The following is a 144,179-nucleotide window of genomic DNA, read 5'->3' as shown; positions in this document are numbered from 1 at the left end:
GAAAAAGATGAGGTGTATAAAACGTACAGCCTGGCTGAGCTAAAGGAACTACAAAACAAACTGATGCTGATCACTGCTGGTGCTGAAAAGCGAGAGGATGAAATCACAACCTATGTTGAGGTAGGTAATATACTATGATGCCTTATTGAGTCTTGGGTAATACCGTCTAAATACAGAGCTTAGATTTGATTGTGATATACTGTGATACTGTAAGCAAGACAATATATTACTGTCATGGTCAGAACAGAATAGCAGACAAGTGCAGATACTGATAAAAACAATATATGTTTATTGTAAGAATAAACAGATGTAATCAGGGTCGATACAAAAACAAGGGTGATCACCAGTAGACAGAGCAATGAAGACAAAACCATACCATAAACGAGAGACAGTTCAGAGTTCATACACAAGCAATCCAGTATCAGAGGTAATCCAAGAGGCGGTGGTGAAAGCACAGTCCAGGTCATACACAAACAATCCAATATCAAAGGCAGAGGCAAGAATCGGCGTCGAGAAAACAAAAGCAAGGTCATACACAAAGTAAACTGAGACAAGAGATAAGTAACGCTTTGTACGAGGAGAACCTACAATACGCGGCGTGGTAGTCTGTTTGGCGTGCACCTTTATAGTGCCAGTAATCAGTATTCGGGACTTCCTGGAGGAAGCAGGTGAGGTGTCACGTGATCAGGTGAGTGCGTGATGTCAGCGGGTGGTGCATTCTGGGTAGTGTAGTTGTTAACCTGAGAACCTCCGTTAGAGCTTGGTGTGGAAGGGACAGAGGAGCTAACAACACCAGACGTGACAGTACCTCCCCCCAAGGGAGTCGGAACGGAGCCGGAACGGGGACGACCACGACGACGTCCACCCGACGGGCAGGGAGTACCGGCGGGAGGACCAGGCGTAGCCTCAGAGGTGCCGGACAGGCGGGGGTTGCGAGACTGGGAACCCCTACGTACCGGAGCCGAAGAAGAGAGTGAGCGCTTGGGACGCCCACGGGGTCTAGGAGCAGGCTTACTAGGGTGACGGGCATGAAATTCGGCCAGTAGAGCAGGATCCAGCACGTCACCGGCGGCAACCCAGCAACGCTCCTCAGGGCCGTAACCCTCCCAGTCTATGAGGTACTGGAGCACACCGCCACGCATGCGTGAATCCAACACCTCTCGAACCACATAGGTAGACGAATCCTCCCCCTCCACTGCCGCGGGCGGCACGTCATCAGGAACACCCTCAGCAAGCGGACCTGGGACAAGAGGCTTGAGCAGAGATACATGGAACGAGTTATGCACTCTGTACTGAGCTGGCAACTCTATCTTATAAGTCACCTCGTTAACCTGAGACAAAACCTTAAATGGGCCAATATACTTAGGCAGCAGTTTCCTACAGGCCCCCTCAAACCTCAAGTCCCGGGTCGACAACCACACCCTGTCTCCGGGTTGGTATTGGGGGGTGGTACCATGGTGTCTGTCGGACTGCTCCTTATATTTCCGTAGGACCTCCGAGATTTGCTGATGCGTCTCCTCCCACACCTGCTCACTCCGCTTCATCCAGTCGTCAACAGCGGGGATCTCAGTGGACGACGCTGTCCACGGAGCTAACGGAGGCTGGTAACCCAGAATGCACTGAAAAGGAGTGAGACCAGACGTGGAATTAATTAGAGAATTCTGAGCTATTTCAGCCCAAATCAAATACTGAGACCATTCTGAAGCATGCTTGAAACAGTATAATCTTAAAAATTTTCCCAACTCTTGGTTAACTCTCTCACATTGACCATTACTAGTGGGGTGAAACCCAGAAGTGAGACTCACGTGTACACCCAAATGTTCAAAAAACGATTTCCATACCCGAGAAGTAAATTGAGGACCTCTATCTGACAAAATGTCCTCTGGGACCCCATAATGTCTGAAAATGTGTGTGTATATAGCTTGGGCGGTCTGAAGAGCAGTAGGAAGTGCAGGAAAAGGGATAAACTTAACTCCCCTAGAAAATCTGTCTACCACTGTAAGGATAGTAGTGTAACCATCAGATTCTGGTAAATCTGTAACAAAGTCTACAGCAATATGTGACCAAGGTCGTTCAGGAACAGGTAGAGGACATAGTTTACCGGCTGGAAGGGTTTTGGGTGTTTTGCATTGTGCGCAGACTGAACATGAAACTACGAAGGTCTGAACGTCAGCTCGCATGGTTTCCCACCAATACCGAGCTGAGATTAGTTGTAGCGTACGTGTGACACCTGGGTGACCGGAAGTAAGGGCAGCATGTGCCCAGCCAATGAGTTGATCACGAAATTGCTCAGGTACATAAATCTTGTGAGGAGGGCAACCCTCCGGAGGTTGTGTGTTAATTTGACTAAGGTCATCGAGTTCCCATCTAATAGCTGCTACTTTGACAGTGGGTGGCAGAATGTGTTCGGGTTCGGAAACGTGGCATGTGTCGTCTGGGGAACTGAAAACACGAGATAAGGCATCAGCCTTAGTATTACGGTTGCCTGGACGAAACGAGATCGAAAAATTGAATCGGGAGAAAAACAGTGACCAACGAGCTTGACGGGGGTTTAGACGTTTAGCAGTACGGAGATACTCTAGGTTCTTGTGATCAGTAAGTACGGTGAATGGATGTGCAGCACCTTCCAGCCAGTGACGCCACTCCTCTAGAGCTAGTTTTACAGCCAGCAGCTCTCTATCCCCTATCCCATAATTACGCTCCGCTGGTGACATTTTCTTTGAGAAAAAGGCTATGGGGTGAAGCTTAGGCGGTGAACCGCTGCGTTGTGAGAGAACTGCTCCGATGCCAGTATTAGAAGCATCGACTTCAACAACAAAGGGTAAATCTGGATTAGGATGTTTAAGAATGGGGGCAGAGACAAAGGCGGCTTTTAACTTTTGGAAAGCTTGGTCAGCTTCAGGGGACCACTTCAGAATTTTGGTGGCATTCTTAGTGAGTGCTGTAAGAGGGGCAGCTATGCTACTGAAGTTACGTATGAAACGTCTGTAAAAATTGGCGAATCCTAAGAAACGTTGAAGATCTTTGATGGACTGGGGAGCTGGCCAACTAGTAACGGCGTCTACCTTCGAGTCATCCATGAGGACTCCCTGGGAGCTGATGACATAGCCGAGAAATGCGACTCTCTGAAGGTGGAACTCGCATTTCTCGGCTTTAGCATATAGATTGTTCTCCAAAAGTCTCTGGAGAACCGAGCGCACATGCTGCACGTGGGAATCAAGGTCTGAGGAATAGATTAATATGTCATCTATAAAAAGTGTAACATACTTGCCAATCATGTCTCTAAAAACATCGTTCATAAACGACTGAAACACTGCGGGGGCGTTAGCGAGACCATAGCTCATGACTAAATATTCGTAGTGGCCATTGGTGGTGGTAAACCACTGTTTTCCACTCATCCCCCTCCCTAATGCGAACCAAATTGTACGCACTACGCAAATCAAGCTTGGTAAAGTAAGTAGCCGTACGCAGTTGCTCGAGAGCACAAGGAATTAAGGGCAAAGGGTAAGCAAATTTCTTTGTTATGGCATTCAAACCTCTATAATCAATACAAGGTCTCAGTCCCCCGTCCTTTTTCTTAACAAAGAAAAACCCAGACCCGACAGGGGACTTCGACGGCCGAATGAAACCCTGGGCTAATGCTTCGGTGACATAATCATGCATAGCCTTTTCCTCATCGAGCGTAAGGGGGTAGACTCTGGCTTTGGGTAGGGTGGCACCCTCCACCAGGTCGATTGCACAATCATAAGGGCGATGCGGAGGCAATTTAGTAGCGTTATCCTTGCTAAACACCTCTAAAAAATCTGAATACTCAGTGGGTACAACAATGGGATCAGAAACTTCAGGACTCTCTACAGAAGTAGACTGAATGATTAAACTATCCAGAGCTAAACAATGTTCATGACAGTGAGCAGACCAAACCGTGATATCCCCATCGCGCCAGGAGACAGTGGGATCGTGGGTCTTCAGCCATGGCATGCCCAGGATAACAGGATGCTCGGTGCAGGGAAGCACGAAAAGTGGCAGTTCCTCGAAATGAAGAGCGCTGGCTTGCAGGGTGATGGGTAGCGTTTGTAGCGTGACTGGTTTAGAGCGAACCGTCTTCCCGTCTACTGCATGGATGGATAGAGGGCGTAGAAGTTCTCGGGTGGGTACGTTATGCTCCTTAACCAGGTCCAGACTGATGAAGTTCCCTTCCGACCCGGAATCTACAAGCGCTGAGACAGAGAGCAAACCATCAGGCAAAACAATATTCACCGGTAGAGAAAAACATTTAGAACGAAGGATTGTGTCATGCCTACGTACCACGAGTGCTCTCCACGCGCTGTCCCAGGGCTGGAGCTTTCACGGGTCGGGTCAGGAGACCACACTCAGCCTTGAAATGCCCGGCCTCCCCACAATAAAGGCATAAGCGAAGCCGGATTCGACGCTGTCGCTCCTCTGGAGTTAGCCGGGTTTTCTGGATGTCCATGGGTTCTGGGGCAAGCGGCGCAGCTTTCTCTGGTGTGGGAGCGCGGGGCAGAGCGCGGGGCAGAGACGCAGGAGTGTTTTGAGTGCGAGGACTGGTCTTGGGTCGGCATGAGAGAAGTTGATCCAACCGGATCGACAGTGAAATGAGCTGGTCCAGAGTCAGAGAATCATCTCTGCAGGCTAATTCCCTCTGTACATCTGGGTTAAGTCCGCATCTAAACACGTTGATCAAAGCAGCGTTATTCCACCCACTACCAGCTGCGAGAGTGCGAAACTCCAAAGCGTAGGAAGCCACCGGCTTCTGACCTTGCTTGAGAGCCAGCAAAAGTTCTCCATTAGACTGTCCATACCGCGAATGATCAAAAACTGAGCGGAAAGTAACCAAAAAGTCAGTGTAACTAGCCCCAGAAAGGTCTTCCCAAATAGCTGTAGCCCACTCGAGTGCCTTACCAGAAAGCCGGGAGATAATGAAACCGATCTTAGCTTTATCGGTTGTAGGCGGTGAATTACTGAAAAACACGGAGCATTGTAAAAGAAAACCGCTGCATTTTTCCTGATCCCCATCAAACAACTCCGGTTTAGAGACAGAAAATCCAGGCACAGAAGAGTTAGCGTTGGGCATACTGGGGGCAGCTAAAGGGCTAGGGCTAGGCTCAGTTACGCCTCTGAGGTGAGCTAGCAGCTCAGCTAGTTGTTGCTGCTGCGTGGTTTGCTGGCGGGCTAGCTCAGAAACAGCTTGGGTCACACCAGCGAGCATTTGCTGGTGCTGACCGAGTAGCCTCCCTTGGTTGGCTAGACCAGATTTAATAGCCTCAGTATCTGCTATCTGATCTTGTATGGCCGCGTATTCTGTCATGGTCAGAACAGAATAGCAGACAAGTGCAGATACTGATAGTGCGTGATGTCAGCGGGTGGTGCATTCTGGGTAGTGTAGTTGTTAACCTGAGAACCTCCGTTAGAGCTTGGTGTGGAAGGGACAGAGGAGCTAACAGCACCAGATGTGACAATTACTTATTTTTTATGCAACATTCAAATCTGAAAACAAAGTACAAAGCAGTGAAAACACTGTTATCTTGATGTCAGGGTTTACACACAACACTAAATAAAGCAATGACTGACACCAGACTTTGCATGTTATTTTCAGAAGATCCTAGGCTACTTAAATACATCTTTATTTGAAATTTAAATAGTTACCCAATTTAACACAACTGCTTAGTGTCGTCTCACTTCTTGCATTGCTTCTTCTGGGACGGGTTCATTAATCTTCAGTAATGTCCAATGACCTCAGAGGTCTACAGAAACATTTTGTCTGTCACTCTAAAGAAACTGATGGGGAGATCCTTCAACATGCACCTTCAATATACAAAAAAATATGCAGAAAACTCTGGCTAAAAAGCATCACAAAAGAAGAATGCAAAAGTTTAGTGGGTCAGAGGCTTGATGCAGCAGGACGGACCCAAGCCTTTTATGAGGCCCTAAGCCGAACTCCCCCCCCCCCCATACTGTCATCTCAACACCAGGGACCTCATTTACTAAGACTTGTGTGGCATTCCTACTAAAATGTTGGGCACGCTCAGAGCTGAAATGTTCTGTACACACAAAAAATATACCAACATTTTGCAATTTCAATGCATTACCTTCAAGTGTCCCCAAAACGCATTAGAAATGTATGTATGAAATGAAACTAGCATGGAGGAAACACACATTCAATTCATATTTAGTACATTTAGTACATTATCGTGGCCTACGCATGTTTTTGTATGTATGCAACCTACCCAAAATATAAAATGGGCCAAAGGCTTGGTTAATGATGACAAAACATATTGTAATATGGAAAATACAAACCTCCCTTTGTCTTGCTGTTTTTTCTCCCAGCTTCTTCTTGGTTTTTTTTCTCTGCTCCAGAGGGAGAATTCATGGCTTTGTATATTTGCTCTCACTTCACTTCTGACATTAGTTACTGAGTGCTGCATACCTGGTTTTAATCAACAGTGGCAGCAGCCAACAGCACAAATCTATTAATCTAGTATTGGTGTGCCAACAATAAAATAATATAAAAAATGATTTTACAAGTGTAACACCATTTAATTTGTATTTTCAATGTTTTATATATATATATATATATATATATATATATATATATATATATATATATATATATATTATCACAATATATTGCTGCTCTTGGGGGCTCCCTGGGGGCCCTAAACAGCCTCATAATTTAAGTATGTCTTATGCTGGCTCTGTGATGCAGTTACTGCAAGCAAAGGATTTGCAACTAAATAGGAAGTCTTAATGATGATCAGAAGGAGCTATTTTCTGAACTGTATATCAGATCAAGTTTTAAATACCTGGAAATAAAATGTTGATTTTTTTTGTTGTCTTAAATTCATATTTTAATGTCAAACCCAATATTTTTCAGCCTACAGCAGAGATAAAGAAAATAGCCTCAAAGTTCCAATACTTTTTACATGTGCATTTTCCACAGGTTTTGGAGCATGTGATAAACGTAGGGAAGTCATTCCTTGAGCTGCGTGATGCTGGACACATTCTGTTCCAGGACTGGGAGATGAGAGCATACTGCCAGCGAAAACACGATGTGAAAATCTGGGTGACATTTCATATTACGAGTGTGGAAATCAAAGGATACAGACCACTGCTTGAGGAGTTGAAGGGACTCAGTGAAAGCATGAGAGGCTGTCTGTCTGAATGGGTAAAATACATGGAGCTGAAAAGGAACACGTACTACAATCTAAATCACTTCACAGCCAAACAGCTGGTTTATCTCTGTCGCTCTGTGGCAGAATTCCAAAAAGAGGAGAAAATGAGTGCCCGTCTCCTTAACATGCTGTCCATTTTTAAAGAAAGCATTGAAGAAGCCGATGTCCAAAATGCTCTCACTAATGCTCTTCAAACTCCAGTTGAAAGCGGCGAATCGGGTGCATCTCTTCAGCTCACGAAATTCCTTACTGATTATCCAGCCATGATTGAATATTTCCTTGACACTGGGTTTACTGAAGAAGAGATCAAAGCAGCAATAATGTTCTGTGAAATAGAACAGCAAGCAGAGGGATCTGCAGACTCTGAGGAGCACAGAGATGCAGTGATGGAATGTATTGACAGATACCAGGGTGATGAAGAGTGGGTCAAAGAATGGTCCACAAAATATGAGGAAACAAGAAATGAGATACTTGACACACAAATGAAATTCAAAGTTGGACAGACAGCAGAGGAGTCCTTTTCAATGACAGAAGAACAGACTGCAGCAGCGTTTCAAAACCTGAAAAACTCTGATGAGAAGATTGTAATGCTCTGGAGAACATACCACAATAAACTTTCGGGATTTGTCTCAGACAAGTTTGTAGACCTGGATGTACTGGGAGAAATGATGAACCATCTGGTCAAATCTGCAGCAGAATTCACAGTGAAAAGAAAACTGCCCTTTAACTTGGAGGGGGGTAAACCCTACCTGATCTCCTGTAAAGATGCTGAAATACTTCCACTTTGCCTGTCTCTTTACAAAGATAAAGAGCAGCCTTTGCCAACCTTTGATGAAATTCTGATCTGCACCCCGGAGACAACAGCAGAAGAGGTTGAGCTGATCCTCAGAAGAGCAATGCAGCCCGGCAGCTCACACGAGAAAATCTACTCTTTAGTAAAAGCAGACAAGCTCAATCACGACGTGTCCAGAAAGTTTGAGTCCATTTACTACAAGCTGTCCAAAAATGCTGGAAACACAAATTTAAGTAACTATCGTTTAATCATTTTCTGTGACTCAAAGGCCCATCACAGTTACGTAGCTACGGCTTTTGACATTTTCAAAACCACAATTTCCGAGAACCCGAACCGAAATGAAGAAATTAAGCAGTACCTCAGACACAAGCATCAAACGCCATCTGGAGCCCAGACTGGATTCACAAGATTAAAAAGCTCTGAGCAGTTTGAGCTAAGGACAAAACTGATTTTCTCAGAACATGCTGGCATGGGTAAGAACAAAGATTTACTTATGATAATTAGCTGTTTTTTTTACTTTGCTAAAAATAATAATCATGCATAATATTGTACTAATTGCTGATTCTGAAATGTAACATTTGATTATTTAAATGTAACATTTTACATAATTAGAGGGGTATCAGACTTTACTGGATAACATATATTTTATTAGCTTACATTAAAAGATATTAAAATTATATTCTAAAGTATATTGTAGTGTCATGTTCATATAATATATAAACATTTTTCATATTTATATATTTTTAATATAATCATGCTGAATAATTCACTTCTTTTGGAATGATTAACTTCATTATTCCTTAGTTAAACACTGATTCTACTTTTTGAACAGGAAAATCACTTTACGTGAAAAAACATGTCAGAATGTCAGAAGAAGAGCTGAAAAATGAGGGATTTACTCACAAAACTATAAGGATAAGTGAGTCACAGCTGAGGACCGAAAACATCGCCAGACAGCTGCAGCAATATGAGGACAAACCCATGGATAAAGTCCCAAGAATCTTTCACTTTGACATTCCCCCTGTGGTTAGTATTTTTTTAAATCTGTGGTACAGGCTGTTATTTTTCATATTATTATTCAATTTGAATTCATTTTTTATTTTTATTATGTATATATGCACTAAGATCATTGGTTACTAAAAATAGTTTTTTGGTTAAACGCTCTCCAAGTCGCAGATTCTCAAAGGCTCTTTTATTCTGTGCTGTTGGAATAATATAAAAAACAGAGGGAGGGAAACCTGTTTGTGTACTATTATAAAATAAATTCTAGATACATTTCTTCATTCAATTAGATCAATTAATCTAAGATCAAAATGTGCTTAATTAATAATTACAAGATTAATTATACTCTCTACTATTCTAAATAGTAAACTAAATAGTAAATATGTCCTAATTCTATGCTTCAGGTGTCCAAAGGACTGTACACATTCCTTCTCCAGTTGTTTGTTCTGAGATGTTTCCAGAGCCCTGACGGTGACATCTGGAGGTGCAATGACTCCCACATCTATCTGGTGGAATACACAAAAAGAAAGCACAGGGAATGTGATCAGCACAGCCCTGAGGTAAGTCTCATAACTGTGCATGTAAAATGTAAATACGATTCATTTTAATCTAACATTTAACATAAACATAATGTTAACATTTACTTTAAAATATTTAATTAGTTAATTATCAATTTAACCAAAACATGAGTAGAAATTCTGCTTACTAAAAATCAGTTTTACAAACCATTTTACAGACACAAAGAATAAAGTAAAATAAGTACATAGTCTACTTGAAAAGTAAGGTAATATATTTAAAAGTAGAAGCAACACATGATTCTACTAGCCTATAGATTTAACATGTTGTTAAAGTCCACATCCTCTGTAATGCAATGTATTAGTTAATATTTAAACATGCTTTTATTTGGACAAATATTCACATTATTGTAATTTGTTGCATTTGGTTTAGATCAAACAATTATGTAAATTATTATTTCCTCAACTATTTAGTCAGTCTGGTTCCAATCTACACTCACATCCAATTAGTTTTGTCTTTATATTGTAAACATTACATACATTTTGACTTCTCAAGGAGGCACAATGATATTGTATTCATATTCAGTTTTTCAATCTGAAGGATAGTAGTTTATCTGTATATCTGAAGGATAATAGTTTATCTGTATATATGAGGGATAGTAGTTTATCTGTATATATGAAGGATAAAAGTTTATCTGTATATATGAAGGATAGTAGTTTATCTGTATATATGAAGGATAAAAGTTTATCTGTATATATGAAGGATATTAGTTTATTTGTATATCTGAAGGATAATAGTTTATCTGTATATATGAAGGATAGTAGTTTATCTGAATATCTGAAGGACAATAGTTTATCTGTATATCTGAAGGATAAAAGTTTATCTGTATATATGAAGGATAATAGTTTATCTGTATATATGAAGGATAATAGTTTATCTGTATATCTGAAGGATATTAGTTTATCTGTATATATGAAGGATAGTAGTTTATCTGTATATATGAAGGATAGTAGTTTATCTGTATATATGAAGGATAGTAGTTTATCTGTATATATGAAGGATAGTAGTTTATCTGTATATCTGAAGGATATTAGTTTATCTGTATATATGAAGGATAGTAGTTTATCTGTATATATGAAGGATATTAGTTTATCTGTATATCTGAAGGATATTAGTTTATCTGTATATATGAAGGATAGTAGTTTATCTGTATATATGAAGGATATTAGTTTATCTGTATATCTGAAGGATATTAGTTTATCTGTATATCTGAAGGATATTAGTTTATCTGTATATATGAAGGATAGTAGTTTATCTGTATATCTGAAGGATATTAGTTTATCTGTATATATGAAGGATAGTAGTTTATCTGTATATATGAAGGATATTAGTTTATCTGTATATCTGAAGGATATTAGTTTATCTGTATATATGAAGGATAGTAGTTTATCTGTATATATGAAGGATATTAGTTTATCTGTATATATGAAGGATAGTAGTTTATCTGTATATATGAAGGATAGTAGTTTATCTGTATATCTGAAGGATATTAGTTTATCTGTATATCTGAAGGATAGTAGTTTATCTGTATATCTGAAGGATATTAGTTTATCTGTATCTATGAAGGATATTAGTTTATCTGTATATCTGAAGGATATTAGTTTATCTGTATATATGAAGGATAGTAGTTTATCTGTATATATGAAGGATAGTAGTTTATCTGTATATCTGAAGGATAGTAGTTTATCTGTATATCTCATAGACTGTATATAGCTGGACAGAGCATCGTCTCTTAAAAGTGAAGCCACCACAGGTCGGGCGCCCCCTGCTGTTCGGCTGCAGAAAGCTGTGTAACTCCACCCATCCCCATAGGTTTCAATGGCAAAACAGACAACTCTCAATCACGTTTTTTTTCTAATATACTGTAATTCTACCTCCATTATTTAAATGTAACAGCTAGTGTAACCTCTGTGTATATTGTCAAATTTTTATATCCCCACAGAATTCGTTTTTTAAAACGTTATTCAGCTCTATTCAAAAAAGGTGTGGTTATGGTAAAAGGGCTGCTTATGGGCGGGACCAATAACAGACCGTCAGCTCCGCTCCGCCCCGCTCTGCAGTCTGTTACCGCGAGGCAGCCCTCAGGGGTGGGGTTATTTAAAGTGAGTAGGCGGTCTCTCCACAGCCTTTCTCCCTCCTCTGGTCTCTACTGCGCAGACTCTGGTCTCTGAATCGCCAAAATGGCAGAAGATTTTGGCTTCATTTTCATTGAATGAATGGGAACGGCGACACGGCGTCCATCTTTATATACAGTCTATGGTATATCTGAAGGATAATAGTTTATCTGTATATCTGAAGGATAATAGTTTATCTGTATATCTGAAGGATAAAAGTTTATCTGTATATATGAAGGATAGTAGTTTATCTGTATATATGAAGGATAGTAGTTTATCTATATGAAGGATAGCTGTAATAGCTCTAACACAATAATAGAGGATGTTAACAAATATTGTAGTGATAATAAACGTGTCTGGGTTTGAATTCAAGTTATTTTTTATTAGTGATGCACTGAAATTAAAATTCTTTAAAGTTGTTTAGCAGAATTTCATTATTTTGCCACCGTTTTTCCAACTGCATAAATTAAATGTTAAATTAAAACTATTTTTTTGTCTTTCTTTTCAAATAAAATGACTATAATATGTGTTTTGAAACGTTAAAAGAGATATTAAAGAGAAAAATAAACTTTTAAGTCTGCTGATATTTGGGCACTTAGTGTCACAGAGATTCTGAATTGAGTTTGAAGCAAGTCATAATTTCTGGGTGTTTCTGTTCCTGCCATAAACACAGCACAGAAAGAGGAAGAGCTTACAAGAAGCAACTCCAGTAACAGTTTCTTACTCAAAACAGCAGCTACGTCAATAAATAAAGGAGGACATAAGCTGCAGAAAATAAATCAATGTATTAATTTGTAATACTGATTATCAGGTGATCTGTAATTTCTTCTGAGATGTTTTAAGTCCATTTTGAAACCACACTGAATAAAGCACAGAATATCCTAGCAAGTGGAGCAGAGCGTCTGAATGTTGTACACCTTTTATAATTATACAAAGTGCCTGATTCAGAAGATTTGCTAATTTGAAGAGATAACAGCTAACTCATAGCTAACTCCTTGCATCATTTGCCCATATGTGCACAGATCTAAACACGCAATACTGTGTTGGTAGAAATTGATTATTCAAGGAAAAGCAAACTATTACCAACAGAAAAGTATATAAGGTCTTGGCAGTTCAGAAAGGTACTAGTGCAGCCCCATTTTGTCTGCGCCTGCAGACACTGTTGTGGTCAACAGTTTAAAATATTCTAGCCTCTGTTGAGAAACATTTGGAGAAACCTCCTTTTTTCACATGATTCTTTACATTAATCATTTCATTTCTGCTATTTTCAGCTACTTCAGATATCTTCTTAAAAAGTGTACATTTATACCATAATTTAATCTAATATTTTTGTGGTAAAACTGATGGTATTATGATACGTGTTATGGCTGGGACAATAGCAGTGTTTAAAAATATGAAGAGATGTTTGAAGGTTTACATTTAAATTTGAGTTTTCTCTGTAGGTTTACCAAAATTATTTTTCACCCCCAGATTTCATCTCAGATGGAAGAAACATTTCTTGAAATATTCCCATCCGTGAAATGCCTGTCACCTGAGGAAACTCAAACACATCTACAGCAAGGACGACCCTGTGACAAAGGATATCAACTAATGGATCCTTCAGAATTCGCTAGTGAAGCCTTTCAGCGTACATATCAGTACTTTAAAAGATACAGAACAAATCAAGTCGATAGCTTCACTTTCTTATCTAAATCCACTGAAGATTCACCAAAGGAATGGCTGGAGTGTCTTTTACAGTTCTGTGACATCAAGAATCCCTCTTGGGGAGAACTGCGGAATTTCACACACTTTCTCAACAGCCAGCTGAAGAAATGCGAAGAGTCCATATTCTGTAGTGATCTTTTAAAAGATGATCTGAAAGGCTTCAAGACCTTTGTGGTTAAATTCATGATCACAATGTCCAAGGATTTCTCCATGCGCTCACTTAAAACATCTGATGACAGTGATGGCACAGAGAAAGATGCAGCAGAAGGCGACACTGTTCTCAAAGAATTTCAGCTGAGGAGACGTTGGGAACAGCAGGCTCATCCATACATCTTGTTCAACGCTGAGAAGGACACTATGACATTTTTAGGATTCCACATTCACAATCTAGATGCTATTGACCCTCAAACTAATACAATAGTGGAAAAGAATATCATTGATAGGACACTGTTCAACCAGTTAAGGGCACAAAGGGTACCGTTTAACATTGACTTTGAAAAGCTGGATCGCATCAATCAACTTGATATTATAAGCAGAGTCCTTGGAGTAAAGAATGTGAAAGACCCAGATGATACCTATCAGCTGACGTTAGATAACGTCATGAAAATGCTTGCTATTCACCTCCGATTTGAGTCTGACATTCCCGTAATAATCATGGGTGAAACAGGATGTGGAAAGACTCGGCTTGTGCAATTCATGTGTGATTTGATGCGATCAGGTAGGAAAATTCAAAACCTGATTGTGGTGCGGGTTCACGGCGGCACAACATCAGAAATTATTTACAAGAAAGTGAGAGATGCCATTGAAATTGCCAAGAAAAATGAAAAGTGTGACCTGGACACTGTGCTGTTTTTTGATGAAGCGAACACAACAGAGGCCGTGAATGCAATCAAGGAGGTGATCTGTGACAAGTCGGTCAGTGGAGAACAAATTGATGCACCTCGCCTTAAGATCATTGCTGCATGCAATCCCTACAGGAAACACACAAAGGAGGCCATAGAGCAACTAGAACGAGCTGGATTGGGATACAGGGTCCGGTGTGAGAACACAGAGGAGAAACTTGGCCAAATACCAATGAGACAGCTGGTCTACAGAGTTCAGCCTCTACCCCCGAGCCTGACACCCCTCGTGTGGGACTTTGGAAAGCTAAATGAGCAAACACAGGAGCTCTACATTACACAGATGGTTAAGACGTTCTTTCGTAAAGAGAAACTTCCCAAGGAACACCAGCTTTTGTTCACAAAGGTGATCTCTGTCTCTCAGAAGCACATGATGGAGTTAAAGGATGAATGCAGGATGGTCAGTCTCAGAGACATAGAACGCTGCATGAAAACTGTCATGTGGTTTTATCATCAAAAAGAGACTTTGTTTCCTGAAATTGATAAAATCAGAGGAGGGAAAGGAACTGTGGATCATCTGGTCCGAGCTCTCATTCTTGCAATAGGAGTCTGTTATTTAGCATCGCTGGAGAACCGAAAGGCGTACCTTAACAGAGTTTCAGAAGCATTCTCTTTGCCCTACACTGACATTTACATAGAGATTGAGAGTTGCAAAAAAGCATTCATTTCGAATGTGGACTGTCCCACTAAAGTGGCAAAGAATGACGCTCTAATGGAAAATGTGTTCATGATGGTTGTGTGCATGAACTTAAGAATTCCTTTGTTCCTGGTTGGAAAACCTGGAAGCTCGAAATCTTTGTCCAAAACAATCGCTGCCCATGCAATGCAGGGTAAGGCCTCTCAAAATGAACTTTTTAAAGGCTACAAGCAAGCACAGCTGGCTTCATTTCAGTGTAGCCCACACTCGTCTCCTGATGGCATCGTCTCAGTATTCCGGCAATGTGCACAGTTTCAGAGAGGCAAAAATCTGCATGAGTATGTCTCTGTTGTAGTCCTTGATGAAATTGGATTAGCAGAGGACTCTCCAAAAATGCCTCTGAAGACATTACATCCACTGCTTGAATATGGGTATTTTGAAGATGAATATTCAAAGGACTCTCCTTCAATGCATCAGAAAGAAGAACATCCTGTTCCTGAACAAAGATGCACTGGTGATGAACATGCAAAAGACTTCAGAAAAGTTGGATTCATTGGAATTTCCAACTGGTCACTGGATCCAGCAAAAATGAACCGTGGCATTTTAGTTCTGCGAACATCTCCTGTATCAAAAGAGCTAGTAAGCACAGCTAAAGACATTTGTTCAAGTGATAATGAAAACATCAACACAGAGATGGAATTTTTAATTCCCATACTGACCGAGTTTTACTTAAGAGTGCTTGACGAACAGACCAGTGAATTCTTCGGACTCAGAGACTTCTACAGTCTTGTCAAGCTGATTGTGTCCTATGCTACAGAGACAAATGGGAGACCATCAGATGAAGATCTAACAAGGGCTGTGCAAAGGAACTTTGAAGGTTTGGATTCTATAGATGTTCTGAACATTTTTTGGGATGTTCTTAGGGAGACAACAAATAAATGTGACACAATCTCCTTGCTGAGAGAAAACCTTGACATGGAAACTTCAGGCTTCGCATCCAGGTACCTTCTACTTCCAACAATCAATCATGCTGCTCTTCAGATTCTGAAATCTCAGAAGATTATTGATGAAAACAATACTGAAGTCATTTTTGGATCAGGATTTCCTCGGGATGAAGAGTACTCTCAGGTTTGCCGCACTGTAAACAGAGTAAAGACCTGCATGGAGACTGGAAGACCAGTTGTCTTACTAAATATTCAGAGCCTTTATGAGAGCCTCTATGATGCTCTGAATCAGTGTTATGTCAAACTAGGGGGGAGTTACTATGTTGACCTTGGGCTTGGATCTCATCGTGTGAAGTGCAGAGTCAAGGATGAATTTCGACTAATTGTCATTGAAGAGAAAAGCACAGTGTATGAACAGTTTCCTACACCACTGCTGAACCGTCTGGAGAAACACTGCTTGGAGATCAGTAATATACTCCCAGAGCATGCCAAACAACTGCAAGTTGAACTGGAAGACTGGCTCAACTCGTTTGTGAAAAACAGTTCCACGGATATTTACCAGTCGCAAGAACATCTCGGCATCTCCAGGAAAAAACATGACATTATAGTCGGATACACCGAAGATATATGTGCATCAGTTCTTCTACAGTGCTGTCCAGAGATTGTAAAACAGGAACTGGATCCTGACAAGAGAGAAGAAACTCTCGAAAAGGCAAAAGAAATGCTTCTTCAGTGTGCAACTCCAGACTCAGTGTTGAGAGCAACAAAGTACATGGAGAATTCTGAGAAATTGCTACAGGTGTATTTTGCAGTGCAACCACATGGCAGCCTGATTGAGATGCTGGAAAAATACAGGCAGACCAACAATAAAGGAATATCCATTGAGGTAGGTACAATTCATGTATAATAAATATTGTTTATAGATCATTAATGCTTTTTAGATCATTTTTAATACATTTGTTTCAATGTTATGCAGGTATCTACATATTCTCGACTGCTTAATAACAGAGATGTGGAACAAATCAATAAGGAACTTGACATTTGTGAGGATCATTCCCGTCTGTTCCTACTTGATGAATTTTACACAGAGCAGTCGTTTTCCCAAACAGTCAGGTAACAATTTTACTAGACTACAGAGCGTGTTCTTCATAATATTTTTATTAAATTTTGGTTATTTAATTTAAATCAGTTTCAAAGACTCTAAATTATGAGACAAAAATCTTATGAGGTGTAACATCATTATACAGATGGGTATATGTTTTATGCTTTATTCTAGCGAATTCCTCTGCACTGATGTAAGAGGACGCAAACTACTGATACTGCAGACTTTCTTTGATGAACCAAAAAAAAGTCAGCGGCTTCTCTTCTGTGTAAGGTAAAAAGAGAACAGTTTAATTAAAAAACACCGCATATCCACCTTATTCTGTCAAGACCACTTTCAAGAGTTAGTTTCTTCCATATTTCAATTAGAATGTCTCGTCAGTTTGTATTAAATGCTTTATGACTGTATCATATTTAAAGTTAATGCAGTCTGAAATAGCTACTGCTGATGACACTGATTAGGAAGTAGCTAAATAGGCTAAACCAGCATTCCAACAGTCTATTTACATTTATTTAACGTAACAGCATAGCTAACCACTAACCAAGCGTTCCCACAGTCTATTTAACGTTATTTACCGCTATTTACAGCATAGCTAACCACTAACCCAACATTCCAACAGTCTATTTAATTTCATTTACAGCTATTTACAGCATAGCTAACAACTTACCCAGCATTTCAACTAGAGATGGGACTGATCCAATACAATATCGGTATCGGGCGATATTGACGTAATTTAACGAATCGGATATCGGGTGACCACGGCCGATCCATATTCCAGTCCACAGCTTGAGCTGGATAATAAACCCGCCGTAACGTTAACACGAAACGCATCACTAATACGGATTCTAGTTCCACAGTTTACCCTGAACCCCCAGCAGCTTCATTCTGAGGCTGAATGAGTAACTTTAGCCGTTTGCCTACAAAAAAGTCAATTGTCTGGAGAGTTTTCACTTTGGAAACGCCGAACAGCAGAACGGTACACATAATATTTGTAAAGTAAGTGTCCGAGGGGTGAACAGATTAACACCAGCAGTCTGTTATCCTAGCTAGCACAGAACAGACAGCTGCTGCGTTCTGGTGTTGTAAAGGTCATAATCCACATATTCTATAAAACCACAGGATCTACAAACACTAACCAGCACAAACACACCCATCTGCTCTATCTAGTTTGATCTACATCTAAAAAAACAGCGATTCTTTTAGTTTGGAAATACTGTTAGCATCGCCAGTTAGCCGTTAGCCATCTCCATTAACGTCTGCAGTCTATTAGCCTAGCTAGCTAAGGGCCGACAGCTGCATTTCGGCGTTGTGAATGTAATAAAACCCAAGTGAACTACAGCCATAATCCACATCAAATATCAAACCACAGATCCTATCCACTGTAACCAGCACTCAGAAATCAATGTGTTATTAAAAAACAGTGATTAATTCAGCTCGGAAATACAGTTAGCGTTGCTGGTTAGCCATTAGCTATTGCAGCTAATTCACTACGCTACCTGTCAAAATAAAAGTTGTATCTCTCCGCCGGCGCGTTGCCGAGTAACGGCGTATACACACAGGACACCTGCAGCAGCGTTAGCTCGTCTTTTGTGGAAAAAAATGGAAAGAAAATCGCTCGGTTACTGCCGTCTGACAGCCAGAACGCTAACCAGCCAGGCTGAGCTAAGCTAAGTTAAGCTAAACTTAACGGCCGCGGTTGCCGCCGTTATCCTTCAGTTGTTCACCAAAGTGTGTTTCAGAACTTTCGAATCGGACAGTTCTTTGTGCCTGACATTCTAAAACTCCACCCTCTTTGACTAGACCTGCCTAACAACAGAGCGATCTATATTCTAATTGGCTCAACAAGAGTACATTATAACATACAGCCGATGGATTGGCAAGCGTGAGAAATACCTTGTGTGGCGTGTGAGTGTGTGAACTCGCTGAAGTTCGTGTGTCACACGCTTAAAGCGTGAGACTTGAGAACACTGATTATAGGTTATAATTAGCTAACCTAGCTTTAATTTATAAGTTATGACTAGCTGAACTAGCTTTAATTTATAAGTTATGACTAGCTAACCTAGCTTTAATTTATAATTTATGACAAGCTAACCTAACTTTAATTTATAGGTTATAACTAGCTAACCTTGCTTTAAGTTAACTAGTTAGCTTACTTAGTTTTAATTTATAAGTTATAACTAGCTAACCAAGCTTTAATTGATAAGTTATAAATAACTAGCCAACTTAGCTTTAATCTATAAGATATGACTAGCTAACCTAGCTTTAATTCATAAGGTGTAACTAGCAAACCTAGCTTTAATTTATGAGTTATGACTAGCTAAGCTAGCTTTAATTTATAGGTTATAACTAGCTTACCTAACTTTAATTTATAGGTTATAACTAGCCAACCTTGCTTTAAGTTAACTAGTTAGCTTACTTAGTTTTAATTATAAGTTATAACTACCTAACCCAGCTTTAATTTATAATGTGTAACTAGCTAACCTAGCTTTAATTTATGAGTTATAACTAGCTAACCTAGCTTTAATTTATGAGTTATAACTAGGTAACCTAGCTTTAATTTATGAGTTATAAATAGGTAACCTAGCTTTAATTTATGAGTTATAACTAGGTAACCTAGCTTTAATTTATGAGTTATAACTAGCTAACCTAGCTTTAATTTATGAGTTATAACTAGGTAACCTAGCTTTAATTTATGAGTTATAACTAGGTAACCTAGCTTTACTTTGTAAGTCATAACTAGCTATCCTATCTTTAATCTATAAGATATTATTAGCTAACCTAGCTTTAATTTATGAGTTATAACTAGCTTACCTAGCTTTAATTTATGAGTCATAAATTGTGTAAAACAGTAAGGCTATTATTTCTGTGTTTTATTGTTGTCTTCAATTAGACCACATTGGGTAATGTTGTTTAATGTTGTTGTTTATTTACCGCTATTTACAGCATAGCTAACCACTAACCAAGCATTCCCACAGTCTATTTAACCTGATTAACAGCTATTTACAGCCTAGCTAACCACTAACCAAGCATTTCCACAGTCTATTCAACCTGATTAACAGCTATTTACAGCATAGCTAACCACCAATCAAGCATTCCCACAGTCTATTTAGCCTTATTAACAGCTATTTACAGCATAGCTAACCACTAACCCAGCATTCCAAGCATCTATTTAACCTGATTAACAGCTATTTTTACAGCATAGCTAACCACTAACCCACGCATAGCCTGCATAAATGCCCTCCACCGGAGTTTGTGTTTGTATGCACACACAACTCTCCCTTGCTTTTCAGCTTAAACCACAATATATATAACAGCAGTGATCATTAGAAACCTGGCCACATAGATTCTTTTCTTTGTCAGAAATGTTCATGTTAATCTAAAGTGTCTAAATGTTTAATGTGTTGTAATCTCAGACACAGCATTTCTCAGCTCAGAAGCTTGATCCATGCAGACGTTCACTTTGATGTTGTTCTTCTTACACGACTGCCACGGATTTCAGGAGGATGTGGATACATTGCTTCATTTGGAGGTTATTATTGCTTTATGTATGGAACTTGTTTTGTGTAACTGTGGCATGGTTGTGGACTTGTGTAAGTGATTAAAATACTCCATCTGTACTATTAGTTGCAATCTATCCAAGTATTATAGACTTTTATGCAGCTTCAGTTTTACTGGATTTTTAGTGTGAGTGCTTTTTGGTAACAAACTAACATTTGATTTTATGCTTGTTAAGCTTTAGACATCATTTAAATCAACAGAACGTGACCCATGCTTTACATATTCAAGATTTAGGTTTCACTCAAAGTTTTATGACATGTAATCTTTATACTGTAACACAAGGTTTCAAATAAAAAAAATAATAGCCTTGTTACTCTTATTACATTTTAGCTCGTTTTTATTACCACTTTTTATTGTTCAATAAAACCTCTATCCAGATAAATATCTCTACCCAGATAGACTGAATTTGATTGTTTTTGGATGAGAAGTATAAACATATATCATTCTGACACCTTATTGGTTTATACGATCTATCCCACCTGCACACGTCACACCCAAACTCCAGCAAGAACATAGCTGACGTATGTATGAAGATGATCTGTGCAGAGACTCAAGAGAACTCCAGACAAACGTCCAACTAAGCTACTTTAATATATTTACATTGTACTAAAATACATTCATTTTCAATGAACATATATGCAGCTGAAACAGGTAACAGCCTAGTGCATCCCAAATGTATCAACATTAACATTTTAATATAATATTATAGTCATTATGTCTTTAGAGAAATGTATTTTGAGAAGAGGGATAGTGCACTATAGGAATCAGCTTGTTGTTTTGAATCCAGCACTTTTACACTTAAGCTTGAGTCGATACTTCAACTTCCTATACTTCTATCTGAGTAATGCATGGAAATACTTTCACACCTTTGGTGTTGACATGCTTTTGATGTGATACAACATCTCCCCGAGTTTTCCCCTCACATGTTCAAGGCCAGTGCTTTTTCTCACACATACTACACATGTTACACAGTACTAGATTTGACTTAGCAATAGATCCATATTCTTAGACTGACCCTTTTTTTTTTTTTTTTTAAATGTAAGTTATTTTAGTTATTTGTCTTAGTTATTTGTCAAATTGTGGCTTCATTCATCTCTATGACTAATGGATAACCTTTTGGGGGGGTTAGATGACTGGAGCTCCCTACATCTGGATGAACTTATCCCAACTCCTGGATTTCCAGGAGATATATACACACTGCAGCGCATGACCATTGCTGAGATTCTGGAGAAAGATTTCTCCTCTCATAAAGGTAATGCCACTATTCACTAGAATTTAGATGTGTAATTGTACTTTTAGTTTTGCACGTGTTCACTATCAGTGTTGTCTGTGGGTGGGATTTACACTGTACATCTCAGTTTGGTAACAGTGCAGTTCTGAGTTTAGTTGTAAACACAGGGTAAATACAGTATATGACTTCCTGTATGGTGGGTAAATTACTTGTTAAGGTACTGTTACAGGCGTGATTATTTCACTGATATAGGAAATCTTACCTTTACTACCTGTTAGCTATAAAGAGAAGATGGTAAGCATTAGCTTAGTTAGCATGATAGCATGTTGTTTACAACAAAACACATTTTTCCTGACTAAGAGGAAAAATCACTTATAGATGAGAATGATTCAGATTAAATTACTGCTGTTGGGCAGACAGAAAACTGAAATTATTTTTTTCTAATGGTGTGTTGTTTCTGCTAGCCTATGGTCAGCTAGCATGGCTATAGATAAACTGAAATATTACACAGCAAATTTTTTTTTTGCTTAAAAGCCACTTTATACTTCTGCATTGAACCTACGCATGAACTATGCATCACGCATTGTGGACAGCAGCAGCTGTGATTTGGTCCACCTAAATATCTCAACACCGTGAAAACCTAAATCATCAAAATAATAGAATGGAATATTCTATTTACTTGATCGCTGAAAAGCAGAGGAAACTGGAAAATAAGGAATTTGAATTTGATTATGTGATTTGTGTGGTGTTTGGACTCTTTGAGTGTAAAGCTGAATCGAGTGAAGATTGGAATCAATGATTCAAAACATTGTTTATTAGGCCATGTGTTGATATCAGGCTATGAGCTGGTGTAAACACAGCCATGGGGAAACTCAGAGATGACACAGAGCTCTCCTCAGACACTGGATTATACTTCAGAGCTGAAAACTGAGAAATAAAGCAGTAAACCAGTCACAAAGTCACAAAAGTTAGCATTTCTTTCTAGGTCTTGTGCATGTTGTGCCACCTTAAAAGTACAGTATTCAATGTGAAATACTGTGCTTTGGGCTTCACAAGTAAATAAATGATTCCTTGAGGCAGATAAAATTCCTGACACAATCAGGTTTAAATAGCTACTAGGTAACTATCCTCACCTGGGATCTGTTAGTTTGTGTGTGTGTGTGTTTGTGAGTTTCTGGACTCCTGACAGGCCCCTGTATGTTTCCTCTAGTGCTTCTACTGGTTTTGTTGGATTGTTAACCAGGAGAAAGCAAAAGCAAGAACTATCAAAGGATCTGCAGGAGAAAATAGCTGAACTTTATAAAACAGGAAACTGATAAAAAGATATTGAGACAATCAGCAGTGATTGACCTGCACGTGACAAGAAGTGGAAAATGAGAGATTCTGTTTAAACCAAGCCATGGTCAGGTAGACCAACAAAATATCTGCCAAGAAAATTATTTGGGATTTTCGGAAAACTTTTTCATCTTAACGGTTTGAAGAGCATATCATTTGAAACTGCACGATTGATTCTAAGAGTTTACTAATTTTCAAGGTTCTAGCTAAAATTCTTTAAAACAGGTTGTGGACAGAGTATAGGGTAAAAAGAAAGGGGAAAAAAGATAAACAAAAAGCAAGAAAAGCAAAAAAACTCAGTGATATAGAAATATTTGCACCTTGTTTTAGAAGGGTACATAGGAAAATAAAATGAGTGACTTTTCTAAATATTTTTTAAATATTTTGCAAACTATAACTGCAACTGTGTTAAAACTTTCTGATATACTATGATGCTTAGTTAATTTATGTAGATAAACGCTTTACCCAATGTTTCATCAGAAAGTAAGTTTATTTCACACTTTTACAGAGGCTCATGATCAAGACAGCTGTGGAAGCACACCTCCTAAGGAACAGGTAGAATGAAGTGATTATAATAGTTATTAGTTATTATAATAGTTATTAGAATAAGTTATAATAATTGTGATATAAATACAATTTATATGATTCATTTAATTATCTATTTATGATACTATAAATAGGAAATATGGATTTTTTATGAATCTTAGATTGGAAATGTATTTGAAATACTGTTTTTGTAACAGGCTGTCCTGGTTGACTTGCTGTTCCTGGTGAAGTCATCGTTGCAGAAGGGCATTTTACTGCTACATGACAAATCAGATAATGCTCAAAGAGCAACGAAGCGTATCGAAATCCTTCACGGATTGCTGCATAACAGATACACTGGTAAGAATGCTTCTGTTGAGTTATTCTGCCCTGTTTCATTGCAAAAGGTGCCTAATGGTGTGTGTGAATTTGTTTTGAGCAGTGTCTGAAATTTTCATACAAGCACTGAAGCGAAGAATCATCAGCCTTCTCCACGACCAAGAAAAAATGGAGGCCAGAGAGAACTGGGTTATTAATCAGACCCTGTCTGATCATTTTGTTGCTGAAGGTGGCTCTTTTAGGTAATTAACCAACCACCTGTTTTCACACCTTTCACACCACCGTCATTTAAATTGCAATAGTGCTTCTAAATGTATCTACACTGATGGGCATGGTGGTCTGGAAATGAGGTGTGTTCAGGTAAATTTCTGGAGTACTCTTCTGACTGATTACAACCTAGACAGATGTCATCAGAAGACATTAATTGCTATCTTGGTAACACATACATGCAGAGTGTACGATAAACAGTAAACAATAAACAACATACTAAATAAGTGCTGCCACTATGGTCATGAGATCGCTGGATCGAATCGAGTCATGTAGCTTGCTATCAGCAGTCAGAGTCCGAGAGAGCATAACTGACCATGCTCTGTCTGGGTGGATAGATGGCACTCTCTCCCCACATCACTCTCCAGATTGGGGGCTTTTTCTATTAATAGGGGGAATTCAGCTGAGTGTGTAGAATAATCAGTATAGCTGGGTAGAAAATGGAATAAAAATAAAACAGAATGCTAAATAAATTTAAACATGTTCCAGTAAATGGGCTGCTGGTGCACCTTCACATTGTGAATGAGCAGGTCAGTTTTCTCTGCCGAGAAGCATTGGACACATGCAGGTAGCTGTGCTGCTAAAATAGAAATCCACCAAAGTCAGAGCACACCTGGCTCTTAAAGGGAATGGTAAGGGGCACGCTAATTGGTTTATTTCATGTTACGCCCAAAACACACCCATAATTAATTAAGAGAATTAGTATGTGTCTTTTATGTTTCGAGCCACACAAGGTGTACTTTTTCCTTCGTTACAATAACAAAGACACACTGACATGCCCTAAATCATGCTGAACAGTTGATACTTAAGGTTTTGTAATTATGGAAATGTTAACTTACAGGAATATTCTGAATGTTTGTCTTTGCAGACACATGCTCTGGGTTCATTTGGAGGACATTGTAGCTTCAGCTCTAGCCCAGATTCTGGCCATTATTGATGGTGACAACAATTTAGATAACCTGATTGATCAGTCTTCTGAAAAGTCTGAACTGTGGTTGAATGTATTCCAAGAAAACGAGTGGAATCTGTTGAAAATCCCAGTTACTAAGTAAGTGCAAGCAATTATCTGAAAGTTTTATTCAAGACACGAAACACTGGATGTCATTTTAATTTTGAGGGCATTAAAAATAAAAACAGCCATCAGTATTGACTCTGCACATATGATTTTAATTCATTGTAATTAAAGATAAATTAAATTTGCAATAGTAAACAATAAAATATTGTTTAATGTTTGATTAGCTACAGAGGCCTTACTCACCACTTAGTGAAGTTACTCAATGAAAAAATGTGTCAAATAGAAAGGGGGCCCAAAATAACATACAACTGTAAAAGTCAATGTTGTATGACCTAGCATATCTGAAAACATTAAATATTTGCGAGTGAAACTTACTCTTAAGAGTCTGGTATGCATTTTCTATTTTTATTTAGGTTTCAGGGCAAGGTATCTGTCCTGTCCACAAGTGGGCAGAAGAATCAGTCAAGAACCTGCTGTTTCCCATTTAGCTGGGTGTTAAAAGAAAGATTTGAGCAGATTTGGTCGAATGTCATCAATTTAAAAGGTACCGTCACATTCTTAAACGTTATCCTCTGCTTACTGTGTGTACTAGATCTTACACTGTAGGCAGTCAAATAAAACCATCTTGTTTTGGTTAAATATACATGGACCATCACTTATTGTTCATCTGCGTTTGCATAAGGTCCACTGACTAAACCAAATAAGGAATATTTGGAGAAATTTGAGGAATACATCATCCTGCCTTGGATCAAAAACATCAAAAAAGACCAAGAGCTCTTCACCTTGTTCTCTGAAGATCTTGTGAACATGTTCATGCCAACTTACCCATCTGACCTGAACAAGGTGAGAGTACATTTAATTCCACAGTTCCAAATCATTGCATTGGTCAGACATTTTAGTATTTAGTAACTGTGCATAAAAAATATAAGTTATCCATAAAACCAGGGTTCATAGTAGAGTAGACAATAGGCTTGGACTGTGACCCAAACTTAACACCGGTTCTATGTTATCCCTATGTTGCCTAAATCAATCCCTGCTGTGTTGTATACTCAAATTCCACATGAATTTAAATAGGACTGTCTCTTTTGACTGACACCCACATTGTTCCACTGTCATAGGAGCCCAAATTTTATCAAACAGACAATTCAAAGACAGCCAAGCATAATACTGTGTTTCACACATGCCCCTAATTGAGCAAAGCTGCGTATTAAAAGTGGAGCAAATGCAGCTGAGGAGAGGAAAGTGCATTTTTTTAAATAAAAAACATATTTGGTAAATATGGTTTAACTGAGCTGTTTTCTTTTACTGAATGTCTGTGGTAATTATTGTAACCATTTTTAGTATTAGATAAACTGTAGTGGCTTGCAAAATTCATACCCCTTGAACTTTTTCAAATTACAACCACAAACTGATAAGTGATAAACCAACACAAAGTAGCACAAAATTTGGGAACTGGAACGAAAATGATTCATGGTTTTTGCCATATGAGAACTGAAAAGATGCAGCTGTGTTAATTTGGATAATGCACTAAATTAGACACAATCCACAGTGCAGTGTAAAATGTCAGTAGACTGTGGATAATTATTTCCTGTTTGAGAAAATTTTCTCCTATAGTGTATTTAAAGATGTGTATGTGTGCTTGTCTTGCAGTCTTTTTCAGAGACAATCCTCAGACTCACATCACGTCTCTATCATGATTTAACTGGAGATGAGCCTGAAAACGTCTCTCTGCCCTGGCTGTATGTCACTAATGAATACATGCATGAGAACCATCAGCTTTTCTACAACCTCTTCCTCCAAGAGAACAAATTGGTGGCTGCAGGAGAAGCAACCGAGGTAGAACATTTTCACCCCTGTGATTCTAAAATTACATGTTACCAAAATAATTATCGTAATAGTAACACTGACAATACAGTCATGTTAAATTTTGTACATCCCATGAAAACTCTGTTTGAACATAATTATTTATATGAGCTTTTTTAAAACAGATGTAGTGCTAATATATCTAAATAAATAAAATTGATGAAATGGCATTGGAGGATAATCTTATTTAAACCTTAGATATCCATTTGTTGTGATGTATAAAAGATTCCTCTTTCATTTTTCAAGGCACTCAGACAGACACTTCAGGACCTTCAACCAAAGGAGAATTCACTGAAAGACTTTTCCAGTTGCCAGGCATGGTTACACAGAGTAAAGTCACTGGCCATGACTGTGGACCTGATCATTTCAGAGGATTCTTTGGTGACATGGCATTCTGAAAATGCAGCAGAGTTAATCGCAGAAATCAGGTATGCTCTAAAATATAAACAAGTAATTTACTACAGGGTTTTTATGTCACGGAAAAAGACAATAAACATATTGCTGCTGTCCAATGAAAACATTTTAATCAAATTTTATTTTTATTTTAACACATACACTGTCCCGTACATTGTGCCAAAATTTCTTAATGAATGGACCAAAAAAATGTAAAAAAAAAAAAAATGTCCTAAAAAAAACTCTTCTTACATTGACTTCCATTGAAATTTTATTTTTATTATTATTATTTTTTTTTTTTCTCTCTCTTTGTTCTGTAAAGTTGCTGTTTTGGAGATACTTATTTTTCATTGGACAGCGATGTAATGTTCACTCTCCTTAAAAATGTTAATACCCAATATAGGCTTATTTTGACTACATTTAAAACTGCTGTATTAATGCATGAAATGTTTAGAGGAAACCAGGTCTCGAACTAAAACGCCTTGCTTTTTGCTCTATTTGAGGAAGATTTGTTTAATCTGCATATCTCTGATACAAACAAAAAAATAATGTACTATTTAAAATAAAAATTACATTACATTACGATGCAATGACAGCATGGTTAAATGTAACAAACTTAAGATTTCACTAACAGTCTCCATCTAACACCATCTAATTATGACAAAAATATACATTTACCGTATGAAATGGTGACAGTCTAACAGTGGCAGCAACTCTGACAGCTTGGTGGAAATTTCACAAGATAACAAATTCTGTAATCGCACCAACCACACATTCCCCCATATGGAAAAACCCAGACTTCATCATCAATAAAAAAACATTAAACTACTCACCTTGGATTGAGAAAGGCATAACACACCTCAAGCACATCTATCACAATAACACCTTAATGTCACTACCACAACTAACCCAGAAATACGACATCGGGAGAACTCAATTCTGACAGTACCACCAGATACGATCACTTATAAATTCAAAAATCAATCAAAGTACATTAGACCTACCTCCTCCAATCTCTGAGTTTATAAACATTAATACTACTAAAAAAACATTATCTAAAATATATAAAATATTATCTCAATTAAATCTCACTATTACCCTGCCCATCAAACAATGGGAAGAAGACCTGTTACTAACTCCTGATGCTGACTTCAAGCTGAGTTCAAGTATGCAACAATAATCACCACATGATTAGAAGCACAAACTTACAACTCATTCAGTATAAGACCACCCATAGAGTCCACTATACCACTCACAAAATGGGATTCACAAGCTCACCTATCTGTACAAACTGCACTCAAAACACAAGTGATAATTACATTCATGCTTTATGGCTCTGCACACCCGTCAACCAATTCTGGAAAGAAGTCATCATGCTCCTATCCCATGCCCTAACCATTCATATCCACCCATCACCATCACTCTGCCTATTAGGAGACACATCAACTACCAACACAACTACCGAAAACAATAAAATCCTCCTGGTGTCGCTAATCATCGCCAAGAAAGTTATCCTCATTAACTGGAAAACCAAACATAATATCAACATCAACCACTGGAAAAATCTGCTAACAGACTATCTCTCCCTAGAAACACTCTCACAACCAATCAGAACCACCGAATCAGACTCAGCCTGGACACCGCTAATTCAAATACTACAGTAAAAAAGATCAGCAATAGCTAACAAAGAGCCCCGCTATACACATTCACCCACATATACATACATGCACAAACACACACATACAAATTAAATGAATGGACCAAAAATCAGACAAAATCAGCACACACATTCATGTCTCTGTTTAGTCATCAAAACATACAAATAGATAGATATACTTATCTTTTTTTTGTCTTTCTTTTCCTTTCTTTCTTTTTATTTTTATTATTATTATTTTTTTATTATTATTTATTTACTTTTTTTCTTCCCACCTCTATCAGTCTTACTTTCAGATCTTTTTTTCCTTTTTTTCTCCTGTTATCTCATCTTCCCCCAGTTATCCCCTTTTCTTCATCCCCCAGCACCCTCCCCCAAATCCCTGTAATTGTAATCCTCCTTAACTATGAAAAAAAAAACAGAAACTAGTAGCTGTTGTAATGTGTACATAATCAAATAAATAAACAATAAAGGACTAATAGTCCTCCGAAGAGGGGGGGTGGTGGCGGGCCAAAAAAAAAATTAAATGGTGACCAAGGAGTGTCTGCAGCCTGCCCTAGATTCATACAAACATTTAGAGATAATTCTCTAGAGAATCCAGAAAGAAATGTTTTACACTATGTCAGTTTATGTTTCCCACTGTCCCCTACTTTGATGCACTGTGTATATTTGCTTCACAGCAAATTATAGCCATGGCTCACAGGTCTTCAATCTTATCCAGAAATGGCCAGAATGGCCAGAGCACTTTCTGGCCATATGCCATCTTACATCACACAAATGCTTATTAAAAATAACACAACCTACCAGACTCACTTCAGTGACTGGATCACCCATCAGGTGCCGAGAGTTTTTACTGAACTGGAAAAATCTGATTTTAGCTACAGTGCATCACCGCTCGCTAGTGTCACTCAATCATTTTAAACTCTTAGTCTGTAATCTAGTTTTTTTAAACCAAATGATCTTTGGTTTGTTTTTAGTAGTTTTTTTATTTATTTTTTTTTATTTAATTTTTTTAAATGTTTTTAATTTTGGTTTGTTTTAGCTGTTTTTTCATATTTTTTTATTGTTTCTTTCTTTTCTTTTATTGTTTTTAGTTAGTTTATTTATATTTTACTCTTTTATGTATCTATTATTATCTGTAGTTGCATTTTATTAGTTTTATTACCTTTTATTACCTTACCATTTTTTGCATATGATTTTATGATTCCTACTCTTATTTTTCTTTTTTTACCATATTTGTTTATATCTTTTTTATTATGTCTTATTAAAATGCAGTTTTTTATTATTATTTATTTATTTTATTTAAAAATAAATTGTCAAACTCTTACCTATGTAATTGCTCGGCTACATTGTAAATGAGGTTAATTGATTGATTGATTGATTGATTGATTGATTGAGAATAGGCACAGGTTTTTATTCCAACCAAGCAGAAACACACCTGATTCTTCATTTACATTAATGAATTGGTCACGCACCTGAAGATTTCTAAAAGTCTGGTATCCTCAGATTTATGTCCAACTCTAAGGCCAACATTTTCAAACGGTTTTGGTAGTACACCGTTTGTTAGATTGAGTTTAATACAAAAACATATATTTCCAGACATTTCTGGCAGAGTACATGGATCATCTACCTTCTTATGGATCATCTCCTTCAGAATGAGTCAGAAATGGAAAAAAAACTGCTGACCATTCTTGTAAGAAACCTAATATTCACATGGAAGGTAAAACAGATTTATTTGTTTTAAAGCACAATACATTATGACAAAGAAAAGATTGTTTTTCATGTAATAACATGGTGTTTGTGTTTATAGAAACTCAACACAGAGGAAGGAAAGCAGATGGAGTACGTGGTGGAACAGGTGACAGGAGGACTCAATAAATGTAACAGAAATGCCTGCAATGTGTTCAAGTGAGTCAGAAGTTCCTAGTTTTTATTATTGTGTATTTTATTTAGGGTGGCACTCAGGGTTCAGTGTGCAGGGTTAGAGATACACACATTGAAATCCATTAAAGAGAAGACAGTTGGGATTATGTTATAATACTGGACTTCTGCAATGAACAAAACATACAGAGTGATATCCATGTTAAAGTAGCATAACGCCAAGTACACTTTTAAATCAGTCATTTTACGTTTAAATAATTTTTTTTCTCATGAATTTTAAAGCGTCCCATAAAAATTCCTTCTGTTGTAATTCAGTAAGACTCATTTTATCTGCCACCTGTGGGAAAATGACACATTTATTTTAATACAAGTTTATTATTTGAAAAACTTTCCTGATTTATGTCCCACGGTACTGTCTATATAACAAAGTGGAGAAAAAAACTAAGATCATTTTAAAGATATGCACTGTATCAGAAAAGTGAAAAACTCTACTTCTTCCCAGCTGCAATTATGATTCCTATATCAGAATTTTGTTTTACAGCTGTTGCATGATTTAAGTTAGTGATAATTAAATTTTATTTTAACTTTCAACTGTGTTGTTTCAGATAGAGTACACAGATTTTTGGGTTTTGTTTTCAGGGTTGTATGCCTGTACTGTGATAAGGATTTCACAGAGGATGACACAGCGAAACTAAACTGTGGACACATGTTCCATATGTCCTGTTTAAAGGACAACAATGACACTCAATGCAGGAAATGCAAAAAGGAAATTAATCAAAACTACAAACCATGTGGAGCTGTTGATAAGTATGAAAACTTTACAGTCGTTTCCCTTTTTGCACCATTCATAGTTTATACACCTTTTAAATGGTCAAATTTAAGTTTTTTTCAAGCACTTTCAAATGTCTGTTTTTTTAGCTTTTCCCTATTCACCATTATATACACGCCTTAACCAGCTACACATTCCTATACACCATTATATACACTCATTAACCAACTACACATTTCTATTCACCGTTTATATATGCTCTCTTACCAGCTATACATTTTTATATACCATTATATACACTCCTTAACCAGCTATACACTCCTTTGTACCATTATATACATTTCTTCACCAACTATACATTTCTATACATCGTTTATATACACTCCTTAACCAGCTATACATTCCTATACCATTATATACACTCATTTACCAACTACACATTCCTATTCACGGTTTATATACAGTCCTTTACCAGCTATACACTCCTATATACCATTACATACACTCCTTAACCAGCTATACATTCCTTTACACCATTATATACACTCCTTAACAGCTTTACATTCCTATACCATTATATACATTCCTTCACCAACTATACATTCCTATTAACAGTTTATATACACTCCTTAAGCAACTATACATTACTATACACTGTTTATGCACTCCTTAACCAGCTATACATTCCTATACACCATTACATACACTCATTAACCAACTACACATTTTATTCACTGTTTATATACGCTCCTTTACCAGCTATACATTTTTATATACCATTATATACACTCCTTAACCAGCTATACATTACTATACCATTATATACATTCCTTCACCAACTATACATTCCTATTAACAGTTTATATACACTCCTTAAGCAACTATACATTACTATACACTGTTTATGCACTCCTTAACCAGCTATACATTCCTATACACCATTACATACACTCATTAACCAACTACACATTTTATTCACTGTTTATATACGCTCCTTAACCAGCTATACATTACTATACCATTATATACATTCCTTCACCAACTATACATTCCTATTAACAGTTTATATACACACTCCTTAACCAACTATACATTTCAATACATCTTTTATATATACTCCTTAACCAGCTATACATTCCTATACCATTATATACACTCATTAACCAACTACACATTTCTATTCACCGTTTATATACACTCCTTTACCAGCTATACAATCCTATATACCATTATATACACTCCTTAACCAGCTATACATTCCTATACCATTATATACACTCATTAACCAACTGCACATTTCTATTCACCTTTTATATACACTCCTTTACCAGCTATACAATCCTATACACCATTATATACACTCCTTAACAGCTATATATTCTTATACACCATTATATACACTTCTTAACAAGCTATACATTCCTATACACCATAGCATTGCATCAACTTATTAGCCTAATTGCAGCATTATTTTATTTATGACTATTAAACAATTTCGTAATTTAGAGGATCCAGTGATGATCAGGTGGAAAATGTACACAGAATAAAATGTATAGGATTCGGAACTTATTTATTTACCACAGAATGTAATAGAGGTGAGTTTTCGAAAAAGCTGATTCATTCATGGAAATTCAGCTTAGACACGGAACACCAAATATGGGCATATGAGGAATACAGAATGATGCACAACAGTGCATCAGGAACCACTGCTGTTATTCCTGCCCTAAGCCGCATTTAGTTGGCGGATTTTCCAAAATTATCACACACTCAGAGCGGCTTTTATTTTGAGGCTCTGGAACTAATTTTATTTCTCTGTCTAATAAGTAAATTATTTAGTCAAATAGCTGTTAGTTTTGAAAGGCATACAGTTAAGATTTCAAACATTTTCAAGCACTTTTTACAAAATTCCTAAAATTAAAATTATTATATGACCATGTTCTTTTTCTTTTACTAATAAATAAATGTTTTTGTTTCTTCCTCTAGAGAAACCTTCCTGAAGGTGAACAGATTTAGGAGGAAATGTAACTCGTTTTTTGTGGAATTCATGTGGAACTTTGTCAGCAGCAAAGACCAACTGACTGACAAGGTAGTGAACGTGCTCATGGACTTTGTGAAAGGTGTCCCATCAGCTGAAGGTAATTAACATAATTTAATGAAATTTAAAACATAATTTTATATATTATTAATCACAGAATTTGGTTATCAATTCAAGTTTAGTTTATTGACACCGCTAATATAAATATAAATTGATCTATCCAATCTAACACTGATTCTTTCATTTACATTTAAATACACATTATTAAAAGCTTAAATCTGGTAGGCCACATGGTTTACACATAAATGCACTTAGGTTTGAAGAGACATGTCATCTGCTGGTGTTGATCCACTGTGTTATATCAAGTCCAAAGTCAGAGCAGGGTTTTCCCACAAATTCTTACAGCACTTTACACCTCATGCTTCCCTCTGCTGATAACTTTTATGAAGATGTGAATTTCATGTTCGTTCCAGTAGACCTTGGCGCACTGCTCACACTGCCAAAATATTCACATTTTCAGAGACATTGGTTTTTGGGTTTCTATTAGCTGGTAACCATAATTATCACTCTTAAAATAGATCACTCTGTCTGTAATACATCTATATAATATCTGAGTTTCACATTTTGAACAGATTTTACTATATATGTTTGAGTAAAATGAACATTGTGGTTTTATTCTATGAACTACTGATGATATTTCTTCCAAATTCCAAATAAAAATATTGTCAATTAGAGCATTTATTTTTTTGCAGAAAATGAGAAGTGGTCAAAATAATGAAAAAGATGCAGTGCTTTCTAAAAAATGCAAAGAATTCTTTCTCTCATTAACTCCGTCTGTCTCTCTTTCTCTCTCTCTCTCTAAGATATTATAATATAGCACAAAACTATCTAGTCTGCCGGACCTAAATCACACTACACTTTTATTACTGTCCCCTTACAATAAGACTGGGAAATTCCAGCATTCAAAAAAATTAATCATGATTTGAATTCATTTTTAAGTGACTGACACCACTAATATAATTAAAACATTTTTATAGTTTAATCAGTTAAAGTAATGTAATGTTTTTGTTCTTAATAAAGCTCCACAATCAGGCTCGTTGTTTGTTCCAACAAGATCCAAAAGTTGGAGCTTCTCATGATGACAGTAGGAGAAAACCCTGTTTTCATGCATTTAATAAAAGTGCTTTAGCCCTGTGACAACATTCCATCTCTAAAAACTAACCATGATTATAATGAAGTTCCATTGTTTTTATGAAGTAGATAAAGATGAGGCTCTACAGAATGCTTAGCCTCTTTATTTTTTCCACCAACCGTACCGAAAATGTACCGAACCATGAGATTTATACCGAGGTGTAAACCGAATCATGAATTTATTGACACATATATCGCAAACCCCTACCTACCACCCAAATATTAATAGCTGTTCTGTGGTGGTCTTTCTTGTGGGGTCCTGAGTATTGATGAACATGGTGAAAGGAGGATGATAATAAAATACATAGAGAAACAGATACAGAACTACAGTCTGTATTTATTATACAACTACAGATTGACTTATATGAACAGTGGAGTTTAAATATGGACAGTGTGTAAAAACAAGGTGGTCATAATGTTATTTTGAATAGGTAAAAGAATAATTGTTATCCTTTTAAAATCTGATCATAAAAACTAATTAAAATTGATAATAAAAACTAATCTTATTACCATTTAAACCTGCATGTCCACAGGTACAGCCGAGCACTCTTCACTTCAGAACATTATAAAACCAGACCCCATCCTACAGTCCTACGTGCTGAAGATTCTACTGAAATGCGGGTACTGATCTCATTTACTTTACGTTTTTAAAGTGGACAGAAGTAACATTACCTGTGGAAACTACGCCTGGTATCACCACTGATTTACAGGATCGATTCAATTCCAGTTCACAAGGTTCCAATATGATTTGATTTCCAATATTTGATCCGATTAGATTTTCAGAGAACTAACGTTGTAATTGTACAAGGAAAATTTCCCAACCATTATTAAAATATTGTGAAAAACATAAAGAATTATCCAAACACAGTAACATTAATGTTTTTATTTTTAGTTAACTTGTGATTCTCACACACTTCCACACAATTTCAATGTCAGACAAGATCTTGAAAATACTTGGAATTTATTATAAAAAAATGTTTGTTTTAATTTTCTTTTTTTCTTAATATAAAAAATGTTAGCTCATGGCACTTCTAGAACTTTTACTATGCCTTTCTGAAAGGCAACATCTTCCATTTAATAACAATAACCTAAAAGAAGTGTTCTTTGTTACATTTTTCTCATTGCAGTTTTAACGCTTATTATCTGAATTTTATTCTTTGGCTAGAATGGGAGAAACTGCCCCTCAGTTACAGAGATTCATTGAAGAAGTTGTGAAATCTAATGAGAGAAATTCTGATGAACTGTACTTCATGGTGGTGCGCAGCATTGAGGTTTGCTGCTAATTTTGCCTCTTGCCTTCAGTTTTAAATAACTAATTCTCTTTTACTGTAGGACCCAGATTTAACAATTTAAATATGATTATCCTTTTTTCTGCAGGATCATATTCATTCCTCAAGCCAAGGATCAAGTCTCATCAAAAAGGCTAAAGAATGTCTTGATTCCTGTCTGTTAGTGAAGTCTGATGAGGCCATAATTTCGCATGACCTTTACACACTGGCAAAATTAAGATTTGCCATCTCAGTCGCTGCTGACACCATCACAACTGCACTTTCTGAAGGTAATTATAATATTATATTAGTTGTTGTAATGTTGGAAACCTTAGACATTTTAATAATGTAGTAATTTATTTTGTATTGCAACCAGCTGATTCTGAAGACAATGAATATCTTCTGCAAAGAGTGGAAAAGCTCATATTGAACAATGGAAATCCATGGATTCAGGTATTCCTGTTACGGAACTTGTGCAACTTGAATGGATTCAGCTTTATACATCAACTTGGGAGGAGTGAAATGTTTCAGTGGACAATACCAAGTGAAGTCTTGGAAGAACAGGTACAATCATTATAAAATATTACAAAGCATTAGAAAGAAACAGTCATTACCGAACTGTAAAAATTGAAAAGAGAGCACTTCAGTTTCTGAATCAGTTTTTCTGATTTTACTATTTATTGGTTCATGTTTGAGTAAAATGAACATTTTATGAACGTTTTATTCTATAAACTACGGAAAACATTTTCCCACATTCTCCACAAGTCTTACACACTGCTTTTGGATAATTTAATGCCACTCCTGGTCCAAAAGTTTAAGCAATTCAGCTTGGTTTGATGGCTTGTGATCATCCATTTTCAATTTGGTAAAATAAAAGAAACTCATCCTTTTTAAGTGGTCTCTTATTTTTTTCCAGAGCTGTATATATATGAAAATGTTACTGTAACACTTTTAGTAATGCTGCAATAATGTATACATATACAAACCTATATATATATATATATATATATATATATATATATATATATATATATATATATATATATATATATATATATAAGTAAATTAAACAAAAGTAAATTAAAAGTAAATTAAACAAATTAATTCCATCAACATATATATATATGTTGATGGAATTAATTTGTTTAATTTACTTTTATTATTAAATTAGTTTTTTTTAATCTATTATCTTTATATATAGAAATGTGCAGCTCAGTACATAGAGGTTTGCTTCTGTTAGAAACCTGTAAAGAACTTTAAAAACAACAGTTATTTACATATTTTACATGTTTACTTATATTTAAATGAAATACTAGGATGTTATGTTTACAGCTATGTTTAATATAAAAGCTGCATATAAGTTTGAAGGGGGCTGTTTACTATTCTTACAAAAAAAATCAATGTAAAGCAAAGAACCTGAAGTTGTTAGGTAAGAACTTGAAATCGAGAATGGCTCGTATATTTGAAGTTTTTTTTGTTTTTTTACAATATTGACAGACCCAATGAATATGTAGTTATATATAATTTAAAATCTGTCCTGTTCCGTGGATGTGATTAAGAATGGTAAAAATGGAAAATGAGCCATGAACAGCACAAACCCTACACTTGTTTGGTTGGTCAGGGTGAGGGGGTTTTACATTGACCTTTCTGAACGTATCCCACCAGGGCAAGCCAGCTGAGCAAGTGGATCATTTCCTCGTCTATGGAGAGATGTATGAGAAGATTACCTGTGAAGCTGTCAAAGCACTGGACGACCCATCATATGACGTTACCATGGTATTAAGTGCATTTTATTCAAATAGACTTTTAGCATTTTCTTCATTTATTAGCAAGAAGGAAGGGTCAGATTGCAATTCTATTAGGATACCAGGAACAATGTTACTGTTAAGGGTTGGCCACTGGTTGCAGGGCCTGATTAACATAATTTGGGATGTCAACATGCCTATAGTAAAGACCACAGTTGATCTGGTTTGTACAAAATTGCACCCCACATGATCACACTAGGCCTTCTAGACGCATGACAAAAAACCATTGGCAGTTCTAGGAAAAAAAGCACGGTTCTTCAATAAAGATGACCCACTGCCATTGTGCTTTTGAGTTGGTGAAAACAACGGATGCATCCATGTGTAAAGGCACCGTGGTCAGCACCAAGATTAACGTTTTGTTGTCACCTGTGCAAAAGGACTGGGGCCCAATTTTAGCAATCTATAGTGCACTAGTTAATTGAGCTTTGCGCTGCTTGATTTAAGGGCGTGTCCTGTGTTTTTGGTATAGTAAGGGCACAAAAAATACGCCTTGCGCAGCTCCAAGGCACAAAGGGCGCATTCTAATTCTCTTAATTATTCATGGGTTTGTTTTGGGTGTAATGTGAAATAAACCATCAGTGTGCCAGAATTCTTTCCCTTGGAGAGGCAGGTGCGCACTGACTTCTGTGTGTTTCTATCTAAAGAGCACAGAGGATACCGACTGTGCTGTCATGCTGTGAAGTTACACCAGCAGCTCATGTAAAAGAAGAGTAATGTTATAATGTAGAAATGTTAAAAAATATATAATATAAAATACAAAGTCATTTAAAAAACTCATTTAAAACAGTCACAGGCTTTCTAATGCCTGGTGTGCAGAATAACTGACATTAGTTTTAGTTTCAAATCATTAAAACATCTCACCAAAACTTTAACCTATTCTTTATATTTGACAATATTTGATTAACTTTACAGGTCCTCACTCATCTTAATATATTTAACTGAACTGAGATTTAAATTATTCGTAGCCTTGCTCTGAAATCAGCTCCGCGCTGCGAAAGAGAGAGAGAGAGGCGCAACGCATTTTGCCTGATTTCTCTTGGTTAAATGACGGTTAATATGGTGGTTAAAGTGTATTTTATACCATGACTTTGCTGTGTGAACTACACTTTTTCCGACCTTATTTATTAAAACGTTTTTTTAAGAAAACAGATTGTGCGCGGTGCCCCAACCTCCTCTATGCGTGCCTGCAACATTTTAGAGCAATGGACAAGATTTTAATAAATGTATTAATATATTTTATATTTTAATAAATGTGCCCTGGTGATAATACGTTTTATATAATTGACAGGCAGCACCAGATGCCAGGGTGACAATGTGCTTTGTTTTTCAGAATGCCTATATCTACTATATTAGGCTACAGTTATTAAGTCTGTGTACTGAATATAAATATAAATCAGAAATAAAATAAAATATCAGAAATAAATATAACTAATATTAACGTATAGTTACTGTGCACATTTTTAAGTATATTTTATAGTTGATTGCTCAAGGCCCTGGAAAAGGTGTTTTTTTTGTTGTGGTAAAGAAGTGATGTGGTATTGTGCGTGGGGTGCACATTACGCAGGGTAATGGGTGATCCAGTTCTGGCTGTGTGGCTGACTGTCGATTTTAGACAGGGTTTATCCCCGTCAGTCGCGCAGCACTATTTTCCGCCGCCAAGTTAGAAACACACGTCATTTCCAGACCACCACACCCATCGGCGTTAATATATTCCTAAAGTCCATCTTCCTATTTTAAGGACGTGTGCGCAAGGCGTGAAAATAGACTGTTGACGGGGTGTACAATGGCAACGAGGCACACAACACGCCTTGCGCAGGGTGTACGATAGGGACCCTAGTGTCATGGTGTGAGGTGCAATTTCATATGATCCTCTTTGTTCTCCATTACTTTAACAGCCTAAAGTTCTGGTCCTGCAACCAGAGCCACTAACTTTATTGAACACACACTTTGGTGTGCTATTTGAACAGGACAATGCCTATCCACACACTGCTGCCTTCTCAAGAGCTTACCAACAGAAGTATCCTAAAACAGAGACAGGAATTGCATGCCATTACCATTTACCATTTGTTTACAGTCTGTTATTAACCTCATAATGTTCTTATTCTTACAGGTGTTTGATGAAACCTCTGCATCTCTTCCGGTGTGTATGGCTTTGGCTGCAGTGAGGCAAACTACAGTAAACAGATCTTTAAGAGATAATGAAGGTTCCCTGGTGAGATTTGGAACAATTGAAATGATTTTGAACTCTGTTATTTCAGTTACATTTCCCATGATCTTACTCACTACCTTAGCTGACTATTGGATTAATATGTTTTATAAATCTACAAACTGATTAGAGCTTATAGCTAAGCTTGGGGGACATAAGGGGGAAAAAAAAACATTTATTTTATTGGTTTTCCCACTCAACCCTTGGTCTTCAATAAAAAAAAAATAGGCTCAGACTGTACAATGTTTGTTTCATTCCAAGTCTTCATGAACTGAACAACTTTCTCTTGTGCTGCGTGTTGTACTTCATTGTATCTCTAAATATAGCCACACTATATACAATTAAGTAACTAAAATGCTTAAGAATTAACAATTTCCACATGTACATACTGTATTTATTGTATTTATTGTCTTTTTTCTTGTGTCTATTTGTGTCTATTGTACTTACTGTCCATGCCAGTTAAAATGGCAGGAATTTGCATTTTGCACTATTGGATCGAATTGGTGAATTGAAGGTTTTAAAGAGAGCTTCACAATGAACAAGATGAAATGGCAGCAAGAGACAACAGATATTGAGCAGGCAATTTATTGAAAACAATTGTTCTTGTTGGTCACTTTAAACAGTCGTTTAGGCAGCTTGTTCCCAAGAGGCCAATGGGAACATTGCTCCAAGTATTGAAGACTGCTTTACGAAGGGCATCCACTGCCTGGAACTGATTTCCATTTTTGTATTCTGCGGTTCAGTGCCTTTTTTTGTCTTTTTGTTTCATAACCCTCAGGAACTTAAGAAAGGCATAAGATAGTCTTAGGATTTTGTTCAGGAGCTGTATTTGTTTTGCACTTTGTCTATCTAATGTTTCTGCACTAATGTTTGTCTGTTACTAGACTGGAGATCTAGCCTAACCATGTTTCATTGTACTGATACTGTACAGCACAGTATTAGTGTAATAACACGAAAGTTAAATTAATTTGAATAGGTTACAATCCCATCTCTTTTTAGATGGGAAGGATGAAGACAAAGTCGAGCACAGATGGCAAGTGGAGTGAGCTGGTTACTCTCTGTGAAAAAGTTCTTCAGGATCAGTTAGCAGAGGTCAACCCTGAAGAATCAAACACTGCTGGACTGTCTCAGATTGTTTTCCATACTGCACTGATAGCAAAACTGTCCACAGCACCAGAAATGGAGCTGCTTAAGACTCTGTGCTTCAGTCCAGGAAATGCCAAGGTACACCCTTTATTATGTTGTTTTTTAATAGTTAATTGACTTTGTTATATTGATCTTGGAACATTTCTATTCTATGTTCATTAGGTCAAAGGTTTTTATATATATCACTTAAATTGTGTATGTATGTTTTTTACATAAACACACATATTTTTTTGTTTTTTTCCATTCACAGGAATACTTTTTCCCAAGTATGCCGAGTCCCATAAATGAAATCAATGACTGGGCAAAGGATTCAACTGAGAAAGTAAAAATATGGGGTCAGTTTTCAGAACAATGAAATTAAAAAATAATCTAAAAAATAATTTCAACCAGTTCTATTTTCATCAGTAACATAAACAGGTTTTGGAAATTTTGGCCAAATTACAGATTTGTTGATAATTACTAACATAAAAAATAATCCTTGCTATTTCCCAACAGTATGGTGCCCTAAAATGAGGGAGGCTGTGTGAAAATAAATGGTGTACTTTTGTATATGGTTTGTTTGATTGGACATTTTAAATTATAGAGCAGAGGTGTGTATCATGGATAAATGTGTCTTTGGACTAAATATGTGCACAGGACAGCCACCCAGCCTTCACAGGCCAAAAAGAGCAATATATTTTGGATATGTTGATATATTATAGTACACTAGGAATGTGTAATCATATGGAATGTGGCTTTGCCTTTCTGGCTTCTGTGCAAACAGTCTTCCAGGTTTTGCCATTACTTCCACAGTTTCCCTTAATTTACATTTTATAACTGCATTTTGGACAGTGGAAATTGTCAGCTGAAAGTGCTTGTTATATATTTATAGTCTTTTTGTTTGTACCACTAGGTTCTTCTTTTTGTGTATATCTTATCTTCTTTAAATGTACTGTGAATTCACAACAAAACTGTTTCTCTCTAGTGTGTAGCTGTGGTGAGCCTGTTTTTATTGGCGAAGTGAGTTTATCAGTTTAATATTTATCTACATTTCTTTGTTTGTACTGAATATTTGAATAACACTTTTCTACTCTACTGTCTGATAATCATTCTTTTTTAACTCAGTGTGGAAGACCATGGGTAACAGGGAAGTGCCTTAACTGTCAAAGTGAAGTTGGTGGAGCGAAGCACAATGCAGTAGATGGTTTCAAAGCATTTGAGTAAGTAATACGCATCTATGCAGCACTGTTTCTTAGAAACACTGTTTGAAATCACATCCTATCATATTTTCTGTTCAGTTCTAATATACAGTGCCCTTCAAAAGTATTGGAACGGTGAGGCTAATCCCTTTATTTATGCTGTAGACTGAACACATTAGGGTTTTATATTATTTCCATTTACATCTGGATCTGATACACAGGTCAGAAGATAGCACCTTCTGAACTTAATTTTGGCTACCCATTTGTCTTGTGACTAAAAGTATTGGAACAGATAGCAATAATAACTTCTCAAGCTGAGTTATGTGCAAAGATGTGAAAGCCCAAGCAATGACACTACCTCTACTGTATTTCACAGATGAGCTGGTATGTTTGAGATCATGAGCAGATCCTTTTTTCTCTCCAAACCTTTGCCTTTCCATAACATTGGCAAAGGTGAAAAAGGTTGTGATCTACCTGTTTGACGTCTGTTCATCTGTTCACCTGTTTGAACTCTTCTTTAGAACATTGGTCATGGCCAACGTTTGAGCATTTGAGCAACGTTTTCCATCTTCACAGTTGCTTGTTTGTCACCCATATACTCTTCTGGCTCTCTGGTTTTTATGTTGGTTACTCTAACTATAAATGCAGAGTCTACACAGACAAAAGTCTGAAACTGAGCGTAGACATTCAGCGCTGAATATTGTTTAATTAATCAATGTAACTGGACACACCTAGGCAACAAAACCCATCTGACAGTCCCATGTTATTATCAGTCTAATTTACTTTAATCTTTAAGTTTTCTGAACTGTGTATCAGATCCGGATGTCAATACCTGGAAAGTTGTACTTTTTTTTGGTTACATCACATCCTTGGTGTCTGGGAAAGTAGAAGAAATAATACCATTTTTAATAAGCAATCACTTTTAAAACTTAAATCCAATTTGGACAAAACTTCCACACCCTCTGAATTTCCTCTAGTTAATCAGCTACACCGATCTTATACCTTCACTTGCTAGGAGGCTTTGATGCCTTACTTTTGTCAAATTTTGGGACATTGGGGACAGGGCTGGCACGTTGATGATACTGTGATGATGATACTGTTATTGTGCTGTTTTTTTTGTTGAACTTTTTTTTTACTTTAAAACTGCTGAACTTCTTACTGCACATCATGTCACCTTTGCACATCATGATACAGGTCTAGTTTTTAGATTGTACTTATTATAAATGATTATTTGAGGTTGGAATATTAAGGGTATTGACAGTGTTATAAAAAAGAAAAACAATCTTTAGGTCCTTAAAGGAAGATAAAATAGTGATTGGAATCCTCCAAGAAATGCACCTTACTGATACAGAACATGCTAAACGTGTGATTGGGTACATCTAATAATACATCTTTATTACATCTAATTTACATCTAATAAGGGGGCGTGGCTATTATTATAAATTAAAATATTGTGTTTATTCTTGACTGTGTTTAATATTTTGTTGTTGTTTTAACCGATATTGTAAAGTATTTGGCATTTGCTCCATCTGCGAATCAGAAATCTTCTAAAACACTTAAAACTTGGTTAAACACAGATATCTGCAGTTACACCACTTTGTAGGAATAATACATTCCTAATAGATGGAGAAGTCTCTTATCAGACCTGATGGTTTCTTGTGCAAAATCTCTTATATATACTCTACACTGTCTAAGGCCAATATGTTATGCAATTATTCATAGGATATGTATGGGAGAGGGATTTTTCTATTACAGTTGATGATGATACGTATAACAGTAATCATTTAAAAATATTTAACAGATGTACCTCTGTCAGAGTTCAAGAGCAGAATTTTACATTTTATTTTCTAATCATTTAAGTAACGTTCACCTATGGTGTGTTAAACTCCCTGTGACACTGATATTCTATTTTTTTGAAACAGCAAGTCAGAAATCGTAAATGACAAAAGAATGATCCATTTAATAACTAATAGCAGTTCTTACTTACAATTTACTACAGATGTGCCGACTATTAGTATTAGTTATTAGTTTGTTTTAAAGTGCTTTCTTCTGATGTTCAATAACTGGAAAGTTACTGATAATGGGCACAGAATAGATTATATTAAAACAAGAAATTACATCTTGACTATTGTATGTTCTCAAATTGTTACTTGAGTAATATCTAATGCTAATCAGTTCAATTACGCTTTCACATGGTGTGTACAGAAACACAGAGGGCAGTGGGAAAGGTCACTGTCTTGGTGACCCGAACAGTCGGAAGGAACTAAAGTGGGAGAGGAATCTTTGCGGGGCAAATCTTTGCCTGGTCCGAGCAATCCTTCACTCATCCATGCTCTGGGGCACCACTGAACAACCTGAGGTATGTAGACAAAATAGAGAGACAATTCTTAGGAATTAAGAATAATGAAAATGTGTACAGGGTTTACAGAAATAGCTTATTTACTAGATTAAGTGAAACTAGTACATTTTATTAAGGTTTTAGTTTATGATTGTAATGTTTGTATTACTCTTTGTGTAGGAGGTCCAGAATATCATTCAAACTCAAACTGATGATGTCAGGACACACCTCTTTGGTCATCTTCAAAAGGACATTGAATTGCTTGGAAAAGCCATTGGAAAGAACACTGAAGATGCTATAATGACAGTCCACCTGTTTTTGAAGTTCATCTTGGAGAGTAGTTCTGGTAACACATTCTAAGTTATCTGTTAAACATTGTGAATCTACCTCTTCATTTTCAGCAACACACACACACACAAAATATTTTCATACAAGATAAAACAAGATATATCTTTTTTATATCTATTTATATGTACATAGACTACACTGCATTCCAGTTGCAGTGTAACCAGACTTTTCAGTTCAGAACCAGCACATTTCCTGTTCTGAGATCAGTTCACCAATAAACAGCAGCAGCGTGAAGAATAACTACTTAACTAAACACTAATCTATAGAGCAGACACGCCCACTCTTAGCTGCAATGACCAATCAGCTCTTTCACACGGGTATGCGAATAGACCTGACACCCTATTAGCCCATATTAATAGAAAATTAAAAAGTAAAACTTAAACTGCACTTTTTATTTGGACTTATTTACTTTTTCTTAAGTACTTGAGATGCTCTTTTGTTTTTTTTGTTTTTTTATATGTTTTATATATATATGTATATTTATATACCGTATTTTTCGGACTATAGGGCGCACCGTATTATAAGACGCACTATCAAAGAACGCCTATTTTCTGCTATTTTTCCATACATAGGGCGCATCGCATTATAAGGCGCGTTAAGTGACACTAGAAAGGGTGCCTATATCAAAGTGAACAGGGGTGGCGCCATGTTTCCCTTCCCCCACCGGGGGTGGTCGCTTGCCGGTGGAGCGTCTCAGTATACAAATCTAGCTCTTTCAAAGTCAAACGAGTGCTGGATATTAATCTACACAGATTCCTCTCCTGAAAACTGTTTATTTGGGTGAGTAACGTGCTTCAGTTTATTTACAGTAAGCTTAGATTTCCAGATGTCCACTAAGGCTTGCTGCACCAGCGTTAGCATAGCTATCCGCTAGCACGCTAGCTAGTCACCTAAACTAGTAAAGTTAACCCAAACTTAAACGACAGCGTTACACTGAGTAATCCTGCGTGTTCTGGTAAGACAGTGAGATATTAGCTAGCGATTCGTCCCCCGTAGCTTGTTTTAACACTGTAAACAAGCAGATTACAGGCTGATAAAACTCACCTCTGAGAGAGTTAGCGCTTAGCATCTAGCTAATGCTAGCCAGGCAAAGCAGCACAGACTTACAGGCCGATAACTCACCTCTGAACGGTGAACGCTTAGCGATTAGCATCTAACTCTAATAATACTGCTCCAGCAGTATTAAAAGTGCTAAATTTAGAAAATACTGATCTCTGAACAGTGAAAAAGCTAGCTAGCTAAGCGGTTAGCATCTAGCTAATGCTATTTATTGCTGCTCCAGCCTCGGAGCGGCACGGCTCTGCACGGAGTGTGTGTTTACTGCTCCTTACACCTGACGGGTAAAATTTAGATAATACTGATCTCTGAACAGTGAATAAGCTAGCTAATGCTATTTGCTGCTCAGCCTCGGAGCTGCACGGCTCTGGACTCTGTATAGCACTGAAACTCTGTATAACGCTGCACGGAGTGTGTGTTTACTGCTCCTTACAACCTGACGAGTAAAATTTAGATAATACTGATCTCAGTGAATAAGCTAGCTAGCTTAGCGGTTAGCATCTAGCTAATGCTATTGCTGCTCAGCCTCGGAGCTGCACGGCTCTGGACTCTGTATAGCACTGAAACTCTCTATAACGCTGCACGGAGTGTGTGTTTACTGCTCCTTACAACCTGACGAGTAAAATCCATACAAAAGGCGCACCGTATTATAAGACGCACTGTCAAAATTAAAAGTTTTTATGTGCGCCTTATAGTCCGAAAAATACGGTAAGTTTAAAATGTTGTTGATGCTGATGAACTTTTGTGCTCTGCTGGCAGAACCAAACAGCAGGATTCAGATAACAGACACGGAGGAAAAAAGGCAAGAGTGGGAGGATTCCATTCACAAAAAACTGAAGGATTTCTTTCAGGTATCAAGACAAAAAAGTTTAATTTCTTTGGATATTTAATGACTTCCTTTATCTTATTTATAGTATCAGTTTATTTAAGCATGTACAGTACTGGTTGGTCAAAGGTTTTGGAACACCCCCAGTATTTTTTTCTATTTATTTTTGACTTTTCAGGTGAATAACTTGAAATGAAACAAAATTCAGTGAAGTGCCTGGAGTTTTACTACAGTCAGCTCCTCTTTCTCTGGTCTTGATTGCTAAGCCTGAATGCAAAAACACACCCTTCATTATCATACAGAGAAAGAAATACAGAAAAGAAATAAGAATAATAAAAAAAACGAACAAAATGTTAAAAACTTGCATCAGGAAAGATATTAAGAAATAAAGAAGACATTAATAAAAATAGTAAATAGTACAGAAATAAATTGATAGAGCAATATATAAATACAGAAATTAAAATAAGAAGTTGATTTTATTTATTTATACACTGTATTAATTTATTATTTCTTTCTTTGCTCTCGCCTGTATGTTAATATGATATACGTTGAAATGGTTAATGTATTTAATACCTATTGAAATACTCAAATAACAATCAAGCTCTGCGATACATTCACACTTGATGCATAAAAAACAATGAGCCCAAACTTGACCTAAATATGTGGTTTGATCTCCGTGTGAAAACCCTGTTAATTTCTTCCACATCCAAAATGTTGAAATGATATACAGATATTCTTGGCATGCAGCATAAAATCATAATGTTTTGGCTTGACTGTGTATTAACAGTGGCTTGCAAAAATATTCATACCAATTGAACTTTTTCACATGTCACCTTACAACCACAAACTTTTTCATAATTGTTAAGTGGAATAAAAATGATACATGATTTACAAAATTTCAATCAAATAAAACTCTGTGTATGTGTAAATCTGTGTAAAAATCATCACTTAAAATCTCAATAAAACACATTTAAGTTTGTGATTGTAAGGAGACAAAATCTGAAAGTTCAAGGGATACGAATACTTTTGCAAGCCACTGTATAGATCCCCCCAAGTCCTGAGGGGAATACTGTGACCTGTTTTATACTTTTCATTAGTGTATTATAATAAAATGCTGTCAGTAATTGTTGTTTTTACCCTTCTTAGAGTTTTGAGGCACAGTTAACCAGTGTGCAGAGCAACATTCTGCGATCGGGTGGAATGAACACTTTAGCACAGATTATCTACAGTAAAGAGCCTCAGCTGAACAATCTTTCAACCACTGGAGTGTATAACAATCCACTGCTGTGGAGTTTCGAGCAGAGAATGACCATTCAGCAACTGACTACCTTAATCGAGCAGAACGACGAAAGGAAAAATGTTCCAGTTCTCTCAGAACTCCTCAAAAATGTAAGAATCTTTTATTTTTAATACTCAAAACAGTTTAGCAACAAAATAACTGTTATGAACAAGCAAAAAAGTGTTCTATACTTTTTTAACAATGTAACATTTTTTTAATGTTTTCTTGATTCTTTAACCTGAATGTTTCTTTCCTTCACAGCATTTCCACATTCCATACATCAGATATCTACCTCAGGTTCTGAATCTTCAGCAGAAACTGATGTGCCAGTTTAAAAATGTGGATCTGCAGTGTTACAAGGATGTGTCCATAAACACATTTATGAAGGAGCATGTAGCAGGTGAGCTGAAAAAATGTTATAGTTAGTCACATTTTTTGCCCCCGAGTCAGAGTAGTTTATTTTTGAGTCCTGATCCAGTACTTTGGCAATGCAGTAAAAAACACACAAACACATTTTACACATTAAGTTTTTTTTTATTATTATTTTTATTGTTCTGTTGACTATTTTTAGCACTAAATAAGTACTAAATAGCCATATAAATGTCACACAACAACAAATCTGTGATAAATCATAATCAAGGTCATGATAAAGTGTTTAAATGCTGGTATTTCTGTATATTTGGGAAGGGTTGGGTTGGGTTGGGTAGTCGAGCTTAACGCCACATCAGCTCGTCGGCTATTTCGTGGCAGGATAGGTACTGTTTATTCACAAGGTTCTACGATCTAAGCCATCGCAAGGCAGACAGACACACAGACACAATCACTCACACACTCACACCTAAGGGGCAATTTCAATCAAGTTCCAATTAGCCTGAACGTGCCGTCTTTGGACTGTGGGAGGAAACCGGAGAACCCGGAGGAAACCCACGCAGACACGGGGAGAACGTGCAAACTCCACACAGAAAGTCCCGGGTCGCCCCAGCCGGGAATCGAACCCAGGCCGTCTTGCTGTGAGGCGGAAGTGCTACCCACCGCGCCACCGTGCCGCGTATATTTGGGAAGCAAACAGTAATAAAAGTGTAATGTGTTATTAGGCCTGACAGACTAGATTTATACAAGGCTTATGTTTGTACTGTATTATTATTATTACTATTATTTACAGTCCTTCAACATCTGTAAAAGTATAGGGACACAAAACCACATCCAATCTACAAACAATTATCATATCCACTGCAGCCAATTAAACAATGAATAATAATAACAATAATTAAACAGTTTTAAAATAAAAACCATCAAGCAAACACTTAAGTTGCTGAAAATAGAATTAGATAAACATTTAATTCTGTATTAAAGTGTGTAATAAAACATTGTCTTTTGGCCATCAACTATCAGTGAGTAATCCGGCTCAGATAAACAGTAACATCACAGCTAACCTGACACTTAAAACTTCCTATCTCAGATTTAAACAATGTAACCTATCTAACCACTGTGGTGCCCTTGACTTGTCATCAAGTGTCAGCGAGTAATCCAGCTCTGGAAAAACTGCTCAGGAAAATCCACTCGTTTTCAACTATAGCATATAGCAGCATTCCAGTGCATGTGTACTGGTGGCTTTATATTTGGTCAAATTTCATTTTGCTGCATCACTAGACTCAAACTCAATATATGCAAACAAATACAAAAAATAATACATTAAACAAAGGTCTGTTACACTTTGGGTTTATTTACAATATGATTTTTCAGCATTTTATTCCCAATTTTTGTTTCCAGAGGAAGATGCGAAACAGGCTTTCACTGACAATGCTGCAGCTATGGAGAAGATATGGGAGCATTTGAAAAAAATAAAATGTAAAGTTTTAAATATTAAATTCATGCCACCTGTTAGTTGAAAACTATTTTTATCTGTAGTTGGAAATGATTTTTATTAAAAAACAATAAATTTTTTTTGTAGACCCTAAGTTACCACAGGAACTAATGGACAAAGATGTGACAGATTTAATGATTCTGGACTTCCTACCAACGGAAAGATCTGTTGCTCGGACTATAACGGAGTACCTTGTAAGAACACAAAACGATTTCATAAACCTTGCCAACCCAGGAGCAGACAGGTACATTACACAGTTATCTGATAATTACATTCAACCGTACTTTGTATTACTTCTTAAAAAAAAAAGTGCCACTTTTTTTATGTACAGTAGCTGTCAATGTATTTTTATGCAATTTTAGTATTCCATGGTTACATTTTTCTTTTTTATTCTGTTTTTATTGTTAATTTAAGGTTAATTGGTGCCAATGAAGTCAAGCCATCTCATGTAATTACTTGTATTCCTGAGCACGATTTCCTGACTACTGCAATTTCAAACATCGACCACATGGTATACGAGGACGGGCAAAAAAGTACAAACTACAACTTTAAAGCTGTAGAAAGACAGCTGGTTGACCGATTCTTCATGGAGAAACCCATTATCAAACTCTCTGTAAGCGTTTCTGTCCACTTAAAACTTCAAATTTTAAGAAAAAACATATTAAAAATATCAAAAAGTTGCTCTTGCCTATTTTGCAATGCCAAATTTTGTTAGATCTTAAGCATTTTTCCACAGGTTTTTTGTTGATGGTTAATTTCAACTTGCCAAATCTTGAGATTTCATTAAATCTCTCATTTTTTTTTGTCCCAGACACTTCCTGTATATGAATACAACACTGGAACCACTCTCCGTGCCTTCTTCAGCACAGTGAAAGACCAGCTGGTAAAAAAAAACAATGAATTATACATGCACATCCATTTATTGTCACACAAACAGGTCTATATAAGTAATATTTTAGCATTCATATTGTTTTGCAAAAAAGGGAAAAATACCTAGCAAGAGTAGCCCAGACCACAGCACCCAACCACCAGAGCAGCCCGCAGGAATAGCCCAGACCACAGCACCCAATCACCAGAGCAGCCTGCAGGAATAGCCCAGACCACAGCACCCAAAGGTTGCCAGTGCGTAGTGACCCCCCTCCTGTACTCCCCTGGCTTCACTCCAAACCTTTATACCCTAACTCAGTGAGAGAGATAGTATCTTGTCACTTCTGGTCTTTAAGATAAAGCAAGCTTCTTTCCGTCTAGATTCTACAGAAACCCCGGCTCTGGAACCTAATCAGCAAGGCTCCAGAGCACACACAACCCTAAGGAGTTTAATACTTTGTTACACCTAAATCACTAGATATCATATTAAACTGAATAACATATTGAACATGGTAAATATTGATTGAAAATAGAATACTGATTATCCGTTTAATCTAAAATAACATAGTACATTATAAGGTAAAACTTAATAATTATATGTAATTTTAAATCAAACTAAGGATAACTGTGAATTACTTTGATATTTTCTGAGACAGTTATCATACTATTAAAATAAACATGAATCTGACTTTTTTTTCTCCCTCTCTGTACACCAGGAGCCCCTGAATACCAATGACAGAAACTGCATTATGAGCGATTTCAGATTCCTGAACGAGATCTCTTCAGCTCTTTCAACCCTGAAGATTGCCATTGGATTTATGAAGCTCTCATTTCCTCCACCAGACCAGTTTCTCATGACATATTTGAAGAAAGACTTGAAACTGGAGGACAAAGCGCAGAATTTGAGCTTACCAGTAAACTTACTTTTTTTTTACCGTAATTCAGTGTAGATGCATTTTATAGAGCTTTCTGATTAAAAAATAATAAAATGTCAATTCATTTTCAGGTGCTGAGAACCAGCAAAGTAAAACACATTCAGTCTTTGTGGGAGGTTTTGTCTTTAAGACAATCATCGCTACTCATTGAGATGAATCAGGTATGTTAGTTTATCTGCAGTAGAGATGCACAATAAGAAATTGTATTTTATTTTGGACTATTTAAATTGCTATTTTCCAAAACCAGAGCCCTCTCAATGTATTTGATTATTTGTGTGAGTATATACTGTCCACCCTCTTTTAAAAGCTGTTGGAAAACAGTAACAGTAGTCATACACTGTTGCATCATTACTCTCCATTACTGGAGTCTCGGGGCTAGGACCAGCAGACTGCGAGACAGCCCCATCCATCAGGCTGTGAGGTTGCTGAACTCTCTTCCTGCTCCAACGCCCATCCCAATCCTGCCCCCAGCACACACTCTCACTCAGCATCCTGACCCCCCACTAATACAGTACTGAAACTCTGTACTAGAACACATACAGTACTGGAACTTACATGCACTACACACCTAATACCTGCACTACTGCTATACTCGCACTGTCATACACACTTTAATTACCCTGTGGCCTTTAAGAACTTTATGCACCCATTCACTTTACCAGCCTTAAGCTATATACCAGGGGTCACTAATAGGCGGGCCACGGTCCGGGTCCGGACACAGACGTTGTCCAATCCGGATCCAAACCAATAAACTACTGAGAAGGAATTAATTCTGACCGTGTTCATTTAAAGCGGCGGAACATTTATTGTCTCTACTATGGTTTACGTGCTTTACAGCGCAGTAAACTTTACCGAGACAAGAGTGCAAAATAGTGCACTTTACTCCACCTGATCAGAACTCCTCAGCAAGAAAAAAATTGTGTTCTTGTAAATTTTGGAAAGGAGAGTAATGTAATTTCAATTCTCTGTATGTCCTATACATATGCAGTATTGACAATAGAACTACTTGACTTGACTTGACTTAACTTGACTAAGATCAATTTCCAGAATATATCATTTAAACTGTAAAAAAAATCTCGTTATTCAGAATCCATTCTTCATGATAGAGGATCAGCGTTTTCATGAAGTTTTCACAGAAGAGCAAAAGAAGGAGAAGAAAGAAATTCTAGCTCATCTCACGAACATCGATGTCCTCATCACTGAGCTCCACTATGTGATCATGAATATCAAGCTCAGAGAAGTCCCTCCAGGATGGACGTAAGTGTTTTTTACTGAAATTGGTCTGAAAGTTTTTCTCAATTACTGCATAACTGCATACACTGTTCATATCCCATGTTTAATTTAAGCTCAATTGTCCCTCAAATGTCTATTTATGTACATTAGTTTGATTACATCTTTTCTTTTTTCCAGAATTATTGAGACCTTTGAAGCCTTTGTTGACTTCAATGAGATTGACACCAAGGCCGAGGAGTGTCTGAAGGATCTTCAGGACCTGAAGATGACCCATGGCACTGCTCTGTGGAAACTAGCTGTGCAGATAAAGAAGGGTGTTAAAGGCACTTTCTCCAAGTGAATATAAAGGGTATAAGCACAATTATCCAACCAAGTAATCAAGTAATGTTAATGTTCTATGGAATCTTTATTTTATACTCTCTGATTCATCATGTGAATAGCTTGACAGTCAAAAATTACAATTTCCCTAATTATTCATATCTTTGAAAAAAATCCTGCTGTCTGCATTTTACTGCATGTGACAATGAAGACTCCTTCCTGTTGTTTATCAAAATAAATTTAGCATGTGGCTATGTTCACATTACCAGGCTGAAGTGCCTCAAATTAGATTTTTTGCACAATGTGGTTCAGATCTGATTTTTTTCATGGCTGTGCATATACATTTTTTTTTCCTAATCAGATGCTTCACATATGAGCTGTTGACTCATTTATTTCAACTTTATAAAGCTATGAGTCGTGTCTCGAATATGCCGTTTTTTGTTGTTGGTGAAGACTGCGAGGTTTATACACCTATCAGTGTGCACATGTGAGGCGTTTCAGGGACAGTTTCGTTCACATTACACACAGATACAGATCACTTACATTTATGAAGGTAAACCATCAAGATAGCCAAATCCAATCTGAGCAAAAAATCAGATTTAGCAATGTGGCTTGTAATGTGAACGTAGCCTAACTACTGTAATGTGTTTCTCTACTATCTGTAATTTTACTCATTCTTTTATTGCACTCATTTGGAAGAGGTTGTTTTACTTGCTATAAAAAATACAACATTATAAAACAATAGCCCTAAAGAAAACAGTCACACAATTAAAATGGCTAAAATTATATAAACAGCTTTGAAATGATTCAGACTTGAATGAAGACCCCTCTTCATTCAATTCTGTTAAAACACAGAGAGGATCTTATCCTTCAGAGTAAGCTAAAACCTGAAATATTAAATTTGCTATTAGACATTTAAAATTTGCTGAGGTTATTTGAGAAATGTATGACATGATTTAAGTAAATGAAAATGGTGAAAGTTTTTTGGATGCAGGGGTTTAAAAATAACGCTTTTCTTCGCTTGCTGTTCTATGAATAATTATTACTGTACTTCTCTTTTCAAGCAAATAAATACTGAATAAAATGCACTGTGGCTTGTTTTTATTCATGTGTTCAACTGAATAAGTTAGGGTCAGTTTTACAGACAGGGATTAAGCCTAGTCATAGAACATATTCCTTACAGTTAAAAATCTCCATTCAAAATGATGTGCAATCCAAGTCTAGGCTTAATCACTGTCTATGAAAGTGCTCAAGTGTTTATATTGAAAAATGAGTATGGAAGGAAATTCGATCATACACTTTTAGTTACAAAATACAGATGCAGGGTTTCGTTTCCCTTCACAGTTTTCATTTGTCCCTGATTTTACAATCAGAACAGTTAAGGCTGAATTTTAGTTGATTTGAAACGACTGACATTTAAAATGACTGTGTGAAAAATGTGTGTTCCAAATGCAGTCATGCAAGTCATCTTCAGTATAAATATATAAAAAGCATTTGTAGTTAATAGTGAGTTTAGTTTTTTTCTGAATATACTAAAGTTCAGGCTAATAAAGTTTAAAATTACAGTTATACATTTCTTATTGCATGCAATAACCACTGTATGCTGACCTCCAGGGTTGTTCACCGACGTGTGTTTCAGAACTTTCGATTCAGACAGTTCTTCGCGCCTGACACTCTGGCTGAAACTCCACCCTCTTTGACTAGGTCTGCCTAACAACAGAGCGATCTATATTCTGATTGGCTCAACGAGAGTCCATTATAATATACAGCCGATGGATTGGCAAGCATGAGAAATGAGAGCATGTGAACACTGGTATCCGCACTTGTCTGTCCTGTGTTTGCCACTCTTGAAACATGTGGAGTGGTGCCAGGGCCGGAGTGGGCCCCTTTTTCAGCCCGGGAGTTTCATGCCCAAATCCGGCCCACTTTTTCCATGGAGAAGGAGTTTGAATAAATGAAACAGCAGCTAGCTCTTACAATGCCTTTTTATTGTATATAAGTTCAATTATATGTTGGCAAGTTACCAGAACACCCTTCACTTAAACATGTTTAATTAATTAATGGTCAAAATATGGTTAAAAAAAAACAGGACATTTTTTAAGCGCTTTTCAGATTTTCTACTTAATTTTTTTTTATTTTCAGATCCATAAAATTAAATATTTATATGGATGAAGTGTTTTTGCAGTTCTATATTTTGCTTTGAAGTGTTTAGAAACACCATGTAAAATTATTAACTGCTCCCTTTCACTGGTTAGATATTATAGAGCAGGCAGTTTGGTCCAATTAGAGAAAATGTCATCAGATTAGTGTCTGAACTGTCATCAATTTGTGTTATAATTCAGTGTTTTATTCTGTTTACCGAAGAAGCCTATAGTAGTTCTGTCAGTGTTTTATCAACAACTACATTATCAACCTATCATAAAACAAATGGAAACACCTTCAATAATAATCTTCAAAATAATGTGAATCTGTATGTTCACTTTGTTTTAAAATGCTATATTTATTCTATTTGATTTTATTTATATTAGATTTAGGCCTGCCTGTCATGATAATAATTACATGAATGATAAATCGTACAATATATGGAGAAATGTTTGCTGAACTTGCTGCCAAAATATCAGCTTTTAAAAAAAAAAACAGTAGTTTTATTTTATTTAATATTATTACTGTAACATACTTTATTATGTTGTAGGTAAAACTGATGGGGGGAGTTGACAGGGTGGTTTTGTGAGTAGAGAGAGCGCTCCTGTGAGTGAGGGAGTTTTTTTTTGAGGGAGTTCTGATCAGGTGGAGTAAAGTGGAATATTTTGCACTCTTGTCTCGGTAAAGTTTACTGCGCTGTAAAGCACGTAAACCATAAAGACACTAAACGTTCCACCTCTTTAAATGAACATAGTCAGAATTAAATCCTTCTCAGTCGTTTATTGGTTTGGGTCCGGATTGGACAACGTCTGTGTCCGGACCCGGAACGCGGTCCGCCTATTAGTGACCCCTGCTGTAACAGAGAAGAATTTCAACTGAGAATCTCCTCAGACTGTGTAAACACCAGAGGGCGCTCCTGATTAAGTCCAAAAAAATTAAATGAGTTCCTATGGAGCAAATGAGCAAAATCTAAACGTTTAATCATTTTTATACTGAAAATTGTACACATTTCCTCAACACAGAATAATATTAAATATTTCAGTACCAAATTTATTTATTTGAAAACTCCATTTATAAGCCTTAAAAACTTTAAAAATCTTCAGTTTAACAAAACCTAAACTAGACATATGAAGTAATGAAATTGTTGTTTATATTAGAAGCAAAATGGAGTAAATGGAGCAGTGTGGTGCTCTGCTTTACCCACAACTGTTATTGCTCTGATATATTTTGTTATTTGTTGGCCGTTTTAGTCACAACACATTTAAATGAGGTTGCATGTATTATTACTGGAAGAAAGATGATCTTATTTAAATACATACATGTCATTCAGTCAAAAATGACAAAAATCCAGGCGCCTCTGCATATCTTTTGGCACTTCTATGCCAATACATTTTTGCAATGACTAATATTTTAGTATTTAAGTGTTTATTTTTATAGTTTGCACTAAAACAAAGCAAAAAAGCTTATTTATATACAGCTCTAGAAAAAAAAATTAAGAGACCACTTCAGTTTCTGAATCAGTTTTTCTGATTTTGCTATTTATAGGTATCACAGTTTTCATGCATCTTGGCATGTTCTCCTCCACCAGTCTTACACACTGCTTTTGGATAACTTTATGCCTTTACTCCTGGTACAAAAATTCCAGCAGTTCAGCTTGATTTTATTCCAGAGGTTTTCAATTTGGTAAAATCAAAGAAACTCATAATTTAAGTAGCCTCTTATTTTTTCCAGAGCTGTATATTGTATATATACTTGGATTTAAGTAAGTGAATGATGTGGGGTTGATGCTGCAGTTGGTCTGCAGGTCTAGGTTCAGCAACAGTATGTGCTGAAAGAATGAGGTCAGCTGACTACCTGAATATACTGAATATAGACCAGGTTATTCCATCAATGGATTTTTTTTTCTTACCTGATAAACACGAGCATATTCCAAGATGACAATGTCAGGATTCATGGGGCTGGAATTGTGAAAGAGTGATTCAGGGAGCATGAGATCATCATTTTCACACATGGATTGTTCACCACAGAGTCCTGACCTTAACCTCATTGAGAATCTTTGGGATGTGCTGGAGAAGAAGAAGCTTTGTGCAGTGGTCAGACTCTACCATCATCAATGCTGCTGCAAGATCTTGGTGAAAAATTAATGCAACACTGGATTAAAATAAATCTTTTCAGAAGCTTATAGAAAACATTACCACATTACCACAGCGAATGCATGACATTAAAGGTGGTCATGCATTCGCTGTGGTAATGTGGTAATGTTTTCTATAAGCTTCTTTGGTTTAACAAAATATTAGAATATATATATATATATATATATATATATATATATATATATATATATATATACAATTGAGGACGATATTATTAGCCACCCTTTGAAATTTTAAGTCTCCTCAAGATTCTGGCAAGATCCTTTTTATCAGAGCAAGGCAGTTCTAACAGAGCATTTCTGAACACACAAATTTTCATTAGAAGGACCAAAGTATTTATATTTGTGCACCAAAACATTACTATGTAACAATAAGCTAAAATGACCAGGGACATTATTATTAGCCCCCTTTAAGAAATTAACATTTATTAAGTCATCACACAAGCCACTTTTGTGCAGTGATGTGCTTTACCTTCTCAGGTGATGTGCATAAAGGTGATCAGGTGAAACAGATGATTGCACTCAATTAAGTTAAGTTAATTAACTCATTTAAGTTAAAACATGGTATAAAAACCTCATTATGAAGCTGGTAGTTGAGGAAGCAACATGCCAAAAACAAAGGAAATCAGTTTGGACCTGAGAAAAATAATTATTGATGCACATAAAGCAGGAGAGGGATATACAAAGATATCCAAGCGTTTCCAAGCGTCAAGAACTGGAGTGAGAGGCATCATTCAGAGAGACTGGAAAGAATACTACTGAGAAATGTGTCTAGAGACCCCAGATTAACTTCCAAGGCACTGGCAAATGGCTTGGCCACATCAGGAATCATAGTCTCTAAGAAGACCATCACTAGAGCTCTTCACAGGAATGACCTGCGAGCGTGCAGACCAAGAAAAACTCCACTTTTGAGGAAGAGGCACCTTTAAGCCAGACTTAAGTATGCTCGGGACAACCTGGAGAAAGATTATTAAAACTGGAAGCGTGTCTTATGGTCTGATGAGACTAAACTAGAGCTCTTTGGCCACAGGGACACTGCTTATGTTTGGAGAAAAAAAGGACAGGCATTCAACCCAAAGAACACCATCCCCACAGTGAAGCATGGTGGTGGGAGTATTATGCTATGGGGATGCTTCATTGCATCTGGAACTGGAAATCTTGTCAAGGTGGATGGAATCATGAATAAAGAAAAATATGTGGCTATTTTGAAAGAAAACCTTAAACAATCTCTTTATTGGATTAAATAACCCTTAAATTCAATAGAAAATGTGTGGGGTGACCTAAAGAAAAATGTCCATGCCAGACAACCATCGAATCTAGAGGAACTTGAGAGATTTGCCAAAGAAGAATGGACCAGGATTCCTCAAATGAAGTGTGAGAGACTTGTTGTAAACTATAACAAACGTCTGCAGGCAGTAATCCAGCAAAAAGGATACACAATTGACTATTAGGATGTGGGGGCTTATAATTTTGACCCTGATAGTTTTTGTGTTTTGTGTAATATCTTCATTTCTGAGTGGAATATAATATAGTGTAAGCATCCAAAATAAAACTATGATGTCTAAAAAGCTGTGTTCAGTTTATTTTGCTCTGGTTAATATCACTTAAATCCTTAGAAAACAAGACTATTTGGTAAGGGGGCTACTAATATCATCCTCAACTGTATATATATCACACAGAAATGCAGTACATAAATGAACTAAACTAACTAAATTATTGGTACCCTGAAATTATTATTTAGTAACACGCTGTTTGAAAAGTAGCCTCTCTACTGGAATTTTGGACCACTCATCTTTTACCAACTGCTCCAGGTCCCTCCAATTCTACAATTCTAAAGTATGTGTTTAAAGTATGTGTTCGGTGACTGTCCTGCTAGAAGTTCCCTGACCTAAAAAAAGAGGCCCAGCTTTGTAATAATTATTTATTAGGAATGTAACATATAAACAAGGTTGTTTCCTACAGTGCATGCAGTGCTGTTCACTAAAAGAAAAAAGAAAGAAAAACAGGAAAAGTGAAAAGGGGGAAAAACGTAAGGCTACATGTTTGGGCAAGTTGGCAGGATGACTGCAGTTCAAGTAGACTAAGCACTGTAAGAAATGCAGTCAAGCAAGATTTTAGATTTTAGACTGTAAACAGGTGCTAACACTTAAAATAAACAAATAAACAAAAGAATAGCATGAATTAATAGGGAAAACAGTGAACCGTATCTGAACTTGAATTAAAGTGTTTTGTCTTGTGGCATAAATGCAACTCGCTCACATCATTCTGAACCTCAACAGAAATCAGCCACTGCAGGTTTAGTGAGAGTCAGTGAGGTATTGCAGCAATCCTTAGATAGCTCCTCACCTGACTCCTCCCATACAGCACATGTGGACACTAACATCATGGAAAAGACAAAGAAGACAGGGAAAGAGGGAGGCTGTACTTGGAACAGCCAATAGGAAGTCAGAGGTAGATGTTCCTGAATGACACAGAGCAGAGGAGCGCAGGTGTGATATAGAGACAGTGTAGAGAGACACTCACGGATCTACAGCAATGGCAGTTACTAATTTCCAGTACATTACTCGGATGAGCAGCGGCTTTAAAGTGTACATCCTGGAGGGTAACTATGATTTACTCTTGTACTGATATTCAGTATACTTTTTATCCCTTAACAATCTATATTTATTTGAAAATATGTTAACCAACATTTTTGTTCCTTTGCTCAGAACACAACTGTCTAACAAATACCTTATTTAATACCTTAATTACATATTTAAAACAGACTGTAATGTCTGTCCTATATTACTATTATCACTACTAACACAACTGCTGCTGTAATGAAGGAAATTGTACAGACAGGACAAATGTGAAGTTGCAACATGCTTAAACGTAACGAGGTGTAGTTTGTATTGTATATGGGTTCAAAACAGTCTGCATAACTGGTAAATAACACTGTAAACTAACTAACTAAACCCAGCAGAACACTTTTTTAACACGTTGTAGTATATTTATAGTTTTCATGAAGTAGAGTGAATTTCAGTAATCAATTTAAAAACGTTTTTTTCACTCATTGTTTTGTTTTGTGTATTGTGTATGTGTATAGAATATGTAAGTGGGTAAAAAAAAGAGTTGTTTAATAGTCAGGCAGTAATTAGATATTAATGGAGGCCTTAGAAGTGCCTGCTTTTGTCTGAGCACTCAAGAAAAATAACCCTCCCTCAGGCATTAGAAAACCACTCAGGGCGTAAGGTGTGGTTTACACCCAGTCTGTGTTCTACCAGACCATGTCAGCCTGTCGTGCTCGTTTCTTTTGTGAGTGTATTTGTGAGTGTAATTAATGTTTGAGGACTGGAAGGTATAACAATAAATAATAATTGTATAAAAGTATCTGCATTACTCTTATCACTGGGGCATGTTTCCTGTTTTAACAGAAAACAACAGATTTGTGGAATTTGTGAAATTTTGTCAAATTTCTTATTTTAGTTATTGTCATCAGTGATAAATGCCCTCTTCCTTTACACAAAGTATATAGAAGTGAGATGTTTGTATTCACCCTAATATAGAAAGCTAATATAATAATGATTTCATATCATTAGGATTCTAATGTTACACTTAGACCCCAATTCTATTTTAACTAATAATTCCAAGTTCATTTTTTTAATTAAATAAATGTATTTAAATAATAAAAAACATATTTAACTTTAATATGAACTAGAATAAAAGCAAAAGTACACTCAGTGATCTGATGTATACTATTTAATGTAGCTTTTTAAACTTTTTTTTAAGTTTTTTTTTTTTTTAATTAAACAAAGACCTTGTGCTGAAAACTTTGATCCACCCAGCTAAACCAGTTAATCATAATGAAGCATGTATACAGCATGTACTGAGTAGCTTTGCTAAAACATACTGTACTGGGTTCAACTACTAATGCCATTAATTATTATTTAATGCACCACTTTGCTTTATTAACTGACATGTTGATCAAATGATTCTATCCCATTATTTTATGTTTTTAATTGTTAGTTAATTAATGTTTCTAGTCTGATCAGGTCATGATTATGGTAATGAGTCAGTTTTTAAACAGGGTGGATGATTCAGTTTGTCAGTTGTTCAGCTGTTGTGTTGGGGCAAGAAATCAGCAAACTGTACTGGATTTCTACTGTTTCCACTGCTGGTCTGTAAAATAGTGCAATAGCCCATTTTATAAATCCACAGAGTTTTTTTCCCACCAAGGCACACAGACTCTCTAGTGGATTTCCTGGCAGTTGTTGGTGTTTTTAGTATGTCACAGGTGCTGCCTTTTTTTTTGTTTGTTTGTTTTGCATTTGAATGACATTTACCGTTAGTGGTGAATCAGCTGTGTTCCACGGTAATAGTCATAGAGCAAGTTGATCTTGTTCTTCTGCTTAACGGAGGCAACATTTAACGGAGGTGGAGCGACATTTTCCCACAATTAAGTCATGTGGGCTGATGAAATAGCAAGTGTTAACAATAAGCTTATTTTGTGTTTGCCACTGCTTTTCACTCTTAGGCCCTGTAAACAATGCCTGGACAGTTGACACTATTGTGTTTGTCTACCTGTATACCAGTTTGCATATTTTCCTTGTACATGGAATGTGCACTTGCAATATTGCTGTCCTTGCCCTGATCACTTTTTTATGCTGTGCTCCACTTTTTTTTAATTGTTGGTGGTGTGTTTCTGTTGTCTGCTAGGTCAGCCCAACCTGAGGAGTGAAGACAGGTTCCGTCACATCAGTGACAGAGTCCAAGTAATCCCTGCTCATCCACACAAACAAAAGCACAGCTCAGAAAGAGGGTGGACACTCGAGGAGAGGTAAATTCACTTTTAGAAAGCTCTAATCAAGTAATCTATGAAGAGTTTTCTCTCAGTGCTATTCTTTAAACATACATTTATCTGGTTTTGCAAAAGAACTCTTTGTACGCTTTTGGAATTTCCAACAGACATTAAACACTAAATACAAATTACTATTTATCTGTAGACTAAGGACTAAGTTCTCTAAAAGTCATGGTTGTCTTTTAAACAGGAGAGAAAGAGCTGTGAGAAAGAGTCTGGCCAACACCATCAGGAGATCATCAAGTTTCAGCATGCCTGAAAGTCCTACATCCACCTGGAGTCCCAAAGCCAGCCCTACTCACCTCATCCCCAGTCCAGTCTACTCCACACCAATCACAGACGAACCTCTCCCTCTCATCAAGAAACCCAGACGGGAGCCAGAAAAGATGGAGGAGAAGAATAAAACTTCAGACAGACATATACAGGTGATTAATCATGTGTAACTGCTAGCTGTGGATTAGTTTGACTGCTTAATGGGATAATATTGTTGTTAATGTTATGTTTGTCTTGCTAAACAAACACACCAGCCAAAATGTGATACAAGAGGAATCAAGATCCCCCTCACAGTGTACATAACAACAAAACAGGCACTGACATTTATTGTTTAATCAGATTTATTACCAAAGATTAAAAAATAACAATGGCGTATGAGATCACAGCTTCCTGAATCTGTTACCTGTACTCAACCACAAACTACATATGAAGTAAACATGCTCTCAGATCACAGCCCCCATTGTGTGTGAGAAGCAGCAGAATGTGAGCAGGCCGTCAATATCCCTACCAGAGTTCCTCCTGAGGGTTCAGACAGGCCCCTGCCTGTCACAGATATGCAATCCAGCCGGATTCAGGGAGAAATGTGAGCAATGGGTGGAGGAATGTAGTCAACAAGTCCTAACACACCATAACCGTTTGTGAGCTGTTAGTGGCATCAGGGTTTAAGCAGCACTCTTGATCCTCTACCTTTGAACAAATTTGTGAACACCAGTTTTCTTCAGGCATTCTCAATGGCTCTTAAACATTCAATTTTACTTTTTATTTAAGTTGTCACAAAGAAGCTTTACAGAGAAAAACAGTCCACACCTCTTAAGGGCAGCACCACAGAGATGAGTACAGTTGTAGTGAAAACAGTGGCTGAAAAAAAAAAACTCCCTTACATTAAGAGGAAGAAACCTTAGGAGGAACCAAGACTCAGTCAGAGGAACCCAGGGCATCTCTTTATACATGTAGAAGAGATAGACAGAGAAAACAAAAAGGTAAAAAAAACATAGAGTGGGGGTTAGAAAAGGTTGTGTAATAATTATGCTGATTAGAAGGACAAGGCTCATTCCAGAATGCTGGAACCACAAATAGACACACTAATTTATCAATAAACATATATTTTATACATTATGGTATGTAATGAGTCTATCTTGACCCTTTCTATGGTTTGCAGATTCGTCCCTCGGTGATCACTTGTGCTTCATCATCAAAGTCCATGCGTAGGACTGAAGACAGTTATGGTCATTCCACTGGTACGTAAGAAAAAAGAACACAATGTATCGTTGATTCCTTTTCCTTAACTGCATCTTCATTTATTCATAACAATAGGACATAAATATATATTTTTAAGTCCATTTTTCATGTGTTTCTTTGTCGGTTTCCTCCCTGTAGTTATTGCGCACCACAGTTACGATCATGTTGAGGAGCATTTCCAGAGAAGTCTCGGGATGAACTACCACAAAGGATCTTCCAAGCAGCTCTCAATCAGTGTATCTGTGGATGACCACTTTGCAAAGGCCCTTGGGGAGAAGTGGCTGGAGCTCCAAGCATCGTCTTCCTTTTGCGCTTCCTCATCATCACCATCGTCATCATCCTCTTCATCTTCACCCAGCAGTCCCACATTCATCCACTCACCTTGCTATATCCAAAGTCCCAAACAGATCTGCAAAGATTCCACCAGCAAGACTACAACCACTCCCAGTCTGAGATCAGGGAATTAAAAACAATGAGAGAAAGTATTAATATTTAATGAGTGAACTTATCTGCGTAAGATTTCACAGAAGCTATGTGCCATTAGTGCCGGCTGTATAAATGCACCAAAAGAAAACTGACAGGGAGAGGAGAGTGAAGCCATACTGAGCACTTGGTATGAATCTACTTTGTAGTGAATCACTTCCTGTTTTAGGTGTGTCTCTATACATATACTTCGAGCAGTTGAGCACAATATGTCCTAATTTCAAGGATATTAATATTTCATGGTGGCAATGTAACTGGTAAAGTAGTGTAACCAGATACATTTCATAGTTTTTTAACATGCTTTACATCATTTTGTTACTCATTTTTTGTTGTCCTTGCACTGATAGATAATTTAATTTCATTTTGTTTTGCAGTATTTGTCTATAAGATTATACTAAGTAACGGTACTAAAGGTATTTATTTGTAATTTGATCCCAAAGGCCAAAAGTAGTCGCATGGAAAATTATTTTTTGTACACTAAAACAGTAAAAAAGATTATTATGATATCTGTACAGATGTTTCCCACTGCCCAGAACATTTAAAAACTAAGCAAATTAGCAACATTTCTAGAAAAGTCATTGAAGTGTTGAAAATGTGCAGAAAATCCCCAAAATGTGTAAAGACTAGAGGGGTTCCTGGACCAGGGATGAGAAACTGAAGCGTGGTATAATGTCTTGATTTCAATTTTTGTTCAGATTTTAAGGTTTCGCTACTGTAAATATTTGTAATAAAGTCTATTCATTTACAATGGTCTTTTGTTTTTTATTGTTGCTTATCATTTCAACAATATTGTGTTTTGTATTTAGATTACTCTAAATTAACATATTTGACAAACATTTAATAATTTAGTTTTTCTTTTGAAAAAGTGCCTAAAACAATGAGGAATGTGGACACATACTGTACTAACAGTTAAATGAGAGAAAGAAGATAAAATTATTTTTACTGATGGAGTGATGTCTTGCCATACTTTTTTAGAGCTATATAAGGTAATTTGTCTGAAAACGTTTTGTTTTTGTATTTCTTCAAATACATAGCAATCATAAGTCTTCTGATGAAAAAAAAGATTAATTTTTCCACAGAACTGTAAATAATGTTTTTTTATTTTTTTTTTTATTTTAATCTGGACATATCAAACACACAATGTAGGAACTAGTTTCACAAGAAAAAGAAAGAAGGAGGTAGAAAAGGATTTAACCCTGCAGAGATTAAATTATGGTTAGTTCCTAAAAAAAAGTCACGCTAGTAAAATTTAATACAAATGTTTTATATTGGTGTATATATATTTTTATAGTGAACAAAATAAAAGTTTACAATTTAAATTTAAATAACAATTTGAGTTAAAAATTAAAACCACATCTCCTAATCTATCTAATAGATATAAATGTGCTATTTGAAAAGATATTTGCTCCAAGAAATGGAAGCATAATTGAAAAGTGGACATGTGAGGTTGAAAATTATAATGAAAGGTAAAAGATATTAGTGTTAAATAAAGTTTGCAATTAGTATATGTTTATACCTCTTAAAAGGTGACAATCCAATAAACGTGAATAAATATAAATAGACAAAGGACAAATATAACTAAATAAAATCTGTGCATAATAATTCTAGTTTAGTATATTCATGCCTGTTACAGCTCTACTGTCCTCCAATAATGATCAGTGCCCTCAGTGCCACTGCTCATCTCTCATCTTTACTCTTCTCCCACTGCTCATCTCTCAGCTCTACTGTCCTCCACTGCTGATCTCTCATCTTTACTCTTCTCCCACTGCTCATCTCTCAGCTCTACTGTCCTCCACTGCTGATCTCTCAGCTCTACTGTCCTCTACTGCTGATCACTGTCCTCCACTGCTCATCTCTCATCTTTACTGTCCTCCACTGCTGATCACTGTCCTCCACTGCTCATCTCTCATCTTTACTCTTCTCCCACTGCTCATCTCTCAGCTCTACTGTCCTCCACTGCTGATCACTGTCCTCCACTGCTCATCTCTCAGCCCTACTGTCCTCTACTGCTCATCTCTCAGCTCTACTGTCCTCTACTGCTGATCACTGTCCTCCACTGCTCATCTCTCAGCCCTACTGTCCTCCACTGCTCATCTCTCAGCTCTACTGTCCTCCACTGCTGATCACTGTCCTCCACTCATCTCCACTGCTCATCTCTTATCTTTACTGTCCTCCATGGCCCATCTCTCATCTTTACTGTCCTCCACTGCTCATCTCTCATCTTTCCTGTCCTCCACTGCTCATCTCTCATCTTTCCTGTCCTCCACTGCTCATCTATCATCTTTACTGTCCTCCACTGCTCATCTCTTATCTTTACTGTCCTCCACTGCTCACCCCTTAGCTCTAATGTCCTCCACTGCTTATGCAATTGCTGAAATTTTGTGAAATTCTTTTATCTTTATGCCCATGCAATTTTGCTATTGTCAATGCTGCAGAAAAACCCTAAAACATGAGAAATTCAGCGCTATGGTTAACAGTTGATAATGTGTTTTTTTATTTTAAAGCAGTTGTTTTTTTTTGTGTTTCTAAGACTTTAGCTTGTTATGATGTTTTACAGCTTATTTAAATCACTGAGTTTTGTAATGAGGTTCCAGGTAAGGTTTTTTTATTATGACACGTTTATGAATATTATAGTAATAATATGCAAGCAGCATGACACAATCTCTTATAACTTATGACATCTCTTATAACTTACCTTCTCTACAAATGTGGAGACATTTAATTTTCAACTTAGTACTTGGTGCATGATTGATGCAACATGGCACATAGTTCCATTTGCAGGAACATGTATATTTTGAAATACAGTAAATAAAAATAATTTTCAAAAAAGAATACATGAATCAGAAACTAAAGAAATAAAAAAACATTGAAAAACAATGCATGCTATTTTAACATTCATTTTAGCATGAAATAAAAAATTAAATATAAAAATGTCCATGTGATCGTTTTTAGATTTAGCTGGGCGTATTGAGGACTTTCATTCCACTTTAAATTGAATATGATAACTTAATACATTAATTAAGAATTAATGTAAACTATTTATATATGTTGTGTTGACTATTTGGCATAAATAAATCTGACATATAGAAAAAATTGCTAATATTTCTTTAAATATGTATATTCAAGATTTTGTTTTTCAAGCTCGCTATTTTAAGTTAAAGTAAAATGTATGCTACTAATATCTACTAATGGCTGCTTAAAGGTCACAAATCACCTGTGATAATGCTTTAGCCTATTCCAAATTAAACAGAATTACTCGTTTTTCTGTTTGCACAGCAGGAATTGGTGTTTACAGCCTATTTTGTTCAAAAGAAGACAATCAACTCTTTAAAAGACACACCTTTATGTGTCACAGTACAGATCTGGTGAAACACAACCCCTTTATTTATGTCTGTACATGCTTTAGGTGTAAGAGATCATTTTTAAAAGTCGCCTGAACTGTTTATATTTGAAATAATTCTCAACCACATCTTGAATTTTCCAACAATCTCCCACCCCTCCTCTGACACACACATTCCTCTGCTGAGAAGAAATGTTAGAAAGATCCCACAGATCCTGTTTGGCAAGGGAACAGATGGATAAAGCGGTGGATAAGGGAGGGGGAGCTTAAGAGCAGGTTCCCATGAAGTGATCATATTTCAGGGCTTCATTTGCATGCTGTGTCTTGTCTACATTCAACAGTGGAAAAGCATTTATGCTTCAGGTTTTGTGAGCTGTTCTGTAAAGTATACAGTACATTGGAATATAACGTCTGCACCCGGCATACAAGGAAGTATTAGATTTTACAGATTTTCGGAATCTCTCCCACGTTCCAAAACTGCTATGTCCTAATACTATCCTATGATTCTGCATTTTATCTCACATAATTCTACAATTATGAACCCCGGTGTCATTTACTTGTGTCAGTAGATTACATTGGTATTGCACTCCTATTACCAACTGCATATATTTTTGATAAACACTACACAAAGCTCTGTAATTAAGGGGGGGGGGGGGGGGATACATAAAACAGGTAGTCAGGCAGAACACAGGTATATCCATATCAATAACAACAATACTAAATAAAGGGTCAAAATAAAAAAAAGGAATAAATGACAATAGCACTTAGAAACAGAGATTTTTTTTATCGCATTTTATTACAGAAATAAAGCACTATAAAATGTATCAGCCATGTTTTTGTGTAATGCCAACTTTACACCTAACGATTTTCAAGCGATTTCACTGTTGCAGACAAATTTCGGGATAGAATCAAGAGAGTCTTGCTAGAGTCAAGCTGCAAGCTGTTCAGTGTAAGGTGGTTATGATTAAAAGTTTTAGTCAGTCTTTTTCACGTCCTCGTCCTCCAATAAAATCAACCGTGTTTATATTATCAAAAGTCTTGTGACTTCGCGCCCTCAAATAGGGCTCGAGTAAGGCAAAGGCAAAAATATTTTACGATATTTAACAATTTGAAAAAGAACACATTTTGCAGATAATATGCCTTATATGGTTTTTACTTTGATATGTACATTATTTTAAACACAGGTAGCACTTTAAAGTCACTATATTTAAAGTTAATTTATTTTGAAAAAGCATTTAGATAGAGTTGAACAATATAGAGTTGAAAATATATTCTATTAAAAAATATGTGGCAAAAAACAGTGTGGCAGAAAAAAAAAACTGTTGATGGGGACAAAAGTTGTGAGTCTCTGATAAATCACAGTATTGATATACATATTATTTGTAAGTTAATATGTAATATGTATTGTATTTAAACTCCACCAGAAGCATGAAGGGAAATAATCTAGTTGCAGTTTGGCAAATAGAGATCCCCATTTTTTGCAAAATCTTAGCTTGTGACCTGTGACCTGTCTTTAGATGTGAGAGGGTGTTTGGACTTTAGCCTATTAAAGGTCTTTTCAGAGTCTTTTCAAAGTTGTGTAGTGCATGGACAGCTTAATTTAACATCTCAATTATATATTTCATACCATCGCTGTCCAGTAAAGAACATTTATCTCTAAAACAGAAACTTCACAGCAAAAAAAAGTTTTATTTAATTGTGAATTGCTCTTTTATCAATACATTTGACATGGTGTAAGGGACAGCTTGCATGTTCAAATAATGAATTCAATAAAAAACGAACAAAAATGAAGATACTTGATTTTCAATGGACAAAAATAATATATACTTTACATACAGTCCCCTCCAAAAGTATTATGAGTCCAATCCCGTTGTTCTGTTCTTGATTTAGGTGAAATAGCGCCCCCTAGTGATCACTCATATCTTGGCTGAAAGGATAAACAGGAAGTGGTTTAGTTCAGCACTGAAACAGACACATTTTGTTGTTTTGGGTTCATCTCCTGCAGTCCTTGTTGATTTTGCCACTGAAAGCATCATCTAGAGATGTTTATGATGCTAGATAGATTTCAGAAAGTAAAGTTATTTTATGCATTGTTATATAGTTAATATATTTTATTAGCTAGTTATGATGAAACTGCGTTTTTGCCTCCTTTATATCACTGCATGTGTTTGGAGTTTAACCTCAGTAGTTTACTAACAATTGTATTATATCTGTACAGCTTGTTTGTTTAGAAATTCAATGAATGATGTACTGAATGGCTGATTCACAGTCAGCAGAGTATCCAGCTAATTATGCAAATCTATTACCATTTACTTATGTTTTTTTCCCTTTGTTTTACTGCTATTCATTAAATGTGTGAATGTGCAGCTAAGTAAAGCAGTGGAGCTTGGATGCCCTCACCTGACTCCCCCATGCAGCCTTTAAATGAGTATGGCTTGTTGTTAAATTGTGTACACATATGGCCATAAAGTAATATCACAATATTTATTTTTTTATATGATGATACTCTTGGTGATATGACGAAACACTATTTTTTTAAGAATACACTACTGCATCAAAATGAAAATGTGATTTTTGCATATGATATGACATGGCACATCCCTAACTGAGATATTCCAAAATACAAGAATTTTATCAGATTTTTAACAGAAGTCAATGATCCATGACGTCATAATACTAATAAAGCATTCCAAATATCTCCATATATCCAGGAAATCCATATATCCAAGTCTTATATCCAGGAAATGTCTTATTGAGTATGATCAGACACACACCCTAATGCACACACACACACACACACACAAAGAGAACAGTACACCCTTTATTTTGCTGTAGACTGAAAACATTTGGGTTTGTCATTAAGAGATGTTTCCAGGTATTTACATCTGGATCTGATACACAGTTTAAACCCACCGATTTTTCTAGAGAGCAAGGTGTGTTTTGTTGCCCAGGTGTGTCCTGATATATTGATTATTAAAACAATAAATAGCGCTAAAACAAACATAAATATACACTGAGATTCAGTGTAACCAACATGAAAAACAGAGAGCTATCTACAGGCAGATCTGGACTGCTGATAATCTATTATACCGGGTGGGCCGACAGTCCTCATGGGCCGATGCTGTTGGATTTTTTTTCTTTCCTCCAAAATTTAGAGGGGGCATCCCATTGGTCCATTTTCAATATAGACAGTGGACTGAACCAATCAGGATATAGTATGAAAGTGGCACCCCTTCCCTGCGCTGTCCTCTGTACTCGTGCTGATTTTATAGTGTTGAGTGAGTGTGAAAGATAGTGGGTGCAGCGAGACTGAAGAAGCTGCAGAATGCTCTAAGATCACAAACATATTCACTGCTGTAGCCTCCACGTCCTCTGTGAAAGCTATGCTACAGCAACAGCAGTGACAGAAGGAGTGCCAGCCGGAGATACAGGCTTTTAACAGGGTAACCCATTATAGATCAAGTGTGTTGGTAAAAGCAAATATGAAAGTATGGTAGTCCAGGTTCACATTGTTTTTTGTACCATTAACGTTTCTAAGTAAATCTGTATGAATCAAATACCAAATGGACAAAAACAGAAGCTCTAAGGAAGAATGTTTGGATACAGGAAGAATGTTTGGATACAGAAATAATAATCAATATTAATTATGGCATTGTAAATGTTAAAGGACTAATTTTTGCCATTTGTGTACTTTTTTGTGTTTTCTCCTCATTTTAAAAGACAAAGTCCATCTAAATTTAGATCTGTAACATTAGCTGAACAAGCGTTTCCATCATGAACACAATGTTACTGATTGGTAATAATTACACAGAGAGGGATCAGGATGTCAGCAGTTCTGTGTTCATCTTTGTGTGTTAAGTTAATGACCAGAGAGCTGTCTCTTTGATTTATGGAAAATGTGTTAATAATTATGAGGTTGATTGCCGGGAGTTGTCCTATTTTCATTTATGTTTGGGTTTTTTTTAATTAAACTGTAAGTGATGTATCACACACTTTAAATAATACCTATACACCTATAATGTACAGCTATTTAAGTTAAGTCAGTTTGAGAGGACCAGAGTTCACTTTACTGTAAAATTTAGTCAAGTTTAGCCTTAATTAAGATTAATGGCACCCTGGCACTTCTGTGTTCAGAAATGTGTTGCAAATACTTTTTGTCATATTTTCAAAATTGTAAGATGTGGTTACAGTCATGTGATGCTTCATCTATTTGTATTTAATGTGCTAATAATATAGAAATCACACATTTAAGCAAAGTTGAGTAATTCTTTGTAGATTACAAGATTACAAGTCCAATTTAATGTCCCCCTATCCACTGTGCACATTAAGTCAATAAGCATGTAGGCATTGTTGAAATCTGAGACACCTGGAGCAGTTCCTCTAACGATGTGTAATAAACTCATTCATAATTGATTAGGTGTATAGTATAATCAGTATGTCAGTAATTGTATCCAGTCTGTTTTTGAATAATATTAGAGCTGAAATTATACTTGAAGGTCACATTCACAACTTGTTTCTGATGTAGCCTGTAAAGGTTTGTGGAATTTCAAAAATGTTGAACAAACTCACTTACAGCCTCAACAATGCCCTGAAAATCTAAAATGTTGCAAAGTTGTGGTATTAGGTGATATGTTGCTGCACTCTATTGGTCATATCTTGTTATTATTTTTCTCAAATAAAACAGAATGTGGAGAAAAGACCATAAGGGCTAAAAGCAAACTTGGCCATGTGGTATGATATTATAAAGACAACTTCCAAGTTTGAGCCATGCGAAAGCCGTGTGGCTGTGCTTGGACTATGTTTATTATTAATATTTTTTTCACATTAACCATTATTATAAGCCTACTTTGACATATTTTCATATCAATACAACTGAACCTAAATGGGCAGTATGGTGAATTAATAATCAGGTCGTCCCTTGTGTGTTTTTTGTGTGTATTATTGTCTAATCTAAACTGAAGTGCGCTTAATGTCAACATTTCATTTTATGGTAGTTTAGTTTTGTAGTAGTTAGTGCACTTCAGGTTTTAACTGCAAAACAACTTACAACTACTGTAACCATCGACTCACTTTCACTCTCCCAAAGTTTGTTAGGAACCTGGGCGTTATGGTTGATAACCTTCTCTCTACTTCTAATCTCATTTACTTCTTCTCCTCCTCCTTCCCTCCTTTATTCCATAGACATAATAAACGTCGACCCATATAGACAGAAGCCGCGTATTACTACTTTAAAAATCATAACTCTACCAATTTTTACCTAATTTTCACACGGCTTGGTTTGTTACAAACTGTAGAGATGTACTAATGATACAGGATGCTGTCACACATTACAAATATATGCTTTTATGCTAAAATACTTGTTATTATGCTCTTTAACAATAACAGACATATGGTATGGCATATTAATAAGTGTATAAATGAATTAATTTTATATTTTAAAGAAAAATGTTTTATTGTTCATTTGAAATTATGTACTCTGTAACTTAGGGTAGTTAATTTTGAGATGTGGTGCAGCGTAGTTACGATGACAGAATATTAAAAATGGTCAATCAAATGTACCAAAATTATTGGACAATCTTACTTTTGACAGGTAATCTCACGTGATCTGGTTTCAATACCATAGGCCACGCAAAATACTGGCATAATTGCTCGCTCCGCGTTAGCTCTGGTGTTAGCCTAGAGTGAGGAGACCCAACCAATATGGCGGCAACACTGGGTAAGTCTCCAGCCCATAATGAGATGTCTACATATGTTATGTCTTTGCTCTATCCCACTATTACCCTTTGGCCCCCATTTACACCCTATCAAAAAAGTGTTTTTGCCTTGGACTTACTTTGGTATTACTAATGTACATCATTATTTGTGAGTCTCTTTGGATAAAAGCGTAAACACTTGAAACTGCTTCTACAAAACACAGTCCTTAAAATAAAGGATTAACGTAATTGTCTATTGTGCAAATCCAATCAAAACTGCAATACCTATTTGTTGTAAAACAGGTAGTCTTTATTCCGTAAAATAAAATGATGGTATATAAGGAATAACTCACCTGCCGGTCTGGCTAAATATTAAAACCTGTTGTGACTCTTACGCAACTCAGACGACTCTCTGAGCCTGTGCGTCCTGTCAGCCGTTTGCCCTCCTCTTCTGGAGAAACAGATATAATCAGCTTCAGTAGCTTTTCTGAGAGAGGGAGAGGAGCTGACAGCGTTTATCAGCACAGGACTGCTGTTGAACAATACCAAATAACCAGCACATTGCCACAAGCTGCGGCGCTTTCGGTAGGATTCTGATTAATTAATATTATAGAGCTTTTTATCTGTTTATGAGCTTCTAACATCAGATCTCTTCTTGAAAAAATACAGCATGTCTTGTTACTAACTATCTGTGCGTCTTAGTCAAAGATAGCTTACAGTTTACTCTTTATATCACATGATTTTTGTATTTGTTTAATGTGTTTTAATTACTAAATGTGTAATAGTATTTAATAGTATTTAAATATGTGACCTTGCACTAAATGTTTTCCATAGTGAATTACAAGAAAGACAAAATGCAAAATGCTTAAATGAAATGACATGCTTTAAGAAGCACATAGCCTGTTTATAATAACACCACTAATATTTAAATAAATTAAACTAAATTAATAGGAAAATATTGACATTGAACTTTTGAACATTTCGTTAGAACAGCAACTGTGGCTATTTTAACTTGTGTTTTCTGTATTTGCAAACACTTTTAGTACCCTGCTCTGAAATAAACAATTCAGTTAAAACAGAATGAGTTCGTACAGTTTACAAAAAAATTTCTAGCATCAGTGGTGCCAGATTATGTCTATAACATTTTTGAATTTGCTAAAATTAAAGTATACTAAGAGCATCTTATTAAGACCTTTGCTCAGGCGAAATGGGTTTAATCAGCAAAGACACAAACAGAACAGCTCTTTTACAGAAAGAACATGTTGTTCTAATAGGGCACTTTGAAAGATAAACCATGTTGACACACTCCAAATAGCTATATCTCTATATATCAACTACAGTAAATGTTTAATTACAATAATAGTAAGCACAAGGTAAATGCAGTAATATGTAATATGCAGACATTTTGAACTTTATTATTGTTAATATTTACTGTAAAAGATACAGTTGTTCACAGTGTGATGATAAGTGCATATATTTTTCACTATATAAAAAGTTTTTTTTATTTTTAATATTTCATTATTAAAATGTAATTCCACGTTTTTTCTCATGTTTTCTCATGTTCTCCAAGGCAAGGTCTTTAAAAAAAATTTAATTCTGATTATCTAAATGTTGCTTAAAAATTGTTCTGTTTATAAGATTAACCCACATTATTTTTTTTTCTTTTTCAGAATGTGCCACCCACTTCTCCCACTTAAACTATTTTTTTTTTGCCACAACAGCCGAAAAATGTATTTGGCTAGCAGTTGGCTCACCATAGATGACTGTAATGGGCTTAGCTATTTTTTGTTAGTTTGAATGGCCATCGTCTTTATTAGAACTTTATTAGTTCTATTTTCTAATATAAAACCAGTTCCATATTTATTTGTTAAGAAACCTATTTTAGCTTGAATTTCTCAAATTATTAGTTTAACAGCTAAGTAATTGAAATCTAGATCCACATAGTTCATTCCAAAGTGTTTTCACTCAGGTAGCAGTAATGGAATCCACTACACCAGTATCCTTTATTACTGTGACCACAGAAGCATTACCGGTAGAGTCCACCCTATCTGCTTATCTGTGGCTGCTGATTTTGGGCTTCATCATTGCCTTTATCTTGGCTTTTTCTGTCGGAGCCAATGATGTGGCTAACTCGTTCGGCACAGCAGTGGGTTCTGGAGTGGTGACACTGCGCCAGGCTTGCATCCTCGCTACCATCTTCGAGACAATAGGAGCAATTCTACTGGGGGCCAAAGTCAGTGAGACGATTCGATCGGGAATCATTGACATCAACATGTACAATGGCTCTGAGCCGTTACTGATGGCCGGCTCCATCAGTGCAATGTTTGGTAAGAAAAAGCTATTTTGTTGTACCTTCTACAGCATTAAACTTCATATAATGATTTTTTTTTTTACCTTATTTTAAATCCATAGCAAAGATTATTAGTTGTTACGTGCACCACAGCATCCACAAACCAGGAAGAATTACAGCTTTAATAACACCTAATGCATCAATAACACCTATTTGTCAAGTTACAGCCTGTTTAATCTCACAAGATGCTCCATATGCTCAGAAGGTATGCAAAATATGTACGTGTAGAAATCATACATTTTTTTTGGTGTTGCTGTCTGTATTGGCAATAGCAGAGCACAAATACAGGCAATAGGTCCTAAATACATATTTATTTTTGTTTGTTTATTTATTTATTAAGTGTTTTAATATTCTTATATCCACATTACCAAAAGGAGAACAACACCCATCTTTGTCTTGTCTAAATCCATGTCAGTCAAAAAAAGTGCATGGTGATTATTGTTATAATGATTGCGATAGGGCATACAATATGGACAAAAATTGTAATGTAAAATAAGGCTGTTGGAAATCCCATTACCAACATTGTATAAATGAAAAAGTTGAGAAAACCCACAATTTTAAGGCATTTACTGAACTACAATTTTAAGTTTTAAAGCCAAACTCAAAGCTAGAAAGTTTTAGTTCAGATCATTTATTTTTTATATGTATAATATTTAGTCTCACGAACTTAAAAATGTACTTTATTTCATTTGCTGGCCTAATCTTAGTTCTATTAAGTGTATCTTATTAGGTTTAACTGATGAATTAATTAATTTGTGTCAATCATACGTTTTGTAGTGGGCACAACACTATATTTTTTTAAATTAAATTTAGCAACTGGGAAGTGGAAATTTATCATTATCACTGTGCTTTTTGTCAGTCGCATATACTTGCAAATTTAACAAGCTGGAGCCAGCCAGTTTATAGTCACTCTCAGCTGAGGCCAGACAGTTAACCAGCATATAGACATAGAAATCTATAGAAATCCCATGATAAGCAGCCTGTGGAGAGTGATTACACACAGGTTGGGTAGGAGGACATGCCCAAAAACACATAGCGTGACCAACATCAGGTGAACCCCCCTGCAGAATTGCTCAAGAAACCCTGTTCAAATCTGCAAACAAACTATTTAGTTAGACCAATTAAGTAATGTTACTTTGGGCGATTCAGTATTTTTTACATTATGGAGAACAATTTTAGGTTTTTTTTTTTTTTTTTTTTTTTTTTTTTTTTAAGGTGAATGTGAAACTCCATAAATTAAGTAAACTTGTTTCTAAATTAGTATCTTGTCTAAGGCTTTTTACTCTACCCTCACTCTACTTCACTTTCTAACTATACCCTAACGTTACCTCACTTTATAACTCTACCCTTACTTTAACTCACTCTAACCTCACTCTACTCCCACTTCTTCTCATTCTATCCCTGCTCTAACCTCACTCTTACATACTCTTACCTCACTCTACCCCACTTTATCTCACTCTACCTTGCTCTATCTCACTCTAAGCCCACTTTACCTTGCTCTACCTTTACTTAATTCAATTTATCTCACTCTACCACAATCTACTCTCACTCTAACCCCACTCTAGTACACAATAAACTCACTGTACCCCACTGTACCTCACTCTTATCTTAACCTACCTCACTCTACCACATACTAACCTCACTCTAACCCCACTCTAGTACACAATAAACTCACTGTACCCCACTGTACCTCACTCTTATCCTACACTACATCACTCTACCACATACTAACCTTACTTTACCACACTTACCTCTCTCCTCCACTTCACCTCACTAACCTCGCCCTACTTCCATTTGCATTACACTAAACTCACTCTACCTTCTCTATAACCTCACTCTGCCTTACACTCTACAATACTCTACAATCACACTCGAACCTCACTCTACCCTCACTCCACCACACTCTAACTTCACTCTAATTGTACTGTAACCTCCCTTTATTTTAGTGTAACTTCACTCTAACCCACCCTACCCCATTAACCTCACTTTACCACACACTAACCTCACTCCACTCCCACTGTACGTCACACTACCTCCACTCTACATCCACTCTCCTCTTGGCTGCTTCTCTGACCAGTAATTTCCTTACTTGATCTGTCAGTTTGGGTGGGACGGCCATGTCGTTCAAAGCTTGGGAAAGGGTTTTATAACCTAACCTGCTTTAAACTTCCACTTGTGTTTTCTAACAAACATCTGAGGCCGTCACAGAACAGCTGTATTTATAATGAGACTAAGTTACACACAGCAATTGATTGCACAGGATTTTATTTAGGGGTTTCAGAGTAAAAAGGGGTTGAATACTTTTGCATGAAACACATTTAAAACCATGCATCATTATATTTCCATTACACAATTATGCGCTACTTTGTGTTGGACTACTTATTATCACTTAACTTAAATCTCAATGAAATACATTTAAGTTTATGTATGTAAGGTGACAAAATGTCACTGTATTACTGATCTTTTTCAAACAGAAAATGTTACTTTTCTTACATACATGGTTTTGTAGATATTAACAGGGTGGATCTTTGTTATCTTGTCATATCACAAGAACCTGTGTGTGTTGTAGGGTCTGCTGTTTGGCAGCTGGTGGCTTCTTTTCTGAAGCTCCCGATCTCTGGAACACACTGCATCGTTGGAGCAACGATTGGCTTTTCTATGGTTGCTAGGGGATACCAAGGGGTCAGATGGCTGGAACTGCTACGTATCGGTATGACCTACAACTATTCTCCTACAGCTAATCTGCTTTTAAACTTGTGTCTTCACAATCTTGACTAAAATTTATACAGAAAAAAAATATTATTACATGGCAGACGACAATAACCTTGATGAAGACTGTTTAAGTATATACAGCTTGGAATTCTAAAAAAGTCACAGTTATAGTCACATGATCTTAAGATAATATCTATGTTTTAAATAGCTTATGTATGTGGCTTTATTTTGTTTATTTTTGCAACAGTTGCTTCGTGGTTCCTCTCCCCCCTGCTCTCAGGCATGATGTCTGCAGTTCTCTTTTACACTGTCCGAAAATTCATCCTAAATAAGGTAAAATATAACCCTAAAATTCACTGTTTTACATAACCTATCAGCGTTTCTCTTCATGCTTCATGAGCTAAGTATGGTTTACTGTCAATATTCAGTCTGCGTGTTTTGGAATGAAGTGATGTGTAGGTTTAACCGATTTGGCAGATTAAGCCTGACTATGAACAATGTTTTTTTGTATTCTAGGATGATCCAATGGTCAATGGTTTAAGAGCCCTTCCAATATTCTATGCTGTTACAATGGGAATTAATCTTTTCTCCATTATGTTCACCGGAGCTCCTAGTAAGTTTTAACAAACTTTCACATTTCCTGATTAGAAAAACCAAGATACAGTGAGTCCAAGAAGTATTTGATCCCTTGCTGATTTTCTTCGTTGGCCCACTAATAAAGACATGATCATTCTATACTTTTAATGGTAGATGTATTCTTACATGGGGAGACAGAATATTAAAAAGAGGTGGAGGTGCGCCTCAAGTATGCCAATGATCATTTGAAAGATGAACCAAGTTATTGGGAGAAGGTTTTGTGGTCAGACGAGACCAAAATTGAACTTTTTAGCCTCAACTCCACCCGCCATGTGTGGAGGAAGAAAAATGCTGCCTATGACCCGAAGAACACTGTGCCCACCGTCAAGCATGGAGGTGGAAGCATAATGTTTTGGGGGTGTTTCTCTGCCAAGGGTACAGGGCTACTTCACTGCATCACTGGGAAGATGGATGGAGCCCTGTACCGCACAATCCTGAGGGACAACCTCCTCCCCTCTGCCAGGGATCTGAAAATGGGCCGTGGTTGGGTCTTCCAACATGATAACGACCCTAAACATACAGCAAAGGCAACAAAGGATTGGCTCAAGAAAAATCACATTAAGGTCATGGAGTGGCCCAGCCAGTCGCCAGACCTCAATCCGATCGAAAATCTATGGAGGGAGCTGAAGGTCAGAGTTGCCAAGCGACAGCTTGATTTAGCTTCATGATTTAGAGAGGATCTGCAAAGAAGAGTGGGCCAAAATTCCCCCTGGTGTGTGTGCTAAACTTGTGGTTAACTACAACAAACGTCTCACCGCTGTGCTTGCAAACAAAGGCTTTGCCACTAAGTATTGAGTGTGTTTGGCAAGAGGGATCAAATACTTATTTTCCTCATTGAAATACAAATTAATTAAAATATATTCTTTAAAATTATATTCTGGATTTTTGTCTTGATATTCTGTCTCTCCATGTTAGAATATATCTACCATTAAAAGTGCAGAAGGATAGTGTCTTTATTAGTGGGCAAACAAAGAAAATCAGCAAGGGATCAAATACTTCTTGGACTCACTGTATGTTTTTCTAAAAATATGTATTTGGTGTGGTACATTATTTTTTGGGCTCCCCAACCCCGACACTTTGTAGTTGTTTTTTTGCTCAGTATTCATGTAAATGTATGTGTTTGTCTCTGCCCTTATATTGAATACTTAAAAACTAATATTGAGTGAAGTGTCTCTTACAACATTTTCTCAAAACTAAAGACAATTTGTCATTACCTACAGTTTATGTCATTACACAAAATCTTAACATCTTGCAGGGTCACTATCTGCAATTCGATTTTTCTGGAAAAACAAAAAGCAGTGGTCTATTATAGTTTACTCATACAGTTGCGTGAAAAAATATTTGCCCTCTTTTAGATTTTTGTCATACTTACATTTTTAGATATCAAAAATCTTTAATATTAGACAAATAAAACCTGTGTAATTATAAAAAACACTTTTTAAATAATGATTTAATTTATTAAGGGAAAAAAAACAATCTAGCCCTGTGTGAAAAAGTGTTTGCCTCCCCATAGATTTACAGGTCACTTCTCTTATACTGTAAAATTTGACAAATTGATTTTACATCAGATAATTTGGGAAAACTGTTCAGAGGTGTCAATAACAAATTACTATACTTAGGCAGAAATATTGGTTATCTATACCTAACTGGAGTCCTTTTCTACTCCACATTTTCTCACAATTATCTGAACTTTCTACTCCCTACATTACATTTCAGCTTGTTTTAATTCCGGGGTGTCAGCATTCAAATAAACTCTATCTAGGTCCAAATCTCTCCATCGGAATAGAGTGAATCTGATTATGATTAAATGAGAAGTATAAACATATACCAATCCAACACTTGGTTTATATGATCCATCCCACCTGCACGTCTCATCATAATACAGCAAGAACACAGCAGATGTATGTAGCGTAGACTTATGTATGCAGTATAAAGATGATCTGTGCAGAGACTCAAGAGAACTTTAAGACCTCTACCAATGTAGCTTCTGGAAAGTTTAAGATTGATTTGTTGTGGCTCTCGCTCTTCCAGAATATTTTGCTCTGTGCCATTTTAGCCAGTTTGGACTGGTGTATTGCATATATTATTTTTGGTTTGTGTTTCTCTCTTTGTCAAGTAGTATGCTTTCCTGCCTATTCATGCCTTTTTCCCTTCCTGTGTTTAAACAGTTGTTTTTTCTTTTCTTCTGTGGTCTTTTCTCAATATTCTTGTCATAGCTTTAACAGGGTCCTGCAGGTCCTTAAAAAGACTTAAAATAAAATCCGGGTAATTAACCGGGTAACATTAATTAGCTATGTTACCAAGGAGAGGACTAAGTTTAGTGTAGAGTAAGCTAACATTAGCAGCAAGCTAGCTAACATACTAATGTAAGTGACCAGATAGCTAAGTTACCGGAGAGAGGACTAATGTTAGCAGAGAGCTAGGGAAAATACTAACTTTAGTGGCAAGCTAGCAAAGCAACGTTAGTGGTGAGTTAGCTATATTACTGGGGAGAGGTTAGCAGAAAGCTAGGTAACATTTGCGGTGAGCTAGCTAACATACTAATGTTAACAGCGAGCTAGCTAACATACTAGCATTAGCAGCAAGCTAGCTACCATACTAATCTTAGTGGAAAGTTAGCTACGTTACTGGGGAAAGAACTAAGGTTAGTGGCACACTAGCTAATATTAGCTGAGAGCTAGCTAACGCCACCGGGGAAAGAAAGTTTAGTGGCGAGTTAGCTAACAGTAGAAGCAAGTTAGCTATGATACTGGGGAGAGAACTAAGGTTTGCAGAAAGCTAGCTAATATTAGCGGCGAGCTAGCTAACATACTAATGTTAACAGCGAGCTAGCTAACATTAGTGGTGAGTTAGCTAACTATGTTACCGGTGAGAGAACTAAGTTTAGCAGAGAGCTAGCTAACATTAGCAGCGAGCTAGCTAACATGCTAACATAATACCGTTACCAGCAAGTTAGCTACCTTACCGGGGAGAGACGTAAAGTTAGTGGATTAAAAAAAAAAAAAAAAAAAAGAGAACAAATGGAAAACGTTAAGCTTTGATTTCCAATACAATACATTATTTTCTACCTAAGAAATTATGACTACATTTTTGGGTCTTAAAAATATTAATTGAGGTCTTAAAAAGGTCCTAAAAAGCATTAAATTTGACTTTTAAAATGATGCAAGAACCATGTTTAACTCACACTTTTTGTTGCTTTCTTCTTTTTTCAGTGCTTGGATTTAACAAGGTGCCATGGTGGGGGACACTCCTTATTTCACTGGGTTGTGCTCTCCTCACTGCTGTGCTGGTGTGGTTTGTCGTATGCCCACGCTTAAAGAAGAAAGTTAAAAGTATGTTTTGATTATATTATGAGTATAGCATGATTGATTTGCTTTATATATTTGCAGTTGTCTCTACTAAAATAATTGTGCAGGAAGACAACAGGTGAAAAGGGTCTACAATATGCTGTGTTGAATAAATGTAATTTTTTTTCCTGTAGGTGTAGTTACATCTAAAAACTGTGAGGAATCATTGCTTGAAAAGGCTCCAACAGACACGTCAAGAAAACATCCTGAGAAGTTGTGGTCCCATTCTCCTGATTCCCAGACGCTTGTGGAGAGAACAAAAGCAACTTTTGACATTGGCGGCTCTGAAGACCCAGAGGCAGAAAACAAGGACTTGAATGGTTAGTTTCCTTTAATGAGCTCTGGGGACCTTCATGTAATCACTTGTGTAATCCCTTGTGAAGTACACTTAAGAGCATTAAAAGTATGTTCATATTAGGTAAGAATACTAAAAGTATATTTTCTATTTAATATACTCAATGAAAATACATATTAAATAAACTTTCTCTGTATCTACATAAAATGTATTTTTAAGAAATATCCTTTAAATTATTATACAATGTGTTGACAGAAAATATAATTAGTGGCAAAAGGTGTACACAATATGTGCATCAATACACAAAGTAGTACATTTACAATATACTAGAAGTGTACTCAAAATTATGTAAAAAAAACACATATAAATCTACCTAAGTTCGTAGAAGAAGAGAATTATTATTAACTTGCTAAAAATTTGCTGATTCTACAAATCTTTTACTGAAAATGTACAAGAAATCTACATATTGTGTCAGAAGAAATGTTCAGTGACAAAATAATTATATTATATACATGTGGTAATACATACACCATCACTTTCTCAAAATTAAATCATTAATAGCAGGATCTACCAAACTCGTCTTGTGGAGGCAACAGGTCATGTGGCACTCCTGTATGATATCACCACTGCAATTCTAATTTGCCAATTTAGGGTCAGTTTTTTTAATTAACCCCTTATCAGGCCATGATTGTTTGCCTGACATTAAACCACTAAATCTTAAGGATTTCTATTTAAGAATTACATAAAAAGTTATTTGATAATGATTTCTGAAAAGCATAATTGTAATTGTAACATTACAAATATTTAAGTAAATCTGCTAAAATCAAAATATAATGAATAAAATAATAAAACTGACTCTTTCCTAACTTAAAATCAGTAAGTTCCTAAATACAAATCAAACCGTTCATGTCCTCCAAACCTTTAGTTTTGTTATGTTTATCTAGTTTTTACATCTTTACATCTTCATTTTCAAACCTGCAGAATTTGGGTTGATTCCTGTTACTGATCTGGAATTATTAAGTGGAGTAGAGAGAAAATAGGCAGTTTCTCCAAGTGTCCTGTAGGAAATTTCAAAGCCCTCAAGTTTTCAGAATGTAAAGAAGTTATTTTACTGCAGAGAAAAGGGGTTTTGAATCACCTACACATGTAGCCCCTATATGGGAAAAGGCATTTTAAGGGGTTAAACTGTACGGAGTGTAGAAAATATGGCAGGAATACTGCATTTATTTTATTCTAATCTGTGCTGGGTTACTGTCAGCATTTTGTTTTGCTAAGGCAGAATTTGCAAAATAATGTATTGATTATAAGTGTTTGTTCTTAATTATATAAAATATTCACAGTATCATATTATTTAAAAGACAAAATGTATTGTTTTCCCATAATCACTAATGCAGCATAGAGGAAGAAAAGATAATTGGTTAATATTTTCATATTTCATATTATCATGTGACACCTTCCACCAGTTATCAAGCACTCTAACTATTATTCTATGTTTATGAAAAAATCAAGCTGATTATTTATGTTTAATAAGGCTGCCAGTAATTCTGGAGGGCAGTGCATCTTGCATATTTCAAATAATTAAAGAAAAGTAGGTATAAAATTAATTAAAGCTGTGAATATTGAATGCATTTAAATATGGTTTAACTTATATGTCTATTGCATTGCTAAATTAAAATACAGGAATGGCAGTCTCACAGCTGCAGGGGAACCATCTACCTGCAGCTCACAAAGACCCCGGCATCTACAAGGACTTGCTGCATAAGCTGCATCGTGCTAAAGTGGGTGAATGCATAGGTGAGACTGGTGACAAGCCCATTCGTCGAAACAACAGCTATACTTCCTATACTCTGGCCATCTATGGAATCCACAGATCTTTCAGTGATGGAAGTTTGTCTGGAGAGGGTAGTGAGAAAAGACGCTCACGAGTGGACAGTTACAACAGTTACACCAGTTACACCAGTTACAACACAGCTCTCACAGATGAAGACGCTGGTGGTGTTGGTGACATGCCTGTAGATCTGGGAGATGAGGAAAATGGAGAGAACCCTCTACAGGAAGAGGAAGTGGATGAACTAGAGGTCGACAAGCCAGAGGTTTCCATGCTTTTCAGGTTCCTGCAGATTCTCACTGCCTGCTTCGGGTCTTTCGCACATGGAGGGAATGATGTGAGGTACAGTGTGATCTTCGACTGTAGCAACAAATCTGCCAGATTTAAAATAATGATGAATAACTAACTTGTCTTGTCATTAAATCTCCTACAAATGCCCTAATCATTACCTTCTCTTGTCTACCACTTCCTGTTACAGCAATGCAATTGGTCCTTTGATAGCGCTCTGGGTGGTGTATAAAAATGCCTCTGTAACATCAAATGCCCCAACACCCATCTGGCTCCTCCTCTACGGGGGGCTGGGGATATGCATGGGGCTGTGGGTTTGGGGCAGAAGGGTCATTCAAACTATGGGCAAAGATCTGACACCCATCACGCCGTCCAGGTAAAAAACATTACTACATTGAACCTTATTATTGTTATTCTGTCATAATCAAACGCAAAGTAAAACTTCAGCCTTATTTAATGCTTCAGTTTACATAAAAAGTATGACTGTAACAGCAGAAATAGTTGCTTTTGAACTAAAGTGAACTTTTGGTATAAATTCCTAAATGAACAGCGATTTTTTAAATATTACTGATAAATTGCAAGTGTCTTATTTTTTTTGTTAATCATTTAAACTATATGTTTTAACTAAGTAACGATACTTTTATTTGGTGCACCTCGTATTTAATCTCACTACAAATTAATTATTTCCTCATAGTGGATTCAGCATTGAACTGGCCTCTGCTGTAACTGTAGTTGTTGCTTCAAACATTGGACTCCCTGTCAGTACGACTCATTGCAAGGTGACTGTGCCTCATACAATTTATTTGTTTTAGTGAAAGACTGCAAGTTTAATAATTTCTTCCTATAAATAATACATCATTTGTGCTTACCTTTAATTTTGTGTGCTTTTGAATGAACAGGTTGGATCTGTCGTGGCTGTGGGGTGGCTTCGCTCCAGGAAAGCTGTTGACTGGCTTCTTTTTCGGAATATTTTTATTGCCTGGTTTGTGACTGTGCCTATATCTGGTCTTATAAGTGCTGCTGTTATGGCAATATTCTATTTTGCTATTTTATCTGTAAGTTAAAAGTCTACCTACAATTATTCTCATGTTTTAAACAAGTGTTTCTGTCTGTCTTTTACATGAACAAATGTTATGATTTTCAGTTGTATTTAAGTTATTTTTACTGTGCAAAGTATAATTAAATCAATGCTTGTCCTTTGACTTCTGTGCTTTTCTTTTGTGTCCTTTCTTGGTTCAACACACTCTACCCTAAAAAAAGAGAATACCTAAAAATCAGTGTAGTAACAAGCAATTAACGTAGAGGAACAAATGTTTCATTCTAAAACTGTAAAAATTGAAAAAATAAAAATAAAAATACTTTGATTTAAAATGTAAATCCTGTGGAACACATGCAAAGATATCTAAAAACAACAGCTGAAATCATCATATACAGTTGAGTGAAAAAGTATTTGCCCCTTTTGTTTTCACATTTTTTCCATACTTTCAGATGATCAAACAAACTTTAGGACAAATAATAAAAAATAAATATATAAATACAAAAAGCACTTTTTAAATGATGATTTCATTTATTAACTGTGATAAACTTCACTACTAACCACAACCAGGCCTGATTACTGCCAGACCTGTAGAATCAAGAAATCGCTTAGATAAAACCTGTCGGACTACATGAAGCAGATAAAAGATCTCAAAAAGCAACACGTTATTTTGTGATCTGAAGACATTTTAAAACACATGAACGCATTAGTTAAGAAAAAGAACATCATACTGAATGTAGGGCCTGGACAACTTGCTGTAATAGATGGAACCAGGAATTCTGCTGTTTACCAGACAAGCCTGAAGGAAAATGTCCTTCCATCTGTTCTCGACCTCAAGCTCAGGTGTACTTGGGTTCTGCAGCAGGACAATGATCCAAAGCACCTCTCTGAATGGTTTAAAAAAACAAAATAAAGGTTTTGGAGTGGCCTAGTCAAAGTCTGCTTGAAATTCTGTGGCATGACATTAAAAATGCTGTTCATGCTGGATCTTTCTTTCAATAAATAAAATTATAATTTAAATGTGCTTTTTAATGTACTTAGGTTATCTTTATCTGATGTTAAAGTTTGTATAATAATCAGAATATTGGAGCAGTGGGTACCACAGGAGCAGCAGACACTGCTGGCACTGAAGCAGAAGTGGCAGGCACTGCTGGCACTGGAGCAGGAGCAGTGGCTGGCACAGAAGTAGCAGGCACTGCTGGAGTTGGACCAATTAAACTAAAATCACATAACTGCATCATAATTCAGTTGTTAAGAAAGTCTAAATTTGTCGCTTCTCAGTAAATTGCAACTATTAATGGCGTATTGACTGATCACAGTTGTGTGGGTAATCAGTTATGTGGGTGGTCACAGTTGTGTGAGTGATTGTGTGGATGATCACAGTTTGTGTGAGTGATTGTGTGGATGATCACAGTTGTTTGAGTGTGTGGATGATCACAGTTGTTTGAATGATTTTGTGGATGATCACAGTTGTGTGAGTGATTGTGTGGATGATCACAGTTGTTTGAGTGATTGTGTGGATGATCACAGTTTGTGTGAGTGATTGTGTGGATGATCACAGTTGTTTGAATGATTTTGTGGATGATCACAGTTGTGTGAGTGATTGTGTGGATGATCACAGTTGTTTGAATGATTTTGTGGATGATCACAGTTGTGTGAGTGATTGTGTGGATGATCACAGTTGTTTGAATGATTTTGTGGATGATCACAGTTTGTGTGAGTGATTGTGTGGATGATCACAGTTGTGTGAGTGATTGTGTGGATGATCAGAGTTGTTTGAATGATTTTGTGGATGATCACAGTTGTGTGAGTGATTGTGTGGATGATCACAGTTGTGTGAGTGATTGTGTGGATGATCACAGTTGTTTGAGTGATTGTGTGGATGATCACAGTTTGTGTGAGTGATTGTGTGGATGATCACAGTTGTTTGAATGATTTTGTGGATGATCACAGTTGTGTGAGTGATTGTGTGGATGATCACAGTTGTTTGAATGATTTTGGGGATGATCACAGTTTGTGTGAGTGATTGTGTGGATGATCACAGTTTGTGTGAGTGATTGTGTGGATGATCACAGTTGTTTGAGTGTGTGGATGATCACAGTTGTGTGAGTGATTGTGTGGATGATCACAGTTGTTTGAATGATTTTGTGGATGATCACAGTTGTTTGAATGATTTTGTGGATGATCACAGTTGTGTGAGTGATTGTGTGGATGATCACAGTTGTTTGAGTGATTGTGTGGATGATCACAGTTTGTGTGAGTGATTGTGTGGATGATCACAGTTGTTTGAATGATTTTGTGGATGATCACAGTTGTGTGAGTGATTGTGTGGATGATCACAGTTGTTTGAATGATTTTGTGGATGATCACAGTTTGTGTGAGTGATTGTGTGGATGATCACAGTTGTGTGAGTGATTGTGTGGATGATCACAGTTGTTTGAATGATTTTGTGGATGATCACAGTTGTGTGAGTGATTGTGTAGATGATCACAGTTGTGTGAGTGATTGTGTGGATGATCACAGTTGTTTGAATGATTTTGTGGATGATCACAGTTGTGTGAGTGATTGTGTGGATGATCACAGTTGTTTGAGTGATTGTGTGGATGATCACAGTTGTGTGAGTGATTGTGTGGATGATCACAGTTGTTTGAATGATTTTGTGGATGATCACAGTTGTGTGAGTGATTGTGTGGATGATCACAGTTGTTTGAATGATTTTGTGGATGATCACAGTTGTGTGAGTGATTGTGTGGATGATCACAGTTGTTTGATTGTGTGGATGATCACAGTTTGTGTGAGTGATTGTGTGGATGATCACAGTTGTTTGAATGATTTTGTGGATGATCACAGTTGTGTGAGTGATTGTGTGGATGATCACAGTTGTTTGAATGATTTTGTGGATGATCACAGTTGTGTGAGTGATTGTGTGGATGATCACAGTTGTTTGAGTGATTGTGTGGATGATCACAGTTACATAGGTGATAGTGTGGGTGGTCACAGTTGTGTGGGTGATTGTAGTTATATGGGTGATAATGTTGCTGATCACAGCTGCATAGGGAATTGTGTGTTTGATACGGGTGATTATCACAGTTCATCACACCCAGCTGGCCACCAACGTCAGCAGAAGTTAATTTCAGGTTGAATGTTGGTCATGACGTCTGATGACAGTTATAGAGCCCTAAAACGTAAATATGGACTGAGATGATGTTGAGCTATGTCAGCAGCGCCCTCTGGTGGTCCTGAGAGAGAGAGACGCTGAAGACCCCTCTCGCTTGCCGTAGGAGTGTGAGTGAAGATGGCGGCGGTTTGTGTTGGGAAGGTCAGCGTGCGGCTTTTCCGAGCCGCGGCTCCGCTCTGCGCTCCCCGGAGCGGCGCGGGGAGGACCTACGGGACCGGGCCGGCCGGGCTCCGGGCGAGACTCCCGCGCGGGGCGCTGGGCTGTGCGCTCGCGCTGGGCGGCGGTCTCGGGCTGTACCGCGCGCTGAACTCCTCCTCCCCCCCCGCACTTCAGAGCCTCCGGGCCGAACCGCCGGTACCAGTACTACCCTTATTTACCCTGTTACCAGTTCATTACCCTTTATTATACTGTATTCTCCTCAGTTCTTCTTTATTCTCCTCTGTTTCATTTAATTATTCTGATTTCTCTCTGACCCGGACACTTCTGTGTAGTATGCTGTTGGGTAACATGCCTGACTGTCTGTCTGTCTTTGCTGCTATAAAGCACAACCCTGTATTACACTGTTACTGTTATACAGCGCTTCACTGTGTCACACTGTTACTGTTATACAGCGCTTCACTGTGTCACACTGTTACTGTTATACAGCGCTTCACTGTGTCACACTGTTACTGTTATACAGCGCTTCACTGTGTCACACTGTTACTGTTATACAGCGCTTCACTGTGTCACACTGTTACTGTTATACAGCGCTTCACTGAGTATTACTGTTACTGTTAAAATGCGCTTCACTGTGTAACACTGTTACTGTTATACAGCGCTTCACTGTGTCACACTGTTACTGTTATACAGCGCGTCACTGTGTCACACTGTTACTGTTATAAAACGCTTCACTGTGTAACACTGTTACTGTTATACAGCGCTTCACTGTGTCACACTGTTACTGTTATACAGCGCTTCACTGTGTCACACTGTTACTGTTATACAGCGCTTCACTGTGTCACACTGTTACTGTTATACAGCGCTTCACTGTGTCACACTGTTACTGTTATACAGCGCTTCACTGAGTATTACTGTTACTGTTAAAATGAGCTTCACTGTGTAACACTGTTACTGTTATACAGCGCTTCACTGTGTAACACAGTTACTGTTATACAGCTCTTCACTGTGTCACACTGTTACTGTTATACAGCGCTTCACTGAGTATTACTGTTACTGTTAAAATGCGCTTCACTGTGTTACACTGTTACTGTTATACAGCGCTTCACTGTGTCACACTGTTACTGTTATACAGCGCTTCACTGTGTCACACTGTTACTGTTATACAGCTCTTCACTGTGTCACACTGTTACTGTTATACAGCGCTTCACTGTGTTACACTGTTACTGTTATACAGCCCTTCACTGGGTATTACTGTTACTGTTATACAGCGCTTCACTGTGTAACACTGTTACTGTTATACAGCGCTTCACTGTGTCACACTGTTAGTGTTATACAGCGCTTCACTGTGTTACACTGTTACTGTTATACAGCGCGTCACTGTGTAACACTGTTACTGTTATACAGCGCTTCACTGGGTAACACTTACTGTTATTCAGCGATTGACTGTGTTACACTGTTACTGTTATAAAGCAGTTCACTGTGTAACACTTATATAAAGTGCTTCACTGTGTTACACTGTTACTGTTATAAAGCGCTTCACTGTGTCACACTGTTACTGTTATACAGCGCTTCACTGTCACACTGTTACTGTTATAAAGCAGTTCACTGTGTTACACTTATATAAAGTGCTTCACTGTGTTACACTGTTACTGTTATAAAGCGCTTCACTGTGTCACACTGTTACTGTTATACAGTGCTTCACTGTCACACTGTTACTGTTATAAAGCAGTTCACTGTGTAACACTTATATAAAGTGCTTCACTGTGTTACACTGTTACTGTTATAAAGCGCTTCACTGTGTAACGCTGTTACTGTTAAACAGCGCTTCACTGTGTAACACTGTTACTGTTATATAGCGCTTCACTGTGTTATACTTATATAATGCGCTTTACTGTGTTACACTGTTACTGTTATAAAGCGCTTCACTGTGTAACACTGTTACTGTTACACAGCGCCTCACTGTGTCACACTGTTACTGTTAAACAGCGGTTCACTGTGTTACACTGTTACTGTTATACAGCACTTCACTGTGTAACACTGTTACTGTTACACAGCACCTCACTGTGTCACACTGTTACTGTTATACAGCACTTCACTGTGTTACACTTATATAAAGCACTTCACTGTGTTACACTGTTACTGTTAAACAGCGGTTCACTGTGTTACACTGTTACTGTTATACAGCACTTCACTGTGTAACACTGTTACTGTTATACAGCGCTTCACTGTGTTACACTGTTACTGTTATACAGCGCTTCACTGTGTAACACTGTTACTGTTATACAGCGCTTCACTGTGTAACACTGTTACTGTTATACAGCGCTTCACTGTGTCACACTGTTACTGTTATACAGCGCTTCACTGTGTCACACTGTTACTGTTATACAGCGCTTCACTGTGTTACACTGTTACTGTTATACAGCGCTTCACTGTGTTACACTGTTACTGTTATACAGCGCTTCACTGTGTCACACTGTTACTGTTATACAGCGCTTCACTGTATTACACTGTTACTGTTATACAGCGCTTCACTGTGTCACACTGTTACTTTTATACAGCGCCTCACTGTGTCACACTGTTACTGTTATACAGCACTTCACTGTGTTACACTTATATAAAGCTCTTCACTGTGTTACACTGTTACTTTTATACAGCGCCTCACTGTGTCACACTGTTACTGTTATACAGCACTTCACTGTGTTACACTTATATAAAGCTCTTCACTGTGTTACACTGTTACTGTTATACAGCGCTTCACTGTGTCACACTGTTACTTTTATACAGCGCCTCACTGTGTCACACTGTTACTGTTATACAGCACTTCACTGTGTTACACTTATATAAAGCTCTTCACTGTGTTACACTGTTACTGTTATACAGCGCTTCACTGTGTAACACTGTTACTGTTATAAAGCGCTTCACTGTGTAACACTGTTACTGTTATACAGTGCTTCACTGTGTAACACTGTTACTGTTATACAGCGCTTCACTGTCACACTGTTACTGTTATAAAGCAGTTCACTGTGTAACACTTATATAAAGTGCTTCACTGTGTTACACTGTTACTGTTATAAAGCGCTTCACTGTGTAACGCTGTTACTGTTAAACAGCGCTTCACTGTGTCACACTGTTACTGTTAAACAGTGCTTCACTGTGTTACACTGTTACTGTTATACAGAACTTCACTGTGTAACACTGTTACTGTTTCACAGCGCCTCACTGTGTCACACTGTTACTGTTATACAGCACTTCACTGTGTAACACTGTTACTGTTTCACAGCGCCTCACTGTGTTACACTGTTACTGTTATACAGCGCTTCACTGTGTAATGCTGTTACTGTTATACAGCTATTCACTGTTACATTGTTACTGTTATACAGCGCTTCACTGTCACACTGTTACTGTTATACAGCGCTTCACTGTGTCACACTGTTACTGTTATACAGCGCTTCACTGTGTCACACTGTTACTGTTATACAGCGCTTCACTGTGTCACACTGTTACTGTTATACAGCGCTTCACTGTGTTACACTGTTACTGTTATACAGCGCTTCACTGTGTTACACTTACTGTTATACAGCGCTTCACTGTGTTACACTGTTACTGTTATACAGCGCTTCACTGTGTTACACTGTTACTGTTATACAGCGCTTCACTGTGTTACACTGTTACTGTTATACAGCGCTTCACTGTGTTACACTGTTACTGTTATACAGCGCTTCACTGTGTCACACTGTTACTGTTATACAGCTATTCACTGTGTCACACTGTTACTGTTATACAGCGCTTCACTGTGTCACACTGTTACTGTTATACAGTGCTTCACTGTGTCACACTGTTACTGTTATACAGCGCTTCACTGTGTCACACTGTTACTGTTATACAGCGCTTCAGTGTGTTACACTGTTACTGTTATACAGCGCTTCACTGTGTCACACTGTTACTTTTATACAGCGCTTCACTGTGTTACACTGTTACTGTTATACAGCGCTTCACTGTGTTACACTGTTACTGTTATACAGCGCTTCACTGTGTCACACTTTTACTTTTATACAGCGCTTCACTCTCTAATCTTAACTAATGAATCTTTTCTACAGGCACCGGATATCGGAGCAGATCTGAAGCTGACACTCTATCAGTACAAGACCTGCCCATTCTGCAGCAAAGTTAGAGCGTTCTTAGACTACCACCGCATCCCGTATGAAATTGTGGAAGTTAACCCAGTTATGCGACAAGAAATTAAGTGGTCTACTTACAGAAAAGTTCCCATCCTGATGGTGAACGGAACTACAGTAAGTATTCACTAATTATGCTTTTCATGCATTATACTCACAAAAACTCCAAAATCAGTCTTCATCTGTGTTTTGTTCTCTTTCACAGCAACTTAATGACTCATCTGTCATCATTAGTGCTTTGATGACCTACCTAACCAGCAAGTATGTTTAAGATTATTGACAATTACCTGATCTGTATGTAACAGAATTAATTGTGATACACAGGGTGTAACACGAATGTATTCCTTTCAACCCATCTTCTTTAGAGAGAAGACAATTCCTCAGATTCTCTCCTGTTACCCAGAAATGATTGCAAAAAATGACAGTGGGAAAGAGGTCATTGAGTTTGGCAACAAGTACTGGGTGATGGTGAATGATGCATATTGTGACCAGCTGTATCCAAAAAAGGACTCCAGAAAGTTAGTCTATAGTTTATAGTATGTATTTAAATGTATTTAAATTTGACTGCATGTCTTGCATACTCATATTGTCCTCTTTTTCTTTCAGAGAGGAAATCAAATGGCGTAAATGGGCAGATGATTGGCTTGTGCACCTAATTTCTCCTAATGTCTACCGCACGCCAGGGGAGGCTCTGGCTTCATTCGACTACATAGTCCGGGAAGGGAAGTTTGGCACGTTCGAGGGCTTCTTCGCAAAGTATGTTGGAGCAGCTGCCATGTGGATCATCTCAAAAAGGCTAAAAAATAAGTAAGGGCAGCTCTGGCATCTGATACCTTATACTGATTGATGTTTAATATTATTATTCCTAAAAATCATAAAATATGGTTAAACTGTAACTGTCTTTATTTATCCATTATTTTCCATTCTGTATTTTTTTTCTTTCCCAATAATACAGACACAATCTGCAGGATGATGTGAGACAGGACCTCTACAAGGCTGTAAATGATTGGGTTGCTGCTGTTGGAAAGAACAACAAATTCATGGGAGGAGAGAGTCCTAACCTTGCAGATCTGGTATGAATGCATGCTTAATAAGAAATTAACACTGAATTTAACAAAAGGACAGTCATATTATTTATTGTTAACAAAAAAAAAACTTGCAGAGAGGTAGTAACATGATCACACACTACAGGTAAAGCATACTTAAACAGTAATAGTACTCATTTACAATAAAGTTGTCAGCAGAGGGAAGCATGAAGTGCTGTAACATTTTCTTTTTGACTTTGGACTTGATAAAACACAGTGGATCAACACCAGCAGATGACATGTCTCTCCAAACCATCACTGATTATCAGTAAATTTTGTAAATCAAGGAATCAGAGTCTGGAGGAGGAGTGGAGAGACACACAGTCCAAACTGCTTGAGGTCTAGTGTGAAGTTTCAACCAATCAGTGATGGTTTAGAGAGACATGTCATCTGCTGGTGTTGATCCACTGTGTTCTAGTATCAAGTCCAAAGTCAGTGCAGTTTTGTTTTCCCACAAAATCTTACAGCTCTTCATGCTTCCCTCTGCTGACAACTTTTATGTAGGTGCAGATTTCATTTTCCAGCAGGACTTGGTACACTGACAAAAGTACCAGTTGGTCTTATATAATATTCTAATTTTCTGAGACTCTGATTTTTAGGTTTTTATTGGCTATAAGCCATAATCATTAATAATAAAGAAATTAGGGCTGCAGCTATCGATTATTTTAGTAATTGAGTACTCTACTGAAAAATCGATTCGATTAATCGAGTAATCGGATAAAACATATGTCTGCTTAAAGAGTAATTAAAAATACACAAAACAACAAGACATTATATTTCACAACATACATTTCCAAACTGCAAACACAAATAGAAATAAAGGAATAATAATAATTTAATAGTTACTACTTTAATAAATTAAGTTAAATTATTTTAAAAACTAAAGGGAATTAATCAATAAAAAAGGCATAAACATTTGCATTATGTTTTGCATCTCAGTTTCTGAACAGCAGAGATGTTGCCAGTTCGTCTCACCGAGCCGGTGACATGTATTTGTTTATAAACTCCTCAGCGCTGTGTTCAATTACATAAAGCCTGTATTAAGTCCAGAATTGTCTGTTTTTATAAACTAACCACACACATTAGACAGTATTAATAATAGTCAGCGCTTCACAGCGCTGTCATTCTGTTATTAAGGTACATAAATGTTAATATCATTGATTTGTTATGAGTTATATTAACCTTCTCTCGGCTCCACCACTAATGTGTCCTCGGCTGAGACGCAGCATTAAAACGTGCTGTTGTGGGAGGCAGGAGCGAATACACGCTGTCCAGCCTAAAATACTCCATTATTATTGTCCTTTTTCCACGTAAGTTGTCACTCTTTTCCCGCGCCGCTTCAAAATACTCTCTTCTCAACTAAAACCTCCACCGCCTGCTACTTCTTCCTGCGCGCGGGTGACGTAACGCTGAGCGCGTTGTCACATTAAAAGCGCGAATTACTGCGCGCTGCGTTTTTTTATTAAATAAACGATTACTCGAGGCAAAGAATATTACTCGATCAATTTTTTAAATCGAGTAACTCGAATAACTCGAGTTATCGTTTCACCCCTAAAAGAAATAAACGCTTGAAATAGATCACTGTGTGTAATACATGTATATAATATATGTTTCATATTTCAAACTGAATTACTGAAATAAAGTAACTTTTCAATGATATTCTAGTATTTTTTCTAGATGCACTATGCAGGGGTATCTAATTAGAATTCAGTATATTCCAGGTAGAGAAAATTTCGACAGGCCAAGGTCCGGACTGATTTTTAACTTGTGTTACGATTCAGTGCTATATCCTGTAATGTTGTTTGAACTATGTTGAAAAATATATAATATTAATAATAATAATAATAATAATAAATGCTTTTTTGTTTACATTCTCACTTGTCTCCCTGTCGCACTCGGCAGGACTTTAGTTTCCGCCCGTTCTCGTTTTTCCGCTCATTCGTGGGCTACCTATCTCCTTATTCAGGCGTTTTTTTTTTCCACGGCCGCGTCCCAATTCACTAGCCGGAGCAGCGGGACCGCGACCCTGACAACATGGGTTCGATTTTGCATGAGGAGCGTTGTGTTTATTTATTTATTTTTTCCTTACCGAGTCTGCACAGATCTGATTGAAGAGCGATTAATTGCAGAGCAACAAACCCATACGACAATCCATTGTAATATAAAAAGCTGATATGCTATTTGATATGCTGCAATTTCACTTTCTTTTTTATTTCAAACTGTTGGGTCTCCAGATTTATTGCCAATCAGAACTTAGGACTTTGGTACTTTGAAAACGTACAAGTGTGCAGGATCTACAGGCTCAGCTACAACATCTCTAGGCAAATGCCCCCATGTCCAGCAGTATCTCAATCAACAGGGGACTAGAGCCACTTCTCAGTTATACCATTTTTCCCCCAATGATTTTTTTTTGTCAGTGAGTGTAAATTGCTTATATTACACATTGAAAACAGTACATAGATCCTTGTTTAAAGTAATTAGAATTATCTGCTTGACAGTGAAAATGTGAATTGTTTGCTGTAATAAGATAATACACTGAAATCGTAGTTTTTTTATTTCCACAGTGATGAATATGTTGCTGTTTCACAGATTGTCATCTGAACAGTGATGTATTTTGTTTTGCACAGGCCGTGTTTGGTGTTCTAAGGGTTATGGAAGGTCTTGAGGCTTTCAACGACATGATGGAGAACACCAAAATTAAGCACTGGTACCGACGTATGGAGAAATGTGTACATCATAATCCCAGTCATGCAGAATAAAATACTTCAGGTGTTTCTGTCAAAGAAGTGCAAATTTAAACTGCTAGCAAACTGCTGATGTCTGATTTGCATTATAATTTAATGTACATTGCTTTAAATTGAACGGTTTCTCTTGGATTAAATTGTTTTTGTTATTATTTTCATAACAACAATCATTTGGCTCTTATTGTCTCTTGTGTTTATTTAACATTATCATGTCTGTAATGTAAAAAGTTGCAGATGCCAGTCCTGTAAATTGTTACTGGCCCAACTCAAACAAAATAGACACAATATTGCACTTGGTCTTGATTTGCTTATTGAGGAAAATGTGATCCAATAGTACGTCAGTGTAAAAAAAATGTGATCTCATGCAGCAATAACTGCAACTAAGCATTTCGGGCAACTTGAATAGTCGTGCACATGTGGAATATAAACCTATTTGTTGGTAGGTTCCCTCCCATCAGTCTTTTGCTTCAGGTACTTCCACAACATGTTTATTGGATTAAAGTCAGGACTTTGACCTGGCCATTTTAAAACAATAACTTTATTGTCTTAAACCATTCTGTGGTAGAGCGACTTCTGTGATTAGGGTCATTGTGTTGTTGCTTGACCCACCTTTTCTTAAGGTTGAGCTAACAGACAGATTTACTGAATTTGTTGGTATAATTTAGAATGTATTGTATAATCAATGCCATCTTAGACCCAGATGCAGCAAAAAAAAAAAAAACATTACCACTACTGTGTTTCACAGTTAAGGTGTAGTGTTTTCCTTTCTCCAAATAAAGCACTTCTCATTTAAACCAGAAAGCTCTGTTTTGTTCCTCACCCAGTGACAATACAGGGTCACAGCCATCTTTCTTTACTTGTTTTTAATGGGTCCATTGTGTTTAATAGCACAAATTGAGAAACTGGTATTTATGTGACTTTTTTTTAATACTATCACAATATTTGCAGCAACAAATATCCACTAAAAGGCCATATTACCTTTGTGGATGAATATGCCTGTAATTATTTTTTTTAAATCAACTTAAGTAATCAAACATTATGTCAAGAAATCACCAAAATATGTAAAAAAAAAAAAATGTGTAGGACTCAAAAATGTCATTTTACTAAGGTACACCCACCCTGTACTAGGCAGTTAGGATAAGTTTTGTTTGCCAAATGCACCAAAACTAGACCTACCCACCTATGTTTTTGTTTATTTTGCAGATTTGTTTAGAAGAAAAAAAAGCAAAATTTTAGCACTTTCAATAGAAAGGGTGTAACGGTACAGAAAATTCACAGTTCAGTTCATACCACGGTATAAACCCCACTGTTTGGTACGTTTTTGGTGCGGTTGGTGAAAAAAAATGTAAAGGCTAGGCATTCTGTATAACCTCACCTTTAAAAACTTCATAATAACAACAATGAATCTTCATTATAACCATGTTTTGTTTTGGGGATGGAATGTTTGAAACCATAAACCATAGAGGACAGCTGAAAAACGGGGCATAAATAACATTTTAAATCATAGCAAAGACATTAAAATGTTATCATTTGTTAATGTGTTTGTATGACATGAAAACTATTTAGTAAATATTTTGCAAATTGTAAATTATAAAAATTGCAACTAAAAACTGTATAAATAAATTTATTTTAAATGCATGCTCTTTCTTCTTAATGCCTGCAAAGCACTGTAAGCAACACTGCCTGGCCAAAAAAAAAAGTCACACTCTAATATTTTGTTGGTTCGCCTTTAGCTTTGATTGTGGCACACATTCACTGTGGCATTGTTTCGATAAGCTTCTGCAGTGTCACAAGATTTATTTCAATCCAGTGTTCCATTAATTTTTCACCAAGATCTTGCAGCAGCATTGATGTTGGTAGAGTCTGACCACTGCACAAAGTCTTCTCCATCCAGCACATCCCAAAGATTCTCAGTGAGATTAAGATCTGGACTCTGTGGTGAACAATCCATGTGTGAAAATGATGATCTCATGCTCCCTGAATCCCTCTTTCACATTTCCAGCCACATGAATCCTGACATTTTCATCTTGGCATATGTCCGTGTCATCAGGGAAGAAAAAATCCATTGATAATTTGGAATAACCTGATCTATATTCAGTATATTCAGGTAGTCAGCTGACCTCATTCTTTCAGCACATACTGTTGCTGAACCTAGACCTGCAGACCAACTGCAGCATCAACCCCACATAATTTACTTAAATCCAGGTGGCGACCAGGACATCTTGATGATTTTTTTGGGAAAAACTCTGGACCTATGAGACAAAAGTTTCCAAAAATGCTTTGGAAGGTGTTTGTCCCATTACATCTGGCGTAAATGTAAAACCACATTTCAGAAAACGAACATGCAGTAAAACGTGATGGTCTGGGGCTGTTTTGCTGTTTCAGGACCTGAAAGACTTTCTGTAATACATGGAACCATATATTCCGCTGTTTACCAACAAATCCTGAAGTAGTATGTGAGGCCATCTGTGACCTCAAGCTGAAGTGAACTTGGGTTCTGCAGCAGGACAATGATCCAAAATACACCAGCAAGTCCACCTCTGACTGGCTCAAGAATACAAAATGCAGGCTTTGGCGTGGCCTTATCAAAATTCTGACCTGAATCCGATTGAGATGCAGTGGCATGACCTTAAAAAGGCAGTTCATGCTGGAAAACCCTTCAATGTGACGGAATTACAACAATTCTGCAAAGATTAAGTGGCCAAAATTTCTCCACAGTGCTGTGTATTTTGGAAACATTTTTTGCAAATGTTCTTTAAAACTGCCTCCTTTATTTGCTCAGCCAAGCCTGTTTCCCTCCAAAAAAACGATAAGGGTAATGGTTAATTTTTTTAAATTAACTTAATTCTTTGTAAGGGTTTTCTATTATACATCCATCACCACCGTAGCACCACCCTTACACATTCAGGCAAAAGATGGTGGTTTCCTTTGGAACTGGGAAGATCTGCTGGTCAAAACTTCTTAAAAAAATATATATAGGGAGCATTACAGTCCTTGGTCTGCAAGTTTGCAATTCCAGACAGGGTAATTGGTGCCTTTGTGGCCTGTTCAGCAGACAATTCCTATAATTAGTATCCCTGCTGCTTGTTTAACAATGGAAACCAACTCATACACCATCAATATTGTTTAAGAAAAACATCTAAAAGCAGGTTGAATGACTAGCTTTATTCATTAAAAACTATAATCATATGATCGAAACGCAATGCACAGATTCTAGACAAACTCTCGACAACCAACCTCTTTATTCCCATACACAATTCAACTCAGTAAAAAAAGATCAAAGTAAGAGAACTTTACAATACCCATCCTTGGGATCTGTGTATTTAAATTCTCTTCACATCCACATACTATCAGCAGTGTAGCAACAGAACAGCAGAGCTGTACTGAAATATCTGCTTGATTACCATCTTGCTTGGCCTGTTTGTTCGCATTTTAACCTACAGCAAATGTGAAAACAGGAACAGACATATACTAACAACATTTCAGAATATGTATTCCTGACCCAGCAAAACATCAAAATGTGTAAATTTACACACAATTTCTCAACTTCCAAGCAACACAATTTGCGAGATTAGAAGTACAGCGTTTCTTTTAAATGAATTTAGAACAATTTTATGAATATTTCATATGCAAAAGCAGGTTTCACCATAGTTTTCACAAAATCAAGAATTTTACAAAAAAAAAAAACATAAGAATACACACAAAACACAAGATTAGTCAGAGTCGCTGTCCCCATCACTGTCCGCCTCCTTCACATCCACGCTAAACTTGTACTCTTGGTCACAGCCCATGTAAGCATCACTCATAAAATACAGCGTGTAGTTATGCACTCCAACAACAGGGGCCACGAAGTCCAGTTTCACCTAAACAAGACAGAATAAATTTTAACATTGCTGCAACAGTGGACTAAAAGTAATAAATTATTTAACTGTAAACTTAACTACTGTCGACTTCAAAAACATGATTAAGAATGCTCTAGATTTGCTGAACTGAGGAGAAGAAAGAATGAACTAACCTTGGCCTTCTGCTGCAGAGTCAACCTCTTAATGGAGATGAGACTGTTAGACTTCGGGTCTCCAATTACAACCCACCAGCCCTCTTCACGTTTCTGCACACAAAAAAAATGATGCATTACATTATTTTCAAAAAAAACAATAAGAAATAGATTAGATTAGGAAGCCAAGACATGACAATACTGACTGTTCTGGACTGTATTTACTTACCTGGGGAAAGAGTGGAGCAATGACTGGTCCAGTCACCTCTTCCTCTCTCTCTAACTGCACCTGAACCAGAACTGGACTGCCACTGAAAATTCAAGACAGCAATAACCATGAACTTACGTGAGTTAACCCTTTACAAAAGTCACAGAAAACCATGCTTAATGAAAAAACATCTTTGGTTAATAACAGGAAAACAAAAAAAGGATAAAAAAAGGCAGATTTTCATCTTACAAACAAGTCTACTTAAACGCACAAAAACAGTTTATATTGAGTTTTTATGCCGTCGACAGTGCTACACTGAGGGACCCTGAGTGTTCTGGTAAGACAGGGAGATATCAACTAGCAGTTCGTCCCAAATAGCCTATTTTAATACGGTAAACATGCAGACTACTACACTGAAACTCCTGCATAACGCTGCACCTCAGTGGAGTGGCTTTACTGCTGCTTATACCCCGACAGGTAAAATTCTTACATAAGGTGCACTGACAATTTTTGGGAAAATTAAAACGATTTTAAGTGCACCTTTATAGTGCAAAAATACGGTAATATTTATTATTTACATATTTCCTCTGAACTGGCATATAAACACTGGTGTATAATAAATGTATATATTTTTTATAACAGTTAGTACTGACCATGCATATTTAAAGAACTGCACAATGGGGAGTGTACTATATTGAGATGCTATTTTCAAGAACACCAGAATCGATCAATTTCACTTCTGTTGGTAGAATAGTGTGTCTTCATAAACTGCCATAAAACTTGGACACACTATATTTGTTGGAATAAATCTTTAAAATGGTGTTTTATTATACTTTTTTATACTAGTTATTAAACTGTAATTAACGTAGAGTTTTACTTTTGCTGATAACTTTATTTTTACTTTAGCTGTAATAAATCCAACAAGATCCTTTATTTTATTTGACTATTTTTAATAAATCTAATGTTATCAATATATAAATTTGGCATTTTGCGTTCATTATCTGTGGTTATTATTGGGTAAATAATGTTCCTCGACTGTTATAGTGTGATGTTTTCAGCTGTTAGCCATCTGATAGAATTGAACTTTACCTCACAGAAAGTTCTTCTTTAAGTAAACAGTGATAACGAAAGTGTGGTATAAACGCAATAATAAACCTTTTTTTATTATTGCTTAAATTTACAATAATAAACTCAAGAGCAACAGTGGTGCTCAGTGGTCAAAGCACCAGGTTACAGATGACGGGGTTGTGTGTTGATGCATGTGTTTAACAAGCTATTATTGTTGGGTTCCTAAGCAAGGCCCTTAATCCTCACTGCCCACATCACGTGTGGTGAATAATAAACAATAAATTATCCAGTGGGTTTTTTTTTTGTTGTTGTTTGTTTTATTGTTGCCTTTTTTTTTTTTTTTTTTACTATTACTGGATTCATGTAAGGCGGCATTGTGGTGACAGTTGTAAAATTAAAAACACTACTCCATACCTCTTGATGTAGTCTTTGTCGGCAACTTCGTAGGATAGCTCAATATTAGGGTAGCGGTTACAAAACCGTGCCACATCAGCCATCTGAACATCAGACAGCTGTAAGAGAGCAGTGCGCTCCTCATCCTCCATTTCCATAATGTCAAAAATACTCTCCACTCCCTATAAAAAAAATTGAAACAAAACATTATATATAATATATACACTTTTTTTACTCATTTGTAACCCCACAAGCATTTAAACCCTAAAGCACACGGCTTCTTCTCACCTTATCAGTGCAGCGCTTGATGTGCTCCGTGGTAAAGTGTGGTAGCTGTCTGAGATACGAGTCTTTAGACCACATGGCCTGAGTCACCATCTGTGCCAGCTCCATAGCAGCCAGAGCAGGACTCAGCCAGCCGTTACTGGAGAGCACATCCACACATGCTTGAATGAGACGCACAGCCTGAAATCATATAAAAAGAGGAAGCGTGTAAAATTAAAAATTACTTTGATAAAATAATCACAAAGGACTGGTAAATCAGGCCAAACCAATTCCTTAAACATCTAAAATTTTTTGTTAGTGCTCCTAAATTAGGCTCTTATTTTCTCACCTTGCTGAGGATATCTTCCGTGTCAGATTGAAGCTCTGCACTCAGTTGCATACGGGAGAGATGGGCTTGCAGCAGCAGGTTGGTCTTCACGTGTGGGTCATTAAACTTGGGGCTGTTCAGCTTGTGGGGAACTTTTTGAGCCAGCTACAAAACAAACAACTTCATCAATATCATAAACTAGGCTTCAGCATTTTAACTTTATTAGTTTAAGGCATATAACTGACCTGGCGGAGCAGCGTATCTTCATGATGTCTGATGGGAATGTTCTTATACTCTGCTGCATTGGAAATGATCTCGATCAGGCCACGGATCTTTGTCTTTGCATTCAGCGACATGCTGAACAACTCTGGAGAAAATAATTCAATGCAATTCAAACAAAATACACAAAAATAAACTTCGACAGATAATTAATGCTAAAGGGGTTTTGCCTCAACTCTAAAGCTAGTGTTTAAACCCTAAACCCAACAATGTATCTCACAAAAGTGAGTCCACCACCCACATTTTTGTAAATATTTTATTATATGTTTTCATGGGAGAACACTGAGGATAAGACCAAAACCCAACTGAGTACCTCTGGGGCATCCTCACACGGGTGGGTAGTGTAAGAGGATTCTAGTGACATCCTGTGCACTCTATGGCCAAAGATAGAGTTAAACAAGTGCAGGAAAAAAATGGTGGCCACAAAAATAGACACTTTGGGCACAATTTGGACATTTTTTGTTTAGTTTCCAGCAGTTTACACATTAACGGCTGTGTGTTGAGTTATTTTGAGGGAACAGCAAATACACACTGATATTCAAGCTGTACACTGACTACTTTACATTGCATCAAAGTGTCATATCTTCAGTGTCGACCCATTAAAAATTGTAAAAGGCGTACCTACTTGTGAGATACTGTATATACAGCTTTAAGCTCAAATAAAATGAGAATAAAATCTTTTACAAGCTTTAAATTAAACAATTACCCTATTTTTTTATTGGCTAAAATTCCCACTATACAGCAAATAACAGAAATGTGGCCAGAGGACATTAGTATTATTGAAGAATTATTAATGAAAAGCTTGACATTTACTGTCAGATCTGAAAGGACTATTTTAAACGTAATGCACAGCACATTCTGGTTTGCCAGATAAAACTGCAACAACCATAAATATCTCTGTTGAGCAAGATGGGTAATTCATCAATTTCTTTTTCTTTGGTACTTGGCTCTATTTTTAGGTATGTAATAGGCAACTACCAATTAGCTTTAAAACTTTGTTTTACAAAACGCACTTCCATATTGGCCAGGCAGGTCTTGTGTAGGGTTACACTGAAGCTTAAGTTTCCCCAGTTTAAATCACCACAAAGCAAAGCTGTTTGATAGAATGATGTAGATGGTTCGCAATAGCTTATTCAGAACACTGACAGATCTTTCTTACCGATGGTGGTATAGTTAATGTAGTAGTAAGCGGCGATCATGCCCAGGTTGAGGGGAGCTACATCCATCTCATCCTCCACACTGATGCACTTGGACTGCTCCAGATCCTGCAGCGTGTTCTCCACCAGCTCCGACAAGTGGTCCGACAGGTGCCGGTGAGACATACCTGCCACAGAAAATTAAGTTAACTTCTGCAAAACTGACAAGACTAGGGATGCCACAATACAAGAAATTTGATAACTGGTACTGATACCACTGAAAATGAATGATTCTCAACCATTTTCAATACCATGACAAAAGGAACCAGTTATTAATATTTTAATATATTTTTAGGGAAAAAAGATGATGAAATGGATCCTATGGTTAGTAAAATTCTCCTTAAGTAATAAAATTTTTTACTACATTCACAAAATGTATTTTTTTTTTAATGGTGGCTTTGCATTATTTTTAATTTATTTTATTACTGCAGTGCCCAACTGCTTTAAATTAGGGGAGAATATGGCAAATCACTGTAATAACAGTGATTGTAGTCCTTTCAACAGAGTGAGCGCACCGAACAGGGCAACACTGAACAGAAGCATCAGCTCCATGCTGGTCTGTGGCTTTTTTTTTCCCTTACAGCTCCTTGTCATGTGGATATGACTATCTGGAATCACTGAGCCATGTAGCATTTACTGCAGTGAACCATGTGTTCAAGTGGTATTTGCAGTATTTTCCTAACTAAACTCCAGCCACAACAGAGCCCTGCCCAAACCTGAATGACGTGCTTTTAACCGGCACATATTTCAATTTAAGAGTCCCTACATTAACCTCTGAACTATAAAACGCAGTTTCTCAGCCTTGATCCTGCATCACCTGTTCTGCACACATCAACCAATCAGCTCATTAATAGTCCTGTCAGAGCAACAGGAGTGAGTTAAAGTTAAAGTCTGAAAAATATGAAGGGCAGGAGGAGAAGAGGACCAGGATTGAGAAACACTGATATAAAAGTTAACTCATGCTGTTGACTCTACTTTAGGTGCACAAACTCAATTCAGTAAAAAGTAAAAGCAAAAACTGCTACTACTTAATTTTCCTCTGTTTAACAATTGGCCAGAGTTCCTCAAAAAAAAAAAAAAAAAGAAATATTTTTTACTTGTCGAGTGTAATTCAATATATAATAAGAAATAGGTATTTTGTGTGGTTAGCTAACATGTTTTAAGAAAATGAATTTATAGAAAATGTGCTACAATGTGATGTATATTGTTATCGGGATATAATGTGGCCTATATCAGGATATGTTTTTTTTTGGTCATATCACACAGCCGTTTGTAAAATGCCCTATGATTACTCCAGTCATTTTTGTTTCTTTTTGTTACCAAAAATAAAAGGTACGGTCACATTTTGCACTAAAAAATAGGTTTTTGTGACCTCTCTGAAGAGAAGGTGGCTAAAGGTACCATGTATAAATAGTATTTTTTACCCAGTCACATTTAAACTTTAAAACCTGGAGAGAATGGCTGTTAAAATGGCTTGAATTTCCTAAACGATTAATGTAATATTTGTTAAACTCCTTTACATTCAGTCTTTGTCACACTGATTGTAGAATTTAAACAGATTAGAAAGTTTGTAGAAACCAAAAACAAGAAATCCTTTTTCAGTACTAAACTCCTTGGACTGAACAATGCTCTCACCCTGCAGGTTGTAGTAGTTGGGATTCTGGGTCATGCGGCGGTAAAGGAAGGTCCACGTCAGATAGTCCACAGCATCCTGCTTGTTCTCCACAGTCTTCGTGACAATCTCAGCATTAAAGTGATCATGGAGACAGTGGTCCAGGTGGGATTCAACAGGCAGAGGCTCGTAGAGGAATTTCTTGAAGAAGTCCTAATACAGCGGAACAGAATGGTAAGTATTCTGAAGAAACTGAAAACAGCTTTACAGTGATATGAAAAAGTTTGGGCATTCTTGATAATTATCCTTTATAAATAATTGGTTGTTGGGATCAGCAATTTCAGTTAAATATCATATAGCAGATGAACACCGTGATATTTGAGAAGTGTAATAAAGTTTATAGGATTTACAGAAAGTGTGCAACAGAACAGAACCTCAACAGAACAATTACAGAAATTTTGAGTAGATTCTCCTTTTACAGAAATAACAGATTTTAATGCTTCCTATAGCTTCCAATGAGAGTCTGGCTTCTGGTTGAAGGTATTTTGGATCATTCTTCTTTATAAATCATCTCCAGTTCAGTCAGGTTTGATGGTTTTTAAGCATGAACAGCCGCTGTTATTGTTCCTCTGCATGAATGCTTTAGTAGATTTTGAGCAGTGTTTAGTGTTTAGGGTCGTTGTCTTGTTGAAGTATCCAGCCCGGGCGCTTTAACTTCAACTTTCTCACTGATTCTTGAACGTTGTTCTCAAGAATCTGCTGATATTGACTGAAATGAATGCAACCCTCAACTTTAACAGGATTCACAGTACCTGCACTGATCACACATCCCCACAGCATGATGAACCACCACCAGATTTTACTGTGGGGAGCAGTAAAGTGTTTGTCTTGAAATGCTGTGTTCTTTTTCCTCCATGCATACCGTCCTCCAAATAACTAAATTTCAGTTTCAGTAGTCCACACACAGCACCTTATACCAAAATGAATCTGGCTTATCCAAATGTGCTTGAGCTTTAGCATACCTCAAGCGACTCTGTTTGTGGCGTGTGCTCAGAAAAGGCTTTTTCTGCATTATTTTCCTATACAGATTCTCCTTGTGCAAAGTGTGCTGAATTTGCAATTGGCCACATTAACCCTTACTCATAACTGAATTCACCTGTCTATGTAGGTCGAGGGTCAACGAGCTTAACAAATAAATTTTGTGTTCCAATAATTAGTGCTAAATTTATTCAAATCCACAAAACAAGGGTGCCCAAATTTACGCACCTGCCTAATTTTGTTTAAATAATTATAGCACACCCTCTGTAAATCCTATAAACTTAATTTCACTGCTCATATATTATTGTGTTCATCTGCTTTATGATATATTAAATTGAAGCTGCTGATTCAAACAACCAATGATTTATAAAGGAAAATTCTGAAAAATATCAGGAGTGCCCAAACATTTTTATACCACTCTAAATATTTAATACTGACTTTACCTTTTTAGATCCTTGGCACATGATGACACAGCGGCCCTCATCATCCTGTAGGGGGCGATTAGCTTTCCCCACCATCTGGAGCACGTCGTAGATTGGATAGTCCACATAACTGAAGAAAAGGCAATATATTAAAATTTACTTTAACACATTAAGAAAGAAATGACAGACATTACAGCAGACATGACAGCACTTACACAGAGTGCTCATAAACTAAATGAACTCTGGTATTGTTCTAGCAGAATTTAAAAAAAGTTCTCAATATAAAAAAAAAAGCATACATGCTGACTGAACAATCAAGTAACTGAATATCTTCCTTCAAGGAGGGGTCATGAAAAAAATACGTACGCATGAATTTTGCCATTGTAGTACTGCGTGTCCATGACAATCACCAAGTGGGCAGAGATGTTAGTTCCCCAGCAAAGAGAACGGGATGCCACCACGACCTGAATGGCACCTTGAAAACAAAAAAGAAAGATAATGGTACGTTCCATTAAACTGTATTAACTAGAGTTACATTTTGAAACCTTTGACTTCATGGTTTTATGTGAAACTTTAAATTCTTACCAGAGTTGAAGAGTTGCTCAACAATCTTGCATTCTGTGGAGGAGAGTCCCTCATGCAGATAGCCCACACCATTAGAAAGGGTTTCCCTTAATGTTGCATCAGACAGCTTCTCCAGGAACGGGGCCAGGTCCTTCTCAGTGCAATGCAGGAATCTACAACATACAAAAGAAGCGACTAAACAAAACTGTGCTAAATGTCCAGTACAAAGATTTTAGTTTGTAATATCAGAATAGCCTATTTAAACATATTTGATAGTGGTTACATCAGTTGTTTGAAACATTTTTCAGGCTGTTTTAAATCAGCTTTAATAGACAAAATCGCTGCCAGTCATTTTTCAACATAAATTCGATGGATGCACTTTTTCAAACTTTTACACGTTTCTCGGCAACCAATTCAATCAACATACAACTTAGTTTTTAATGTATTAAAACATATTAAGTGCAATTATAATTCAGTAGCACTCTGACTGGAATAAAAATGTTAATTAAACATGAAAACTTGTCAGATTCATGTTGGCCTGACAGAGGTGCTATAACAAATTTATCCCACAACATATGCAATACAAGCAAAATATTGGAACAACTATTACACTATGACTAATAAATACAGTGTTGTTCCTCCTTGCAAAAAATAGCTTTTCAATACAGCTATACTTAATTTGTGGTTTTGGTAAGAGGAAAGATTATGTAGAGTTTAGCCAGTGCACTGTACCTCTGAGGAACGACGTCTGCAGCACAGAACGTGAGGATGTCAATGGCAGTGAGGCGGGTTTGACGACGAGATGGCACAAACACCAAGGTTGGTTTGGATGGTGAGTGCTTCATGATGCTATGATAGACAGGTTTAGCCATAGACAGCAGACGGGTCTGTGTGTGACTCACATTGAAACCCTGGGAAAAGAGCAGACAGAAACTAAAGCAAATAGAAATTGTCACTGTACTTTGTCAGTAACAAGGTTCTCTCTCTTCACTTTGTTTCGGCTCACATGCACATCTATAAGCTCAATGGGCATTTTTAGTGTTTCGGCCAGTAACTGGGGTGCGTCTCAGACCTGTCATTTTTAGTAAGTGTAGCTTGTGAAGAGAAACAAACCCCCACTGTATTTTTGGACACTAATTTAAGAGTCTTGTCACACAAAGACACTTTATTAAATCCAGGAGTCCCACAAAATAACGTAAGTATGACAAGTATGTTGTAATCTATTGGTAAACAGTGCTACAAAAGCTATTTATTTATTTAAAAATATAATATAAAAACGCAAAAAATAAACAAAGCAAATGATCACTGGCCTTTTTAAGACTATGCTATCAAGCATCTTATACCCCATTTTGGAAACCGATTTTACCTGGATGTGGAGTTCCAGTGGCACAGGCCGAACATTAGGGTGGAAATTGAAGGTTGCCGTGGTACTGCAGCCCAGCCAGTGGGCTACGTCTTTAGCATTGGACAGAGAGGAACTGAGAGCCACGATGCGGATGGGCCTCTCAATCTGAGAGGAGATGTACCTCATTCTGGAGCAGATGACCTCCAGCACAGGCTAGGACACGAAAAGCAGAAGAGAAGTGTCAGGATTTTAAGAGGGGGAGAGGAATCCATTGATCAAACTATTGACTCATCTATTGATCAATACATTAAATCAAGCCTTACCCCATTCTCTCCTCCAATGAGGTGAGTCTCATCCACAATGAAGAGGCTGACATTCTGCACATTCTTCCTCTGCTTCCATCGACGGGACAGGATGTCCCACTTGTCCGGGGTGCTGATGATGATGTCTCCTTTTCCCAGCAGCTTTAGGTCAGTGCTGGTTTCTCCAGTCAGTATGACCACTTTTTTGTTCAGTGCTTCTTGGAACTTCTGGTGCCAATCCACAAACACCTACTCGCCAGCAGAAAATATGCAGTCAGTTTTCTAACACAGATATGATCATTTCAAATTTTTGACTTTACATTTAATCAATTAAGATTATGGTCACACTGGGATTTAGCTTCTGCCCAAAAAGTAATGCAGAAAATAGACATAGCATTTTAACAGAATTGGACTTTAAACCCGTTCTATAAGATAAAAACCTTAATGTCCAAATCACTAGAATGAATTATATGAGAACAGTCAGCAGTGTCCTCTTACTGTTCGATTTCAATTAGGGTTTACACGCCTTGCTTAAGAGCATGTAAATAGTGCTGGGACGGTCAAAAATCAATTTTATTAAATCATATTCGAGGAAAACTGAATAAAGATTTTTCTTAAGTCCCCACTGCTCAAATTGCTCAGATGGCTTAGTTTTTGAATTCTTCATCGTTGTCTCTCCACACTGCTTGCATTTCACAAATGGGATCATGTGACGACACACGACCATGTTTTACAGTAAAAAATATTGTGTATGTACTAACAATGACAAAGTTGACATGACCATAATTACGTAGTTTAATGCTCTGAATGTTGTTTTGGTTATTTACATTATAATTCTATATGTGAATGATATAGGAGCTAGTCCTCTCTTCCTGCCAGTCCAGGGGATTGAACCAGTAAACTTCTGCTCCCAAGCTCTGTAGGACTAGGTTGCCACAGTATGATACTAATTTAAATAAAACACACAAGTAGTTAAGCTAGACAATGTTGATGCTCCAAACCCTCAAAAATCAAAAAAGTGCATTTCACTAATCAATAAATCTTTTAAATTTGTGCTAAGGACATAGTGAAATTAAAGTGGGGTTTAAAGTTCAGGACAGTTATACTGTGTGTCTGTCCAAGACTCCTTGTAAGGTCTCCTTGGTCATGGTCATTTTCATTCAATCTCTAGATGGAACTACAGATTAAATGTCTTTCTGTGGAGGCTAAACTAGGCTCAGGTCTGCTCCGTTCAGCCAGTCTGATGTTTGTTTTTGCCACTTTTAACTCACTTTTTTCTAGTAAACACTACACAATTTTAACCTGTTTTTTTCAGTCGCCGACAGTTTTTCATCGTTTGCTGACAAAAACCTTTGCTCAGAGTCAAATTTGCAATCACTTCTGAGCTCGCTCAGTCACGTTGTGCATGTGTGTGTGTGTGTGTGAGAGAGAGTGTGAGTAAGTGTGAGAAAGAAAGTGTGTGTGAATGACGTTTCTCAAGCGAGTATTGGCACGTGTCCAGCTCTAGAGTTCCACCTGGCAGCTGGCAAGGCACTGCAGCTTCCTGTGACCAAACTGTCCCAAACACTGATCCCCACACGCTGGTGTGCTAACCAGAGTTCCCAAATCAGATCAGCTAAATCAGAAAAATATGGGTTGATCACATATTTTGGCTGAAAATCAGCTGATATAATACGTGTCTAATCAATCGCTCCTTCTCTACCTGCACGTTTTGCAGCAACCTAGGGTGCATTTTCTTTTTGTCATGTAGTGTTCATAAAGGAATAGGAAGATGCCATCAAAAAGCATACCTGTTCAGCCAGAGCCTCCATGGGCGTGATGTAGACACAGCGTCCTTCTGTGTTATGTAGCAGCATCCTCAGAATGGCAAACTCTGCACAGATTGTCTTTCCACTGCCAGTAGGGGCTCCCACAAACACATTGTCATCACTGTTGTAAACTGCATTGAACACTGAAAGACATATCAGTTGATTTTAGAAATTTAGTTTAGAAAAAAAGGTTTAGTGCACTGCATTACAATCTCTATCTGCTATTGCTATTGAGCCAATATCCTATAAACACAGTAAACTAAGATTTTTTATTCCAAATTTCCAGCACTACTTTCAATTAAATAGGAGAGATTACACTTTTTGGAATAAACAGGGTTCTTTAAGCAAAGCCTATTTTGCACAATCTGTTCAGAGAAGTATATTGTGCTTCACACAAAAGTTTATATAATTTGTTAAGAGTTATTGGCACTGCAACAATCAGCAAAAAACACTGCACTGCAATTGAAGTACCTGGTCAATGTGCAACTAACTATGTAACATTTTTTAAAATTACACTGTAATGCACCTAAGGTCTGTTTTTAATCAATTACCATTTTACATAAACTGCACCAAATTCTCATTTTTTGCCATCTATGTTGTACACTCATTTTGCTCTAGAAAAATAATGATTCAAAGAAACTTCTACTACATATCTTCAACAAAATAGGTTTTATGTAAGTCTAGTCACCTTGTGTCTGAATGGGGTTGAAAAAGGGGAACTTGTTCTGATAGAGGCTCTCAAACGCAGCATTTCTCAGGGCAGATACTGGCAGAGGCTGCAGATCCAGCAGCTCAGTGGGAGGAGGATATTTCTCTGGGAGGATGAGGTGACGGAAAGACACTGGCAGCTGAGTTTCACAAGCTGCAGACAGGAAGGCAGAGAAAGAGCAATTTTATAACAGCAGGACATAACACGAAGTCAACAGATGTTAAGAAAACGAAAGTTACTCACAAAGCCAGCGGTCTGAGACGACTCTGATGAAGTACTGTGGAGGCAGCGGCTCGAACACGGGCACAAAAAAGGTGATCAAGTGTTCATCCTGAGCATATTTGGCCTTAAGCAGGAAGTATTCATGGTGCAGAATCACCTCACTGTCAACATCCTCCACCAAGATCCAAAACGCCTCAGAGGATCCATGCACCTATGAGATACGCAAGCACCTTTTTCTTAAATGTTCTTAAACTGTAAAACCTTTTCTAGCAGCCATGTAAATCACAATTTTTTTGTTTTAATAATATAAGATAATAAGAAAATAGAATATAATAAAATGTTCTAAATATCAAAACTTAGCACAAGTCTGGCTCTAAGGCTGACCTTATCATCCCACTGAAAGTCTGGAGTGATGGTGAGCTCCACCTTCAGGGTGGAGCGAGTGATGGGCTGAAGGTGAACTGCAAGGTCCAGTTTTGGAAACTGGTGCACATACTTGTGGATGGTTTTCCCCATTTTTGGCATGCGGATCAGCTCACCTGAGAAAACAGAAAATTTACTTTAAATGCAAACAATCAGTAACACATTAAAATCCCAAGATCATCCACTGAAAAATTATACGGAAATATATTGGCGGAAATATAATGAATATGAATAAAATTGAAGCTCAGAGCACCAACCAATTTCATTGTGATTGAGATCATAAAGACGCTCAAAGGGAAAGCTCTTCTTTTCAATCTTCTTGATGACTTCTTCTGGAAGCTTGCGGAACTGACGCAGAGGAGACATGGACTGCCACCTTAAACAGAGAATTAACAGTTAAAATCAGTGGTCAAGATCATTGTTATTAACTAAGAATTTGATCAATTTTATGATAACTAATTTAAACTATTGAAAACTATTGACTTTGAAAAAGTCAGGTCTTCATGGGCAGAATGCATTTTCTCAGAATACATGCATGTATTCTAGGCTGAATGTTATTTAAGGTGGTGGTCCTCGTGGGGAACACAGCTGAACAGCAAAATAGTCCAAACTTTGATACTTAACATCTACACATAATATTTGATGGTCACAAGATGGGTTTCATTAATTTTGTCAAATACATACAAAAAATAATAAATAAATAGTTAATAAACAAAACTGATGCCTCAATTCTACAATAAAATCCCTCATAATTACTATAACTGTTATTATACCACAGTTGGTTCTGACCCTGCAATCTGATTGGCTGAGAGGCGTTCTATGAGTACTGTTAACAGCTGGTAATGCACTGTAACCAAAGCTCTCCATGTATAGTTGCATGCTTGTTTCACACACATCATGGGTGAGGACTCCAGAGCCATATCTGGGTTCCCCCTATAGCTGTACTGTTCCACACCAGAGTGGACCTGCTACACTGGACCAGAAAGCACCTCATAATAATTATGAGAAAGTTTCTGCTCAGCCTTATTGTAATACAGTTGGTATTGTAATACAGTCTGGCTGAACCTGACATGAAACATGGCTAACTGCTAATAAGGTTTCAAGAATTTGCTTCAGTTAGAGTTCACTTAAAAGTTAAAATTAAAATCATTACAGTATGCAAGAATGCTACAAAACCTATTTAAGTATAATGGAATAAAGAACAAAAATTAGATACTAATTTTAGAGACAAACAGCTTTTGACCTAAATATATGCAAATTGCAGTTAACAGCAAAATTTCCAAACTGTGGTGTCAGACATGTATGCAATGAATCCCTCCGGTCAATAATGAGAATGCCTATGTAATAAAATAAAAATAAATAAATAAAAAAACACCTGCTGGGTGTTAGTTATTGGTTTTGTCAGTTGATCTGTAAAACTTACATTCTTTTGTCGATCATTTTGCAGAGGTTCATTGTTTTGTCTGTGAGCTGAGCCCAGCCTCGACCAAGAACAATCTCAAAAATGGCCCTCATCAATCGACCAGCACTCTAGACACAGACAAAAAAATAAAATAAAATCTATTAACTTTCACATGAACCAGACAAGCTCCTCTTATCCTGTTAAGTGAATATGTATGAAAACAGAATAGGGAGGTAAGGTCTGAACATCATGTTCAGTGCACATGTGCAATACTTGCCTGTGTGACATAAACCATGTCAGCCATTAGAGCAAAGCCCTCTAGTTTTAGTTGGGAGATGTAGGCCTGCAGCAGAACATTTATCTATGGGACAGAAGATTGGAACATTGTAGTCAGCTCACTCTACAGATGTCAGCTTATAAAATGCATTCCCACAATGCACACATGCACAAACACCTACCTTAGCACTGGGCTCCTCTATACTTTCCTTCACGGGAATGGGCACCCTCTCCAGTAGCTTCTGTAGCTCCAGTTTTTCCTCCTGTATAAAAATAAATCATTAAAAATAAGAATTTGACCTCTGAACAGACTTTGTGAACTAAGCAAGTGAAAGATCTGGAAAGGATCTAAGAGAATCAAGAGAGGTGAAGCCTAACTCTGCTGCATAGCATTCATTATACTGGCATCACAACAATGGACACAACAAACACACTTTTTCAAATCAGGCTGCTAGGATTAGTAGACAAATTTACAACAATCAGATTATAACCAGACTATGAAGTACACACCACATATGATCAGTGATTTTTGACAGAACCTAAAAAGGTGGACTAATATAGGGCTGCAGCTATCGATTATTTTAGTAGTCGAGTACTCTACTGAAAAATTGATTCGATTAATCGAGTAATCGGATAAAACATTTGTTTGATTAAAGAGTAATTAAAAATACACAAGAAAAAACAAGGCATTTCACTTACTAATGAATGACCAACTGATTTCCTTTTTTAGATAAGTTACATTTTGAAATTCACAACATACATTTCCAAACTGCAAACACAATAAATAAAGGAATAATAATCGCTTATTAATTATTACTAATAAATTCATTTAAATTATTTTCAAAAATGATTTCTTGTAAGTATTAAAACTATAGGGAATTAATCAATAAAAAAAGTCATAAACATTTGCATTATGTTGTGCATCTAAGCTTCTGAACAGCAGAGATGTTGCCAGTTCGTCTCACCGAGCCGGTGACATGTATTTGTTTATAAACTCCTCAGCGCTGTGTTCAATTACATAAAGCCTGTATTAAGTCCTGAATTGTCTGTTTTTATAAACTAACCAACCGCACATTAGACAGTATTCCTAATAATCAGCGCTCCACAGTGCTGTCGTTGTGTTATTAAGCTATATTAATGTTAATCTCACTGATTTTCTATAAGTTACATTAACCTTCTCTCGGCTCCACCGCTAACGTGTCCTCGGCTGAGACGGTGAATACACGCTGTCCAGCCTAAAAAGCTCCATTATTATTGCTCTTTTTCCTCCTAAGTTGTCGCTCTTTTCCCTCGGCACTTCAAAATACCCTCTTCTAAACTAAAACCTCCGCTGCCTGCTCCTCCTTCCTGCGCGGAGTTTTTTAATTAAATAAACTATTACTCGAGGCACAAGAAATTACTCAATAATTTTTTTTAGTCGAGTTACTCGAATTACTCAAGTAATCGTTTCACCCCTAGACTAATATAAGAAATTCAGACAAAGTTACTGTGTGCCTACTTACTTGAAGCACCCTCTGACTGCAAAAAGTCAACTACAGGGTTCATACACATCTTGCAAGGTAAAATTCAAGCCCTTTAAAAGCACCTTCAAGGCCCATTTAAAAAAAAAATTCAGCACCTTACAGCTATGCTAAATTAATGATCATGGTAATATCTCAAAACTGCAATTCAGCGATCATCAATGCATGTTTACCCTATTTATTTGATTGAGCATTTACTGTAATATGTCAAATTTGGGGATGAGTTGAGAGCATTTATACATACATACACTCAAAATCATTGATTTGCTTTTTGTCACACTGCAAGAGATGGTATGTTTATGTAAACAGAACCAGAATTGTGTTTAAAGCAAAATAAGTTTTATGATACAAATGTATCTGTAAACTGACGCTGGGCAAACAGCCACGGAGATCGGCTCGTTCCACAGCGCTAAAGCCAAGCAAACAGTAGCTCGTTGAGGGACGCTTGTTTATAGCACATCAATGGATGCTTTGCTGTGAAATGGTATTAAAATATTCTTACACTACCTCTCTGACTGTGATGTTCCTGAACTCAGAGGAGAGGGAGAACACCCTGAAGAGCTCGATTTCACTAAGTGTAGGTTTCAGTAGCTGGTTGTAGGTCATAATGGACTCATGAGTAATGTAGAAGTGACTGGCAATCCGTCCCAAGTCGGTCACCTACGGAATAAGAACCAGACACAAATCTAGTCAAAATAAAACCAAGATTAAATTAGGACACTCCATAACATCAGTAACCACATGATAGTCATGTGTAAACAGTGGGGTTGGGTAGCATGTGGTAAAAGGGACATCGCTGAGATTTTGGAAAATAAACAGGAGTCAATGGGAGGAATGAAAGATTTAAAAAGTGGACGCCATCTTGATAATATTAATGCACATTGGAATGTTAGAGAACTGAAGAGAATTGTGACTGATAAACAGCCATTTTAACACTTCAAATCATCTGATGGCTTTCAGAATAACAGTGTAAATTGATACTTAACTTGTAAACTTGTTAAATAAAACATTGGAAAATTACAGTGGTTGGACAATGAAACTGAAACGCCTGGTCTTAGACAACAATAATTTATTGTCCCGACGGACACAGGAGAGTTGAGGTGCACATTGAATTCTGCCTTGATTTGATCAGCCGTGGTTTATGTTTTTTGGATACAATCCGGGTTATAGCACCCGAACATCCCTTTCAGACAGCTTCCTCTAACAGCGTCCACAGTTAATCCTGTTGGATGTGGTTGGTCCTTCTTGGTGGTATGCTAACATTACCCTGGATACCGTGGCTCTTGATACATCACAAAGACTTGCTGTCTTGGTCACAGATGCGCAAGCAAGACGTCCTCTTTTGAACTTGAATATTTTGAGCAAAACTGTGCTCTTACCCTTCTAATTTAACCTTCACACTCTGCTCTTACTGGTGCAATGTGCAGTTAATGAAGATTGGCCACCAGGCTGCTCAAATATAGCCATGAAACCTCCCACACTAAAATGACAGGTGTTTCAGTTTCATTGTCCAACCCCTGTACATATTAATCATTAAACATAGAGTATTTTAGGTCTGTACATAAAACTGTTTCCTTTATTTTTCTATTTTTGCTAAATAGTTTTTTTTTATTATTCTGCAGCTGTTTTTTTTCTATAAATACAGTCTGCTTCCTTCATATATTTTGTAATATTGAGAGACAAGGTAAACCCTACAATAATCAAAGACTTAATTTAAAGCCTTAACACTTTATATTCAACATACTCCTGAAGTATCACAAAAACATTTGTGGTTATACCACCTAGGATAGTATTGGCTAGTAAATCGGTCTTGACGCACATTAGTTTTAATGCGTAATTAGAATTATATTATTATTGATTACTGTTACATGCATTTAATTAACCTGTTTACCTGGAAACTGCCACTCCTCTTGTCATATTTGACCAAATTGTTCTTCTCCAGCACAGTGGCAGCTGTGTGCACCAGGTCCATCCTGCGCTGCTCCAGGTAAGGATCAGTGCTGCGTTCATCATGGGAAACCGCATAGAGTGTGGGGTTACGTAGCATCCGTACATACAGATAAGTATAACCAATCCAGTTCACAGCGTCCTGACAGAGAAAACACAGAAAGAGTGAAAGTGACTGAGACAGTGGATGAAACGATAGATTACTTTAATTTTTTATCTGTAAATGTATATATTTCACACGAAACAAATAAAGAATGGAAGGTCAATATTACATGAAAGGCATACAGAGCTACTTTTTGTAGTCCATATAACAGCACAAAATAGCACTGTATACAAAGTTAAAACATCCCAGTCAAAATATTACATTTTCATGCATTACTCTAATTAGCTAAGCAAGTAAAGGATGACATGACTCCCTACAGGCATAAATTATACAGGCACAATTATATTTTAAAGATATCTTTAACTTTATGCATTTTAAATGAATTATACTCACTGAAATCACTTACAGTAACTCAATTCAAACCATTGGTGGACAAATTTGCATGCTACTCTAGACCCAAAAATGTATCAATCTGTATCCAAATCTGCTTTCCTCTGGAGTAAATACTCAAGAAAATGAATACAATTAATAAATAACCTAGGATTATTAGACCTGGAAGGAGACATATCCACCTGGAAAGGATTATAATATTCATTACTCCTCACCACACTCAACCTATATAAGAATATATTATTTTCCTCTTTTAGTTGGAAAAGGGTAAAGGTAGTGGACTGTAAAATTGAAATTAAAATACACAGGGAGCATTCAAACTTATCTAGGCAGGAAGAGAGAACTGGACATCGGTGCTTAATTCCTTCTTTGCTATTTCCTTTATTTATTGAACCTCGAAGTCAAGCAATGAACAGAAACTTGCAAATGATGATTTTGTGTACTAAGGGCAGGCCACTCACTAAACATATATCATTTGCCTGTTTTAAGCAATGCTATGGTATGGCAGTACATGAAAAACTAATACCGGTATAGCAGAAGAACCAGTACATTGACTTAAAATAATCACTAATAAAATAGTTGTCTACTGAGTCCTCTCATACTGAAGAGTGGCATTATGTTTACGTTTTTTTTATCGTGGAAAAACATACTTATTTATTAAGAATTCAAACTGACAAAATCAAATCAGATCCAGCCTAAATGGCTAATTTATATAAGACACCAGCGATTAGATTTCTTGTAGACCCTACAACATTTGACACCTAGATTGTGTCTTATTTTTTCTCCTCTTTGTATTAAAGATTAAGTTTCCACAATTTAAAGATAAACATTTTTTTTTTTACCTTAGAAATAAATTAATAATTACACTGATAAAAATAACAAAATGGTTGATTTACATTAGAGGAAAGTTATCCAAAAAAAAAAAAAATAGGACCCCCACACAGTCAACTAGCAAGCTTTTCTCAGTCAATGCACGGAAACACAAAGATTTGTAGAGCAAAGTTCCTTGACTTCCAAAAATCTAAGTATTTTTTTTTTCCAAAACTTATTGAAATTCCTATTCTCAAAATCCATTTCCTTTCTAGGTTTTCATGACCATACAAACCCCGACTACATAAGCAGATACAATAAGTAAAAGTTAATTATTACAGGCACCATATATGGAGACCTTACCTTCACATTCTGAACATTGCCCAGCACCACCTCAGCATTGAGCATGTCGGGAAGTTTCCCCACCATCTGGCTTTCTATAGGCAGCTGCTGGTTGAGCAGAGACAAGTAATACTGCAGCTCTCCATGGGACGTGATCAAAATGCCCTCTCCTTTTGTATCATACTGCGGTCGGCCAGCGCGCCCAAGCATCTATGATTCAAAAAGTTCACAGCACAAGTTAAAATATATGTTAGTTGCAGAAGATTACAGACTACTCAAATAAGGTCATAAAAAGCAACCAAGTTCAAATATGTTTAGATTAATAGCTAAAATGTTGGTCTGTAATAACATATCAGCCCTACTTAAAATGTTTAAAATGAAATACAAATATTGGTAGATTTGAGATATTTTACCATAAAATATTACTTAGCCCAAATAAAATAAAACTGTCCAAATAAAAAAAATGAACATTCTTTATAATTTTAGTATACATATTTACATCAATATGACCTGGCTTGAGGGCTTTCATTATAAAGCCCACAATAACTGATTAGCATCAATGGCTAATGGCTAACTGGCAAAGCTAACTGTTATTCTGAGCTGACATAATGAATAAATGCACATCACTGTGCTGAGTAGGTTCTGTGGTTTGATATAGTGGATTACAGTTATAGTTTACTTAAACTCGTAGTTATTAACATCACAATATGTGAATGCAGCTGTGGACTTAAATGCTGACATGTTGGATGACTGACTTCTGTGACCATCTTGTGAAAATCTGAATTAGGGGTATTACATATTATTGTAAGCAATAATATTAAATAAAGTAATAATAAAGTTTAATTTTAATTTTGTTGCAGTAGTGTACTCTTGAAATATTTTATTTGTTTAAATGTTTAGTCATACTGCCAAAAATATTGTTATAGCAATATTATAATATTATACTAGGTACTGAAATATTGGTACTGCAAAAACTATGTTTAAAGCATTTCTGCACAATCCGCTCAAACAGCTCACAGTCTAACCTGCAGAATGTCCAGAGCTCCCAGCTCAGTCCACCTTCCTTTCTCTGGACTGTACACCTGAGTGCCTTTGATGATGACAGTGTGGGCAGGCAAGTTTACTCCCCAGGCCAATGTGGCAGTAGACACCAGTACCTGTAATATTAATAATAATGCATGGGTGAACAATTATTATGAATGAAACAGCCCTAAACGTGGACCAATCTATCCACAAATACAAAAAAAAAAAAATACTGCACCTGAATATGACGATCAGCAAACAGATCTTCCACCAGAGTTCTGTCTACTCTGGTCATGCCAGCGTGATGGATGGCAAAACCATACGGCAAGAGATCTTTTAGCTCCAGATTCTGCACAATTAACGAGAAAACAAAACAAGCAGCGTGTGATGAACTATACCTTAACCAGCATAAACTGAGCATTTATCTACAGTCTGTTGCTGTAATGCATGTAACGATCTCTGGCACTGACCTTGCACTGCTCTGCCTCTGTCCTCAGGACCTCAGTGGAAGCAGAACCCTCACGAAGGAACAGCCCCAGAGTATCTTTCTCCAGACACATATCCCTTATTGCCCTCGCGGTCTTTCCAGTCTCCTTACGCGAGTGTACAAATACCAGAACCTGAGAGTCAAAGAGAACACATTTAAGATTAATAACATTAAAAGGAGTTTTGGGCAGTGAGCAGATAATTGGTAAATTGTGTTTTGTTGTTACCTGGTTCTTTCCTGCATGCTCCATGATCTTCTCATAGACGATTTCATTCATGATTTGAAAGCGTTTGATTGCCTTTTTCTCTGTGATTCCCACGTACGTCTGCTCCAGTGGCACAGGGCGGAAACTAAACACACAGGTTTAAAAGAAAAAGGCAGTGGGGGTTAATAAATAAGAAATTAACCAAGTTGTACATATTAAATGTGTCTTAATCATCATCAGTGATAAACAGTACATTTGTTTTATACAGACTGTAGAGCTACAACGATTGGTCGACGTAATTGACCTTTGTCCACTAAATTAAAATTATGTTATAGTAACTTTTTATTTTTTTTGTTTTTTTTTATAGTAACTTTTTATTGTTTGTCTATGAGAAGATGGTGTTTTTTTTTTTTTTTTAATAAAGTCTGTAGTTACTATAACATATAACTTAATTTTAAAGGATTGGACCGAGTACAGCATCTTCCCAACACTTATCCAGCTAACTTTAGTTTATCTAATGTTTTTAATGTTAATGAAGGAGTGAATCCTGTTTAAACTCACCTCAGCAGCTCTCTGCAGTAATTAAACTTCCAGCGGATAATAAACATTTAACAGTAAATGTGAAGCAAAATATACACTGGATTAGGAGCCTCGCCAGTGCGAAGTACAAATAAAGGTCATGACAAAAAATGATGGTGATTAATCGACTAATCAAAAAAATAAACCGTCAGATTAGTCAACTACTAAAATAGTCCATAGCTGCAGCCCTTACAGACAGACAAACAGACAGAGAGACAGACAGACAGACACTCACCTGTTGTCAAAGTAGAACAGGCCCTTAGCAGGGTCCACACGGAGACATGTGGCCACATCTTCATAGTTCGGCAGCGTGGCACTGAGGCCAATAAGGCGCACCTCCTCTTGGGTGAGCTCCACGTTTCGGATGGTGCGAGCAATGAGAGATTCCAATACTGGTCCACGGTCATCATGTAGCAAGTGAATCTCATCCTAAAGAGGCATTAAAATCAATATCACAATATAGAAAAATCAATGTACGAATCTATTAGTATGTGACAACTTCATAATAATGTAATTTTTTCAGGCTACTTACAATAATGATGAGGCGCACTAGCTGAGTGTATGTGCGCTCCCCTCCCTTGCGGGTGATGATGTCCCATTTCTCAGGTGTACACACAATGATCTGCGTGGCATTGATCTCCTCCTTGCAGAGCTGGTGATCACCAGTCAGCTCAGACACTGTGATCCCATAACTGGCCAAACGCTTTAGAGACAGACACACAAAAAGACATCAGAAAGCAAGCAACAGAGTAACAAAGTTAACCAAATTAATCAGGGTCACTTGAACCTCTTACCTTGCCAAAGCTGCCCACCATTTCCTGTACCAGTGAACGCATAGGAGCAATGTAGATGATTTTGAAATCATCCACATTAATGGTGCCATCCATGTTGATATGCTTGCCAATCTCTCTGAGCATGGCCATCAGAGCAACATTGGTTTTACCAGCTCCCTAAGCATTGCAAACAGAACAGAGTTATGTATAGAAACAAGAGACTAACAACCAATTATTAAAAAAAAATATATATATATATATATATTATAATAATAATCATTTTATGCACTTACAGTGGGAGCGCAAACCAACAGGTTCCCATCTGTCTCCATAGTAGTTTTGAACAGTTTGCTCTGAATGCGGTTCAATGTTTTGAACCCTTCAAATGCAGCCTGGGCGTATTTCGGCATCTTCTCAACAGCCACAAGAGTCTAATGCAATGAAAACAATGAAAACATAAAACTTTGTTCAAAGATCACAGGAAAATGAAAAAGAGGAGTGTAAATATACATCCCAAATGGAAACAGAGTTAAAATATTAAGTGCATTTTCCGAAGAAAATTTGAAGTAACCTGCAGATCAATCTGCGTTTGTGGCTTTTGAGCTTAGTTTTACAGCAAATAAAGTGTTTAAAACTAGAAGGGTAGCTAAATATATATACTAAGAAAGGTTACATTATATTTAAAAACTACTCTTTATGATCACAGTAACGATGTAGGAGGAATGATGAAACTAGACGTAGGCTGAGAGCTCAAGAGAATTTGCCTTATTTATTTTTATAAGCGTTTTTCATGCGTATCTCGCTTTGGCTATTTTAATTACACAGTGTATTAAACAGAAGCCATGTGCGGTCAGTTCGTACGCAGCTAAATAAATCTGACCGCTACACTGCAGGAAGATCTAGAGAAAGATTCACAGAGGAAGAGCCGTCGTTTAAATCGGTCTGTACAACTGCTTTTATAACTCCATATGCTTTGTGCAGGAAAAAAAAAAAATACTACTGTAAACATAATTCGTAACTCCAAAATAAAAGTAATACATTTGAACATTGAAACCTACAATAAGCTTAAAGTGGATTAAATGTACTAAAACAGCACCAAGATACACATACAGGTTAAAGCTTGTGGACATAGCTGTAGCAAGTGCACTCTATTTCATGTATTTTATGGTTTTGTTAGTGTGTCTAGACAGTTCTCTTATTATCACAGTCCGTATAATTTTATTGATCAATTATAATTGTAATATATTACAAAGTCATGTCCTTAGAATAATTACAATGTTTGTTTAAATTTAGGCCCCTAGATATCAAATTCCCCAAAGCCAAACAACCTAACAAATACTTAAAACTTATAAAAAAACTTATTAAACAAAGCTACTACTTACTTTTAACTACTAGTTACTACTTTATTTTGGGAGTACAGGTTCACCTTTACAACAGTACATTAACAGAGTATTAATGAAGACTAAGAGAGTTAAGTTTGCTGTTCCTTGTTTATTGTTTTAGTACATTAAGCCATGTTAAGTTGTTTTCACATAAAGCTGTTTTTGTGCCTCCCCCCGCACTTAGGACACTTAGGACCATCGCATTGCAAAGCCAACGCTTAACGTAAATAGTGCAAATGCCTAACACTGAACCACTGCCCCTCTCTCTGCACAGGGGTGCGCTCTCGCAGGTGCGAATGCAAGTCCCTCACCCTTAAACAGAAGACCCAGTTCTTTGGGCTTAGCATGTGTGAGGTAAAATTTTACTTTGCATGGCCTACCTCAGAACGTGGTTGCAACCATTTGAAAAGCAAGGGTACCATCTACATGTACTCTGTGCGATACTAAACTACGTGGTGTCTGTCAAGAGTGTATTGTTACTTTAAAAAACACTATTTGATAAAGGCAAAACCTTCCCCACCAATTAAAGTGGATTTGGCTGCTATATCTGTGCGTCAGGTAAGACTTCAACGCAAAACATTGGAACACCCCTAATCTATTTGGACAGTTACAGTCCTTGCTCTGGGTGCGATCTCTGCTTGTGAACACTACTGGGGAGGGTAATAAAGATCTTGAACAGAAAATCGCGCCTGGTTAAAAATCTCTGCTTAAATACACACAAACAATGGCAAAAACTAGATCAGCTTAATTAGACGGGTTCATTGATTGTACGACAAGCCAATAATTATCAAGTCAAGTCATTAAATAAAAAAATAAATAAAAAAAAAAGAGAAAAGCTCTCTTTGAACAAAGATCATACCGAAAATAAACAGAACTTTTTGTCCCTAGCTACCTCCTAAAACAGTCTTAAATCAAGGAAATGCTATGGATGTTTACAAAAAAAAAGGAAGGTGAATGAGTCTCAGGATAAAGGAAAAAAAGCACATACCTCATCATCAGAAAAAGGCTTGGGTTTAAGCGCAGGTACGTGCACCTCCTCGTAGCCTTTTCTTTGTTTACGGAAGGAACCGTCAGGAAGCTGGCAGCGCTTGTTGGCCATAAAGTGGCTTCCTTGAGTGAAGGCAAGATCCTCGAGATCGAGAAGCTGTCGTGCTGCCACAGACTGCAGAAAGTACAGTGTTAACAAGTGGGTCATCATTTAGAGGAAATATTAACTACATAGCTTTTACTTTTTTTCAAACAAACTTTAAAAACTGTCTCTATCAAAGTGAATGTTTAATTTAGATTTGAGGGCTGTCAGAAACATTTAGTGTCTGTTTATTAGTGCAGCAGTGTGCACTAGATATCGCATGTTGGTATCGGGGGCCTCATGGCTGCATGGATCCCTAATGATATCACAATACTGTGATTATATGATACTCAACATATTACAAAACATTTTTCTACAATACTTTACAGCATCTAAAGAGCATCTAAAAAGGATAAATACTTATTAATTAAGTAAATACCAGGAAGTACGGATTTACTGCATGTTTACCCCCTATTTATCTAATTATAGAGCCACCACTTGAAGTAATGAAGCAGTAACTAAGTCTAAGTCTTAGGGAGTTGTGTGCATCTATTTTTCAATAGAAATATCTATATTTGATTCCACAAATTGATAATGCAGCACAATTGGGAACTATTGGATTTTGTGATATAGATACTTTTTTCCACCCTTACAAGATGAAGATTTTTTTTTTCTCCACAGAGCTAGATTTGAGGGCTGCAACATCAAAACACAGGAAGAAAATTCTAAATTTGTGAAATAACACTGAATTTAAAGTTTGTGCAAATGTTTGACTGGTACTGCATACTTTATATATATTTTTTAAAATATACAATTTTAAAATACAAAATTAACACTATTTGTAGCAGGAAAAAAACGGCACACATAATATTTGATAAAAAAAAACTAATTAGGTTGCCAGCAACAAGCATCAGACAGAATTCTGCTTGGATATCTAGATTTGACACTACTTTTTTTTTTTTCTTTGCTACTGCTTAATAGTTGGTCCTCTGTTTTTGAGTAAAAATCCCTAAATATTACACATTCAAACACCTTCCATTAACTTGCTTGAACTGAACCTGAAATCTGCAACAATCAATCAGAGAAGTGGATACAGAGAAACCGCCATCCGTACGTAATCATGAATAACAAAATTATCTAGTTACGGAAAGTCGAGAGACATTTAGAATCTTTTAGAACAATTTACTAAAAATACATAAATTATCTTTGGCCCTGTATTAAAAAATTATCAATTTTAAATTTTACTTTTTACATTACTTCTTACATCAATCCAGTAGACAATCAGCAAAGAATGCTGTACTGTACCTCTGAGCGATCAATGTCCATAGACTCCATATCATCCACTCGAGACTTTCTCAGTCTTTCCCTGCGAGATCTTTCTTCCTAAAAAAAAAAGTACAACTTTATTATATATATATATATATATATATATATATATATATATAAATATATATATATATATATATATATATATATAACATTTAAATGTGGATAAGAGACTTAGTGCATTAACAAAGTCCTATACAAATGGTAAATACACTTGTGTGCACTCACTCGAATAATGTCTTCCTTTTCAGTTTCCTGCAGCTGGTAAAGAACTTTGGACAAGTCTTGATCTGCTTCCATTTTGGCAATTATCTTCTCCTTTTCCGCTTCACTTTGTGCACTGGCCAACATGGTGCAGTAGAGGACTAAAGCAGAGAAAAACAAAGTGGAAAGAACAGGTCAACTTCTGGTGTGGACAAAAAAGGATACATCCAAACAATCAATTAACATAAAAAATATATATTAAAAGACATTAAAGACCCCAACTAGTGCTGTGCAGAGCACACAGCATCAGTTACTCCTCCTGCCCTAGTCACATTATATGTAACCCATCATCTGTAAGGAGATACAGCTGCTTTCCCTTTACTACCACCCAGCTCAAATCCACACTACACTAACTACCACCACTGCCCAGATACTCTAAACACTGGACTATGGCACTGTTTAGCTATACATCCATCTCTTATATTAAACAATTTCATAAATTCTGTTAAAGACAGGAACCACTAAAATAACTTAAAACTTACAAATAACTTTAAAAAAATCAACTAATTAAAAATAGACATTAGTTTTTAATTGTGGTCCAAAAGAATCAGTAAAAAAATAACTAATGAAACTGGACGAAAACTATTGTACAATAAATTTAAAATTCACAGGTATTCTGGCCCACCCCTAGAGAACATACTGGTCCAAATGTCTCAGGTCTAAAGTTTCTTCTCCAGACTGCAGGTTTCATCTCCTTCCATCAAAAAGGACTCATAGAAAACTTGTCATTTCACAACACTCCAGTGCTTAACTCTTAGCCACTGTTAGATATTTTTGTTGTGTTTTTGGGCCACTATCCTATTGGAGGACCCATGACCTGAGACCAGGCTTTTTGAGACTGGGCAGTACATTTCGCTCCAAAAATGTCTTACTAGTAGATTTGACGCCAATGTAACTTGACCTTGGAGATCTTCTTTAATCTCATTGCAAGTTGTTCTGGGCTGTTTGGTTACCTTTTGTATTTTGCATTTCTACAATTTTCCTTTTGAGGCCACATGCTGAGAAATTAGCTACAGTCCAGTAGACCTTAATCTTCTGAATAATAAATGCAAATGCAGCAACGAGTACACCAAGCTATTTGGTGAAGGTTATAGCCTTTACCTTCAACAGGTTTGTATATAATTGGCTTTTTCTTAGAAACTGTATCCTTAACTTTCTGCGCTCCATGTTCAGTGTGATACACACAACACCACCAAACAGCACACTGTCTACTGTTCTAAATACAGGACACAACTTAGCTTAACCTGTTCTTATGGTAAAATGATTTTCAATCATTTCTATGGGTACCATGATTTTTGCTTAGTTACATTAGTTTGTTTAAAACGATTGCTGCACCACAATTACAAAGCAAGTTCAAATTTACATTTTCACATAATTTTCCATTTGTTATTTTTGTCAGTTTTAAGTTATTTTAGTGAGCACTGCTGGCTTTTCTTTCTTTAGCAAAAGCATGCCAACAATTTTGTCCACCGGTGTACATAAGGTGTTTGGTACACTACATATTTATTGTGCATAAAATTTCCTGCAATATTAGATGTATCTGTTTTGGTGTTTCTATTCACCCATACTCATTCAAGAATAACAGAAAATGCGAAATGTACACTTACTCATGCGCCTGTGCTGGCGTAGCACCTTAATGAAGTCAAAGGTATTAAAACCCAGCAGAAGCACCAACTGATTCTCACATTCTCGGTCATCACTAGCGGTCTGCAAAAAGACGAGGATAAGTCAGTAAACCCATTCAGATACAAAACAACTCAAGAAAAGTCCTGCTTACCCCTAAAAAATTGGGGCAGAAACACCTTTAAATAACATTTAAGAAGCTCAAAGATTAAGCAAACTTATGAACAGTATAAATATAAAAGCTTTACCTTGAGAATCTCCAAAACCTCATCAGCTTTCTTCTGAGACACAATAGCGTCATCATAGAAACGGCTGAGCTGCCTCTGAAGCCAAAAAGCATCAATGTCTCTAGGGTGAAGGTCTTTCTTTTTGGTCGTCATCACATCTCCTGCAGTCCCCAACTAAGGAAAAAAAAAAGGTTTTAATAGAAAATAATAATAAAAAAATAAATAAAAAAGGCATGATGGCTTGTTCATCTTCTTTTGTCTTCCCAACAATTGTGCTACAGAATAGTTAATTATTATTTAATTTATTTATCTAATGGTCAAGTTGTCAAAATGCAAAAATGCCAAATGCTGCAAGTAGGAAATTTTAGGTACTAAGTCACATTGGTATGCAGGTGAAATACAAAATACTGTTTTATAATTATAAGGTGCACAATCAATAAACGTCTATTTTTATACACAAGGTGCATTTTAAGCGGCATTTGAGTGGCCATGTTTCCCTTCTTATACAGCAGGCATCATCGCTGGGGGGTAAGACCTGTATAGCCAAGTAAACAAAACTGTAATTCTTTATATAAAAAAAAAAAACACGTGTTCAGACAAGTCAGACAAGTCAAACAAGCACTGGATGTTAATGTTCACAGACTTCTCTTCCTGAAAACTGTTTATTTGGGTGAGTACAGTGCTTCCATTTATTTACAGTAAGCTTAGATTCCCAGATATACACTAAGGCTGAAGGATTAGCCACCTATCTACCACCCTAATGGCCAAATGGCTAGCACAGTTAGCGGGTAATGCTAATGATGCTTCAGCAATGTTAGCTGGCATTAGCAGCAGACTACAGGCCGATAATACTCACCTCTGAACAAATGGCTAGAGCTTAGCGGGTAATGCTAATACTGCTGGAGAACTAAACTGAAACTCCTGTATAAGGCTGTATTTCAGTGGTGTGGCTTTTCTGCTCCTTACAACCTGACTGATAAAATTCATACATAAGGCACACTGGATTTTCTAATGCACTGACAATTTTTGGGAATGGTTAAGTATTTTAAATGTGCTTTATAGTGCAGAAAATACGGATATAGTCTAAATCTAAACTAAAAAAGTAACACTAGGGGCTACAGATAATCTGATATCCGACTGGCTGTTCAGTACACATGTAATCGCCGATCAGCTGATACTAGCTGAAACTACATATAGGTAGAGCTGGGCGATTAATCGATTTTATCGATTTTGAATTCGAATTTCCAGTTAAGGACGATGTGTTTTTATGAAAATCGATTTTCTCAGAGTTTAAATTTTCACCACCTTTTCAACTCACCTCGTCCACAGTGTCTCTCTCTTTGTAAAAAAGCTAAAAACGATTTTTTTTTTTTTTTTTTGGGGGCCTTATCGCCCAGCTCTAAACATAGGGTCGTAGGACCCTCAAACAATGGTGCAGGTTCTACCAAGAAACCAGTGAAACTTGGGCCCAGATGTGTTCTTTTTTTTTTACTAAATGTGGTGGTTAACCAAATTCACTTTTTAACAAACTCATAAGGCCTTACTTATAATGCAGAGAACATGACTTCATATTGGTGCACAAATACCAGCATGGCTGACCCCCTGCAGTGTGGAGCAAGAACAACCCAATGGCAAATATGTTTGTCAGGGTAAAGAATGTACCACAATCAGTGAGTATTAGACAAGAACAACAGCAGACAGGGATTAGATCATATAATGGAGTTTATAGGGGGCACTTTAGAGCTGAAGAAATGCATATGAAATTTCAGACAAAAACATATCCTAAGACCAGCAGGCCTATGAAGTTCTTATTCCACTCTTTGGACTTGTGGGAAAATCTGAATAGGTTTTAGATTATATTTATAGAAAATTCTAAAAGCACCACTGTAGCAGTGTTAGATATGCTGCTGAATTAGAGGGAAAACGGTGCCCCTGCATTGTTTAAATCACACATACAACACTCAAAATGTAACACCAAGTTCAGTGTACAATTTACTCTGCTTTTCTCTGTGCAAAACACGCACAGTCATCATAAGCAGAGTACAGCTGAATTACTTACATTAGCAGACAGTGTGCAACCCACATCTGCTTCCTCTCCCTCGCTGTCATCAGAACCTTCCTCCCGCACCTCTCCATACTGGTCTTCATCACCTTCCTGAAAACAGTTTTAAATTTGATATAGCAAAAAGTGGTATAAAGTGTGATACACAGGCAGATTAGGTGTACATCATACATATATATGGACATCATGAAAATCATTGAATTTAGTGCATAATTTTGACTGAAACAAAAAAACATTACCACTTCCTAAGAAAAAACTTTTTTTGACAGCATTCAGTAGACTGATCAACAAAACAATGAAGAGTTCAAGATGCTCATATCAGACTTCAGCAGAGTAAGCACTAAATTCACACTAGTCAGGAAGGCCTTTTGGAAAAATTCTAAATCAATAGCAATTGCACGATTTACCTTTGCTGCAGAGCACAAACCAATTAGAGCCAAAAGCTGATATTATACATGTATATATAAATCGATTGATGTCAATATACACATTTATGACTTAGTAAGATTACTCATCCCAGTATAACTTCAAAACTAAAAAAAAATTAGCTTACATTTATTTGAAAGTGAGAGTGATTTCAGGAATAGTGTGACTAATAACTGCATAATTGTATTTTTGTATAATTGTTTGCTTACACTTTTATTAAAGGTTATTACTTTTAACTTTCTACTGCACCTGTCTAGTCTTTACACACAGAAATAAATGTGGGGTTTTCTTTTCTCTTGCATTTATATTAAATTTGTTGTGCACTTTGCCAACAAAAAAAAAATGTTAAAATGAAGTCGAAGAGCTCACATTAACATTAATGTAAAAAAAATAAAAATATATATATTATTGAATAGGGTGTCTTTACACATAATTATAAATCATTGCCACATAAAAACTTTGTATCTTGGTCAATATAAATGAGCCAGTTATTTCCACTGTCAGAATTTCGTGATTAATGGACCAACAGTGTGTACAGGGGTCAGAATTTTTTTTGTTAAGTCAAATGTAATGCTTTTTAAGGCCTTTTTAAGACCTCAATAAATATAATGTAAGACACAAAATAATTTCTTAGGTAACCTTAGTTCTTTTTCCACTAATTTTAGCTGGCTTGCCACTACTGTAATGTAAAGTTCTCTACCTGGTATCGTTAGCTAGTTCACCGCTAAAATTAACTAGCTTTCCGGTAACGATAGCTAGCTCTCCACTAACCTTAGTTCCCTCCATGGTACTGTTAGCTAACTTGTTGCTAATGTTAGTTCTCTCTCCGGCAACGTTAGCTAGCTTGCCGCCAATGTTAATATGTGCTTTCCCACCGGCATTAAACACACCATCTAAAAATGTAATACCTACAGCAAATTTAAGACAATTTAAGACCTTAATAACCCAGATTCAAGACATTCACATTTTTAAAGACCAGCAGGAACCCTGCTGTAGTATACAGAGATTTAAAATGTATACACAAATAAATGAATAAATAAATAAATGAATACATACCTCCTCATCAGACTCAAACTGTACATTTACTCCATATGTTTCATCTATGTTTTCATCTGTATTCAGGAGAAAGAAAACATCACAATGCTTGTTAGACAGATAATTAATAGATAATTAACACAAGGAAATCTTTAATTAAAAAAAAAAAGATACACTGAAAGTTACTATGTCTTTTTTTATTAATAGGTGCAAAAAATGTGCACATTATGTTGACAAATGTTTGTACACCACAGCCTGGTAAAGAGAAAAGTTTTACCATTTTAAATTTCTACTATTCCTCAACCAACCTTTTGCTTCATTTTAGCTTCACGGTAATAAACAATTTCTAAATTACAGAATTCCTGTTTCATTTTTTAATTTTTTGTTACAGATCAACATTTTTCCCCCCAAACAAGAATTGTTTAACACATAGCAGTTTTATTTATGGCATTATAGATATTTTCTACAAGCCAACAAAATCTTTTTCTGAGCGTATTTATCCTATTCTTTTTAGCTACTGAGTGGCTACATTTACTTTAGGATTAATAAAGTATTTCCTCTTTCTCTCTCTACTGTTTAAGACAAAAATGTATGTCTTAATAAAATTCAACAATTAAAAGGTTTGTAGTCATTATTTCTATATCAACAATTACCCATATTTTGGAGTTCTTTGTCCCCTCCATAGTCAGAGATCTTCTTGCCCAAGTTGACCAGGACATGGTAGCGTGTGTCATCTGTAGGTCCAAGCAATTGCTCAACTTCCCTCCTCCTTTCCTTATCCCTCATCTTCTCATTCTTAAGAACAGCTAACACCTCATCTGCAGCACCACACAGAATGTCTCTTGGCTGTGGATGAAGAGGGGTGGGGGTGCACAGAAACATACATAAATGGCTGCAAATGTGTCAATTTGTTACTCTAACACATACACAATTCTTCAAACCTCCATGTTTAAAATGATTTAACCACATGAATACTAACCCTCATAAGAGGGAATATCTGCGAATCGGGTGACAGTCTTTATGTGCTAAAGAAACGATCACCACCTTGCACAGACAAGGAAAAAAGTACAATATAGCAATGACACTCGCTGTATGTTCAGTTGGGGCTGGGTAGATAAAAGAATACAAATATTTAAGGAGTGGCATCTGTCAATCGCTGCACAGCCAACTTAAAAACTACATGGCCGTGCAGCACATGACCGCTTTTCGGAGGAGAAATCATCAATCATCATACACTGTGTTCCAAATTATTATGCAGTGATATTTTTCCTAGATTTTCCTAAATGGTCAAAGAAAATGACTAATCATGAACTGTTAGGTATAAATCCAAATGTATTAAACAAACCTCCCAATGAAAACAGTATTTTTTAAACCATAAAAATATACCTCAAAATGCACTGTTCCACATTATTAAGCAGGCCACAGGTTTCAAGCAATATAGGAAAGAAAAAAGATCTCTGCTGCTGAAAAGTGTGAAATACTGCAACGCCATTCAACATTTCACAAAAAACTGAAGCATGATCATTGTACTGTGAAGAGATTTGTGGCTGATTCAGAGCACAGACGGGTTTGTACAGATAAAGACAAAATGAAGAAGGCTCCAGCCAGACAAATTAATCGGATTATGAGAGCAGCTGCTAAAATGCCATTACAAACCAGCAAAAAGGTATTTGAAGCTGCTGGTGCCTCTGGAGTCCCGCAAATCTCAAGGTGTAGAATCCATCAGAGGCTTGCTATGGTGCATAAACCCACTATTCAGTCTCCCCTAACCAGAGCTCATCATTGGGTTTGTTCAATAAAATTTGATTAATACGGGTCATGACTTGAAACTATACTGACTGTTATTTGCATTGACCGTTTAGGAAAACCTGAGAATATTGCATAATAAATTGGAAAAAAGTGTAGATATGCAGACCTATGATTCATCCTTGCTGCACTATCCATTAGCATCACTCTGAACAGATTTCACTAGAACACTGAATTTTAGTTAAAAAGCTCAGTTTAATGCTCTACTTAAAAAAATGTGGGGTTTCAATCAAGCTTGTGATTTTAAGGAAACATACAAGCCCTGAATTGAACATTACAAGGATCCCTAGCGACAAACCTAAAAGCAGTGTGACAATCTTAATAACTAGGTACTTGTATTGTACACACAATGGTGACTGTGCACTTAACAGGGCCCTATGATTGCCACACTGCAGAGAACATGGATGGAATAACGAAATAAATCAGAACTCAGGTAAATTTAATATGCACGAAACTACACATGATTCACAGTACAAAGTAAAACTAACATGAGCAGTGTCTGTTAATGACACTTTTAAGTTGAGCGCGGTATTGAATAATACAAAATAAAGCTTAGCTAAGCAAACACGTTAAAAAGAACACAGCCACAACCCAAATACAGTACTACAGACCTGATTCTACAATCATACTAATCTAATAATATAATGTTGGAATATTTTTTTTTCCCCAGAGTGCTTATATTTTTGATGCTGTTAAACACTTTCAAAAAGTTTTAACTATAAACAACAAATACTGAACTTGCCTGGTCTCCAAGAGCAGCCTGAATGAAGCTGAGGAGGATTTCATACGTTTCTCTGGTCTCCTTGGTCTTTGGCTTGTATACGATACCCACCATCTCATCAATTCCTTCTGACAGCAGGGTAAATCCTTTCATTTTGTTAATGTCATGTCTGTCTTCATCTCGCTTTCTTCTCCTACAACACAAAGAGGGGAAAAATGAGAAGGCTAATACCAAAAGAAACGTAATGTTAATGCAAATTTGGAGAATACGTACTTTGCCCTCCTTTCTTCCAACATTTGTGGCTTCGTTCGTTGACTCTTGTCTCCCATTTTGGTCCCTTCCAGTTTCCCAACCAAAGACAACACCTCGCCTGTAGGTTCATCTCGGCGAGTGCGGTCAATGAGAGAGCGATCAGCTTGCAAAACCAAGTTCGAGTTCTGAACCACAAACAGAGAGACAGAGATACAGACTCAATAACAGTATGAGAGTAACACAGTAACAGTAAAAGTGAGTGAGACAGTAACAGATTGAGAGAGTAACAGTAAGTGTAGCAGTGAAAGAGTAACAGAGAAACAGTAAGCGTTAGAGTAACAGTGTAAGACAGAACCATAGTGTAGCAGAGTAAGAGAGAAACAGTGAGAGTAAGAGTGTAAAACAGTAACAGTAAGAAAGTTACATAGTAATACAGTACGAATGTAACTGAGTGCATTAGATAAAGAGTAAGTGTAACAGTATTAATGTGTGCCAAACAAGTGTAACAAACGAGTCAGAGTGTAACAACAAACAGAGTAAGAAAATAAGAAGGAGAAACAGTAACAGTGTAACAGCGTGAGTGTAACAGTGACAGAGCAATAGAGTAGGAGTGTAACAGAGTCACAGTGTAACGTTAAAAGAGAGAAATAAGAACCGTAACAATGTAAAAGTAACCGTAACAGTGTAAAAGTAATACTAACTGTGTAAAAGTAACAACTGTGTAAAAGCAACAAAGGAAGAGTGTAACAGAAACAGAGAAACAGAGGAGTGTAACAGAAGAACAGAGAGAACCAATAAGAGTAACAGTAGTAACAGAGTGAGAGAGAAACAATGAGTGTAATAGAGTAAAGGTGTAACAGAGCAACAGGGCAATAGAGAAACAGTAAGGGTGTAACTGTAACAGAAAGTGTATAAGAGTAACAGAGGAACAGTAAGATTAAGAGAGTAAAAGTTAGAGTGTAACAACGTAACAGTAATAGAGTATGATAATAACAGAGTAACAGAGAAGCCGTAAGAGTGCAACAGTAACAGTAAGTGTATGAGAGTAACAGAGACAGTAAGTGTATGAGTGTAACAGTAAGAGAGTTTGAGAATAAGAGTAAGAGAGAAACAGTAAGAGTGTAACGTTAACTGCAACAGTAAGTATATGAGAGTAACCGAGTGACTGGAACAGTGAGATTAAGAGTGTAACAGAGTATGATAATAACAGAGAAACAGTTACAGTGGAACAGTATGAGAGTAGTAGAGTAAGGGAGCTGTAGTATTTTTCTGTCCTCACCGCTTTATACTCATACTGCAGACTACGCGCTGTAACATCCGCCATCCTGCAGCTCTAGTGTAAGCCCCGGCTAATCCTCAGAGCCCGGGCTAACCGCTCACACAGCTACAGCTACAGGCCTGCGGGGAGCTGCGGGGTGCTGCGGGAAGCTGCGGGGCCGGGTGATAGCAGTACGGTATAGAAGAAAAGTTGCGGGTTCTGCTGCTTCTGCTCTCCCGCACAAAAGACTCACAACGCACGCACGACGCGCGCAGCATGTCACGCAAACAGTTCCGTTTCCGGGTGGTTCCGGAATGGTAACTTTACCCCCCCTGGTGGATTGGAGGTTAGTAGGGAATGCGCATGCGGATTATTTTCAGGCGCAGTTCCACTAAAGAACCGACAGGTGCCGCCAAAGTTCCAAAGTTCCTTTAAAAACTGCACAGATTGGATTGAATGCGCTGGTCCTGTACATGGACCAATATAGTGTATAAAAAACACCAACTTTTTATTAAAAGTCAACCAACCCTATGTGACTCGGTAAAGTTATAAGCATTAGATGTATGTAGTGTTATATTTTAATCCCTTGTTTAATACAGAACAGCAGAGATAATCAATTTGATTGGTTATTGACACAATAAACCACCTGTGTAACTAGATGTGTTACTTTTCTTATATCAGATTCATGTTTGGCCTAACATTGCTATAAAAGTAATACTACAAAACAAGCACAACAAAGTTTGAGCGTATAAATGAACAAATTTTTACATTTTACAAAAGTTTTTAAAACATTAAGAACTTTATTAACTCATACTTGAAGATTGATCGTTAATTAAAGACAATTATACCACAATTAGTTCCGACCCTTTGATGTGATTGGCTAAGAGAGGCTTTCTATGAGTGACATTATTAGCCAGTAATGCACCATAACCAAAGCAATGATGCAGCACTTACAAGCCAAACAGCGCAGCTACAAACAGAGCAGCAATGGAAATGTTTTAATTTAAGTTTTTATAACACAACAGATCAGATTTTCTTGTCCTCGGCCTACGAACGCAGTAAAGCAGTGCCAATATTACACGTTATAGCACTCCCTCTCATGTTTTATTGCTTAATTCATTAAAACCCCTTAAAACATTTTGTCCTTTGAGTGTTAGAGCTGTAAAATTGACTGGGGGGGTGGGAGCAGGTAGGCGTTCTCTTCTGCAGTGCTGCTAGCCAATCAGAGGTTATATATTTGCATGTATGAATATTCATGAGCAAGAGCCAAAACCTGTCTTTCTTCAGAGACCTCTAATTCAGTGATCTAAAGCAGGGATAAATAGAAACACCTACAACTAGACACCTACAACTAGACATTTTAAAATTAATTAAAAAAACGATGGAATGAGACATTTAACGAGTAACTTCTTTAAATAGATTTGGCTTGTAGTTCAGCACTTTAAACATCAGACACCAACAATTTTGAGGGAGAAAGGGTTCAAATAAGTATTATTTATGTAGTATATATTATATTGTATTATATTGTATTATATTATATCATATTATATTATATTATATTATTTACGAAGTTGGAGGTAATAATTACGAATCGAGTAGAAATGGATGCCATTAGGAAAATTCCTTTGTTTATACTATTGGTCCATTATCATAAAAAGGTTTATTTTGTCCTACTCTAAAACAATAAAGTGAATAAGACACACATTAGGTAAGTGATGTTTTTATCCCATAACTGGTACAGAATGGATTCTACTGCTGAGCATGGACACCCACACCTTCCAAAGCCATACACAGTTAGCCAGAAAACAGTTTTATCTTAAAGAACTTAAAGAACTGCAAACTCTTGTGTTAAAAAAGGTCCAGCCCAAGCTCCTGTAGTTAAGAAGGCTCTAATATTTCTATGGTATATGGAAAATCAAAATTTCATTCAGAAAATTGCTGATAAATTCAATGTGTCCCAAGGAACGGCTCATAAATTTGTCCTGGGGCTTTTGGAACTGACCTGTTTACTGGCAAAAAAATACATTAAATGGCCCACTCAATGTGAAAAGAGAATAAGGTCTGTTGTGTTTTAACAGTTTTTGGCATAACCTTTTTGGAAAACACTGCATATATCTCTAATGACTTTCCTTTTGTCATTATTCCTGCACGTGATAATGGTGCACTAAGGGAAGATGAGCTGCAGAGGAATGCCAGCATCAGCCATGGAAGAGGTGTGGTGGAACAGGCTTTCGGGAGAAAGTCATTGTGGCAGTTTGCACACTATACACAATATGAGCATTAGTGTAGGCCAAATGAATGTATGTGAAAAACATCCCCATGGATGCTCAAGGCTTGAGGATGACAATATTTGATCATAAACGAGTCCTAGGAGAGGTTTAACAGGGCACATGTGAAGGACACGCAGCGTTCTGGAGCATGCTCTGGGCATCCTAAAGATGTAATACAGAGGACATTGACGAGGAGGACACAGAGGAGGATGGTGTGATTAAACTGCCCGGAGAAAGGAGAGAGGAGCTTTACCCAGAGGGATTGAATGGTCTAAATACAATTATAAAAAATGTGTTTTCTTGAATGTTAATTTATCTTTAAAGTATGTGCCTAGTTAAGTTTGTAAAAGATTTGTTTTATTATGTTTTTATTAAAATACACTGGAAAACATTTTTGAGTTGGGCTATTTTTTTTTATTTGTTTATTGCATTTTTATACCAACAAGAAAAAAAGCTAATTGAATCAATACAATCAAAGTAAAATACACACACACAATAAACGACAAGGTGTCTCACACATCAGGGAGCTCCTCTGTTGTGCTTGGGTCTGGATCATAATTAGAAGTTAGTGTTAGAAACATACAGTCATCTTATGCAGAAACATCAAGCTTGTGTTTTTGTGTGTGTGTGTTTGAACAAGCACCTTGTGCTGAGGGGAATAAAATTGGCACGGAAATAAAGGGTGGCCAAACTGAGCCTCAGCCAGTTCCAGCTGTTTGGCTTAAATTTGAAGCATAGTATTCTTTATGCTGAGTAGCTCCTTGTGGTGTGTCTTACGCTGCTGCAGGTCTTTCGCGCTGCTACTAAAGGTCTTCATGTTTCACAGTTGGACCTGGTCTTTGAAGCCTCCTTTTTTCCAGTGCAATTAATTCCTGACTGCACCTACAAGTACTGGACCTTCTGTTCCCCTCTGATCGAGCCCTGTACGTGTTCCTGTAATTGATGGCTCTGTGTGTGAGGGCACTGCAGAGGAGGGAGTACTGGAGCAGGGGGAAGGCAGGACGGAAGAGGCAGGCTGGGGTGAGGTGGCTGTAAGTTTATTTAGGCAGATAACCCCTCCAGATATTGCTTCTGTTACAGTTGGCCCCAGTATACCCTAGACCCTTTCCTCCTCTAAGGTGAGGAGCACTGTCAGCAGTTGCCCTCCACCGTTTTTTGACCTCTCTCTCCTAAGCTCAGTCCTCCTTCTTTTAGCTAAGCTTGAGAAGTCATTCCATTTTTTTATTTCAGCGCCACTTCTTTTAAAGAACTGCATGCATTAAGACAACATTAAGTTTGCAATTTGATCCCATTATTTTTTTTCCTCTTTATTTCTGAGGCTTCCTCTTGCATGCACCTATATAAAATTCCCACCAACACGGGAATTGCAGGATATTGTGGCAGCTCTGGGTTGTGTGTGTGGCTGCCTGCAGTCATGTTTCTGTTCTCCTGTGTGCGAGGATGACAGGGGTGGGGCATCTCCCTTGGGAGGGGTTATGCAGAGAGGGTGGGCACCACTCTGGATCTGCCATCTGGGAGACACACAGCTGGGTTGGTGGCCTTCTGGCTATTTGAGCTCTGTGTTTATGGTTTTAGCTCTCCTAGTCTTGTTAAAGACTGTAAGTGAGTGGCAAGCCGGTTCAATAAAGGAGCTGTTGAGCATTCAGCATGAGTCTCACGGGTCTTCCTTCCTCTTCCACGCCACATTTGGTGTCAGAAGTGACCCTGCTGGAAGATATTGAGCTGCTGGCAGGGGAAATCGAACGGCTGAGGAGGAAGACAGCGGACCAACGGACTAGAGGCAAGGCTCTCCAGCGGAGTGGACTCGGACCTGACGGCGCCAGCGGGCTGTTCGGAGGTCGTGGCCGGGGAGAGGACGACGCGAGCACGGCGGCGCTGGCTCCCAGAGCGGATGGCGCGAGCACGGCGGCGCTGACTCCCAGAGCGGATGGCACGAGGACGGCGGCACTGGCTCACGGAGCGGATGGCGCAAGGACAGCGGCGCCGACTCGCGGAACGGACGGCGCGATGATGTGCCGAGTGCCGCTGCGAGCTGCCTGAACTGACGCGGGCGCTGAGAACACGTTTCAGCCGCCAACCGTCGGAGGCAGCCGCCAAAATGCTAGTGGCGGACAGACGCCGACAGCAGGGAGAGACACTGGGTGTGCTGGCATCGGAGATGGCCCTGCTAACCCGCCAAGCTTACCCAACGTTTCCGCGAGCGGCCCAGAGGAGGCTCGCGTTGGATCACTTTCTGCGCGCCCTCGAGCTGAGCGAGCTGCGCAAACACGTGAGGCTGGCCGACCCGCAGACCCTGGAGTCCGTGGTGGAGGTGGCGGAGCGGTCCGAACTCATCCTCTCAAGCCATCCTGGACCGTGGGGGGCGTCGCCGGTTGCCCGTGATTCGCAGAGGTGGGGTTGGAGCCGGTCTGATGCCCAACTGGAGTGCTAGCGCTGCGGGGGGCGTGGCCACAAGCGAGCGCACTGCAGCCGGCCGGGAAACGGAGCCGGGACCACCCAGTGAGGGTTACGGTGGCCCCAGGAACGCTATGCTTACCCTTGGGATCTGATTCCGGAACTGCCGGACTCAGCGGCTATTTCCTGAAATGCACGTTGAATGGAGTGACGGTGAACGCGCTGGTGGACACGGGCTCGTCAGTCTCACTGATACGGCCCGAGCTAGCGACGGAGGTAGCGGCCGAGTTTGTCAGCGCATCGCTCTCTCTTCAGTCACCGGGGATCCTATAGGTCTCCTAGGATTAACGGAGTTGACGATTGATGTCGGCAAGGAGCCCTTTCAACAACAGTTCTGGGTAGGACGCATCAATGACCCGTGCATTCTGGGCAAGGACCTGCTCTCACGCGTCGGAGCTCGGTGCTGGTGACTGGACTCCCCGTAGAGATACGCGACGAGTTAGGGGTAAGTGAACTGGTGGGAGGGAATGTGTGTGATTCGGTGCGTGATACGGTAGAGGGTCCGCTGGATGCGGGGTTGAGTGTAGATCCGATAGTGGAGATGCTGGAGCGCAGTTGTGTGGGTTTATCTGGTCCCCAACAACTCCGTTTGCGCGAACTGATCGGCCGTTTTCGCACGAGTTTCGCTGTGGTTCATTCCATAAACACGGGTGACGCCCAGCCCATCAGGCTGAGGCCGCACCGTCTGGCGTTAGCAATGCGCGTAGCCTCGCTACAGTGGCTCATGCGTTTCCGCGAGCCCAAGGGCCAACTGGGAGGTGGTGCCGCTGGGCCCGATTGCTAAGGCGTTGCGCTACAACTGGGCTAGTTTTAGTTTGTCCGACGGCGTGCTGTGCCATACCTGGGAGGATCCGGCGAACGGGCGGCGCGTTTATCAGGTGGTGGTACCGCGGGCGCTTAGGGGATCGGTCCTACGGGGAGTTCATGGGTCACCTGGGGCTGGGCACTTTGGTGTCACCAAGACTCTGAAGCGCCTGAGGCAACGCTTCTATTGGCCTGGGTGTAGAACCGACGTGGAACTCTTCGTGCACTGCTGTGACGTGTGTGCTGCCAAGAAGGGCCCCTCGAGGGCGCCCCGCGCCCCACTTCACCCTTACCAGTGCGGCAGCCCGATGGAGCGGGTGGCCGTGGACGTGCTGGGCCCCTTTCCGGTGACGGATTCTGGAAATCGCTTTGTTCTGGTGGCGATGGACTATTTCACGAAGTGAAATCCTGGTGCGGGAGTTCTTTTGCAGATTCGGGGTTCCGGAAGAACTGCACAGCGACCAGGGGAGAAATTTCGAGTTGGAGGTCATGGCGGAGGTCTGCCGCATCCTGGGAATCCATAAGACCAGGACGACGCCCCTTCATCCGCAGAGTGACGGACTGGTGGAACGTTTTAACCGCACGCTGGCGGCGCAGTTGGCCATGGTGTCGGACAAGAACCAGCGTGACTGGGACAGGCACCTGCCGGTAGTGCTGCTGGCCTGTCGCTCCGCTGTGCAGGAGACGACGGGATTTAGCCGGCTCTGCTTATGTTCGGGCGCGAACTGAGGACGCCGGTCTCCCTGGCTTTTGGGGCGCCTCCTGACGGGGGCGGGTACGCTTCGGACACGCCCACTTTTGTCTCGGACCTTATGTCTTCGCTGGAATTAGCACACCTTCTAGCGCGCTCCAACCAGTCTGCTGCCGGACAGAAGCAGAAGCGTGCGTACGACATGCGCTGCTTTGGGGACCCGTTGGCGGTGGGGGCGAGGGTTTGGCTATATAACCCTCAGTGGAAGAAGGGACTGTGCCTGAAGCTCTAGTCGGCCTGGGTGGGTCCGTGCTTGGTGCTGTCCAGGCTGGGGGAGGTGGTGTATAAGATCCGGTGGGGCAGACGCACTATGATTGTGCACCGTGATAGGCTGGCCCCCTATAGCCGAGACTGTCAGACACTGTGGACGGTGGTGCGGAGTGCTTGACTTGAACTCTGGCTCTTCGGAGCCGCTGGCAGGCGGTGCCGTGCCCGGCCCCTCCAGGCTGCCGCGGGCACGGAGCCCGCCCGCCCGCCTTAATGACTTTGTTTGCGACTGATTGTAAAAAAAAAAAAAAAAAAAAAAAAGTTCTGTTGTACACGGGGTTTGTGTTGGGTTGGTGGGGTCGCCGGGACGGCTGACCCTTGGGAGGGGGGCTATGTGGCGGCTCTGGGTTGTGTGTGTGGCTGCCTGCAGTCATGTTTCTGTTCTCCTGTGTGCGAGGATGACAGGGGTGGGGCATCTCCCTTGGGAGGGGTTATGTAGAGAGGGTGGGCACCACTCTGGATCTGCCATCTGGG

General features: G+C 37.4%; 5 protein-coding genes across 5 annotated transcripts in view; 4 read left to right on the top strand and 1 right to left on the bottom strand.

Moving 5' to 3' along the window:
• The window catches only part of LOC103030075 (E3 ubiquitin-protein ligase rnf213-alpha), a 63,507-nt gene extending 8,735 nt beyond the window's left edge, over positions 1-54,772 (top strand). The window contains exons 8-51 of the mRNA XM_049485938.1: positions 1-120; positions 6,959-8,456; positions 8,816-9,009; positions 9,390-9,545; positions 13,146-16,745; positions 16,836-16,972; positions 17,136-17,234; positions 20,375-20,490; positions 21,649-21,771; positions 23,594-23,640; positions 23,829-23,970; positions 24,053-24,191; positions 25,085-25,264; positions 25,645-25,775; positions 25,914-26,074; positions 26,882-27,067; positions 27,341-27,522; positions 30,741-30,861; positions 30,952-31,049; positions 31,662-31,829; positions 33,775-33,926; positions 35,551-35,638; positions 36,183-36,288; positions 36,395-36,575; positions 36,662-36,849; positions 37,951-38,061; positions 40,201-40,302; positions 41,296-41,520; positions 41,693-41,777; positions 42,407-42,441; positions 42,547-42,641; positions 44,826-44,979; positions 45,139-45,304; positions 47,122-47,213; positions 48,335-48,577; positions 48,729-48,867; positions 50,238-50,315; positions 50,419-50,575; positions 50,746-50,944; positions 51,143-51,214; positions 51,915-52,112; positions 52,205-52,294; positions 53,221-53,390; positions 53,544-54,772. The exon at positions 1-120 is cut by the window's left edge and continues 51 nt beyond it. Of these exons, the coding sequence (XP_049341895.1) occupies positions 1-120; positions 6,959-8,456; positions 8,816-9,009; positions 9,390-9,545; positions 13,146-16,745; positions 16,836-16,972; positions 17,136-17,234; positions 20,375-20,490; positions 21,649-21,771; positions 23,594-23,640; positions 23,829-23,970; positions 24,053-24,191; positions 25,085-25,264; positions 25,645-25,775; positions 25,914-26,074; positions 26,882-27,067; positions 27,341-27,522; positions 30,741-30,861; positions 30,952-31,049; positions 31,662-31,829; positions 33,775-33,926; positions 35,551-35,638; positions 36,183-36,288; positions 36,395-36,575; positions 36,662-36,849; positions 37,951-38,061; positions 40,201-40,302; positions 41,296-41,520; positions 41,693-41,777; positions 42,407-42,441; positions 42,547-42,641; positions 44,826-44,979; positions 45,139-45,304; positions 47,122-47,213; positions 48,335-48,577; positions 48,729-48,867; positions 50,238-50,315; positions 50,419-50,575; positions 50,746-50,944; positions 51,143-51,214; positions 51,915-52,112; positions 52,205-52,294; positions 53,221-53,390; positions 53,544-53,706 (10,887 nt within the window). The 3' untranslated portion in view covers positions 53,707-54,772. The remainder of the gene's footprint in view (positions 121-6,958; positions 8,457-8,815; positions 9,010-9,389; positions 9,546-13,145; positions 16,746-16,835; positions 16,973-17,135; positions 17,235-20,374; positions 20,491-21,648; positions 21,772-23,593; positions 23,641-23,828; positions 23,971-24,052; positions 24,192-25,084; positions 25,265-25,644; positions 25,776-25,913; positions 26,075-26,881; positions 27,068-27,340; positions 27,523-30,740; positions 30,862-30,951; positions 31,050-31,661; positions 31,830-33,774; positions 33,927-35,550; positions 35,639-36,182; positions 36,289-36,394; positions 36,576-36,661; positions 36,850-37,950; positions 38,062-40,200; positions 40,303-41,295; positions 41,521-41,692; positions 41,778-42,406; positions 42,442-42,546; positions 42,642-44,825; positions 44,980-45,138; positions 45,305-47,121; positions 47,214-48,334; positions 48,578-48,728; positions 48,868-50,237; positions 50,316-50,418; positions 50,576-50,745; positions 50,945-51,142; positions 51,215-51,914; positions 52,113-52,204; positions 52,295-53,220; positions 53,391-53,543) is intronic.
• A 5,669-nt stretch (positions 54,773-60,441) lies between these two features.
• vgll4l (vestigial like 4 like) lies at positions 60,442-65,558 on the top strand. The gene is made up of 5 exons (XM_007235865.4): positions 60,442-60,580; positions 62,674-62,794; positions 63,006-63,240; positions 64,248-64,326; positions 64,466-65,558. Exons 1-5 carry the CDS (start codon positions 60,514-60,516, stop codon positions 64,792-64,794), a joined length of 831 nt encoding a protein of 276 aa, XP_007235927.3. The 5' UTR covers positions 60,442-60,513; the 3' UTR covers positions 64,795-65,558.
• An 8,761-nt stretch (positions 65,559-74,319) lies between these two features.
• Positions 74,320-86,501, top strand: slc20a1a (solute carrier family 20 member 1a). The gene is made up of 11 exons (XM_007235867.4): positions 74,320-74,428; positions 75,514-76,170; positions 78,763-78,903; positions 79,153-79,238; positions 79,422-79,518; positions 82,754-82,873; positions 83,023-83,208; positions 84,864-85,353; positions 85,490-85,675; positions 85,994-86,078; positions 86,199-86,501. Exons 2-11 carry the CDS (start codon positions 75,822-75,824, stop codon positions 86,361-86,363), a joined length of 1,905 nt encoding a protein of 634 aa, XP_007235929.3. The 5' UTR covers positions 74,320-74,428; positions 75,514-75,821; the 3' UTR covers positions 86,364-86,501.
• Positions 86,502-89,592: 3,091 nt separating this feature from the next.
• On the top strand, positions 89,593-98,470 carry ptgesl (prostaglandin E synthase 2-like). Its single transcript, XM_049485582.1, has 7 exons — positions 89,593-89,867; positions 93,770-93,964; positions 94,053-94,108; positions 94,213-94,365; positions 94,454-94,654; positions 94,803-94,920; positions 97,560-98,470. Exons 1-7 carry the CDS (start codon positions 89,631-89,633, stop codon positions 97,689-97,691), a joined length of 1,092 nt encoding a protein of 363 aa, XP_049341539.1. The 5' UTR covers positions 89,593-89,630; the 3' UTR covers positions 97,692-98,470.
• Positions 98,471-100,826: 2,356 nt separating this feature from the next.
• Positions 100,827-137,449, bottom strand: snrnp200 (small nuclear ribonucleoprotein 200 (U5)). The gene is made up of 45 exons (XM_022670744.2): positions 137,181-137,449; positions 135,923-136,086; positions 135,671-135,842; positions 133,776-133,968; positions 133,144-133,199; positions 131,659-131,754; positions 129,621-129,773; positions 129,357-129,456; positions 127,714-127,850; positions 127,465-127,542; positions 126,079-126,252; positions 124,002-124,139; positions 123,730-123,885; positions 123,468-123,638; positions 123,171-123,364; positions 122,378-122,501; positions 122,135-122,284; positions 121,903-122,013; positions 121,667-121,798; positions 120,663-120,851; positions 118,941-119,138; positions 117,557-117,709; positions 115,712-115,792; positions 115,531-115,614; positions 115,275-115,381; positions 114,109-114,227; positions 113,813-113,967; positions 113,450-113,639; positions 113,186-113,359; positions 112,480-112,640; positions 110,711-110,938; positions 110,409-110,600; positions 109,775-109,953; positions 109,064-109,215; positions 108,845-108,953; positions 108,500-108,608; positions 107,042-107,231; positions 105,370-105,534; positions 104,177-104,298; positions 103,953-104,096; positions 103,628-103,804; positions 103,361-103,521; positions 101,900-101,981; positions 101,692-101,784; positions 100,827-101,539 (listed from the first exon to the last, which is right to left on the bottom strand). The coding sequence occupies exons 1-45, from the start codon at positions 137,223-137,225 to the stop codon at positions 101,390-101,392; spliced, it is 6,408 nt and encodes a 2,135-aa protein (XP_022526465.1). The 5' UTR covers positions 137,226-137,449; the 3' UTR covers positions 100,827-101,389.
• Between the last annotated feature and the right edge of the window lie 6,730 nt (positions 137,450-144,179).

The sequence above is a fragment of the Astyanax mexicanus genome, chromosome 12 (genome assembly GCF_023375975.1).
Source record: "Astyanax mexicanus isolate ESR-SI-001 chromosome 12, AstMex3_surface, whole genome shotgun sequence".
NCBI classification, from domain to species: Eukaryota; Metazoa; Chordata; class Actinopteri; order Characiformes; family Acestrorhamphidae; genus Astyanax; species Astyanax mexicanus.
The sequence above is the reverse complement of the archived record's forward strand: the minus strand, read 5'-3'. Positions and strand labels throughout refer to the sequence as shown.

Coding starts and splice junctions, on each gene's coding strand:
- slc20a1a (XM_007235867.4), top strand. CDS start 75,822: ATGGAATCCACTACACCAGTATCCTTTATTACTGTGACCACAGAAGCA. Junction 85,354..85,489: donor CATGGAGGGAATGATGTGAG/GTACAGTGTGAT, acceptor TTCCTGTTACAG/CAATGCAATTGGTCCTTTGA. Junction 86,079..86,198: donor TCAGTACGACTCATTGCAAG/GTGACTGTGCCT, acceptor TTGAATGAACAG/GTTGGATCTGTCGTGGCTGT.
- vgll4l (XM_007235865.4), top strand. CDS start 60,514: ATGGCAGTTACTAATTTCCAGTACATTACTCGGATGAGCAGCGGCTTT. Junction 62,795..63,005: donor GGGTGGACACTCGAGGAGAG/GTAAATTCACTT, acceptor TCTTTTAAACAG/GAGAGAAAGAGCTGTGAGAA. Junction 64,327..64,465: donor CAGTTATGGTCATTCCACTG/GTACGTAAGAAA, acceptor TCCTCCCTGTAG/TTATTGCGCACCACAGTTAC.
- snrnp200 (XM_022670744.2), bottom strand. CDS start 137,225: ATGGCGGATGTTACAGCGCGTAGTCTGCAGTATGAGTATAAAGCG. Junction 127,543..127,713: donor AAAAGGAAGACATTATTCGA/GTGAGTGCACAC, acceptor TTTTTTTTTTAG/GAAGAAAGATCTCGCAGGGA. Junction 104,097..104,176: donor AAGATACGCTGCTCCGCCAG/GTCAGTTATATG, acceptor TTTGTTTTGTAG/CTGGCTCAAAAAGTTCCCCA.
- ptgesl (XM_049485582.1), top strand. CDS start 89,631: ATGGCGGCGGTTTGTGTTGGGAAGGTCAGCGTGCGGCTTTTCCGAGCC. Junction 94,109..94,212: donor ATGACCTACCTAACCAGCAA/GTATGTTTAAGA, acceptor CATCTTCTTTAG/AGAGAAGACAATTCCTCAGA. Junction 94,366..94,453: donor CCAAAAAAGGACTCCAGAAA/GTTAGTCTATAG, acceptor TTTTTCTTTCAG/AGAGGAAATCAAATGGCGTA.